At 27.9% G+C, this 130,766-nt stretch overlaps 9 protein-coding genes across 12 annotated transcripts in view; 7 read left to right on the top strand and 2 right to left on the bottom strand.

Moving 5' to 3' along the window:
- LOC114127407 (uncharacterized) overlaps positions 1-1,967 on the top strand; it is a 5,238-nt gene extending 3,271 nt beyond the window's left edge. Inside the window, exon 1 of the mRNA XM_027991633.2 lies at positions 1-1,967. This exon is cut by the window's left edge and continues 3,271 nt beyond it. Within this exon, the coding sequence (XP_027847434.2) occupies positions 1-1,967 (1,967 nt within the window).
- Positions 1,968-10,581: 8,614 nt separating this feature from the next.
- On the top strand, positions 10,582-20,529 carry LOC114128400 (PE-PGRS family protein PE_PGRS26-like). The gene is made up of 8 exons (XM_027992914.2): positions 10,582-11,057; positions 11,203-11,369; positions 15,414-15,533; positions 15,716-15,835; positions 15,938-16,105; positions 16,321-16,500; positions 16,613-16,684; positions 18,926-20,529. The coding sequence occupies exons 2-8, from the start codon at positions 11,253-11,255 to the stop codon at positions 19,196-19,198; spliced, it is 1,050 nt and encodes a 349-aa protein (XP_027848715.2). The 5' UTR covers positions 10,582-11,057; positions 11,203-11,252; the 3' UTR covers positions 19,199-20,529.
- LOC114128402 (uncharacterized) lies at positions 19,651-24,580 on the top strand. The gene is made up of 4 exons (XM_027992917.2): positions 19,651-19,662; positions 20,674-20,754; positions 21,181-21,243; positions 24,068-24,580. The coding sequence occupies exons 1-4, from the start codon at positions 19,651-19,653 to the stop codon at positions 24,272-24,274; spliced, it is 363 nt and encodes a 120-aa protein (XP_027848718.2). The 3' UTR covers positions 24,275-24,580.
- A 5,479-nt stretch (positions 24,581-30,059) lies between these two features.
- LOC114128392 (uncharacterized) lies at positions 30,060-31,734 on the top strand. The gene is made up of 3 exons (XM_050206366.1): positions 30,060-30,393; positions 30,481-30,631; positions 30,726-31,734. Exons 1-3 carry the CDS (start codon positions 30,237-30,239, stop codon positions 31,096-31,098), a joined length of 681 nt encoding a protein of 226 aa, XP_050062323.1. The 5' UTR covers positions 30,060-30,236; the 3' UTR covers positions 31,099-31,734.
- An 8,448-nt stretch (positions 31,735-40,182) lies between these two features.
- Positions 40,183-54,048, top strand: LOC114128397 (uncharacterized). Its single transcript, XM_050206335.1, has 5 exons — positions 40,183-40,350; positions 44,013-44,231; positions 44,324-44,431; positions 52,158-52,267; positions 52,364-54,048. The coding sequence occupies exon 5, from the start codon at positions 52,540-52,542 to the stop codon at positions 53,245-53,247; it is 708 nt and encodes a 235-aa protein (XP_050062292.1). The 5' UTR covers positions 40,183-40,350; positions 44,013-44,231; positions 44,324-44,431; positions 52,158-52,267; positions 52,364-52,539; the 3' UTR covers positions 53,248-54,048.
- Positions 54,049-67,117: 13,069 nt separating this feature from the next.
- On the bottom strand, positions 67,118-70,139 carry LOC114128393 (thioredoxin-related transmembrane protein 2 homolog). Its single transcript, XM_027992907.2, has 5 exons — positions 69,782-70,139; positions 69,517-69,697; positions 68,996-69,185; positions 67,733-67,928; positions 67,118-67,673 (listed from the first exon to the last, which is right to left on the bottom strand). The coding sequence occupies exons 1-5, from the start codon at positions 69,932-69,934 to the stop codon at positions 67,551-67,553; spliced, it is 843 nt and encodes a 280-aa protein (XP_027848708.2). The 5' UTR covers positions 69,935-70,139; the 3' UTR covers positions 67,118-67,550.
- Positions 70,140-73,593: 3,454 nt separating this feature from the next.
- On the top strand, positions 73,594-88,457 carry LOC114128391 (zinc finger protein ubi-d4). 3 transcript variants are annotated; one of them, XM_027992902.2, is made up of 11 exons: positions 73,594-74,090; positions 76,814-76,923; positions 77,022-77,210; positions 77,306-77,487; positions 77,588-77,761; positions 80,039-80,123; positions 80,850-81,086; positions 87,304-87,506; positions 87,569-87,704; positions 87,765-87,877; positions 87,946-88,457. In XM_027992902.2, the coding sequence occupies exons 1-11, from the start codon at positions 74,041-74,043 to the stop codon at positions 88,072-88,074; spliced, it is 1,608 nt and encodes a 535-aa protein (XP_027848703.2). In that variant the 5' UTR covers positions 73,594-74,040; the 3' UTR covers positions 88,075-88,457. The 3 variants fall into 3 exon arrangements, with proteins under 3 accessions (XP_027848703.2, XP_027848704.2, XP_027848705.2); XM_027992903.2 differs by having other exon boundaries at positions 73,595-74,090; positions 80,850-81,038; XM_027992904.2 differs by lacking the exon at positions 80,850-81,086 and having other exon boundaries at positions 73,596-74,090.
- A 235-nt stretch (positions 88,458-88,692) lies between these two features.
- Positions 88,693-101,433, bottom strand: LOC114128394 (delta(24)-sterol reductase-like). 2 transcript variants are annotated; one of them, XM_050205126.1, is made up of 11 exons: positions 101,282-101,433; positions 93,139-93,341; positions 92,843-92,998; positions 92,283-92,388; positions 92,045-92,163; positions 91,813-91,907; positions 90,701-90,869; positions 89,743-89,892; positions 89,452-89,649; positions 89,198-89,373; positions 88,693-89,133 (listed from the first exon to the last, which is right to left on the bottom strand). In XM_050205126.1, the coding sequence occupies exons 2-11, from the start codon at positions 93,322-93,324 to the stop codon at positions 88,980-88,982; spliced, it is 1,509 nt and encodes a 502-aa protein (XP_050061083.1). In that variant the 5' UTR covers positions 93,325-93,341; positions 101,282-101,433; the 3' UTR covers positions 88,693-88,979. The 2 variants fall into 2 exon arrangements, with proteins under 2 accessions (XP_050061083.1, XP_027848709.2); XM_027992908.2 differs by lacking the exon at positions 101,282-101,433 and adding an exon at positions 98,587-98,795 and having other exon boundaries at positions 88,694-89,133.
- Positions 100,063-117,453, top strand: LOC114128395 (DNA polymerase alpha subunit B). Its single transcript, XM_027992909.2, has 10 exons — positions 100,063-100,521; positions 102,940-103,105; positions 103,322-103,400; positions 112,249-112,328; positions 114,241-114,490; positions 115,122-115,359; positions 115,483-115,714; positions 115,791-116,024; positions 116,683-116,860; positions 116,975-117,453. The coding sequence occupies exons 1-10, from the start codon at positions 100,449-100,451 to the stop codon at positions 117,134-117,136; spliced, it is 1,692 nt and encodes a 563-aa protein (XP_027848710.1). The 5' UTR covers positions 100,063-100,448; the 3' UTR covers positions 117,137-117,453.
- Positions 117,454-130,766: the final 13,313 nt, after the last annotated feature.

A 130,766-nucleotide genomic window follows, 5' to 3' on the forward strand; every position in this document is an offset into this window, starting at 1 on the left:
GTGTAGCACCTTTGAAAGGAACTACCATTCCGCGCTTAGAGCTGAATGGGGCGCTATTACTTGCCGAGTTAGCCAACAAAGTGTCAGATTCATGGGGCTTTCAGTTGGGAAGTTGTCAATTATGGACTGACTCGATCGTAGTCTTGAGTTGGATAAACAGTCAGCAAACCAGATTAAAATCTTACGTTCTAAATCGAATATCTCAAATTTTGGAATTGACTGATGCGAACCAGTGGCACCATGTACGTACAGCTGACAACCCTGCTGATGTTATTTCCCGTGGCATAAGTGCCAAGGAGCTTTTGGTAGCAGATCTCTGGTGGCATGGACCAAGATGGATGTCAGATCAAAAAAGCCAATGGAATGCGTCAGAAGTACAATTAATCAAAGATGAAGAGATTCCGGAACAACGTGCAGTAAAACTTGCATTAGTGACTTCTCTACCATTAACCAAACTCTTCGATGCTTTCTCGAACTGGCACAAACTAGTACGCTCAGTAGCATGGCTCTTACGATTCATAAAGTATATGAAGCTAAAAAAAACTATTGAATATCCAAAGCATTTATTAGTTTCCGAGTTACAAGGCGCTAAAGTCGCTGTGATCAAATGGGTTCAGAGAGAGTCGTTTCACGAGGAGATTAAATCATTAGAATCTAATAAGGAACTACTTCGAAGAAGCAAAATCAAGAATTTGCAGCCATTCATAAAGGACGGTCTAATCCATGTCGGCGGACGCCTAGAGTATTCCAACATATCTGAACAGCAAAAACATCCATTAGTACTACCAGCGAGCCACAGAATAACGCGCTTAATATTTGAAGATCGGCACCGAGAATTACTGCACTGTGGACCACAGGCTTTGTTGGCTGAAATAAGAAGAATGTATTGGCCACTGAGAGGACGAATAATGGCACGTTCAGTAACATCACGTTGTGTTCAGTGTGTAAAGGCAAGACCTAAGTTTTTGTTACCACTGATGGCCCCATTACCAAAAGATCGAGTACAATGCTCTCGGCCTTTTGGTATCGCTGGGGTAGATTTCGCTGGTCCGATTGTTATCAGAAGTGGAATCCGTCGAGTAACTGGCATAAAGGCATGGATTGCTGTTTTTGTGTGCTTTTCGACTAGGGCAGTTCACTTAGAGGCGGTGGAAGACCTAACAAGTGCTGCATTCGTAGCTTGCTTACGTCGATTTATGTCAAGGCGTGGAAAATGTAAGAGAATTTATAGCGATAATGGTACCAATTTCGTTGGGGCGCAAAAAGAGCTCACCGCATACATGGAAAAAATTGATAAACGAATGGAAGGAGAAGGAATCGAATGGAGATTCAACCCCCCTTCAGCTCCTCATTTTGGAGGGCTTTGGGAGAATGCTGTGAAAAGCACGAAATTTCATCTCACAAGGATAATGAAGGACACGTGGCTCACCTTAGGAGAACTCAGCACGTTATTATGCCAGATAGAGGCCTGTGTAAACTCAAGACCAATGACACCGCTGAGTAGCGATCCGTCTGATTTAGAAGCGCTAACACCGGCGCACTTTTTAATTGGTGGGCCCATGTTCCTACCACCTGAAAATGATCTCACAGAAGCCGAGCCAAATGGTATACGTCGTTGGAAAAGGGTACAATATCTGATGCAAACATTCTGGAAACGATGGGAGAGTGAGTACCTGCCACAGTGTCAAGTACGCGGTAAGTGGGTATGCAGGACGAGACCAATGCAGTTAAATGACGTAGTGATAATAAAAGGAGAAAGTAATCATCCAACCAAATGGAATTTAGGAAGAGTCATCCAGCTTCATCCGGGTAAGGATGGAGTCATTCGAGTTGTAACTCTACGCACGGCAAGTGGAGTGGAAATGCGTCGACCAACAGTGAAACTATGTTGCCTTCCAGTGCATGATGATGACTCGAGTGTTGAAAAATCAGATTTTCAACGGGGGGAGGATGTCGACGCCAGATAATATGTTTATTTTAATGTATAACTGCCGCCGCGACAATACGGCGATATAGGTAATTGGATTAAATTATAAATTAAAATATATCTCGCCACCGGCCGGCACACGCTACACTCACACACACACACACATATCCGTTTACCTGTTCGTCCCTATAATGTTGATATTATTGTTTTTATTTTTGTATAATTTATGTGATTATGAATTATTATATAATAATATGTTAAACGCTATCGCACTTCTCCGCGAATATTATTTAAGTCAGTCCAGTCACGGAATATAAACGAGCAACACCCGAATATTACGTGCGCAAATCGCCACCTTTTAAATTATTTTATAGTTTTTGTTTATTGGCACGAATTGCCAAGTGCTGTGTTGTGTCTTGTTGGCGCGAATCGCCACAAGAATATTATTCCATTATTTTATACCTATACGTCGTGTGAGCGCGAATCGCCACATTGATTTGTTTAATATTATTATATTGTATTCTGGCGTGAGCGCGAATCGCCACTTTTTTATCATATTTTGTACGGGCGCGAATCGCCAACTATTACCATTTTTGGTGCGGCGCTAATCGCCACACATTATTATTTTTGGTATTGGTCCGACACGGTGTGTGTGTCGTGCCTTACTATTATTACTATTATTATTATTGTTGTTATATTTTTATATTCGTGTGTGTGAGTGAAACCTTTTTATTATATAGCTAGGACCAGCTGGCCAGTCTGCGCTCCACAATCTGTGAGTTATTTTATTATATTTATTGTATTATTATTATTATTATTTTTAAGCTATATTTTTTACCTATTGTGTTGCTGTGATTTTTATATCTGGTATTTATTCGAATTGTTGGGCCAAAAGGGCCGTATATTTTATCACCATTATTTAATCGTGCCAGAAAGGCCGCATATTACATAGCTGCACAATTTATTATATTATTTTTCTATTCAACCATGTAAGGTTTGAGCGATAATAATAATTATTTTATTATAATTTATACTGTTTAGCCATAAGGGCAGTGATTATTATTACGTCATTATTTTATTATTTATACCTTTGTGTTGCTGTGAGTCTTTTATATTTGTATTATTATTATTGATCTCGTGTATTATACAGCAACTTATCTACCACAATATTTTAGTTACCATTATTGGCATTATTTAAGTTACCTATCTTCCTAGTTATAAGTACACACACACATATGTACACACTTTTACACACTCACTACACACTAGCATTCGATAATCTTGCTCGGCATACCCGTCCACCTTTATCGAATTGCTATTACCTATATACACACATAATAACACTAGTCGGTCGGTGGGTGAGTACTACGCGCGAAGTAACGGCGACCGGGCACACGGGCTATTATTGTTCCGTACCTGGCGCATACATCTATTCTTATTTATATATAATCAACGAACTTAACCTTGGTCATAGTAAAAAATAATTTGCAGAATGTAACTATAATATTATTTTTATTTTTACTGTATCTAATATAACTAGTATAGATTCTATACAGTCGTCGACATCGAATTTACAAAATTGTAATCACGAGGCGAAAACGGTATAACGAAACACCTTCGTAGTAAACGCTTCAGCAAGTAGGTATACTATAGGTAACAGGTAGCCTATACTTACACGTTACTCCTTATTTGCATTTCGTTTTAAGTCGCCTTTGCGTTATAAAACCATACGTTATGAGACCTTATATTTATTCTGTGGTTAAAACAGCAATCTCCCGTTCGCCCGACGTAACGTCGTAATCGTAACGTAATACGTTATGTACCGCCCACGCGTAAGTATCTATCTAATAATAATATATATTAAGTAGGTATAATCTCTCGATAAAGCGTGCGCTTTCGTTTGTGTGCAACGGCGCAGCGCATTCTGAACGAGCACGCACACGATAAATTATTAATGACACAATAACATCATAATAGGCCCTTTTGGAGTTTTCCGATCGGCGAAGCACACGGATGTGCCTTTACGACGGATATGATATTTTTGTGGTCGTCTCGCGTGAACGGTACCAGCAAACTGCGTATATAATAATATATGTAATATATGCACCACTGCGTTATTATAAATGGTTTAAGTACCAGCTACGGCGTATGCATATTATAGTATAATATAATATTAGCGTACATACACTGGAAACATTAATTAATTTTGTATACTGCCATCTAATCACCGAATATTGCGAAGTAGATATTTCATCGTATGTCTCCTAATGCACACCTATACGTCACAATAATATTCATACGTCCATCCGTTACCAGCCACCTAATAAACTTCGCATCCTTGACGACGTTATTATAACTGAATGGCGAACGAAAGCAACAACACTTTCAACACGCAATTTATTATTTAATAATGGACCTCAATAATACATGACGTACGTATATATATTAGACATATATAAATATAGACAATCGATAAAGTCAATATGACAAAGCTACCTCGTCTTCAAGCCTATGAACTGTGGTAGTACAGAGTGAAGACTATGAAGAATGGGCATTTAGCAACTGATGGCAAACCAATATTATTTTTGTCGTTTAGGAAAACAAATTTAGTTTAGTCAATCCAGTCTGTTCTGTTAGTAAATTAATATTTATACGGCCATATTCAACTGAAATACTTTATCATACTGTGGATCGGGCTTTAAGTCAGTATTCGGTATATTTACTTATTACTCACTTCCATCCTGCTCGTCTATCTAAATAAATATTTACCCTTCAACGGCTATTATTTTGTAGTTATTTGTTTTCTGTATAATATAATATTATATGTACTCATTGCTTATCGCAATTATAATGTATACGTGGTTACTGGTCGTGTATAATGCAAAGGACCACATGCTTGTCCAACGCTGCGTACATGACAGTTGTAATTGTTCACTAATTCGTATCGCGTACTTCAAATATCGGTGACCATCGGTCTGATAAATGACATATACATAAATACTATATTCCTCGCACGTCCGTCAGAATAAATTGTAGTTTTTTTTTTGTTGTCATTAAAAAATATGATAGGTATCACCGCCGTCATCAGACTGTCGTGAAACGGGAACGTGCAGGGTCGTTCGTCGCATTCAGGTATTAAGCCCGCGCACAGAATTTTGTATTACATTTAGAGTACACTGCTGTGTACATAAATCAACAAAAGACAGGCTCGTGTGCATAATAGATGTATAATATTATATATTCAATACGAACTTTACGAAGTTAATCATCGAAATAACCCGTTCACGAGAGATCTATAAAAGGTCGTTCGATTTTAAATCCTGGCATGATCCTAGCCAATGATCACCATAACAGGTGCAGAATTCATTATGGCGGAGTTAAAAAATCACATATGCCCAGTGTTGGGGAGTAACTCAACTTAAGTTACAACTTACAATTAACTATAACGAAATCACTTTTTAAGTAATTTGATGTGGTAATTTAATTATATTTTATTGTAAGTAATTTATATGTAATTTGAGTTACTTTTTTGTAGTAATTATTAGGTACTTATAATTACTCGTTACTTTATTTGGTTTAATATACGCACTAAAAAGTTATCTAAAATTAGCGATTGTAATTTTGAATATTATGCACTTTTGTTAAAATAAATTTGAAAAATAAAGTTTAATATATATATATATATATATATATTAATTAATGAGTATTTGTTAATAATTTCATATTGTTGATCGTCATAATTTAATATTCAGTTTATGTATTGTCTTATTGAACACATGGTTATATGATATAGTTATAATAGTGATATTTTTGAAAAAGTAACTTTTATTGTAATTGAATTACTTTTAAACTCAAAAGAAATGTAACTTGACCAAATAAAAAGAAGTAACTTAAAAACAATTTTGATATAGAAATTAGTGATGTAATTTAATTTCCAAAAAACAGTAACTACCCCAATACTACATATTCTCGGGTATAATATATACTTATATAAGAGTATACAAGCATAATCGAAAAAGAAGTGTTCAGACTGTTCAGCAGAGTTCTCCGTGCGAGTTTTCTGTCAAATCTCAACACGTCTACAGATTATTATCAATACGTTTCCACCATGTAAGTGAGTGAAGATCTCGCGATCGTCAAAAGTCTGCATAATAGAACTTAAACTACGTGACCGATTTGTGCTCAGTAGATTTAATATAAGCTATCGCGGGTATCGTCGATATTATTGATTGTGAGCGAGAGAGAGCACCGTGTTCGCTGTCGGCAACCACGACCACCTACCCGCGTACTGCTGCAGTATTATTATTAGTTATTCGCTTATTGCTCATAATATTAGACTCAAAAAAACCTCGCGAATCGAGCGGCTAACGAAATATTATCGGCTTAATGCGATAATTAATGCGCGCGTTCTAATAACGAAATCTTTGTCATCGTCATTAACGATGAAGACAACAAGTATATAATATAAAAGTAAATACACGAAACGTAAATAGGTACAAGGTCGCCGCGTTCTTGTCGCCGCCGCCGCCGCCGTCGTCCGCTGATGGACCGCTCTCTTCTGCATATAGGTACCTATACACACCGCTGCCGTGCCAAACTATTAACTAACTATTATAATAATATTATTTACACTCGCTACTATTACTCCTATCGAACTATACACACTATTGCCCTAAACATTATAGTATTTATTATATATTACGCTCTGATATGCACACAATCTCACTCACTCTCTCTCTGTCTCTCCCCAACAGCCACCGTTGTCGCGGTTATAATAATTACAATAATGTATTTAATATCTGTTTAAATATTTATTTTGTACTGCAATACCTACACGCACATGCCACTGTATGTATATAATATTGAAGTCCTGCGAACCGCAACCGGCCCTCCCGATGAATAATAATGTTCGTATTTGATTAAACATATAATACAAAGGTACTTTAATAATAATAATTAGGTGTATTACAATTTTCTTGTTACGTTTTTATTCACCGCCCAACTGTTATGAAATATATTTATACATTTTTTTTCTTTTTCTTTAATATAACATTATAATTTATGCAAATTTCGTTTTTTTTTTTAGTATTAATTTTTTTTCTTTTTGGACCTTTAGGTAGCCCCGAGCCCATGTTTATTAATCATTAAATTATTATTACTATGCATACTGTATGCCCCTAAAATTCTGTATTACCCTTAGAATCTCTGAAAGCTAAATTTTTAAATCAATACATTTAAATGCGATTTTGCTTACATCAATTAGTAAGAAATGTTTAATTGAATGGCATTAATTTCAAAAAAGATTTTTTATAAGTACCTAATTCAATTTTTTTTAAATTTTTAATATAGCAATTTTATTGATCATATTATTCAAAACAGTTTAAAAAAAATACTAAAATTGAATGGAAATTGATTAAGTTATAATAAATATAGTTTTTGATTCGTAAAAATCATGTGTTTTGTTAACAAAAACGAATTGCATGCTTAAATTAATTTCTATTAGAATACGGATTTTTGTTTTAAAGTTGATTCATCTGTACAAACAATTTTCTCCGAATATTGGATCTTGACCTACTCTATATAATGTAGTTATCTTATCACATAATTGTAGAAACAATTGAAAAAGTTTGGTTTTGTAATTTTGTATGACTTTGATTTTTTTTTCGGGACATTCCATAAACGCACAATTTGCTTACTCTATAGCAAGTCTGTCTCCATAGCTCCATATTATATTAATAATATAAGAATAATTTATAATTTTTATAAATATTTATGGCGTGGTCAACAATTGTTGCGTTCTTTGATTGACCTGATTTATTTTGCTCATTAAAATAACATAAAAGTTAAAAAAAATACAATTAAAAATTGATGAATAACTCAATACTACACACTACTAAATCACACGTTATAACCTTTTATATTAGGTAACATAGATATTGAATATTTACGATGTTTAATTAATTTTCATTCATTTGTATGTATGATAAACATATATTTTATAAACTAGCTTAAAAATATAATCGAAAAACCTCGAAAATTAAAAAATTAAATTGCCTAAAAAATTTTTAACACTTATACTATTCAATAGGAATTTTCTAATTCCTGTAAAGAAAAACCCTTATTCAAATAAATTAGTTTGTCACAGGTTTACTAAGAAAGATACAGGACTTTTCACTCTTCAGACATACATATAATCCAACAGCTAAGGCAATTTACAATGTCTTTACATACGTTTTATAAAAACTTTTTAAATATTTGAAATATAATTTAGATACAATATACTATATAGTAAGTAATATATTAAGTATAATAATAAATATATTACATACAATAAACTATAAAGCAAATATTCAAATATACAAGCATTATTCATTATTTTTTATAACAAATTAATAAATTATACCCATAACTTTAAATTCTATATGAAGTTTAAATATTATATACAAATACCTACAGATGTGTATAACTCATGCGAGTCGAGAAAATTCGTTATATTACTATATAATATGTTATAAGGTTAAATACACAACACATTACGCAATAAACTTATTAGTTAGAATTCACGTTTTTCAATGTTAAACAATACGTATAAACCCATATTAACACAGTGACTATATAGCCGGAAAAAAATTGTCCAATTTATTATTGAACTTCGAAAGGTAGATATTATTATAATGATACAAGTGGATTACTACACGGCAACATAACGAACTGCACTTGGGTCACTCTCACTCTCACTAACGCTTACCTATATACAATTATACATATATGTAGGTACAACATCATCGAACTATATAGTTGTAGCTGTGAATAACTGCATTTTTCGAAAATGCAACGAAATGTCTAAAGCAATCACTGCTGCCGCCAAAATATAATAATATAATATGCGAAAAAACTCGTTATAATAATTTGTAGGTATACTTAAATAGTTACTGTACCATGTATTAATAATATTTAATAATATGTTATAATTTTACGTTAGTCGTATAAAATAGGTTGAAATGGTCACCGAGATGAGATACGCATAGTATTATAATAATATTAAATGTTTTTTTAATTTTATTAAATTAACGGATATAGCTACGTCCAATATGCAATACTATAATAAGATCACAAGGTTATAATAATAAAATATAAACTATTCTTCTAACTGTCATTATGCATATTATACAGATGAAGTTATAAAAAAACAATGATGTAACACAGTTAAAAATATGTTATATAATGTAGTAACATACTATCATGGACACCCATAGGTAACATTATAGGGGGGGGGGGGTAAAAATAATTTTTTTCAAATATAAGATAATAAAGATAATAGTAATATTATGGTAATATTTATTGAACTACAAATTCATATTTTTTTTGTCCAGGGGGCAAGTGCCCTATCTTGCTCCCCTCTAATGGGCGCCCATGCATACTATAGTTAGATGCTTACACTTTTTTACTATTGTTTATTGATTTTTTTGATTTTTCTTTCAATTTAACTAATTCCATGATTAAAAGTGCAACATTTTATAATTTGACAACAAATAATAAAATGGAACGTATAATATAAAGACATGAAAGTATTTTTAAATGTATTTAAGGTAAATAAATCTATATCAAAGGAGTTCTTTTATAAGGATATTTAACACATATAATGAATGATAAGAATTACCTAAATTTAAGGCGATTACATTATATAGGTACACGGAAACAGAGTTATTAAATAATTTAATCGAAAATAATACACATGGTTAATTTCTATGCAGTATAGGTAGGTAGCTTTATTTTTATTAATGTTTACCGTTGTTGTTTAATGACATTGACAGTAGTTGCCATTATCATTATATGCATAAAAAAAAAATTATTTACCTATGACATTTGTAAGTCTTTAACATTGTTTAAACATTCGATATATAGATTTTAATATTATGTCATCATCTGGAATATATTTGCAGAGTATATTTTAAATTTTAATGATTCTGCGATAGACATCCTCGTATAGGTAGTAAATTAGCAGTAAAAGCAACGCCAATAAAATATGGTCATCTCGAAGGACTTTTAACTGAATAAGTAACTATCTAAGCTATTTTAGGATGGACACTGTATTCGGTGTGTTTTACAGATTGGGTTCTAGTATACATAGATGGGAAATACGAAAACCAGGCGATTGCGTATGATGAACCAATATAATAATATTATTATCATAATATTATAATGATATACTAAATAATATATGTATTGATGTACTACAAAACTCGATTCGACCGTCGAAAAAATGTGACATTATATTAAATTATCGTCGTCGTCCTAACTATATAGTGGTCGTCGGTATACATTGACAAATATAATATAATAAGGTATATGATATTATACTCGTGTGTGTGTGTGTGTGTGTGTATTATAAACCTCTCGGGAGGCCGATGAGGCGATCTCGTAATCGGACGGTCGTTGCTCAATCGCGCACGGCGGCAGACGCTATGCGGTATATAGTAATACTAATAATAATAATAATATAATATTTCGCTATAAACCATACCGACGACGTGAAGGCTTAATTAGTGCGTGGCGGGGACGACTTTCGCGGTGACGGTGGGCAGAGGACCGTGTGCGGCGCATGTCGCACAATATAATTATGTACGTGACGTGCTGGATATCCACCAATACGTCCCCAAAACGACGACGAGGCGCCCCCCCGAATGCCGGTCGACTGTATCGCTGACCACTCGTCGACGGCAGCGACTGTGTCGGCGATCGGCCAACAGTATCCCGGAGACGGCAGCACCAGCAACAGACCTGCAACACTGGAGGACCAGCGACAGCAGTATTTTTTTTATTTTTTAAATTTTTTTTTAACACCTCCAGCGAAGGTTGTTCACAATAACCGTTATTAATTTTCATTACTATTGTATTAAAATATTATTTTATCGACTCGCCGACTCCGAGTTCGGCGCAACGTATATTTTTATAATATAGTTGCAGTGGCTTAGTGTCGATTTCGCGTCGACGTTTCGTTTATCGTATTAACCACTGCGTTTTTCTTTGTAACCGCGTGAGACCGGAAACGCGAAATAAAAATATTCAAACTGCCCCCACAGTGCAGTTCCGAGGGCGGCAATCCGCACTCTCGCTAAACACCGCCATCGTAAGTGTGATATGTATTAATAATAAATCTCTTTTTTGTTACTCGCACTGTTTACTATAGTTACCACACACACATAAATCAATCTAATCACTGTATAATTATCTATTTTATCAATCGGATTGGGATTTTTTATTTGTCCTTATAGCATCGTTTGGCATTTGCAACGACGTTTATTGTGGTGACAAGCAGCCAACGATGAGGACCATCGGCAGCAGCAGCACGAGCTGCAGCGTCATGATTTTAACGACCATTGTGCTGGTCGTCGCGACCGCGGCCTTTGAAGATTTCAACGCCGCCGTGCCGTCACTCCGGGTAATTAAAAATATCATCACAGTTATATAATAATAATTATTACTTAAGGCTAATTGGTCGTGTATCATTATCCCATTGTCGTATATACAATGTATATATAATACGTATATTTGCATTGATGGTACGTGTGATACTATATACTACTAAAAAAAAAAAATATATATATATTTATACTTATGATTACAATAATATATTGCATTAATAATACTATTAAAATTTATACATTCACGGTTAGAAATTTCTTTAAGGAGTGCAGCTATGTTGAGTAATAAAAAATTTAAGCATAATATAGCTAATTACTATTAAGTGTACAAGAATGTCCCTCGGAAACGTTCTCGAGTAGTATGAAATCATGCGTAAAGTGGCGTTTTCCAGATTTGGAAAACGATTTCATTCCACCCGATCGAAAGGGGATTGCACTATTTTATATGCATAGGTGTGTGTATTTGCTGTTAGGTTTTATTTATATAGCGTTTTCCCTCCATTTATGCAAAAATCGCACGTTTAAGGGTTTATAAAAAACTTTATACACGATATGTCTTCGGAAAAAATGAATAAATTAAAAACGAGCGCGAGACAATAATTATTATTAAACGATTCGTAAATATTCTATCGTGTATAATGTTCTACTCGCGTAATCTCTGTAATCCAGTCATAATGTCGTAATTCGGAAAAAAGGTAATCGATTAATCGATAAAAAAAAATATAGTACCTAATGTAACTTATATAAGAACGCAACAAAGTTAGGTACCTACCTACTACCTATTAAAACGATTTGACGAATTATTTTTTTTTTTTTTACATTTCATTGTAATAACTGTTATGAAGAAAAAAAATCACTCGATAAACATTTCTCTATAAACGTGTGGACTCTAGATATTCCGTTCGTAACAAACCGCGATCCTTTTGCACTCGCATTTTAACGCGGTCCTGCAGTATAACGTTAATAATATATTCGGTGACAATGGACACGAGCGCGCGATTATAATAATTCTAATATGCACAAGACGCGCGCGCGTAATGTTATTCGTCCGATCAATGATATAATAATAGTAATAATATATTATAATATTCGGCGGCGGCGGCGGTCATCGTCCTGGACACGATTTTATAATCACTCGCTCCCGCAATAAGTGGTTCAATGACGACCGCGGCGGCTGTTGGGCCCGTCGGTGCGTACGCGCGGCGGTGATCCAAGGTCGCCTGCCGGCTATCTGACGATCTGTAGAGTGACCCACATTCACCAAACCGTTGCCGATGCTCTTCGCCGTCACCGCCGTCATCGTTCGCCGCCGCCGCGTGCACGGCTCCTCGCCGGCCCTAAACGACATCACTATCGCTTTCGCCGACTGTATTTATTGCTTACCACCCGGCCCGGGAGAACGGACGACGATAATAGTATTATAATAACCACACGTGTCTGGCGCCGTCGCTTGTTTGACCGCGTTGGACGTGGCCCGAGGGTGGATAGAAGGGCGTAAAAATTAAAATTTTAAATTGCGGATAATTTTATATATTGGTAACTTATAAATAGTAGTATTGCGTTTTTAATAATTATACCGCCAAAGTTCGTTATTATTATTATTATTATGCGATATACTTGTACGGCGTATATGTATTATTAATATTGTTCTAACCGAGTTGTCAATGCGAGTAATAATTATTTCAATAGCGTTTCGTTTATAATATCGTTCGACGTTTTTCTATAGTGACTTTTCATGGTAAAATCGTAATTCTAGGTTCTCACCTAAGGGCGGCCCCGGTCATGACGATTTAATACTATACCCGCGTCATAAACGCAAAATAATAATGTAATAATAGTACGTCGTAATATGTATTATAAACCTATAACTGTATAAAACCTTGTGCATGTGGTTATAATAATATTATATTATGTGGTATACGCGGTAGACTTGTGTGCAGTGCTTTTTCCGCGTATAAATATTGTAATACCTACGTACTACATAATTTCATATATTTTTTGGAACGTACGTCTCGCGGTGCAAGTATACAAAGTAGTTTCAAACAGTTTATTCTTGAATTTTGAATGGAATAATTTACAAACTTGGTACAACTGACGGCGTGTTACAAAATAAAAATAAACAGTTACCAAGAAGAATAGAAAAGTTACAGATACAATATCATACATCGCATTACATAATAAAAACAACTCAACATAATAATGTGTTACCGATTTCAAATAACAACATATCGGCACCGAACGAATTTAAGATTTTGAACAATATGTATTGGTCAACCAGGAATTTTGAATAAATTTACTGACTAAGATGACAGCTCATTTTTAATTAAAAATAATATCTCGAACACCAATGTGCAGTAAATACATAAAAAGAATGGAATATTGGTTCACGTTCTTAAACGAGTTAAAATTCAATAAAAATTATTACAGTCATAACCCGTTTGTTGGCAAACCAACATGTATTTCCACCCAATGTGTGTACACTATATACATAATATTATAAAAATTATTTTATGTACAAAGAGACTGAAAGTGGTCACTCGTTTCATATCGCTCACTTTTGCACAGACCTATACCAGTGTTGTACGATTGTTTTAAATCTGAAAGCTATAAAATAAATCGACTCGTTCTCCATTAAATAATTCTGATCGTAAAAAAAATTGTACCATATATGATATATATACAGTGATATACTGTTATATAAGTTTAAATAATAAAAATGTATTAGTAAATATTACTGGTCGCTGGTTTAATCATGTCTAAACATAATTAAAAATTAATATGATTAAAAATATGATGATTTATTCTAGACAATTTACTATGACAAAAATTATAAAATAAATGTTCATAGAACGTGCACAAACTCTAACTATATTTCGATTAGATTGAAAAATATGGTCAGACTACATATATACATTGTAGATATTTTAATAAATGGTATTAACAAAAAAAACATAAATATTTTTTTATTAAAATAAAAATTGGAACTACATATTTTTAGAATTATTTATAGTTGGGTACTTAATTTAATAACAGTATTTAGAATAATTATTTTGCGATTTACAATAAGTTATTGTTTTTTCTATTTTCTTTTATACATTAAATAATATTATTAATCGTTGTATGTATGGGTTTTAATAATAAATTATTGATCGATAAAATACAATTTTAAGATAAATTAAAAATATGTTACCAACTATGTATTTAAAACAAAAAAAAAATGTGTCATGACTAATGATTTAACATATTTATTTTAAGCGTTTCACAGTAACACGGTTACATCGGTATTTTTTTTTTTTAATTGATTGGGGTAGGTAATTTTTATTATTCTAAAAGCTATGACTTTTAGACGTTAGAAAATCTATTAACAGTTTTATTTTAAATAATATATATTTGGATATAAGAGCTAAATAAAATATGTAGGTACATAGTTTTTATTAATCTTTTTATAAATTTAAATCAGATTTGAACTCACGATTCGACAATAAACATTAAAGTAATAATAAAATAAAATAAAACCACTTGAACTCACTGAAAAAATTAAATTAATTTTACTGTAGCTGTCTAATACACCTAAATGCTTAAAACATTTAAAAATTTTAATTAATAAAGTTGTCGCTTAAATTTAAGTTGTTTTGAAATACTGTTTTATCGATGGATAATAATTTAACAAGAAACCGGGTACAATGAAAATACTTAGATTCACATTTTACGACTAAATCTTTAAGGATGTAGTATACATATACAATTTAACTGATATTTCTCAAGATTATTGTTAGTATATACTATATAGTACATCATAATTATTTATTATTGAAGGTCTTTGAGCTATTCCAAAATAATTTTTAATGTAACAATAATTTAATTTACAATTTTAATTAACTCATATATTCCAACTATAATAACTAAAAAAAAAGTTAAGCGATTAACAAAAAAAAAAAACATAGCTTAAAGCTTATAGCTTGTACCGCTTTGATTCAAAGTTTGAAATTAATATTATTTATATGTTGATGTACTTCTAATAGTTATTTTATTTTAACCGATGCTCAAATAATTATTCATAGGCTAACATCAATGGTGAACCACAAAAGCAACTACAGCGTGAAACTAGATCTTTAGACGTCATCACTCGGCTATTGGGTAGCAGCAGTGGAACAGTAGCTGGATCATCATCCAGCGGATCGGTAAGTCATAAACCAATACCATAGACGCAATCAACTACTAGGGTATTATTATACCTTTTCCAAATTTTTAAATGTAAAAACAAATTATGTGTATAGAAGTCTTTAACTGTAATTTTTCTATTACATAAAGCATACATGCGTATACATATGAAATATAAAATTATAAAATTATCACGTTACAGCTGACCGGAGGAGCAGATTCAGCTTCGGCACCGGCCGATGGTAGCAGTGGCAGTAGCGGTGGCAGTGGCAGCGGATCCGTACTTAATCTAGTCGCCCCGTTAGTGGGCAGTAGTAGTGGCGTGAGTTTTTATTAATTATACATGAACTTTCAATCATCACCTGTAACATACTTATCCACTTCATATATATGTATTTAATTCATATGTGCGTGTTTGGTATAGAGCGTAAGCGCTGGATCCTCAGGAAGCGCATCTGGCACAGGAGACGTCAGCAAAACCGACGGTAGTGGCCCGGACTTGGCTGGTCCAAATGGAGCCACAGGTGGCAGTAGCTTTTCCAGTATTCTGTCTCTTTTGGGACCCATTTTAGGTAGCAGCAGCGGTAGCGGTGTAAGTTTCTATTTTATTCTACAAGATGGTTATTATAATATTATAATATAGTTACTACGCTTGAGTGATAATATAATATATAACCACATTATAGTTTATAAATAACAACTATTTAAAATTTACGAAGGTTTTAAGTGTTTGAAATTAAAAAAAAATACATATATTATAATTATATAGGTACACAAAAGTATAATATTTTGTAAATATGCTTGTAGGGTAATGGTGGTGATCCAGGAGACAATACTAGTGGAGGTACCGGAAGTCCGGCTGGTTCTAATGTCTTAAGCTTGTTGTCCGGTATTTTGGGTAGCAGCAGCGGGTCTAGTGGTACTTCATCTGGCAATGGTGGCGCTGGAGCTAGCGATTCGTCAACAGATGGTGCAGGTGATGACACGGTTAGTATTTTTTTTTAAATGCATATAATCTATTATTTAAGTGTATTATTATTGTATAAATATAGGAATAATTATGTATTAATATATACATATTTGAATGTGTGTGTATTAGGGTACCGGAGCGGGTGGTTCAGGATCCAGTAGCATATTGCAACTGATTGGGCCACTGTTAGGCAGCAGCAGCGTGAGTACTTTTTTTTTTCATTTTTAATAACAATACTATACAACACTGTAGCCTGTAGGTATGTATTTTAATTTTAAAGTTATCTAGTAGACTAGTTACTATGTATTATACCACATCAGCAGTAGCACTGTATTATTATTATAATTATAAATTAATATCTGTAACAGTAATAGCAATAGTATGTAGAAATTATGTTGTAATTTTTAGACGTTTTACTATTATAGTGACACACCAAAGTATATAGTCATCACCGCGTTTGAAGTATATAATTGTAGACAGTAGTATTGTTATGCAAATTCGTCAGTGGCAATATTATGACACCGTGGTCGATGCCCGAAGTGAATTGAAATATTGATACCATAACTACCAACACAGTCAATTCTAATATCCTGTCAAACTATCGTGTTGTTATCGTTGCATGATATTTTATATGTGTTAATCAACAAAAGTACCAAACATCACCGTATTAGTAGCCTTTAGAGTTGTATTTATATTTTATATACATGTCGGAACTAACAGAATTTGAATTTCCTATCACATGTGTGTGAATAGGAAGAGGAAAACTCGGGACCTAAAGAAAGTAACCACAAGGATGACAACTTAATGGACAATACAAGTGACTACTTAGATGATGGCATTAACAGTAATGCCATTGACATTGATGTTAGAAGTGGCAGTCTTAGGAATTCATTGAAGGCGCCATTATTTAACAAGAGAAGCAAAAGAGCAGCACCAAAAAATATGGATGGTAAAATCAATATTGACGATTACGATAACGAAGTCGATGGAACATTGAATGATGACAACGATAGTAATGAAATGATGGATTCAATGGTGACAAATGGAAATGGAACTGGAGATATGATGGCTGGGGCAGTACAAAATGGCGGAGGCACAACGGGTGACAGCAGCAGTAACGAAAATGATAGTGGCGAGGGAGGAGGGGGAAGTTCAAATTCTGGATCAATTATTGAATTGGTTGGTCCCCTTTTAGGTTCATTGAGTGGCGAAGGTGGTGGTATCGGAGGGTTAGATTCCGGATCAATACTTGAGTTGGCTGGACCTCTTTCTGGAACCATAAGTGGTGGTGGCGGAGAAAGTGAGGAAGGCGGTGGAAGTTCAGACTCCGGATCAATACTAGAGTTGGCTGGTCCTCTATTAGGTTCATTAAGTGGTGGGGGTGGTGAAGGAGGTTCAGATTCTGGATCCATATTGACTTTGGTTGGACCACTATCTAGAACATCGAGTGGTGGCAGAAATAGTGATAGTGGTGGTGACGACGAGCAAGAAGGCAGTGGTGATGATGAAAAGAAAAATAATGATGGCAATGGAGGGTCATCAAACTCCGGATCGATAGTAGAGCTTGTTGGTCCGTTATTAGGATCCCTTAGTGGTGGTAATGAAGGAGGTGGAGGTTCAGATTCTGGTTCCATATTAAATTTAGTCGCTCCATTGTCTGGTTCATCTAGTGGTGGCACTGCATCAGAAACTGAAAGTGGTAGTGGAGGATCTGATTCAGGATCTATCTTGAATTTAGTCGCTCCGTTATCTGGTTCATCTAGTGGTGGTACTACATCAGAAACAGAAAATGGTAGTGGAGGATCTGATTCAGGATCCATCTTGAATTTAGTCGCTCCATTATCTGGTTCATCTAGTGGTGGTACTGCATCAGAAACAGGAAATGGTAGTGGAGGATCTGATTCAGGATCTATCTTGAATATAGTCGCTCCATTATCTAGTTCTTCTAGTGGCGGAGTGACAGATGGTAAGGATCGGATTCTGGGTCGGTTTCAAAAACCACTAAGATGGCAGCAACAAATAAACCAGGGGAAAGAGGAATAAACACTGCCAATTTAGTGAATTCAGTAGCGAGAAGTCCGATATTATCCAATTTGTTAGCGAATATCTTATCGCAATCTTCTGCTGGTGCTGCATCTGCGTCTGCCTCCGCATCTTCGTCTTCTTCTACATCATCGGATGTGGCAAGTAAAATAATAATATATCGTGTGTACACAGAGACAGCGATTATATATAATTGTACCGTTTCGCTTGCTATCATTACTTATGGTTGTGACTAAACTTTATTAAAACAATAAAAATGCCTTCCCGTCCGTTTAAATATTAATAATATCGTGCTGCAGTGGTTTAACGGTACTGATTAGTACACAATATGGTATAATACACAATATAAGTACAAATAATTATGTGCTAAATTTATTTAATTTCATAATCACTATACAGGGTGGAAACGGCGGCGATGGTGGAGATGGTACCAATGGCGGTGCCGGAGGTGGTTCTGACATTTTGGGTTTCTTAGGATCAAGCAGTGGTTCTAGCAGTGGAGGACCTGGAGGAAATGGAGGCGCTACAGCTTCTGGAACCCCGGTAAGGAGGCGTCAGATTGGAGGCCTTTTCCGTCGACCATTCGCAGCAAACACTAACGAACCGGACGTCACGTATACACAATTGTTAAACGACCGACCCCGGGACTTGCGTCGCCGATTGTGGTTGTAAATCACTAGTAGCAGTGGTAACGGCGATGGGAGTGTCATACACTCAGTACCTAGTATAGTAGTAATTGAGCACTAACACCAGCTTAAGCTCACTCTATATGTATATATAATAGTTTAATTGACCGGATAATAAGCGTCATACAACGTTTAGGTCATCATAATCGTCGTTTGTACATAAAATATGCTATGCAATTATAAATTAAAGTACGGATAATTTAAAATATAGACGGTGACAACGATGATAAAATCGATACAAAAAATATTATCGTTATGTTTGTTCCATTCGCTGACTACTCTTAATTTTTCACACACACACTTATTAAACACTCTCTCTTTCTTTTTCTCTGATCATATTTGTAATACTCACTGATACAAGAACTATACGAAAGTTTTCAAAACTTTTAATAGACACATTTTTCACGTATAATTTTAAAAATGAAAAATATAAGGAAAATGCTTTTTATAGTATTATAAAAATAATATTATAACATCGTGTTTTTGGAAAAATAATATCGTTTAATTCATAATTATTCAAACGGTGGAATAGACAAGACATTAATAAGTACATTTTTGATTTTGATTTCTTACGGTTGACCACTGATTACTGTTTTCGCGAATACATTGAGAAACCTCTTCTATAATAATATTTCTAGTCTTTCATCGTCGGCGTCTGTTTTTGACCGTCCATCCGTACGTCGTCTTAATATAAATTATAATAAGTTATTACATCTATATAATGTATATTTATAATAAATACATTATACATATATATTATATGCATATTTATAAATTTAATAGTTTAATGTAGCTCATATAAACTTATTTGTGTACACACGTGTACTATGTATGTACTATGTGCCTATGTGTGTGTATACAAACGAAACGCCATATTATCATTGTCATACCTATATCATATATATTTAAACGTTAAAGCATTCATTTTTTTTTACATTCGATATAGTTTATTATAAGACTTAGTAATAAATGATTAGTTAGTAGAGTAGTAATTGTAGTAATCCACACATATACATCGAAATCTAGAATAGTATAATGGTAGCGGTGTACCTATAGTATTGAATATAAATATATTTTTTTTGTATTACAAATAGACAGGTGGTAATAATAATTGTAGTTTAGACAGTTTTAATATTATTATATAGTTTATTGTACATATCTACCAATATAAGACGGGAATCAAAACGCGATATGATGATAAGGAATATTTAGAAAAAAAAATTTCCGTTGAAATGTATAATATTTTAGCAAAATCCTTATCGTCAATAATTTCGTGTATAGTACATAATCATTATTATAGTTTGTATATTATGAAAACTGTATTAGTTTTTTATTTTATGTTTGCACGTATTTTTACGTTCTTGTTTCCTCGATCATCTTTCCAAATCCTTTACCCCATGAATTTGTAGTTTTGATTAATATTATAATATTAATTCATACTTACTAGTATGAAAAATATAGAAAAGTTTTAGTAATGGCAAAATACACAGTACTTATACCACCATCGTCACCACATCACACACTAACCATCAAAGGCATGTCGTAAGTAAAAACTGTTTTAATGAATATTTTTGTAAACGCAGTTTAAATTACATATCAATGAATAACGACCGGTGGCACGGGATACAATATTATACTATGTAGTATAAAAATTACTACTTATTAATTATTTTCGATATAAATATTAATATATTTTGAATATAATCATTCATAATTATTATAATCTAAGTATATACTTTGATTATTTGAATTAAATCGTTCTCTTAAATAGTCGAATTCAATAACTTTGAACAACTAACTTGGATATAATAAAATATTTAGGTAGTTATACATTTTTGATAAAAATAAATATTTACGTTTGAAATAAATGAAAATATTATTACCAAATGTATAATAATATGAAGGTGATAATGATGACGTGGAAGTGTTATCATATACAGCTATATATTATTATTGCTGATTTTTCAGGAGCAGATACCAATGTGGTGCAAAAAATGTAGTCTATTAACAGCCATTAAGGATGCTTTTATGGTGAGTACTCGTCGTCTGCATACACACATAGTCATTATACAGAAGTAAGCCGTATATTGCACAATAATTGGTTTGAAATCACTCAAAATTATTTCCATGTATATTTAACGAGCGGTACACGATTTCAATTATGGTATCGTATTTTACTCAGATTACGCACTTCAAATAACAGAAATAATCTAATACAAAAATCATTGACAATTGTCCACATATTATTTTCTATTATACCTACGCTTAAGGATAGACAAGATGCTTGAAAAAAAATATGGTTAAAATACAATAGATACATTAATTTGCACCTATAAATATTAAGTACAAAATACATTTTCATGATTTGATTTTTCATTGCTAACAATACTTTTTTAAATAAAATACTAAATACGAAAGATCCGTTTCCCTCGATTTGGTAGAATATGATTACACCCCTAAATATATTGTAGATTCTGAGTAGACACACTCATACTAGTATGCATACTTGGCTATGAGTGTATTGAATATTCAATGGTGATCGATCAATATAGATCGATATGTGTTTTATTTTTGTGTGTATCAACACCTTAATGGGACAATGAAAATTTTAAATTTTCAACTTTGTTGGAGATGTGTAGTAAAAATTGAATCTAGTCACTATTTTGGGAGGTGAGGGGGTCATAAGTAAGAAACTAATTTTCATTATAACCTGTAAAAACAATATAAAAAAATTAAGGTAAAACGGGAATTTTTACACAAAATCATTGTTCAACAAAAATTTTATTTTTATTGTGGCGTAGTGCAAAAACAAATAATCGTAGGTACTAGGTATTTTAATTTTTCACAATGTGTTGAAACTATCATTTTATATACACGATCAAATTTTAAAAATATTTTATAATTATTAATTATAGAATGAAATTTTCATTTTTTTTTGTACACAAATAAAAATATTATTTATTTTAATTTTAACTAATAAATTAAAATGCTTGCCATTGCCAGTTAAATATATAGTTAAGTCCTCAAAAATGTTTCATTTACCATGGTAATACAATTAAAAAGTGTTAAAAATATATTCACAATATTTTTTATAACTGTTTAAAATTAAAATATTGATAAAATTCATCAAAATCGTGAAAATTTGTTATACATTTCGTAGTAAAAAATATACAAAAGAAATTATTTTTGTGCCTTAGAATTAAAAACTGAAAACACTATTCTTCATTTATTCTTATATGTATAGGTGTAAAGCAATAAAAAATATTAGTTTACCTACCAAAAAATCACATTAATTTTTTATGATCATTTAAATTTTAAAATACAAGTTTTCACGACATTGGATATTATATTATATTTTTTACTGTTTATACTTTATAGTTTATAGGGAACTATTTATCCTCTGATAATTGTTAATATTAAATATTAACAAATTTTCGTTGTAATTAAAAAACGAACAACTATAATTAGTAGAACAACATAATATGTAGAATGTAGATAGTACTAGATATCTAAAATGTTCACCAAGTATGAATATGTTAGCATTTTCTATAAATTTAATAAAATATCCATTAACTTGATTATAGTAACCTATTCAACATTTCTATACAGCGAACTGGTTCTCACTTACCCACCAATGTTTTAAAAAATTATTCTCTAAGTTGCTTTGATGTAAAATATGCAAATGGGGCATTTTGGAGCTGCTAGTTCGGTTCAGAGTTTTTTAATTTTTAAATATAAACTATAGATTAGAATGAATTTATATATTAATAGTAAATAATAGTATAATTAATCAGTACAGCTAACTAATATAATTGTTTATAATTATTAAATGATTTAAAAATAGTTGGGTATATTATGCTTTAAAAAAATATTTGCTCGAAGTCAGGATTAACTTTTCTGATCATCTTTTTACATCTTTTTTGGGGCAACCACGTCACAGATTTATTAATATATTCTTAAATCATGTATTGACTACCTTAAATTGTGATTACTATAAAATAATAATAAAAAAGCAATTAGTTTTCACTAAAATTCATCTCAAACTTGTTCGATGTAATTTAAATTACTATTATACTTCTAATTTACCCTGCATAATCTGAATAATCTGAGCGTCCATTTTCTACTATGAGACAAACAAATAATAAAATACCTACCTAATATTTACAAACTACAATAGATTAATATCATTTTAGTAATTTACCTTCATATTTTTTTTTTTATAAGCCCTTGGTAGTCTAAAAAAATACCGCCGGTGTACCATTTGAATACCAACTTTATTGAAAGTTCTGTTACTAGACTGCGCCTAATTTCCTCTGCTTGTTTCTGCGTGTTACTGAATAATGGTAGAAAATATATTATATACTGTCAGAAAAATTCGATTGGTATGTATACGTTAATACGTTACTTATCTACTGTAGATATCCTATAAAATGATAATAAAAGGTCATTATTTTCATTTAACACTTATCATAACGTAAAACAATTAAAAAAAAACACAAAATGCGCAAAAGAAAATATATTTAGGTATTCATCCATTCATAATTATTAGAATTTACGGAGATGCGTCTAAATGAAAAACTATAGGCCTTTAATGGGCGATGACTAATTATATAGATTATTCGACTCTGTGTAGGGAAATGTGTATAAGTGTAAATCGGTTGCTCAATAATGAGATTATATATATATATAACAAAAGTTTTAGGGTCAGCGTAAGATTGTAAATACAATGCATACTAGGTATTTCTACGGCACAGCTTACGTACACATTAAACATACCGAGTCAATAATATTATATAGGAAGTAATAATCGTATTCTATCGACACAATGTTCACGGCCCGAAATTATTATTTATAGATGAAAATGAACGCGTTCATTCAATCGTCGTCGTCGTCGTCGTCCGCCCCAATGCCGAGCGGACAACGTCTCTCGTCGGCATCTCCGTGGACAGATTTCATGATGCCGCAGCCCGCTCCGCCACAGTCGTATTGGTGGTCGTCGCCTACCCCGTCGTTTTGGCGGTCACCTCCGTCGTCATCGTCGAACTGGTGGTGGTGGCGTTAACGAACAAATCGTCGGAAAAAAATGATACCGAAAAACGATTTAACCCTTACACAAGCCACGTACCGAAAACACATTATATTACGTATACCTAATACATTATAATTAGTACTTATTTATATCAACACATGCCACACTACTTTATAATATTATATTATGTATAAAGACGATTGCGTTCTGTATACAAATATTGTAGTACGCGATTTCAGTACACTGCAAATTGCAATATTATGGTACGATTCATATATAATAATAATATTATTGTATTTTTAAAAAGTCTATTAACATTTATGTAATATTTTTTTATTATTATTATTATTTTTTATTACCTATTTTTACTCTTATACAAGACGTACCTATCTTATAATTATATATGTATACCATTAACTAATTTGGTAACAAAAATATATTTCTGTGAGTTTAATCGATATTTTTAAGAAGACATACCTATCTATCAAGTATTCCAGTTGGAAAAAAGTCTTAGAGTATCGAGTATCTCAATCAAAGCGATGAACAAATTAACATATACAATTGATCATGTTTGTGATGTTGCGTAACGATATAACGATTTATCCTCAAACGATATTTAAAGTATTTGTTATTATTCAAAAAGTATAAGTCGTAGATAATTATTGAAAATTTCACCAGTTATTTAGATGGGCATTTTCTTTACATAATTTAATTTTCAAAATATTTCGCTTATTTTAATGCTATTTATAGGCATTTGAAATATGATTTTATTGGTGTACGTAATAATAATTTGAAGTACTTAAAACAATAGTATGAACTGCACTGTTTAATTCGTGTTGTTCGTGAAGGTTAGGCACATTGGTGTGACCTGCTGGTGAGTGGTTCCTATTTCGTTTAAAATATTTTCATTTACATATTTTACAAATCATAAATTTCATTTATTATATAAATTCGTCATAATCAATAAAAAGTAGTATATATTTTGTGAAATATATTTTTTGAATCAAAAATGATTCGCGCGCTTTTTAATCCTTTCACATCGAATACAAATACGAATACGAATGTTTTTATTTAGTTACCGATTAAACGCATGATATGAATGATCCAATATCACGTATATCTCTGTAAAAGCCTCACGAAAATACATGAAACCCCTGGAATTTGAGACCTACTTACCAGGATCGCATGTATCTCATTCAGTTTTGACGTTGTCGGCACTCGGCAGCAATTAGCACCCGTAGTCATTACTAAAATTACCATCACCGCATAATATGTTCCTGTTACATTTATTTCAATCCTTCGCGTATTAAACGGTTTAAACGCGTACTCAAAACGTTTATAAAACGTCTCCAGAATGTTTCTACTACGTACGCCATTTCGCGACTGACTGATTCATATTATGTTTATTCTCATTAGCAAATATTCTAGTGTATAAATATTATGAACTTATAAGTATATCGATATTATTGATAAGTCGAGTTATTATTATTGGGTGTCATTTTATTTCTATATTTAATAAATAGGTACATTATTACCAAATAACAATTTAATGTGTACATTTTTTTTTTTTACTTACCTATTTTTAAATTTTACTTTTTGCAAATTTATTACATAAGTTCACGACTTCTACTGCACATTACGTGGAATATCGTGCTATTTAATAAAGTGCATGTAAATTCTTTTTTTTTTTATAACAATAAAAAAAATTAAAAATTGTTATTCACAACTTTTTTTTATTAGCGTTTAAGATTCAACTTTTTACAAAACATGTTAAAATAGCTAAAATTTGCAAGTAATTTTGTTGTTGTATGTACATAATTTTTTTTGTATTTATATCTAAAGTTAAAAAATGTAACACTAAGTTTTTCATTAAATAGCTATGAAGAAAACTCGAAGCGTCATTATAGGAAAAATTGTTATGAGCGTTTGAATTTTAAATTTTTACGAAATTGCGTAACAATAACGATTTATCCTCAAATGATTTTAAATATTTGTTATAATTCAAAAAGTATACGTCATAGATACTTGAAAAATTTACCAGTTATTTAGATTGGCATTTTCTTTGCATGATTTAATTTTCAAAATATTTCACTTATTTAAATGCTATTTATAGGGATTTGAACTATTCGTTTTTGTTAAATTTTTTTTTATAAATATCGATAAAAAATTTTTGGCTGAGACAAAATACTTGACAATTTAATGCAATGTTCTTCATAAGTTTGTCTTAAAATGATTAAAAAATTATAAGAATACATAAGCATAATTTTTTTTTATAAACATTTATGACCACTAATATAATCATAAATATATAGGTACCTATTACTTATTTAACATTTCGTTTTACACGGTGTGTCGTAGGTCGTAAACAGAACAGTATTCAAGTTTAGTGTATACAATCAGTAAATAATACTAATGTATACTTATAATACTTGAATCTAATAAGGTTGCAAAATACAAAATTACTAATACAAAATCTAAGTCGTCAGTTATAGATAGTTTTAGTATAACAAGTGTAAGGTATTACAAATTCCTATACATTCATGAATTTAGCAGTGCAAATTTAGCAGATATCGATCCAAACCATCCACCGAATTATTGCTTAGATAATTGCATAACTACCTACTTACAATTGCAGTTTATTATCATAAATAGTTATCGAATAAAATTTAAAAACTAACAAAGATTACATGAATTCTCAATGCTATAATAAATAATAAAAAAGTTAATTCAGTTTCTTATATACATAATATAGAATTATGTATTGATGAGAAATCTCATCAAAACTCTCCAACTTATGAACTTTTTTTACATGTTATAATCTTTTCTGTAAATTTTAATTTTAAATATTACAAGTTAATTGTATATATGTATTAAAATATTTAATAAGCCTTAAAAACCATTTTTCCTCTCATTAATTATTTTTTCATGAAACGATAGCTTTGAAAAACCACTCGATAGGACAAACTTGTAATATATTCAAAAACGACGAAAAATACTGAAAGCGCCTGAAGTGAATCAGGTAGGCAAGCAAAATTACATACACGGCTTTAGTGACAATTATTATTATTGTACGTCCTTACTTTTGTTCTATAAACAATACCCAATACGCAATACAATAATGCCGACTGCCGAGATAGACAATATAAAGACAAAGATAGACACGAGAAGCTTCGAATCTGTAGAGGCAACAGGAATGAAATTTTACAAAAAAAAAAATAGAAAGATACATTATTGCATCGTCCCATCACCACACCCTAAATAATTAGTCTTATTAGTGTTTTGGCATCATTTATACAACGCGTTTATTTCTAGGTACAACTTTTACAACCTACAGATAATAAAAAATAATAATTTGTTATGAAATCTCAATCAATGCAAAGTGGATGGTTGGTACAAGGCACAGTACAGTGAGATTTGAAATTTTTAATATTCGAATATTACATACCTTAGGTTTAATGTATGGAAAAAATAAAAAAAAAACATGAATATAGTTTTTGGGAAAACAAAATGAAAATAAAATAAAAAACATTTTTCCTCAATTACTTATTGAAGTAATTAACTAATAATTATTATAATATTCATAGGTCTTATTTATTAAATTTATTTTTTTTAACATTGTTAAATAACTTGTTATCAATAATAAATACAAAAAAAAAATGCTTTAAACTACTTACCATTTTTGTTTTATGAAAAATTCATTTTGTATTTGTAATTATTTTTAGATTCTGAACTAAGTGATGAATGTATTGATTTTACAATGATGTGTGTGTGTGTTTTTTTGTGTCTGTGTACAGCATAACTTGTCGAAATAATGTTTTAAATTCAAATTTCAGGAATGGTTTCCGATTGCAAAGTGAATATTTTTGGTGCATTAATGCATTATAGAAAAATTTTTCTAAAATTTTTATTAGTTATTTTCTTACTTGCCGTAGACTATTTTTTTTTTTTTTTTTTTTGCAAGACGGTGATATCTTTGGCAAATACATCAATTCAGTACAATAATTAATAATTTAAATACTCGAATATCTAGCTTATCTTAAAAAAAATTCTGAATAAACAATAAAGAAAAAATATTTCTATACGCAAGAACTATTCACATGTCACCTTATGTGAGTCACGTTTGCTATACTTACATCCGCATGTGTATGTTTTAATTGGTGTGTCAATAATTATTATAGGAAACACTGAAATTGATCTGACAACATCCGGTAACAATAAGGTTGATTTTAAACACTGTAAACACTATGAAGGTAGCTCAATTCAAATAATGTCTATTGTAATCCCGATTCCAAATATTTGTCCTTGTTTTATATACACAGATACATTTCTACTCAATTCAGTGCATTCGAATATAATATTGTATTTTATTTCAGCATCAAAATGTTACAAGGTAAACAAAGCTATTATAGTTTAAATAAATTCATTTTCATATAAAATCTCAAAAATTAAAACAATAATATTAATATGAATTATGCTTTAAAAATATAAAATTAGTTTATTGAATAAAATAAAATAAACAAATCTTACAATCTATATCAAAGATTATGATTTTTCTCTATCTATTTACCAATCTCTTGTAAATATTTAAATAAAATGAAAAACAAATCAGTTTTGTTAGATAATATAAATAGTATGTTATGAATCTAATACAAATACTAATAATTCCCAAAAGTATACATACATATATTATGTAGGGTACATCTGTATATTTTCTTGCATACACAAACCGAATTCACTTTAGATAATTTATAAAACAGTTTGTATAATAAAAATAATATAATGTAAAAATAAGAAGGAGTTTTAACCTAATATATTATTTATGTTACCTTTTTCCTTAGGAGAAAATACTATTAAGAGGGTTATTAATTCTGTAATTATTACTATAACATTTGTTTATGAAAAACACGATTGATCCTCTGAAAAGTAAACCTTGATAACCTTATACATAAATTATTATTGATAATTAACTTTCCGGGAGAGTTAAATGATTTAATAACATAATTTCTAACTATTGGGAATTCTGAAACTATTTATTCGTTCCTAAGCAATAAAAATCCTCAGAGCTAGGTTAGGTTAAAGTTAGAGTTAAGGTTAGAAACATAAATCGTATACTCTTAGTAAAATAGTACTTTTTTTTATTTGACAAAAATTAATAACAACGCTTAGAGACGATTCCACTTTATAGGTCCAGTTTAGCCTGAGGAATATAATAGGTCTTGCACATACAGCAAGACTCTGCGTGTGATGATCTGTTTAGAGGGGCGATTTATGGTATTTGCTAAGGAGTGAAATCGTCCCAAGAGCATTTTATTTTTATTGAAAATAATTTTACAATTATTATTATAATTAAATATAAGTTTTATGTTAATATTAAATTCATACGAATCGTTTTACTTTAGTACTTTGTACATATTATGTTATTTACCTATTTTGATGGTATTTCTTTAATATAATTTAATGTCCAATAAGAAGATTATTTGCTTAAAATTTCAAATATAACAAAGCAAACAGATATATTTTATTGATTTAGTGGCGAGTTATGATTATTTTATTGTAAATAGTACATTGTGTGAAATAATTTTATCGTAATTCTTTGTACTTTGTACATATTATGTTATTTACCTATTCTGATGGTATTTCTTTAATATAATTTAATGTCCAATAAGAAGATTATTTGCTTAAAATTTCAAATATAACAAAGCAAACAGATATATTTTATTGATTTAATGGCGAGTTACGATTATTTTATTGTAAATAGTACATTGTGTGAAATAATTTTATCGTAATTCTTTGTACTTTGTACATATAGGTTTGCTAGACCGGACATGTCATCATTATTTGTTTTTGGGGAAATCGTATTATTCGTATTAATTGGTCTGTAAGACTCCCCACTTAGCGGCTTATCAACTATAAAATATGTTGTTGCGACCGATGAGACTACAGTGCTGCAGCAACAATAATATACACACGACACGTTACGAGTTACGACGACACAATGTCAAAATTAGTATTTTCGCCGTCCGACGATGAAATGCTGGTCAAAGAGGTGCAAAAATATCCTATGTTATACAATATGGAACATGCAGATTACAACAATTATTTATTAAAAGATGTTATATGGAAAGAGATATCGACCAAAATCAATAAATCTGGTAAATATCTACATAATATGATACAATAAATAACTGGTACACAACATGTAAATTCTGATTCTGTAATTAATTTTATTAATTTTGTAGTTGATGATACCAAAAATCGGTGGAAAAATATAAGAGACTCGTACACACGAAACAAAAGCAAACCTGGAACTGGATCGGCAGCATCAACCAAAACTAAATTGTCCTTGACACTGCGTGTCAGTTTATTGGACAATTTTGAATATGAACGAGAGTAAGTATAAAAATTAAAGTTATACCATTGTTATGACAATTAATAATAAAAAACTGACTTTGATTTGGATTTTAATAAGATATTTTATTTTTAGCTCAACTAGTAACGATCCTATGGACGGCAATATAGACTTTCTTACTGATGAAGAAATTGATGATACATTATATGAAGCAGCAAATAACTTACCACCAGCTGAAATGCCAAGTAAGAAGCGCGGTTTGTCTGGTACAAGAAAAGATGCCGATTTAATAATGAATAAATCAGAAGAACCAAATAAGCGTATTAAACAAACTTTGGAAAAAGAAGAAGACGATATGGACGATGTTGATTTATTTTTTAAATGTATAGCTGCAATAGTTAAAACATTTTCACCCAAAGATCAACTTTTAATGAAAATAAAAATGTTATTTATAATGGCCGAACTTGAACAAAAACGTGACATAAACAAGCAACCGAAACAACCGTAATAACCCATGATGTAACCACACTCTGTTCGCCAAATATCAAATGAACTATCTACATTCTACAGACTCCATTACAACATATACATTTTCAAACATTGGATCCCATTCAACCTTCTCTAACAATATCTGCAAGTATATTTACTCAAGATCTTCAAACTTACAGCTTTCCATGTATAATTATGATGTCTCAATCAAGAATAGCGGACAATTTCCTCCCAGACATTTCCCCTCCGACTGTTTTTGGCGTAGTAGGACAATTCCTCCTTAATATATTTTCGATGCGAACGTTTCCCCCCCATTTTTTTTCATTTTTTTTTTCCATAAATATAATCAATTATACCATAATTACCTTTTATTGTAGATGTATATTTTTGATCAATTCCTACAAGCTATTTGAAACAATAAAATAATAGTAATTTAAAAGATTCTCTAAATAAAAAATAATAGTCTAGCATACCGTATTACTTATTAGCCAGTAACATTTAAATCTAAAATTGTATCTAAAACCCAATCAATTGCTGGGTTGTCAAAAACTATCCTAATTATTTGATTTAGGCTATTAAGATAGGATTCTTCAACAATCTTATATCGTCATGAGCAATGATTTTTACAAAATATATCATTTTTATATCGACATATTTAGACTATATTTTATAAATATCTTTTAATCTATTTTACTTATATTCAAAATGTTTACGTTTTATTATACAATTTTTATTATATATTGTATGAAAAAAATAATTTTTAAAAAATAGGGGGAAATTGTCCGGTTACCCTCAATCACATAATAATATTCTATATAGTTTATTTTATTTATAGTTTTTTTTTTCATTTACATATTTCAGTTGTTGAATATTTATAATACTTTTCTTATTTTTATTATTTTACACGGTAATATACATACATTTTAATAAAGAATTGGATTAATAAAACTATTATTATTAATAGTGCATAACTAAAAATGTGTTTTCTTAATTTTATGCTTTGACAATATATCAATTAATTAATAACGATACAATATACAGTATATAAATTAATTGAATAGTCAATATATATAGCTGTCATTCGAAATATAATGCAGATATTGTAGTACATTTTTTGGCGATGTAATTTGCCTACCTAAAAATGGTCTAAAATAAAAAAACACTTAAAAATGTTTTTTGTTTTTTCAAAAATATTTTGTAGATTTATTTATTTGTAACATGGTGAAAAAAATTTTGAAATCGATATAATTTTGAACAAATAAAAGAAAATTCAATTTAAAAAAATACAACATAATATTATTATAAAATTATATAGTAATTCTTATTATAAAAATTATGCGTATAACAGTTTATTTTAAATTTAAACAATGCTAGTAGATTGTCGGACTTGTATCTTAAAGATTTTTAGTTTTATCTTAATTCAGCACTAATATCTGTGAACCAAGACGTTATCATGATAGGTTAATGGGCGTTGCTCAAGTTCGTCCCGCTAATTAGGTTGTACTTTTTTAATAAGGTAAGTGCGTCCCCAACAATATCAGCAAACAGCTAACAGTTTTATTAAAATATCAATATTTACATTTTATATTTATTCATTTATTTATTTTATTTAAAAATTCAATTCATTTAAGATAACATACAATAATAGACAACTGAACAAATTTCTAGACTCGATCATTTGAAATACATTTACATTAAAATTTCAGCCAAAAAAAAATAAGTAAATAATTTGAAAATAAAAATTTTAAGAAAAAATTAATAAACACTCATCCGAAATTTTAAAAACAAAATTAATTAATTATAATCAAATAAATAATAGCAAATCAAAATGTTTGGGGTGTAAGCAAGTTCACCTCCTCGTGGTGCGCCCTGAGTAACTCTAAATGAGCTGGGACGCACACAAGTTACGACAGAATATGACCTTTTTTTCTTAGGGCACTCTCAGGCGTTACTTTATTCCAGACCGTTCGGAACTTTCAATGGGGGGTCATTACGAAACACACTCTGGAAGCTCCAGAGACTATAATGTCTCTGTTGAGTTATCAATTATACTGAATATATAATTTTTCAATGACAGTACGAAAAAACAATTGAACAAAATAATATGTAAATGAGACGCACTTGGGTAACTAATGAAAAAAATTAAAATTAAAAACGGTATGTACTCTGTTATACGTAAGTTATGCTGTACACAGCCACAAAAAAAAAAAATCATTGTAAAATACACTTATCACTTAGTTCACAATCTAAAAGTAATGATAAATCTTAAATAATAATGAAGATAGAATAATATGCTCAACGCTCTTTTAAAGTTAAAATAGTTAAATATTTATATAATAAATGAATATTCTATGATATTGATAAAATGATATAAGATTCATGATGCGTACCAATTGGTCCAATCGTATCACGGTTCTGTGTTGAGACGCTCCTAAACCGAAGACTCCAACAAAATTGAGTCCCGAGTACCAGGGGCGCATGAACAAGTCGTATTGTTTCTGTGTCGTCGTCGGCGGCGGCGCGTGGGGGCCGCGGCAGTTGTAGATACTCATTCGAAGACTATAATATTATTATCACGATCACAACATAGTCAATATTATAATACGTTCCATATATTCAAAGACCCTAGTTCTCCCGAATATTTTTTCCCAATGACCAGCTAAAATAATTATATTATATTCTTATAATTTTTGAATTACCTACTATAAGACTTATTTATGAGGATCTACGTATTAAATTTTCAAGTATTTTGACTAGGCCAAAATAGTTTTATCGATGTTTATAAAAAACAAAAAACAAAATAAAAACAAATTTACTAAATGCCTATAAATAGCATTGAAACAAGTAAAATATTTTAAAAATTAAATCATATTGTAAAAAAAATGCCAATCTTAATATCTGGTGAAATTTTCAATTATCTACGACTTATACATTTTGAATAATAACAAATATTTAAAATCGTTTGTGGATAATTTGTTATCGTTATGCAATTTCGTAAAAATTTAAAATTAAAATGTTCATAACATTTTTCCTAAAATAACGTTTCGAGTTTTATATTAACTACTTGAAAGAAAACTTATAGAAAACGTAGTGTTAAATTAAAAAACTTTAAATTATTTCGACTAGTTATGCTGTATATATAGACACAAAAAAAAACACACACACAAATCATTTTAGAATCAATACATTCATCACTCCGTTCAGAATCTAAAAATCTAAAAATGTTGTTATCAGTATTTAGTTTAAAAGTGTATGACAAACATTAGTTATAATTTATAAATAACAAAAAGTTAATTCCTTCGTTGTTAAATTTGGAAATTAATAATATTTTCAGTTTAAAATAAAATAACATTGCATTATGCATCCGAGCTATGGTACGCAACTTACCTGTAGTAATATTTAGAATTTTTATCAACAATCTTACGGGTCATAAGTAACATGTAACCATGGCATTTAGAAAATGATAAAAAATCTTATGTATAAAGTGTAAAATAATTTTTAAATTGCTAATTTGATGCGAGTTTTATAATTAGATTAATTATTCGTATAAATGGCAGGATATTCTGACCCTGATTATTCTATAATCTTAAACAATTGTTTCTAATTAGTACAGAATGTATAATACGAGTATAATGTTGGTTTACGTTTAGTACATAAAATATTCAATCTATCTATGCATATAATAGTATAAACCTTTTAGAATTGACAACAATTCATTTATATCGATTTGTATTTGGTATTTTACATTTGTATCGATCTGTTGTTACCTATAATTAGTATCTAATCACGTTAATAGGTACTTAATTTAATCGTGAACCACGTTTAAAGAATTTGATTATTATCTACCTCATAAGGAAAATATATTTTAGTGATCTTTTTAAATTACTATTGTGTGCAGATTAGATAAAAACTAGTTAGTTTTGCATAAATATTCTTATTTTCTAATTTTTTTTTCTCGGATATTTTTAAAAGTAGGTACAAACATTTTTAATTTTTATATTGGTTTAAAAAAGTAATTTATTTAAATATTGTATTTTGAATTATGTACATTAAGATTATAATATTTGTATTTCTCTGTCCAAAGGTTGCTCACAGTTAGTTAAGCTAGGGCGCGGCTACTCTTATTTTCCGCTTGCCCGCTATAATCTGTGAGTCATCTCTGTGAGTCATCAATCGGTTATTATTTTACCAATTCTAAAGGTCTCGCGATAATAATATTTTATATTCTATAATTTTTTTTCTCTAACTTCTAATACAAAATACATTAGTAAGTAAAGTAGCTTACATTAAATTATTTATACCAACATCAGATGAATGTATATCTTTATCGATTTGTTTTTTAAATAAAAGTTGGACTGATTTAAAATAAAACTAATAAAAACTATCCAATCGTTTTATAGTTTTATTGTTTTATACTGTATCATAATGGTGTGTGAAAACGATTTCTGGTCTTGGTAAAGTTTAAAAAGTGGACGACTACGTGTTTTATGTTATTTATGCAATTATCACATAAAAATAGTTCTATGTTAATATAATATCCATAATTAATGATAAAATATGTTATATTATTAATTAATATAATTTATTGTATAGTATTTTCTTGTTTTGCGTTGTAATTAATTTGTGACGTTCGTGCGATGTCCATACACTCTATTTTTCTATCTCTATTTTCCCGATTTTTTTTTTCAAACATTTAATAACTCAATTTATATGGGTTATATTGAATGGTAAACATCTATTGACGTGTCCTTTTCAGACGGTTGTCACATTTCGTTACGCCTCGTTCGTTCGAAGCACATATTTCCCATCCGCCCCAAGCAACCGACCACTATATCACGACATCATACTAGAGCCCAAATGACGCACTTCACATCGATTATTATTATTATCTCTGACAAACACTTCCACAACACGTACTACGAAATTGTCGTTCGGCGAATGCGGAACGTTTTCTGCAGAAATATTATTTAGCTGACTTAATACCAAATACTATACCTATCTATAGAATTTATAGTATTAAAATATCGAATCAAAAGTTAAGAGCATTATACATACATCATCAACTATAATTAATGATGAACATCAAGTGTTAATAATCCCATTAATATTATTAAACAATTGTTATTATTTTAATAATCTAAAATAAAACGATGAAAATGTTCAACACATATTAAATATTGAATATTTATGTTAAAACTATAATAACTATATAGATTGGATTTTTATGGAAACTATTTAATTACTTTTATAGTTTTATCTAGGAGTGCTAAAGATCATCAACTCCCCTTATCCTCTGATTAGGCTTGTGTTGTGTTTAGACTCAAATAGTTTTTACACATTGGGTTATGTTTATACACGCACGTTTAAAATGCGCGAGTATTAATATTGATTATTATTTAATTTAAAATGTCTAACATTCCAGCATAAATATAAAACTACAAGCATTTACAACTTTGAACATTTTATAATAATCCCGTAGAGATTAACAAGGTTGATTTATTAGTAAATTGTAGTGTTCTTCATAAATAACACCCATGCAGACTGGAAGTTATTTTATTTAAAAATAATATAAATGTCAAATGATTATCGGTAGGTATTGAAATGTTGTACTTGTTAATAATATATACTACCTCCTAATCTGTTATGTTAATGTCGTTATATTTGTATTAGTGTTTTCCTATCGTATTTCAAATGTATTTTTTTTTTTATTTAATTAGAATGAGAAGAAGGCACTGTCTACAATAATAAGTATAATAATAAGTTATTATTGATAATAAAATAATTCATTTTTCATCAAATGTGGATTTGAATAATTCGGAATTGTGACAATATTTTTGAGGGCAGGTTTAAAAAAAAAATTAATTGTGAAAAGTTAAAGGCCATTTAAAAATGTTGACATTTTCGCTATTTCTAAACGATATAATGAACGTTGTATTGGGAAGAATGGAAAAACGCTGCGTTTTGCTTTCAGACATTTTTTTTATGTGACAAATGTAGTTGATGAATATTTAGCTGTAAATAAATCTTATATATATATATACACTATACAAACACGGTGTATCGTCAATATAAGACAATTTACATTAAAATTAAATTTAAATGTATCAGATCATTGTGATACACCCTTTATATATTATTCTTAAATATTATATAGTAATAAATAAATATATCTTTAGATATATGTATAATAATATCGTACGCCAGTGTTCTTCGATATGTTCTTTTCAACATGTAATGCTCCCATGAAAAATCTAAACGATTAAAAAACTGCACATTTAATTATTACTCTAAAAAACATCATAAAACGATCATGGAATAGGTTCTGTTCTTTCGGCTTGTATATAATATTATTTTACTGCAATAAATTTAATTTATGATACTGTGTAGTGTGTACCTATAATGTGTAAACGTCAATAACATAATATTTGGCATGTGACGCATGTGTACTATTTTTTCCGTTTTTTAAAATATAATAATTTTATTGTGTACTTAGCTAGTATACAACCGTCCTTACGCGCATTTTTATGAGTATAATAGTACAACAAACAATAGCAATTCGTACTATCGGATATTTTACTCGCTGAAATACAGGCAAATAGACATTTTTGACGTGAATTATGTCTGAGGATTATTTCAAATATGTGTGCACGACACCGAAAATGTAAATATCATTATCGTCATGAACGAAACCGTTGCTTATGGGTTAAAATTAAGGCAATTACGCGTGGCCGGACCCTACACCCAAACAAATCTTACACCTAGTATTTGTTTAGCACTCACGGTCCAATGGGTATGTTGTTTATGTTGTTAGTGTAAGTGTATGAGCAAACGTGTGGCCGGACCTATTGTACCGTTTAACAGTATCGCGGTGGGGCGTGATCGAACTCTAACAATAAGCATGCCCAATAGAATAATTTGGTATTTTGACGATCATTGACGATAAAGATAAATAAAGAAAAAAAAATAAAGAATTCAGTAGGCACAAAACATAAAATATATCCATGTACCGATGTACAGGTATCCGTATGCAGTGATAATACACTTTAATAAGTTATAATAAGTTACAAGTATTGTTTAAAAGTTTTGCTTGTGTAACTATATTATATTCATCTAATGCATAATAGTTTAATAGTTATGAATATGTAATAGTCATTGTAAATATAACGTACATTTTATAATAAATACTAAAATACGAAAACCTATGCTTGTATTATATTAAAAATCAATAGTTTATTTTTACACGAGGAGTAATAATTCTAATTAAATTGTAAATAAAAACAAAAACTTGTTGATATAATGACATTTTAATTGTTTTTAATTCGATTATTTTTCTTGTTGAAGTATATTTTTGTGAGCCATATTATATAAATTAATTTGTCCATAAATAGCAAGAATAAAATAAATGGAATAATATTCATTAATTTCTGTGAAAACATTTAATGCTATTAAACGAATACTTTAAAATGCTCCAAAATGTAAATAGACAGTTAAAATATAATATTTAATTAAAAACTTTTATAAAATATAAATTTTATTGCAACGAACAGATATAGTTTATAACATTAAAGCTCTGAAACCTAAATATTTTCATAATAATAAATTGAAATCGTAAAAATGAAAATTACGTCACGTATTTCAACTAAAATTGAATTTTATTATTATTATTATATTACTTTATTATGTACCTAAATATTTTATTTATTATGTAGATATGCTTTAATATACAATATACATGATTGTTAAAATTATTTTCAGTGACGGATTAACACAATAAATCGTCGACTTAGGTACCTAACTTTTTTTACAAATCTGTTCAATATATTTACTTGGTTTCAGATTTGTAATAAACATACGAGAACAAAAATATACAATCAAAAAATAAGTTAAGTAAGTAGGTACCACTTTTCTGTGCATAGTTATCGAGTGAGTCATTGTATAGGTATGTAAATAAATTGGAATTTAATTCCAATGAGCGGAAACGATCTAATTTAATTATATATAAATTGGTATTTTATCGCTTCTTCAAATATATAATCATTATCTCTGCTTAATTGTGTGTAGAAAACGCTGTAGGTACGCGTTTGTAGGTAAATTATAACCGATAGTGAAATAATAATTAATATTATAACTAAATTTAATTTGACTTGTCGTTTAATAGCAGTTTCCATTGAATAATTGATATTATTATATTTGTCTAATATAATTGAAATCACATATTGTTTTAAGTCGTTAGGAATATATTTTCCTATTATAAAGTATATTTTTTCAAGAACGCTTAAAAATGTTACAAATTAAAATTATATCATAAAGTCGATTAGATTACATGTAGAAATTGACATAAAAAAAAAAAAAAAAACAGTTTAATGTATTTTATATTTTTTAATTTAACTACAATAATTACATTAATATATTATATTTTCGAGCCATATACCTAACGATAATAATTAATAAGGTAATTAATAAGGATTACTAGAATTACAAATTTCAACCTAACCTTGAGCGTAATGATAACACATAAACATAATACATTATATTTGTGCATAATATACCAGGGTGGCTAGTATTGAGATGTCTTAATATAACATGAGGTTAACTTAAATTGGTGATATTTGCTACTACTAGACACCCATTGTAGTGTAATGTGCGAGGGTGTGACGCGATTGTGGACTTTTTACCATTTTCTTTTGCCAAAAACGATTGCGCTTTTTCACCTTCTAATAGGTATTTAACACAACATTGTGATTGCACATTATGTAATAAAATGCGAATGAAGTATACACATTATATTAGGCATATCGTATATGGAATAAAATTTGTGTGTGTGTGTGTGTGTGTGTGTGTTTTTATATAAAACTATAAAAGCATAAAGATAAAAAGGGCTGCATTCGAATTACGTTCCCGATACAAAAATTGCGATTTGTGACCTACTAATTGCGTCCCGGGTTTTCTATACTACTATACTGCATGTCTAATTGCGTCCCAATTAGGTCAATTAGATGATAAACTTGATAATCTCAATCAATAATCGATATGACCATAATATGAGTACTTACGAAATAAATGTAATCGGTTAGTATGTCTTTCGATTCCGTCGCGTTGACAATATTGTGCGCTGTTATATTTCTATTTAAAAATATGAGCTTAATTGTGAGTGAAGTAATGACAAGTGAAAAAAATAAATCATTGATTTTTATAAATGGTATTAAATTTTGTTTTCATAAACTATCGAAAAATGATATACAACGTTGGAAGTGTTTCAAAAAAAAAACATGTAAGTCATTTACTATATTAATAGGTACTATATACATATATTAAACGACAAAAATAAAATATTGGAACGCCCTATTGAACATAATCATGAAAGCGACTCTGTAGAAATATTAAACAGGCAAAACTTAAGTAATAATTTAAAACGAAATTTAAATTAAATTTAGGGAACGGACTTGATACAAAATACATTTTTTAGTGGGTAGCATAGGCCAATGCTTTCTAAGTATATAATTCGATTCATACATCAGAGAATTTAAAAATAAAACTTTTATTTTGCATTTTTCCACTTTTTTGATTTTTAAAGTATTTTTGATCATTTTTTTTATTATTATTTTAATTTTAAACTGTTTGAAATGTTTCGTTTTGTCTCGTAAATTAGTTATTTTTACAAAGACCGATTGATTGTATCTATCTATACGGCTATACCTATACTTAATTCCCATAAAATAATATCGATAACGTTACGATAACTAAATAGTAAATTGTCAACCGATAAAATATATGTATATTTAACTGTCATATTAGTTGATATGTATATTGTATTACTGTATTAGTATACATTTTACTATATTATTTAATATAATATATGTCTATTAATGTTTGTTTTTTTTGGATCGAGTAACTCCATGACCACATATTTTCATACCTTAACGTTTACCTTAAAATACGTACCCCGTAGTTAAACTACAAACATTAAGTATAGAAATAGCTTTCTTATATGTATAGGACTATAGGTACTGTACTTATGATAAAGTACAGTAAAAATTAACGTTACGTAAAGTACATTTGGTATCGCCGGATAACCGGTGTACATTTGCCTAATCATTTCAAACAACCCATCTGATGTTTCAATAATCCGATCTATTTTCAATATTCTAATATACGGCCGGTTCGTCCTGGGACGTTTCAATAACGTAATTGTATCATTTATCCGTGTTCCTAATAAGCGGCTTCTACTGTATAGGTATATAGAAAATCGAATAAAGTAAAACAGCTAAAATGAAAATATTATAAAATAAGTAAAATATTTAAAGCAAAAATTTAATAATTTTTAGTGCATACAATTCTTTGTCTGTTATGATATGCTGTTGGGTTGTGAGAGACTCATCACATGTATCTATATAAAGCATTTCAGTATTTCAGTAAAACTGTTTTTGTCGTCAATCATATTATACTCAATAATGATTGTGAAAAATGTATTTATTTATGCATATGAGTTATTCGAATTATTTATAAAATAACATACCTACTAAGAAAAATCATTTAAATAAAATATCATATTACAAAATACTAGATTATAGTTTTCATTTAAAAACGTTAAGGTGTTCGTATATAAGATAATTAAGATTCATAATTATACTGCATACCTAGAGTTAATTAAATTATTATTAATTCGTGTATGAATATATTATACCTATATTTTTAGCGTGAAGATGTGTCACGATAAGTGCATAATGATATTATTATTTTTTTGTATTTCGATACTTATGTTACTAAAGTTTCAGTTACTTATCACGAGAATTACGGTCACGCTGTGCGTGTTTATTATATTGGGATACACGTGTATTGAATAATAATATTATATACAAAGGCAGGCACCTTTGATGTTAGTAAATTATAAACAGGGTGTGAATGGGGTCGGCGAAGCGGTTTTCGTCTTTGTTGTTCATCGTCTGCAAAGTTGCCTTTCAAAACGCAGCCAAGTTTGCCGTAGTAATATTGTCAAAATCATACCGTTCCGCAAGAAGTATCCCTATCGGGGATCGGGAGAGTGCTGCAGAGTGAAATGGGGTGCGGAGAGGGGTTTTCGAAACGTTTCTGCACTGAAACCGAATAACGTTCTATATACTCTCCCTATCCGCTCGGCAAAAATCACCGACCGAGGGGCTCGAAAATAAACAGATAGAACAGTGGTGCCCAACCAGCGGCCCACGAAATTAAAAAAAGTGGCCCGCAACAAATGTTTAAAATAAAAACGAATTTTTATCCTATTACATTAGCGATTTTTTCTATCGGAAATGTTCAAATATAAATTTTACGATTTAATATCGATATCACTCAGTGTACAATATGTACCTCAATCTGTAATTTTTTTCATTAGTCAATAAAAGATATGAAAACAAGTCCAAAATGTATTTACATAATATAATATATTGAACACTACTATATTTAGTATGTATAACAAAATTATATCATTAGATTAAGATTATTCGTACTTAAATATTTGGTAGCCCGCTTGAAGATAATTGTTTACCTAAGTGGCCCGCCGAAGAAAAAAGATTGGGACTCACTGAGATAGAATATACTTAACGTTCTGGCAATCTAACCCTGCAGACCCATCATCGTTTATATATAGTCAGAATATTATATTGGTGTTCAAAACAAATTTGTACGTTCTATATATTATTGTTTGCGTTTAACGTGCGTGTGCGTGAGTGTGCGCGCATATTTGTTTATGCGTTGGTGTGCTAGTGTGTGTAACCTTACCCCTAACCGCTACAGGCTAAGTAATAAATCAATATCTGCCACCATCGCCGAAAAGATAATAAAACCCATCGGTGTATATCAGTAATGTGGGTCGTAGGGGTGTAAATTCGTTGAGTTTAGGTGGCGTGGTTGATGCGCAATTGCGTAAATAATTTTGACAGTAAAAACGTAGTTGTACACTGAGTTTTTCTTTTTCTTTTTATTCGAAAATCACGTAGTTATGCTACAGATGTTATATTGTCATTACTTATTTATTTTTGTCAGGATACCCGGGACAAAAAATATAAGTATTCGTAACCACGCATATACATTGTAGGTACACGTTATTATAATAATTTATAATAACACTCGTATTCTAGCCAAGTAGTGGCAATCCACTGAGGCGTTATAAAAAGACTATATAATTTAATCACCTAAGTCCAAAGGTGTTGTGATTATACATATTATTATTTAGAACAAATCAACAGGACATAAGTGACAACATACGCTAATTATGATGAAAGTGACCAAGATATAAAAAAGAAATATAATCAAGGCCGTAGCTAGGGGAGGGGTTTTAGGGTTCAGACCTCCCACTAAATTTTTTTTTGAAATAAAATTGAATAGTTTTAATATTTCATATTTTATTACATAATATAATATATTATTTTAATATTTTTCTGGCTACGGCTTTGAATATAATATTATACATTTCAAAACATTTTTAGTTCATAGAATTTATTTTTAAGTAGCTTAGAATTTCATGGATCACAAATTACAATTAACATGCCCGTTTTTATTTCGAATTTAAAACATTAGATTTATTTACGATATTCTATTATTGACTATGTTTAAATATATGATCAATGCATAGTATGTACCTATTATTCTATAAATATAAAAATCATAATATCATTTTAGTCGAATGGTCCCCGTGGATAAACAAGACGATTCGGTTCGATCTCCCGAGCACTTTCCTCCCCACTGACCTTCTCGTATAACAACACATAATACACACACATTTATAAACAGACGCATGCACATATTTTCATATACATCTGTTTGGATACCTACTTGAATAAAAGAAAAACACTTTTTTGTAACTAATGTACAAATAAAAAAACAAAAGATAATTATTTTGTCACTATAAAAATTATTAAATTATAAATATTTGAATTTTTCTCTTAACTGGACCAGCTGCTGTCAACACAAAATACTACGCAGTCTCCCACTATATGCGTCGGCCGCTCGAGTCGCTCAGCCTCCAATATAAGCCCATATTAAATTGTTATCACGTCAAGCAGTCAGATCAGTGGGTGTATCGCGTGCAGACGTTCATCTGTAGACTGTATTCAATTCTCCTCGTCCGTAGTTTTTCATACTGATCGGCAATTGGACATTAATGCTCCTTATACGGTATGTACCTACTTAATCTAATTTTATTAATATTTTTTATTTATTTGTCTATAATATTATTTATCTATAATTATTTTTTGTTAAAATTGTAGTATTCTGTTTTGGTCTCTCTACTCATTCCATTCCATCAACCTCATTCATGATTGACTTGGGCGTTTTTCTCATTCAGTCACGCTCAAGCCTTAGATTCTACAGAATTGGTAATTTACATTATTATTTATTTGTTATTAACTATTATATCGGAATATTACTTAAAAGAAATAACGTTTAGAAGTCTATATAATATATATAGTATACAATATATATGGGGATTATGGGTGAATCGTGTATCGAATTGAATATATATATTATATATATTATATTGAAAATATAATATTTATTAATATATCACGTTGAGTGCCACAGCATATTTTATGATGACTGATGAGTATACACCCGGGGTGACCACATTTTTTTATTATTAAATAACTATAATTATTAAGAAACTTATAGGGCGCATGCCCCTAAAAAGAAATTCTAACATGATTCACTTTGAAATTGTCCACGATCGACTGTTTAGCCGCCCCTGGTATACACTATACAGTGAATTTCCGCGCCAAAACTGAGCTGTCCTTCGACGGTTAGGTTAGGAGACAGGACTACCTGTCGACATCGGTTCCCCGCGTCCGAAAAAACCAATTACAAAAAATGAATAGTGCCGAATTACCTATTAGGTGGAGTAGGCGCCCGCCTTAAGGCCCCCCTCATTTAAGGGTACCCGTGAAAAAGGAAAACCATATTTTTTTAATTTAATAATACTAGTATTTTATTTACGAATTTATGAGACAAAAGTCAATATGAAATATAAATATTAAATTAAAGATGTATATAAAAAATAATTTTTTAGGGACCCAATATTTTAATTTCCTAGGGGCCCACAAATGTTTAATCCGGTACTGAAAACGAGCATTCTGTATTAGCATTCTTGGATTACTGATTTATTTACTTATATAATCTACAGTACCAAATTAAAGTAGTTTTGTCATCAACAAATTTGTACCTATCTATCAAAATATTAAAATATAGAATATGTTATAAACGCTATACAAAATGAAAATATAGACTGTACCATAGTCTGTGAACAGAAACACTAACTTATTGTTATTAGTTACTACTTATTACACATTCAAGCAAAATACACCCTATGCATTATTAAAATAAGCTAATGTTATTATTGTCATCCAATTAGTGACAACCCAATTAATAATAAAATATTATTGCAAATTTGACCACCCCGTGTTCGACATTGCCGTCACGTCACTGTCGCCGTTATTTTGGGAAAAATAATACCTATTTAACATCTACTGAAAATAGCTACGCAAAATCCAAATATACCGATGAAATTACGAGATCCTACTGAATAAGCACATATATAAATCACACCAGTACGTTTATAACCGATGAAGTAATACACCCATAAAAATACACATAACATTTGTTGGCTATGTGTCGATCGTGGCACTCAACGTGATAGTAGGTATTATATATAATTTAATAAAACACTGTTTAATCCTTATTTTTAAATACTCATAGAAATAATTTCTGATTTTATAGTTTTTTTGTTTTTTTTTTTTTTTTTAGTATAATAAAATAATGTGATCACAGGTTTATAGAATCAAAAATGAAAATCCCAAACCAAATCGTATACTACTTTACTCGTATGTGAAATGTTGTAAATGTTTTATAGAATCAACTATAGGTAATAAAATCAAAATTACCTATACCAAAGTGATCACATTAAGCGGAACTCACTATAATTTTGTGTGTATTATATTTAATTTTAATCGTTAATGAATAAATTGATACAATGATTGTTAAACATGTCATATTATATAATATATATATTATATATAAAAGAATATAGGCAAAAGATGTTCTTATGACCAGATTTAAAAAGAGTTTAAACATAATACTGTGTTTTTCCACATCATAATATGAATAATGCATAATGTATTAAAATTATTCGGTGAACATTTTATTATACGGTGAGACATCTGTTGATAACTCCGTGGTTCCTTAAAAAAGGCCATCAAGGCACTTACTTATTTATAAAAAAACAAATGTACCTATTATATTAAATACCATGTATAATAATTATTGTATAACATAATAAACAGATCTCTGAATATCCAATATAATTCTATAATCGATTCTAAGTCATCAATGCGTTCATCAATCTAACAAAATGCTTCTGCTATTTGTAAGAATCAATTATAAATTTACGATTTTTTGACATTCATAGTATCTGAGGTCGTTATTATTTCAAAGCCGTTGAGACTTGGACACCCGGTACAATACTATACTATTTGCTATTATTATCTATAACTGTTTGTATAGTATGTCCTAACCTAATGGTTATTACTTATTAATTATCGCGTAAGAATTAATGTTTATTTATAATTATCTTCAGTGTGTGGAGCGGAATTCTGGTTAGCGTTTACATTTTAATATACAGTGAGTACCGCTTAATGTGATCACTTTGGTGCAGGTCATTATGACTCTATTAACTAGTTAATTCTATAAAACATTTACAACATTACACATGCGATTTTGTTTGAGATTTTCACTTTTGATTCTTACAAACGGTTGATTCTATGAACCAGTTATCATATAAATCGGAACTCACTGGGTATTATAGGAGCTCTATAGGCGTTTTTACTTTTTAACCCACCCTGCAGGTTAGGTTATAAGTTCGATATGTAAAATAATAAATTATATACCTATACTGGCTACATTTTATTACTGTATTAGTTAATATCCTTTATGGCCTTCTCCGCCGTGATAAATAAAATGCTCGTGGATTTACCCCGTCTTAAACTACGTTAAACGTAAATATCACAAATCATAGATCTTTAACACAGTCATTTTATAGGTTACAATAATATATATATAGGTCAAAACTTAAATACAATTATAATAACTATTTTATTTTATATACCTAATCAATGACAACCCTATTAATAATAAAATTAATGCAAAACTTTTAAACAATAACTTGAACGATAAACCATAATCTATAACAATAACATATTATTGTGTAAACAACATAGGTACAATATGCATAATAATAAAAACATAACCCAAGTGCTGAAGTGTGAGGTAGATGAGTCAATATATATTTGTTTTAGTATAGTACGAATAATATTATATTTTTTATAAAAGTTTAACTATTTGTTTTTATAAAATACAAAATGGCAATTTAAAAAAGTTATACGATCAATCTATACTTTCTATTAAAACTACAATAAGACGCAGACTAAAGTTTCGAATATTAGTATAAATACTTATATATATATATAATATATACCTATATCAATATTGATGTATAATTATATTTCTATAATGTAAATGAAATTTGTCGTTAGTACGTAGTCGGTACTCGATAGTTCTAAGTGACAAACGTGGTCAAAACACACATTGTTATTATTATTATTTACCACTTAGTACTCCTCATTGTGTCAGTCCGTCATACCCGTAAACGAAACCAACACATATAATATATAACAAAGTGCTGGCGTACTGCTGTACTCATAAAAAGACAACGCTTTTAAAACTAGCTATAGTTTATTATGTAATGTATTGATACAACCATAAACTAGGTGCTATAAATCTATAAAATAGTTTTAGGAGAATGTCACGTGCAACGAGTTTGTTGAGTGTGTTGGTTCAGTAAAATAAAAAAATAATTGGAATACCATCATCCCCCGCTGACTAATCATTATACTCTGTGGAATATAATAATACATATAATATAATATTATTAGAGTATTTGACGCAAAATATTTAGGAATACTTTTCGATAAACATCAGAAACGTACGCAGAAAAAAATTTGGGGGGAGCTGTTTTTGAAAATCAGTTAATGAAAAGTAGAAATATTTTTTTAATAAACATACGAAATTATTTTTATTCTAATTATATTAATTATTTTAGCTTGTTAGTATTAAATTTTTATTACAAAAACCAAATATTTTCTATGGTATTTGAACACTCAAAACATCCCCCTGTGTGTACGTCCCTGATGAACATGTAAAATGAACCAAGAACATAAATATGTTAATAGTAATATTGCAGAGGAAATGTTTTTTACATTTTTAAGGAGCTTAGAATTTGGAAATATTTTAGATATAAATAATTTAAGAATGATGTAGGTACCTACTTCTATACTAACCTATCTTATATTATAAATGTATATGGCTAAATAAACAAGAATAATAATGAACATAATAATAGTTTAAAATTATTTATTTTTTTGATACAAAACACAAATTAACTTTTAATTTTCTTTTAAGTTTTCAATTAAGTATAAAAAATTGTTGGTTGGATTAGATTATCTTACAATCAGCTATAAAACCACGTAGCTGTCGTACTGCCCCGGGCCTTTAATTGAAATTATTTACCTAATCTAAATATTGGTATGGTGAGACATCCAATTTTATATTTATTATGTATCTACATATTTTAAGAAAAATAAGTTCCGCGAAATTTTAATTAATTTTTATTGTTTGAATTGTTGTTCATAAATATCATATAAATTAAACATAATTTTAATTAAAAAATGTTAAGTGTTTATACAGTAAATTTATAATCAAAAATTTAGTATTAAAAAAATATTTTTCCACCGCTGATAAAATATATAGGGACTCTAAACTATATACAGCTTACGGGCTTTGCAAGTCTTAATCCGGACCTGTGTATAAGTAATACTGCGTGACATACTGTAGCCTATCGATTTTTTTCTGCGAAAGCGCACAATTTGGCTCACGCGTGTCGACGTAGGTACAGATGTTACACTTTTATACTTTCGTGTAACTATAGGTAGGTACTAACTGTTGCACTCGCCCGTGGCGTGGCGCTTTGTGTCTACTCACCCGCCCTGTCAATTGTCACTCGTATTATTGTTTTAGACATATCATAATGTGGTGACAAATAAGAACAAATAGAGAACTAAAATTATTTTTAATATTTATTTTTTACGATTTGTTAAAAAAAAATTGTTTTTTTTTTTTAAAGAAGGTTTTACATATTATTTATAATTATTAATAAATATCATTAAAATAATCTCTTGTTTGTGAACAATTAGTTTTATTCTTACATCAATAAGAATGTTAAAAACATGATATTACCAACGATGGATTAAAACTTATCGATAATATTATTATGTTTAGCTAGAATCTAGAAATTTAGAACAATAGCTGAAAACCCCTTATAACAGTTCATCTAATTTAATTTTGGTTTCTCAATCCAGTAAAAATTATCTTTTATTCGACGATTCAGGATCTATTTTCTATCAATATAATATATTTCAACTCATTTTCATAATTATTTTATTAATTACTTAGTCTTACATTTATTTTAAGTTAGAATTTTCACTTAAAATAACGATTTTTTTTTTCTTATCATATTAATTTATTTTTTAGACACGTTTATAGCGACTCCAGTTATTTTCATTACAAAAGATAAAAAATGTATTATTGATATAACATACTTCTTTACTACTTATTTCATATTAAATCTGATATATTATTTTCTATTTAACATTTAAAATGAATTCACGAAGTCTTTTGCCTTTTGCCTTGTTACCATCGATATAACGCAACAACAGGAATTAAGCAGCTATGTTTAAATAAATATTTTTAAACTAAGCGCGTTCCGTGACTATACAACGCGACCGTAGGTACTATTCGCGACGCGACGTGTTATATAGTAGGTACTTTGAAAGTTCCAAATTTTCGAACAAGGAACAATTATATTAAACGACAATCTTCAATCTTGTCTTATCGTATCAGCTTTGACTACAATATTGTGAATATAATAATTGGAAATGTTGGATAAAAGTGTATTATAAATTGTTTAATTATAATTAGAGAATAAAAAAATAATGAAATATCTATAGATAATTATTGTAGTAAACCCAATACACTTGTATTGTATTATATTATTATAATAAAACACGTTAGTTTAATATTTTAATTTACTTCTTACTCCTGCATTTTAAGTAATAAGTCAAAGGCCAAAAAAACATGTTCTTTCCGCCGAATGATAGTTTTTACTATACTCAGCGGAAACACCATGTTATATTTGCATAGGCCAAAGTCCAGAAAAAACATGTTATTTCCGCAAATAAGGATTTTTACTGCACTCAGCGGAAACAACATGTTATATTTTCATAAATATGTAGATTATTATAATCGGATCACGCCACTCAATATGGAAGTAATTTGATATACGTGTTTTATATAGTTAATGTTGTGCTAATTATTGATTATGATTGTAATATTTAAATTTTAATAATTAATATTTTTATGTTAATAATATGATTAATAAGATACACTCAAAAATTGTTATATAAACAGTAAGTAATAAATGTATTTTATATCAACCTATATTATAAACGGTTTTGATTGAAAAATATAAAACATTTTTCGAGTGGAATTTACATGCGCCCATAATCACGACGTAGCAGTCGTAACACACATGTTGTTCTGGGCTCAGGGCGTAATTTATTTATTGTTTCCTTTCAAATCTGGGCGCCACGTTACCGCCTATAATATTACGCCTATATTATACGGACCAACCACAATATACCTATATAAAGCAGTAAAGCACTATATGAGCGTAAATACATACATATTATATTATAATATAATAATAGCGTATATTGTCATCGCCACCACTGGCGACGATACGAATTCATATGTTATAGGTATACCTATATATGAATATGAAATATGTATACCAAATTTTTTTATTGCTTTAGTTACCTAGCCGTATCCGATAATGCGTAGTCTTGAATAAATATAAAATGTATGCATTTAAATGTGTTTTAAACGGAATGGAGGAGAAGAATGTAAAAACCCCATACAAATGCTCCACATGGACTGTTTTTTTTTTTTTTTTTAATACAGTCACACAGTTACAAATTAATAATATAACAATTTAAAAAATCTTGTTTTCACATCAGCAGTTCATTAATTTACCAGACGTACATTTATATTACACTATAATAACATTATATAGACAACTATTGCCGTGCTGAGCAAAAACGTCATATGCCTCCCCCCCCCCCAAAAAAAAATGAGGTAAAAACAAATAAATAATTATAAAATTTGACTTATATAGATGAATATGGCGTATCTTTGATGTATTACTCCAAAAGTATTATATAAGAAAACGGTTCTTAAACTTTTTTTTTGAGTACCACTTAGGAGTATTATTAATCATTCGCGTATCACTAATGGCTAAAAATAGAACGATTCAAACTGTACATTTAAATACTTTACTTTTTAGTTAATATCTATATTTATTTAAAATGATAAGGCAGTAAAATACTACAGTATAATTGTTTTTATTTATTAGTTTTTTAAATTAAGATAAGATTTAAATAACAAATTTTTAATAAGATCAGAATCGAATATATTTTATTTTTAAATTTCTGTTTTACCTCCATGCGGCCTTCCGCTTACCATTATATAGACTTTCGCGAACCACAGTTTTAAATACAAGCAATAACGCCAGAAATACTAATACACAATACTACTATAGTAGGTATAGTGATTATATTAAGCACTAACGCCGTAAGTATTGTTAAAGATACCTACAGCATTTTATCTTATTACATAGTACAAATTATAATTGACGGCATTTTGACTTGCAAATAACAGTTTTGTTTTGTGAATTATTTAAAAATAATAATAAAAAAGAATAAATATTTTTTAATTATTAATACAATTAAGAAAATTACATACTTACTGCATTTTTGCTTAGGAACAAATTATCAAAACACAAAATATTCTAATTTTTTGTTTAAAGTAAATAATTTAACTACATTAAAAACGTATTTATCCTTGTATATCATACAAATTATTATTTTTTCATTTATTTTTCAGCATAAGGGGTACATGAAAGAGATCATAGTGGTTCAATTAAAAGATCAAATCGAGACATTGATTTTAGAAAAAAAAATCACGTCAAAGTAGAAGCTGATTATACATCATTTGTAAGTATTTTTTTTCTTACTTAATTTATTTAGAATTACCTATATAACTTATAAAATTTAACTAATATATTTATTTTTGTTGTTTAAAAATAACAGACACCTTCTGCCTATAACATACATGACCTCGGCTGATAATAGTTGGTAGACAAATTGATTACCTACATGCAGCAAGTTTTATAAATCACGAAGACTTATGTTTTCGAATAAATTGTACGATTGTTAACCTCAAATATTGCTGGAGAATTTTTCAAGGTTATTATTCACTATAAATCATGGATTTACAATCTGACTGCTATGCTTACAATCAAAATATGATGTCAGTTTCATCTATAGATCCTCTTGTCAATGAAAACTTAAGACAGTTTCATGAATCTGTTACCGAAATGGAACAGCAATTTTCACAAGGAACTTCATCTCATCAAGATTGTTTTCAATTCGCTACTGAAGAGGGAATGCCAGATTGGTCTCTGGACAGCTTACCGATATTTCCGGACATGCAAATTTTGCCTAATTCCGTTTCAATAGATGAAAATAATCAACAGATTCCAATGGTTGATGAGCTGCGACAAGAATCAGTACTGACACAGTTTCCAACGAATTATGAGCAATTGCAACAAGCGTCAGAATCAACAAAGCTGCCGATGAGTGATGAGCAACTCCAACTACAATCAAAACTAACACAGATGCAACAAAAACCAACTAAAAAGCGTTCAATTAAAAATTCAACGCATGAATACAATACTAGGAGCACTGCGTACAAAAAAAGAATTGATGAATTTATAAAGGCTCAAACAAAAATTACAGAAGAGGCAAAGAAGAAAAGTTGCCCACCAACAATACTCAAAGTACACGCTAAAGGCCAATGGATTTATCCGAAGGATCGTGCCCAAATTGTATTATTGAAATGTGACATTAAACCTATTAAACACCCTAATTATGTCCAAAAAAGAAAATATAGATCGAAAAAAATATCTATATAGGTTTAATGTTTATAATTGTAAATAAATATTATGTAATTATCTAGACATATAAGAAAAAATAATTAAGTATTATTAAAAGCAAGCATGCCCAATCATAAAATAAATGTATCAAAAAAATGCACATAATGCAAACATGCTAAAATTTTATTTTTAATCCTAAGATTGTATAAAAATAATTTTATTTCTTTATTAGACACATCATTTTTATTCTTACTAATAAGCATTAGGAAATCTAATTAAATAAAAAATATGTACAGTTTTCTCAAAAATCACATATCACCCTAAATATTTCTCTGGTAAATCAAAATATCTTAAAATGGTTTTTTCATTTGTTATTTTTTTGTTAACATAAATTTATACTTTATTATCGAAATGTTCCTATAAATTATTATAGATTTCTCTTGAAAAAACTACATTTAAATTGATTCACCGTGGGATTTATTGGGTGATAGGTTACTACCTAAAGCATTTGTGATTTCATATGTATCTAATATAAAATAAATGTATAAGTATTATTTATTACTGTTAACGTTTGTATTTAACTTAAGTAATCCGTACATTTAAGTTATATATGTTTAAAGTTGACTTTTGTATTTGCTCACACTCCAAAAGAAAAAAGGAGAACACGATTAAAATATTATATTTAATATAAATAGTACAATATGTATGTCAATTAATGTTCTGTGTAATAACTAAGTATAATAGCTTGTCCAGAATCTATGGAGTTCGGACAAATATTGTATAAATTAATTCATTATTTGACTGCTCACTAATGACGAAATTTATTTATTCATTTATATTTATCTTAATTCTATAACTAATTTTATGAAACCTTTATAGGTACTTCAATACCTGGTTTTTTTTTTAATATATTTGTTCTTATATTGTTTTAGTTTTAATGTTCTTACACTTGTTTGATATTTTTTATCAACAGTTTAATACTTTTTTTTATGAATTAAAAATTATTGAAATATTGAATTTTTATAAATAATTGTTGGATTTGACCAATAAATACGTTGTCTATTAGTTCAACAAATAACCTCGATCTTGTGGTAACATTATATTGATTTTTATACGCCTATTATATTCTTCTCGCCTTTCATATGCAATTATTGGTGACCTAGATAATCTAGACTAAGAGGACATCTCACTTTGGTAAATAGTGTGTGAGTTAATAACAATGAATATACTGCTTTTTTTAAAACTTTATTTGAGCTATTTATAGAAAATTTTGATTTTTTTCCCATGAATAATGATAAAAAATGTACACTTCATCAAAAAGTTTAAAAGTTTAATACTAGTCATTCTATAGGTTAGGTCAGTATATTGAGCAATAGTATTTTAAAAAAAATTTAAAACTTGTTTACAATAATACTTTTAACGACATTTTAAGTAAATATTAATAATTATAACGAAATTCGTCATAATTACAAATATTTTCAAATTATATTGTACTTAATAATGCATACAATATTTAATATGCATCCCTAAGGTTTTGAAATTTGATACAAGGTTCCATAAAATATTTCTAAAAACAATTTAAAAAAAAATTAATTTTGTTCCAAAAATATTATATTTTATAAAGCTCTGAAGATAAATAATTCTGACAAAATTTCATATTCGCACTTAAAATAACGATTTTTTACTCAACAATTTTAATTTCTTTTAGCCACTAAAACTAGTTGCCCTTTTTTTGATACTTCAAATGTATTTAAATATTATTATCACAACAAAAACCTATCGTAAACTACGTGTAAAATGGTTAAGTAAAAAAAAATATTAGTTCTTTAAGGATTATAAAGATGTGATATCATAAGTATGCTGGATAAAAATTTTAATAGACTGTGATAATGATATAAATATTATATAATCTAAGTGTTTAGACAAATGCATCTGATTTTAATTTTGCATCCTCTTTAAGATTTGTGCTACAAAAAATTTAAAATAACACAGTATTGAAAAACATACTTAAAATATTGTTATTATTTATTTTCATAAAATACTAAAAACTGTTCTAAAATAAGCAACTAAAACTATAAAAGAAAAAATGTAGAACCAAGGTATCGGTATGTCAACTAAAATATGTGCTTACAAATATTTTATAATATCAATAACTGTTAAGGCATAAATAAGTTAAATTTTTTGAATAAGATTTCTTTTATTATAAAATAAAACAAAATATGTAATATTTAACTTGATATATAATTTCACCATTTTGGAAAACAAATTAATAAGTTCTGAGCTACAGAAGAGTTTTTTAACATCTTATCCATATTTACTGTATTTGAGGACCACAAATAAATTTTAAGCATAACATGTATTTTGTAATACATTTTTAAACACGTAAAACATGTTTTTATTATGAATGTGACCCATGAGATTTTTAAAAATAATAGGGATTATCAGCTGCTTAAAATGATTAAAGACCAGAAGACCCTGTGATAAAGTCTTGTAAACTTTGGTAAAACATTTTAGAATCCATACCCCTTTTTAAAATAAATAATCAATATTTCCCTATTTTTTATTAATGAAAACGTATTTAGAATGCTTTCATTGTAAGTATTAATTTTACTGATTAATAAAATAAAGTATTTCATTTTAATTTATATAATTAGGAATATAGAATTCCTATATTTATGAAATTGTTTTGATCTAATGGCTAACAGATGACAGTATAATATAATAGTATCATCTATTGCATAGAAAAATGGAAAATTGAAAATTATTATAAAATGTAGAATGATAGCACACCTTTGAACTTAGGTATTTTTTTATAATTCAAGAACACTACCCCGTTTTATCGTGCAAAGAATTTAAAATGAAGAAAAGCACACACAATTTAAAACAAAAAAAATTGCTATTAATTAATTTAAATTAAAAACACGTGCAATTTAGGTAACTTATAAGAAAATAATGTCTGCAACAATAAACTAGTTCAGTGTTTTAAAGGACAACAACTAATTTTTGTTATAGGTTCTCCATTGTACCCACCTCTCCTGTACATAAATCAATTACATTTTATATCTTTCCTTGTAAAAACTTACCATACTACCTATGTTACAAAATATTTATGTATAGTAATTAATTTGTTAGAAACAGTGTTAAATATTATTATATAACATTATAACAGTTCAACGTCTGCGCTAAAGTAAGTATCAACTACCTAGGTGATACAGGCCAAATTATACTATATAGTTACACAATTCGCGTTTGAACGATAATTTCGTCATGACGATTTTATCACACAAAATAAAATATAGTCACATTTATTGATATGTCAGTGATGTCATTTGATGGAGGTTTTTGGAATAATCATAAAACAAATACAACAATAATCTCCAGATAAGCGAATAAAAAGGGGATATAGAAATACAAAAAGCGTTATATTCACACAATTTAATATGCCACAATGTCATTTATGGTCGTAAATCAACTATAATTTATTACATCATAATAATCTTCAACTAAACCCTTCGACGGGACTATACCTAATCTTGATGATAATTTAATAATACAGCATATGAAGGATTACTCAAAATATGACAATATGACAATACGATCAAAAAATAAATTACATTTAAAAGGAGCTGGTCCTATCAGGGGAGACATGCCGAAACCGAAGACGCCTCTTCATTGACGAGTGTGCGTGGTCGATGGTTGTGTTGAACAACCTCATTAAGGTCGAGTGGAACAGTGGAACATCGATACTCATATTTGCGGACGTTCGTGTATACGTCATTTGTATACGAGCTCTTCGATGAAAAGGACCTTAATGTAACAGCACTATGACCACTACTAGTAACTTGATTTTTTTTTTTTTTTTTGAATTCAAAGCGTTTTAAAATTAAATGTTTTTTTTAAATTAAAATTATTGTTTTGACGAAAAAGATTTTTTCACATAAAGCTGGATGTCTTCCTTGCTGCAATCTATACATTGTGTGGTCAGGTAAGATGAACTTGTGTTATTATATGAATTTAACTTCTAAAAATATAATTATTTAGAAATTAATATCTTAGAAGGTAATTAATGAGAAATTCATGTATTTACTAACATGCAATTTTTTATTTTAATGATAATTAATTTTTAGCATTCTGCAGCAATAGAAATTAAAAAGCAATATCCAATAGTTAACTTAATTCAATAATAAATAACAATTCATTTTTTTTTTTTTTTTTTTTTTTGTCATTAAATATTATGTTTATTGCATTACAAAACGTTCATATATTATATAATATTATACATTTATTTAAAATAAATAATATTATAATTTTAAATGTATTTTCGCATAACTTACAACGGTGATGAGGTAAGCATAACAACTATCCAAAGCTTAATAAATACATTTATTTTTTTGTTTAACTACCTGTCGTAATAAATACTAGTTGTTACTAAATTACCATCAATTGACTATTACCCGTCCACCGTCCACTCACAGAGCCGTATTTAGGACAAGATTAGAGGGCATAGTCCAGGGACGCAATTCCAAGAGGGATGTAAATTTAAATAATACTTTAACTATCATTTTTTCACGTTATAATAGTGGCTTATTTAGGGGGGAGGGGGCACGGAAAGCAATTTCTCCGGGCGACATTTTTTTGGGAGCAGGAAATTTAACTGGGAGTTTTTTTTTAACAGCGATTTATAATGTTTCATTATTTCGTAAATACATAAGAAAATAAATTAATACATTTTACAATTTGATTTGATTATTTTGCTATCATGGGTACTACTGAGAGTATCTAAGATAGATGTTTAATTTTTATACCGCATGATACTATTAACATGTCACATGTATTGTAAGTTTTTTTATGGGTAAAACAAGTTGTCACTAACAAAAACCGGTGAAGGAAGAGGACATAAAAAATGTGTTGGACAGGGCAGTAAAATCCTAAATACGCCACTTCAGTTATATTTTAAAAATATATAATTATATACACTGTTTAAATTTAGGAAAAACATAAGCCAGATCACACTGTTTATACTCATAGATCTTTAGACAATAACATCTAACTGATTAAATATAAAAATTATCCAAGTAACGAGTGCAAACTATTACTGCTGTTAAGTGTCCATTGGTGATTATGTATAGATAATATACAATTTTAATATTGTGCTAGTTATAATATTTATTTTGAACTATGATTTTTATAATTTAAACTAATGAAATGTTATCATTTTTTTGTGGGGGAGGTGCAAATTTAGGGAGTCTTCAGGATAAAAACATCTATAAATACGGCCCAAACAACCTGCAACTTCTTTTAAAAAAACCTTAGAGATGGTCTCTCAATTATCACTTTACCATTCCATTGACTTGCACTAAACTTGCACTGTAATCGTCACTAATTTTAAATAAACAATTATTAATTTCTGAAAGTATTGCAAATTCACTTTATACTTATACTTTAGAAGTTATGTAAAGAATGAAATTAGTTATAACTAGAGCCCGGATTGGTATGTTTTTGCATATTTTTTCCTTTTCACTTTTTATATTTTTTTTTTAATAATCTTCACAAATCACACTTATTGGAATTCACTGTTAAATTTTTATTTTGCATATTTTTGCATATTTGTCAATAAATGCATATTTGTTGCATATTTCAATAAATGCGTTGTCGCGAAAAAAATTGGGCCGTTAGAATGTGGAATTAGCGACACTGTTTAATCTTAATTTAAAATACGTATTATATGTAAAATATTTTATATAAATTAGAAATAGTTGAGGTAATGCTATTGTATTAAAAGAAATTGTTGATGTAATCTAATCGTTATACCGTTATTATCGATGTAATACATTTAATTTTATAATACCTATAGTTGTTATATATAGTTCTAAGAACTATCAAGACCTAATTATTTTAAGCTCTTTTAAATTTGCCTCAATAATTTCAGTTGATTTTGAACGATCAATTTCGATGTATAAGCATTTATTAACAGATAGACGGCATAGTTTTACCAAAGAAAAATTTGAATATCATTTAATAATTAATTTTAACAAAAAAGAATAAAAGCACATTTTGAGTTGTATATTGAATTTTATTTTTAAACAGTAATATTTATGTATTTATTTACACGTGTTCTTATTTATACATTTATATTTCATAATATTTTATTACCTTATATTTTTTTCATACCTACTTATTAAAACTTTGAATTTTTAAATATAAATTTTGTAAATGCATATTTGTTGTTTAAATTAATGAATTTTACTGTATATTTGTTGCATATTTTAATGATTTTTACTGCATATTATATGGCATATTTTGATACTTTTTAGTGCATATAAATCCGGGCTCTGGTTATTACTTATAAATTATAATATTAATATCCTTTTTGTACAAAAATCAGAATTTATATCTATTTTATGAAATCCAAGTGAAGATTTAAAAAAAACAAAACATTACGATAATATGTCAATTCAAAAATGTCAATAATTTTTTAATACTTGTATATATATATATATATAATATACGCCTTTCAAATTCCCTCATATAGCTGTAACCAAAAAATGATTGTTTTATAATATATATTGTAGCATGGTCGCAGGGGTGGGGCACTCGGCAGACGGTAGTTCAAGTGCCTCTCCTTACGCCTTAAATTGAATTCTATTTCTTTATACAGCGAACGTTTAAATTGTACATCAAAATCACTTTAGCGATTGGTATAATAGTTTGATTATACGAAGACTAAACTTAAAACTTTAGATTTAAAAATAATAATATAAATAAATACTTTTTTAAAAAAAAATCTAGTTTTAATTTACCATTTGCCCCTTTCTAATTGAAATCCTAGCTACACCATGTACAGTAGCTATATTATAAAGCGTCAGTCTACTTGTCAAAAAAATTTTAGTTTGTTTAATCAATTCAGTGTTTAGTATTTACCCTTGGTATGGACCAAATATTAAAATACAATACATAGATTATAGATAATATATGTTTAATATAATATTGATAAATAGACCAAGTACACGATTATAAAAAACACAGTTCTTTATAATCGTGACCAAGTAGATACTATTTTATGAATTTGTTATGATTGCTAACTAATTGAAGAACTTAGTGTTGGAAATCACTAAAAAGTCAGTTAAATAAAAATAAAAATAGATTTACTAGATGTCTTTAAGTCATCATACTAACCGTTTTGTTTTAAAAACTACTTGTAGCATTATTATTCAAGAAATCATGGTCTTATAAGTTATATTGCATTTATTGTAAGTAATAATTATTTTATTTTAATCTAAATATATACCTCATGATTATAATAATAAGTTTTATTATTAATTATAAGTTACCTAGAGTTTTTATAAGTATATTGTACATTTAGGTACCTACAGTGGGCAGTGGCAGCGCTACAGTAGGGCAAAAGTGGGCAAGTGCTCCCCTCATATTTGATTTTGCCCTTCCATTGTTCCCCTCCCCTATAAACTAATGTTGAATATTTTAATTTAATATGAAAATGCATTTTAAATTGAGCAATTTATTAATTTGTGATGTTATCACTAATTAGATTATTTAATTGTTATTAGATTTCAGAACAATGTTTCTATTATTATAATTTATAAGCTATAATATTATTATTTATTAATATGATACCTATTTCATCTATTTTTAGCAAATTAATAATAGTTTTTTCTTAGGAATGGAAATAAAGTACACCCGAAGTCAATATTTATTTGACTCGAGCAACGTATAGTTTTGGCACGGTTATGGGGAACGTGTTTACATGTATCATAATAATCATAATATTATTTATAATATAATCCTAATAACTTGAAATTATGTATATAAATTTTAATAATAAGTCCAAAAAGCCCCTTCTTTGTTTGTTTAATTGCAATGGACATAAAATATATGAATGTGCAATGGAGGCGTTAACAAGTTTATTTTGACGCAGCTGTCACGAAAAAAAAAGGTGGGTGGGTGCTAAAAGTTAAAATTTGTAGTTGAGTAGAAGTTGGGAATTTATTTTAACATCATCGATTAAATATAAAATACATTTAAATATTTTGGTGTTGATATAAAAAATGGGTGGGTACTGAAAACTGTTTACTATGCCTCATTGAAATAATAAGTTTATGCCGCCACTATAAATGTACATATATAACACATTAATATGCCATAGATCATGTAACCTTATGATAAGTTTACATGAAACATAATATAAGTAAGTACTTTAGGTTATACCTTACACTTTGAATTCCTTAATGTTAAATAATATGTAAATAATTAAAGAAATTGTAAATTATTATTTACATAAAATAGAAAAATATTAATGATTTCTTAGAATTTTTAGACTAGGTATATATTAAGTTTAAGTAACTATAATATTTAAATTAAATATGTTTTTTTTTTTGTACATTTAGAAATAAAAATACTAAATAAATTGTAAAGTTAATTCTAACTCTACACGCTTTCTAAAATGTCATACCTACATTAATAATAAACTTATATGTATTATTGCTAACAAAAAAAAAGAAAACAGGCAAAATTTCAAATTTTACTGTAGGTAGTACATTTGTGATAACAATATAGTAGGTGTAGTTTTTAATTATTTATTTAGAAATATAGCATATTATTGTACCCAAAACATTTTAAGTATGTAATACTTTCCTGAAGATATGGTATAAAACTATAAACAATAATGGATGACTAAATAGTCATACATAAATACTCCACCAGAAGAAAATTGAACCAGTGTCGCTCCCCTTCCTACAATAAAAAAATATCTGTCGCCGTCACTGGGTACCTACCATATTATATTATTTTGTTAGTATTACTATTGATTACAATAAAAACGTACAGATATTAATTTATTTGATTAACTTTTTTATGTTCATATTCTTAACATTTTAAAATTCTTAGTACCTATTTTCTTATTTTAAATTTTAAAGTATAGGTATGACTTTAAACTCAAAACATTTAAATAGGTAGTCATATTTGTATAAGTTTCTTAACAAATTCAAATATCTTTTCAGTAGTTGTATACACTACTACAATAACTTTTACAATAATTGAAATAAAACTGGGGTTGTCTCCTAATATGAGGTCTATACTTTCTACTAATAATTAGTCAGGAAGTACTCAAAACGATAGCAGACTGCATACTGAGAGATAGCCTAAAATTCGAATCCCAATATATACTCCTAGACCATTCGTAGTTATAAGTTGTATCCAAAAATTTTTGATTTATTAAAATTGTTATAAATATAAGGTATAAAGCTCTAGTTTACTTGTCTACAAATTTTAGATGTGTCATATAATCAATTCAAGACCTATGTTTTACAATTTGAATGAACTTTAATTATTAAGCCATATAAATACTATGTCATGGATTCTTTATGGGAACTAACCATTGATCATCAGTCATTAATAATCATATCACTCAAATCATCACTCATCACATATCGGCATATCACAGAGCTTAGTGTTCGGTGTCTTAAGTCATTCAGTTATAAATATAATGAACTAGATGACTTAAAACCCTAATACTAGCCTTTGAAAAACCTGTACTTACAAAATTAAGAATTAAAATGCCTAACCAAAATTTAATTATATGTAATATTGTATTTATTATATTATTTAATTATCTAAACACATATTATACTGTTTACTTTATGTCTAAATATATACCTATCATAATATTTTAAATTGTTTTATTAATAATTAGGTATTAATAATTATGTACAAATTATGTTGCATAGGTATTTATGCATCATCATTTAACGCTACTGTACTACTGTATGTCTGTATACTTACACCTAGATTCAATAAAAGATATTTGCTTCATTATTTCTTAGATGTTTTTTTTTTTAGTATATTTGAATTAACTAATATTTAAGTACTTACCTAACTAGTAACTATCAAACTTCTCATTGAAAATTGGGTGTTGAGAACTAAGCAGTTGGTAATTGAAACAATTTTAAAATAATATGTAATTTTTTTTAAATGAATCTCTACAAAAATATGTAACGTATTTATGTAATTGGTGACTGGTGTTCATTTTATTTTAATGAATAAGGCATCACCAAATGATATCTAGTATAACTATTGATTTTTAAAAATGTATTTAAATGCTTTTTCATTTCTAAAATATACATTTTATACTAAATATAAAATATAATTATACAACACTTAATAAAATCAAAGCTATTTGGAACTCACTGATGAGATAGATTCAGATTTTTGTCACCTAGGAATTTTATAAAAATTAAATTAAATTTGTGTGCAATAGATATATTACACAAGTAGGTATATAATAAAATCGACAATTGACATTTTTTATGACCCAAGCGTGTATATTTGCGATTAATGCGTAAAATTTGTATACGCAGTCGTGCCGACTGTCTTTTCAGAAATCCATTATTTTATCCTTCCAACTGGCTACTAGAGTGACTAAACAATACCTAATTTTATGAAGTAGATAGCTAGTCCATGGAAAATTCCTAAAATTAGTCATCGATTGTCACATTTCGATGTTTTTTGTCATCTGATATTCAATTCTTATTAGCTGAAACGATACTTTGAATATACATGAATTTTAAGTGTTGAAAATAAATTATATTATGCAGAATATAATAACAACGTGTAAACATTATGCATATTTTGTTTATTAACATTGGTTACATCTCACTTTCAAACTTTATAAATTTACAATACCTTTAGTACCTATATTTCCTAAGCTTTTGTTTTATGTATATATATATTTAAGTAAAAATAGTACATACCTAATATCTAATATATTCAAATAATTATATTTTTTTTATAGAACCATTTTCATGTGCGTACCTACATCAACCTATGTAGACATGTGGTTTAGATCTCGTTTAACTTATTGGCAGTACATTGTCTATCGAGTGGCCTACGTTGTTATGTTTTATTGAAAATAAATTTACTCACGAACATTACTATTTGGCTATCATAGGCGGCAAATGCAGAAAACACTGTGTATGTGAATTTATTTTATTTATTTCATTATATCTGTATAATTACACAGTTAATAAGACATTTAATCGTCATTCGTAGATGAACCTTGTTGAGAGTCGGATTGGCGGGCGGCCTTTAACTCTGACTCGTACTTCAGCAGCATCTTCTTTAGCTCCTGCTTCCAGGGCAGCTTTCTTCTGCGTTTGGGCTGGACCGTGGCTACTGCTGTCGGCGCTGGTGTAGGGCTTCGGGGCCTGTCGGCTATCGCGGGTGGGGGACCTACGTCCGCCGGTCTTTTGAAGACTGGGGGACCTACGTCCGCCGGTCTTTTGAAGACTGGGGGACCTACGTCCGCCGGTCTTTTGAAGACCGCCATGCGGTTGCGGTTGCGGTCATGCCACCCGCGTTTGTAGGCTGCCCACATGTTCCGGTTCCGACGTACCTCCGCCATTGGCATCCAGCGCAATTGTTCCGCCGTTGTCGGGAGGGGACGTGGATTTTCCCTGCTCATCAGGAGTAATCGCTGGCTCCTTTCCAGCATCTTTGTCGCTTGTTGGATGAGGTTGAAAGCCGTGCTTGTTCGCCGATCCATGTTCATGTTCATGTTCATGTTGGTGCCGTTGACCATGTCGTTGTGTGACTACGTGCGAGAGATAGCGAATGATAACAAAAATCATACGACATGCAATATTATGAGTTTACGGTGGCGTCGGGGAGGGGGTGCGCTGCGGGTGTCGCGCGTTTGAGGCACGACACGTGTATTTGGCGTGGTTTTGGTTGTTGGTCCGTGAGGAACGCGCCTTTGCCAACTCGTTTGTGCAGCAGCTGTACCGGTCCTCCGCCATTTTGGTGCGAAACCGGCGTGAAATTTTGTTTGCTCTTTGAACAGGTGGTGCGCTCTGTACGTCCGGTCACCTATTAGGTTACTTGTCGGAGTTTTCGGTTTAGGAACCGTGACGTTCTGCATATTATGCACGAATACCATATCATGAATTAAAATCTTTTATCATTTTATCAAAATCGTAGAACTGATTTTCATTTGTTAATAATTAACTTATTTAAGAGCAATGAACATAATTGATAATAATAATAAATAAATATTAGATTGGCATTTTCTTAACATGATTTCATTTTCAAAATATTTCATTTATTTTAATGCTATTTACAGGCAATAATTGAGATATTCGTTTTTGTTTAGTTTTTTTTTTTATATAAATATCGATAAAAAAATTTTGGCCTTGAAAAATTAATACAAAGTTTCTCATATTAAGTTAGCCTTATAGTGATTCTAAAAGTATAAAGAAACATAGGCACAATTTTTTTTTATTAGCATTTAAAGTTCAAATATTGACAAAAATTCATCAAAATCATGAATATTTGTAAATTATTTTGTAGGTATAATTCGTAAAATTTTTTGTATAAGTAGCTAAGAGTTAAAAATTTAATACAATATTTTCCATAAGTTTGGTTTATAATAATTATAAAAGAAGTTAAATTTTGGTACATTCAGACCATTAAAACAGAAATCATCTTTTTCATCGACCTCTGGAAATTATATTCTAGGCTAACAAATCATTTTTGTTCAGAACCGTTTTTAGTATAAAGTGATACCACTGATACCTATCATTGGATTTAAATTTAATACATCCATTAAAGTGACCTACTACACAGCAGAGCATTACTCACTTGACCACTCCTAACTAGTTTAACTTGAGTCTTGGAAATATAATTTCTAGAAGACATTTGACCATTAATCTACATTTTTTTAAAGAATAATTATTAATTATTAGGTATATTATTTCACAAAGCATAAAATAAAATTTTATCTTACTTCAAGAGTAGCTACAAAAACCATAACATTATTAAGTCGATGCGCTTGTAAGTGAATTGGTACACCATTGAACAACTCAGAAAATGCCACCAATGGGCTTTTGAAATATACTAAACAACCCATTCAAGCATTCAGTCACTTCTTCCGTTCTTCCTTATTAATTTTTGTTATAAAAATAAATTTTAAATTTTAAAACAATCAATTAACTAAAATAACAATTACTTGGTTTAAAAAGCATTGACATACTACGTTTGACTGGCCATTTTACATTAATCTTCTCATTAATTGGTTTTTCTCCATCCTGTTTTATATATTAAAAAATTGTGAGAAGGTAATGTATTTCTATAGTTTTTGAATCACTATAATACTAACTTATGAAGAACTTTATAATTTATATTAAATTTTCAAGTATTTTGACTTGCCCAAAAATGTTATCGGCATTTATAAAAAGAAAACAAATATTTCAAGTGCCTACAAACAGACTGAAATAGCTTTACAATAAGCAAAATATTTAAAAAATGAAATAATATATATAAAATTTCAATCTAAATAACTGGTGAAATTTTCAAAAATCTATGACTTAAACTTTTTGAATAACAACAAATATTGAAAATCTTTGAGGATAAATCGTTATTGTTATGCGATTTTGTAAGAATTTAAAATTCAAACTCATAACATTTTTCCTATAATGAGGCTTCGAAAAACTCTATAGCTATTTGAAAGAAAATATATTTTTACTCTAAAAATTAATTTCCTCAAACATGACTCTTATTGATAAAATTATTTTATTTGTCTTGTATCTGTAAGTACTTAAATTTGTACATGTAGTGTTTTAGGTATAATTATAATTAATAATTATGCCTTTAAATTGTAGTGGATAAAAAAGACAATTCCATTAATTGATAATTTGATATTTTAAACTGTTATTTAAATGATGAGATATTTTAAAGCTCTGGAAGTATGTATTTTGTCTATATTATCAAAAATAAGTATGTTGTTTATTTTATTACATCATATTTTTCAAGCTTGATAATTATAAAAATTATTATTATAAATTTAGAAATCAATGTCTTATATTCAAAATACAAGTTTACACACAAGAAAAACAAAAATGCATAATATGTTATACATTACTTTAATAGCCTAATGTTAATAAATAGGTTTAATACAAACAAAAATTTAAATACGTTTTTTATAGTTTACCTATACAATATTTTTCAAGTGATAAATAGTATAAAGTATAGAATATGAATTTTAACAATACATTAAAAAAAATTTTGATAACTATTAATAAGCTTAAAATTGCATTGATTTAAAAAAAAAAATGCTAATTCCTGATGATCCCATGATCTCAACTACATTCTTCAAAAGTTACATACAACACTGTTTTCAATACATCATCAATATTACAAAGAACGAGTGAATTTCAATAACAGAGCATTCACATATTTTCGCTCAATATTAATGATAATAATATATCGATAATAAAATCATAACACAAACACACGCCAATATAATTTTAATACATTTTGTTGTTATTCAAAATGAATTATGTTTTCTTTTCTTTCTTATTAGTTTTCAATTTTTCTTCTACATCACTGTGTTTCTTCTTATCTGCCAATTTGCAATGATTATACACATTGTTCAAATCAAAAACTGCTTTGAAGTTAGGCTGAAATAAAGAAAAATGTATTAAGTTTCATATACTGAATCTATTTATAATATACACACCTCAGTAAAAAAAAATTTAAATACTTTTCCTTTACTATCATATGATGGTCTTCTTAGTTCTTCTACACCATTTTTAAACATTATTACAGTTGGTAATTGTCGACTTAAAGATGAATCGCTAATGTTATATTTAATTGCAGCATCAGGATACCGACTTATATCTATTTTACCAAATTTAAGATACTTTGTATCATATCTGAAATATAGTTTTTATTTTAACATTACTTAACATATAAAAGTAAAACAAATAACAAATATACTAATAAATCAATATATTTATAAAAGTTATATTGTTAAGCATACTTTATTATTTAAACCATTAAATAATATAAATTATTTACTACTTTTAGATTAAGCATTATGTATCAAGACTTAAAAAAGGGACAGAAAACAGTATATTATTTATACAAAATATAGTGAAAAAAAAGTAAAAAATTTCAAAACTAAATATTGTAACTATGTATTGAATTTATATTAATGTGCTCAAACTAACATACTTAGCACATTAAATCTTTCTTATAAATGTGAGGATGTCCATGTAATTACAATAGAAATTAATTAAGTCTAAAAATAAAAAAATAAAATAAATACTCAAACTAGTGATAAAAACAAGCATAACCACTGCATGTTATCTAAATTCAGGGGAGAATAATTAAGTAGTTATTCATCGATCAGTAATTATTTAAATTAAAGGTTTTACTACCAAGTGTTTTTATTTGTATTAATATTTTAATCAAACCTAATATTAGTATGAATAGTATTAACAGGGTAGAAACAACATATTATCATAAAAATGGTTAAGTTAAACGGAATTGCTCTAGATATTAATCGTTTAAATTATTTAAAATAAAAATAAAAAATATATATTCTAAGGATTGTTAGTGAACCATTTACTTCACAAATTAATGGTGTACTGTAAATTATATATACTTTTAATCTACTTACTTATTGTTTTAAAAGTAACAGATTGTAAATAACTTTTAATAAAAATAATATAGACTTTTTAAATTAAAATATTCCTATTTTTTTGGTATTGAAATTAATACACCGGTAAAGTATTGGGGCCATTCATTCTATTCTAAGCCAGGCCTTATTTATATGATTTATAAAGTTCTTACATATATTATATCCTATTTTTGTTTTTTCATTCCTAGATCTATTGCATTATATAACCATAAAACCTTTAAAGACTGTACGAATATTTCATATGCTATGTATATTAAATTAAACTAGTTATTGATTTTTTTGATGATTAATACATACTCAACAGATAATTTTGAAAATATTGGAGCAAAATTAGCACACGAAGGATTCCAAACAGTATAAAAACAAATGAGCCATACATTATGCTGTTTATCTTCTTTAAGGGCTTCTTCCAAAGTGGCTAATGATCTGAAGTACAACACATTTTCTGGGCCTGAATATGTTGGCTCTGGTAGACACAAACTTACAGCTATAAATTAAATATCAATATAAAAAAAATTAATAATATTTTTTATATGTAAGCCAATATTTTCATGCATTGTAATCATAATACAATGATTTTATTAAATCTGCTAAGTGGGTATGATTAGAAAAAATGTATAAGTTAGAAAAAAACATAAATATAAAATTTAAAGAAAACTACAGTATAAAATAATGAGTATATACTGTATAGCTTATTTTAAAAATTGCTTGGACCAACCTAGATATTTTTTTTATTAACTTTCCATATTTTTTGAAAATATGTACAAAGATTTTTGATAGCAGGCAACCACTTATGAAAAATATATAAAACAACATACCAATAACAAGAGCAGTGAAGAGTAAACCATATCGAACATCTGAATAGAACCACAATAGTACATTTGCTCCTTTAGTATACAAGAAACTGGATGAAATATAAGGTAGCATTGTGACGCTTCCAGCTTTTCTTGTCCGAATCATTACAACAATCATCAAGAATAGTAATATTTCCAATTCTTTCTGTAAGTTACAAGAGTTAATTTTTAACAATAAAAACTAAAAATCATAATCTTTAGTGGGTTGTTCAACAAAAAAGTTACTTACAGCATCTAATTCGCAAGTACCTTCGGTCGGCGAGAATAAATACTGACAAAAGATGTCAGTCTTTTTACAAAATACATACGAACAAGTAAGTAATATGTTAACCCAATAATAAGGTTTTAGTAAGGCAATCAGCTCTTTCCTTTGAATCAGCATTGTGAATATGCAATGGCGTTTTTTACTTGTATCAAAGAAACTCGTCAACTCAATACTATATGTATGAAGCTTGTAATCGTCGATCGGAATTCGAATCAATACAATTACTCCCGCAGAAGATGTTTAAAGGTGAAAAAACGAATTTTGTTTCTGTTTGAATGATATTACTACATTGTAAATTTGTAAATTTGTTAAATCGATTATTGATAATATTATATTTGATAACACGGTGTCGTATCATGGTAGATAATACAGACAAACCGATACAGAGATGCCATAAGACACATACAGAAATCACCTGATATTAATGTTAAGATTTTGAGTCAACTGTCGAATAAATCTTTAGACAGCTACATCTCGGTGACTAACTGACGCAATGAGATTTAATTGACGGACAATTAAAATAACCATACAGATTAATAGTTTAAATACATTTTGAATTAAAATCGTAAATTGTAATTGTAAGCACTTATATAAATTAGTAAATTTGGAAAAATTAAAAAAAAATAAGTACCTACCTAAATAACGAACTATACAATTAGGAAAACAGTTTTTTTTTTTTAAATTATACGTTCTACGTTTATACGTTATTAATGTTATTTAATTAATGTAATATAAATAAATACAGTTGTGATACTGATACAATTATACAATCATTATATTATAAATATTAATAAATTATAATATTATAAGAGCATAAATGCCACAAACCGGACAAATAATTCATATATTTATGAGATATAAAAAATTGAATTAATGTTTTTATTATTAAAGTAGACAATCTAAAAATTTTATATTATTATTGTAATTTTTAAAATTTTCCCCAATACCTACCTAATAACCAATAATATTATAATTTATAACCTAAAATACCTAAATTAATTTATCAAGTCACAGTAGGTTAACGGAAAAAAAGTCCCACACTAGGGAAAAAAGTCTCAGAAAAAAGTTTAGTGAAAAATTTACCGAAATACGCTTTCTTGTATTGTTCTATAGTTGTACTTTGTATTTTAGTATGTATTGTATAAAATGCTTGTTCATATTATATATTTATTATCTACCATAATAACTAGGGCTGGGATTTTGATGCAAAGGCATCTTTTTTCTGGTGTTTTGAAACATTGCTCAAATAATTGTGAGTTTCATGTGCCTATTGTAAACTGTAATCAATATTATTTTATTATACATTAGTATACTTATACATACAAAATGGGTGTAAAATATTTAAATGTATATTTACAAATGTGATAAGTAAGTGAAGTACAATTATTTTTATGTGTTTTGGGTGGTATAAAAGCCTCACAACCCAGAATATAGTATAGGTACGACTGGTACGAGTAGTCTTTTTCCATTAGGTAACAGCTATTATACCGCCTATACGGTTTATAGGCTATACCTATACATGGGTACCTATATATTTCTTACGGAAAAGACAGTATTTGTGAGTGTGTGAGTTAGCGATATCTAAGTAGTAAGTAGGTAGCTAAATAGGTAGGTATATCCAAATTATATTGTTTGTTTAACATGCAGTACGCGTGTTACGTAAACAAACTGCAGCCGCATATGTGAGCAATATATACAAATATAAAATTATAATATATACCTATACCTAAATGTGAAATGAAAATCTTTGTAGCCGGGTAAACTCTGGAACTACTTATCAGTTTTTCTTGATTTTTTTTTTAAATGAAAGAGTATATCACGGATAACGTTCCTATCGCAATAGATACCTCATACCTCCACTCACGATAGGTGCTAAAACAGGGATTTTGAGATTTACGATGTATATTTATGTTTAAAAAATAGTTGCTATTGGTTTTTAATTATAATTAGTTGTAATAATTAAGTGGCGAATGTGTTAACACATATGTCAGGTGTTATATACCAACTAGGTACCTACATAAAATACCACAAGTAGGCACATTATTATTGTATTTAATCCACCTCAGAACAAAAAAAATGTTTATAAATTTGAAACTTAAGGATTAGAAATTATAACCTTACGTACACTTCTCGCGGTGTCCGATAATATATTACTGCTAGGTGATAGCATAATTATAACTCATTAGAGTCTCATGGGCAAAGCTAAGCGGAATGGCTATAATAGAACTTGACAAACTCACTGACGACAGACTGATAAATGTAGAGCCTGAACAATTATATATCGAGGCTTGCAATTCACACGGTACATTCGTTCATTCGAACCAACAATTTAATGTGTTATTGCTTTCTTATATTAGAAAGCATTTTACAAAATTTGCATTTTAAAGTGGTGCTTGCACAAGTTTTTTGGGATTTAAAATGGTCAATGAAAATGTTTAAGTTTTAAATACCGTTAAACCGAATATTAAATAACAAATTAAACAAAGTTTGAATCATATTATAAAATTGGCATTTTTAAAGGACAACGAAGTGTATACTGGTTCAGCTAGTATATATATATATTATATATTATGTATCATTATTATTAAGATTCTACATTAAAATTTTCTCTCTTAAAAAATTATATTGGGTTTTATGACGTTTTTCCTTTCAAAATTTTATTAAGTTGATACTTATTAATTTTAAAATAAAAATACATTTAATATATAGTTTACTAACTTTATTTAATTATTTAAAATTACAAGCACGGTTAAATATAAGTTACTAATTAAGTTAATAATTATCATTAATATTTAATCATTATTTAGGTATTCTGAATAAGTTTCATAGTCGGTATCAATAGCTATTTACAGCTTATAATAAATTAGTCAAAATATTTGAAATACAAATTATATTAAGTACTTATATAAAACTATATAGATCAGTAATAATATACACGTTATACGTAAATAGATAGAACAAGTTGAAAGTTGTAACTTTGTAAGATATTTCTAATGTGTAAGTTTATTGTTTTTTGAATTCAAACAAAATACCTACAATAAAAATCGATTTAGGAAAATTCATTAGGTAAAAATATCGATCTATACTCTTCATTTGAACATCCGATTTCGTCAAAATTTTAAACTCAATCAGTTCAAACGCTTATTTAAAATTAAAATTATGTTTTACCTTTTGAATGAATAAAACTTAAATATTTTTTGTGAAATCGTGTAACATAATATTAAACTTATTTATTATCTACCTCCTACTGGCTACTTCGCTTTATCTATATTTTATTATAAAATTAATAATGTGTTGAAAACATTATACCTGGCGCCATCCGGGCCACATAGGTACATTTTGGCTCAATCAACATTTTTACTGAGCCATCCATTAAATCCCTGCAGTTAAACGTTTACGATGTTCAATCGTAAACATTTTTTTCTTATTTCACCTACCGATTTCTTTGTACGGGTAAGTAGGTATTTTTCATATTATAAAAAGCCCTTCGACAATAACAACTACTACTGTGTGTTTATAAATAATTATAATAATCATATTATGTGCTGTACGAGGTCCGAGGAGGTAAGGTGGCAGAGACGACGACGACGACGGCGAGCTAGCGGCGACCGAGAACACGAAAACAGGACAGGTCGACAGTTGGCCGTGTTTCGTTGGAGGTAGATTGCACGCACGCACGGACGACGACGACGACGACGACGTTCCGTTCGCAACGACGGAGTCGTGCATCTTTTACGTCATGTTGGTACGCCGCGTCACAACGGACGCGGACGCAGCTGCTGTACACTACTTACGCAGACTCGGACGCCGTCGACGCCGATCGATCCGCAGGAAGCCGACGCCTGCCCGAACGTCGTGCCAACGGTACGCCCTGCATTACATTAAACGGCCAATAACGCCATCGCTCGGCGTCCGACGTACACACCACTCTCGTCTCCCACTCACTCCCACCGATCGTTCGGTTTTGTCGCGTTTCCGTTCTTCCCGTGTTCGACGGACGACGACGACGACGATCGATCATCAATCGTTCTAGAGATTGCGTGACCGCGTCTCTCATCCGTCGATTTTCACGTTCGCGTGCAGTCCTCTGCACGCCCGCCATTGTCAACAAACGTCCGCGATCCGGTCTGTACCGAACGTCCGGTCCGGCTACCGTCAACACACATATGTCGCTGTCGTAACGCGTCGTGGTGGCAATCACTCCGGGACAGAACAACATCGCCATGGCGGCAGTCGTCGAGATTAAACCCAACTTCGTGAAAAGCGTCTCCTGGTAAGCTATATCGCGTTCCGTTTCTCTCGAGATTTTGTTTTCTGCAAAGTCCGTGTTTTTACCGCACGAAACGTTCTAAACGTCCATCGAAGTGTGTCGGTGTTGTCAACGAGTGTTTGTGTACACGGCGTTGTTCATAGTACAACTACTGTCTTGACCTTTTTTTCTTCTCCTAATAACCGCTACCTACTCTAACAATACTAAAATATTATATTGCTTACAATTTATTTATACAATTAATATCCAAAAGATAATTAACTTTATTATAATACATAATATTATAATTATCTTATTATGTAGGATACTAAACAGTACCTAATACTTTTTGATTTCTAATTAAAGGAAATCACAATACTAAAAACAAGTTTGCTTAGATTTTAAGTATGTCATTGTCTAAGAAATATGGCATGGCTTTCACACTTGCACACTAATTATTCAATGAGATACAGACGTTTGAAAATATGTATGTAACGTCATAGAGCCTAAGTCAGAATAGCGGCATATGTTTTACGTCTAAAGTGTTAAGATTAACGTAATGATTTCAATCGTTAAATATAATATTAAAAAAAAAAAAATGTTTATGTAACCTTAAGTGTTTTTCGAGGTGTTTTTTTTTGTGTTTATAACACTGATGTAATTATAATTTAGATATACTTTCTAATTTTTTCATTGTAGATAAAACTAATATTGTACATTTTGTAAAATTTGGTTCATTCATTTTACTAAATTATAATTTATAATATTTATGCAACAACAAAATATATTCAATTTTAAATCATACCATCGTCTTAAGCATAGAAATATACTTAGGATAATGAAAAATAATACTATTTTAAGTTATTAAAATCATGTTTTTACGCTTATAACATGTGTGGCTGCTCAGTCATCAGCTCATGGCTATCACATGGCTATTCATCAATTTTCATTATCTCATTGAATAATCATTTTTTTAACTTTGAATTTTTACCAAAACATTTTTCATTGTGTTGACTACAATAATACATCAATAAACTTAAAATTGAAAAAGAAAAATTAGTGTTGTGATGTCCTTTAGAAGAATGCCATTCTCAAATGTGTTGTGTCTTCATGTTACTAACTCATAGTATAATATAATTCATATTATGCATTAAAATTATATAATACTACTATACTACAATATACTTTCAGAAATTACAGTTTTGTATTATTTGCTTAATATTAGAATGAATGGAGCTATTAATTTTGAAACTTGGAGTAAGGAACATAATCTTTAGCTGTATTCTCTTCATAGATTTTTATATTTTAGTTATAAACTTATAACTTACTTAAAAATTAAAATATGTTACCTAATAAGTCAACAAGTTAATTTACTGAATTATTAAAGATGACAATGCAAAATTCAAAAGTCCTCTTTAAAAGAAAGGAATTTAATTAATTGATAATAATAAATTGTAAATAACAATGATATTATTTTATTTATGATAATAATTATGTACATAATATTATCACGTATCATTTTTATATCCATATCTACATTAATGATAGTAAATTAGTATGAATATTATAAATTTATCTTTAGATAAAACTTCTTACTGTTTAACATTTACTTGGTTCACAAATAAATACAATTGTATTGAATTTTTAAATCTGATGTAAAATATTTATACCAGCTAATATACCTTGTATCAAATGTTTTGATATAGAAGGATCAATGTTTTCCATTCTTATCTTGTATAACTAAAATTAATTTGCATGATTACATTACTTAATGGTATTTTTAATTTTAACACTACTAGAAATCTTTGGTAATCTAAATTATATATAAATCATCTTTGTCATAAATTGGTGGTTAATAGGTATCTAATATATACTATGCCGTGACATGATCAGTGCCAGGTGGCAAGAATCATTTTTAGCACCCCCACCCATACTATAAAATATTTTTATACTTAAATGGAGTCTAAATTAATCGAGGAGAAAAAGAAATATATTAGATTTACTATTTACCTTTTTTAAATATAGGTATGTTTTTTTGTATATTGTATTGACAAAAGTAGTAGTAGTAATAATTATTATACATTTTACGCGACTTGCCAAGTTGAACTATAAAAATTTACCAAATCTGTATAATCTGTATGCTACTAGAAAGATAATGGTTTCAAAATATAATCATACAACTCGTTCCAGTCAACATTTGTTTATTTCATTACATAAATTTTAACAACTATCAAGTAACAATAATTATATAGTATATTATTGTTAATTACGATCAATGACATTGTCATTTTTGAAAAAAGTTAATACCAAGACTAAAAATAAAAACAAATTATATCCTTAGTGTCTTAACTTTTGAAATGCAATTTCATTGTCATTTGCTAGTGAAAATTATGAATCATCAAAGTGATAAGTGAACATTATTTTTCAATCAGTAGGATGATTGCCGATCAATTAGTATGGATAACTTTTAGTAATTTTACTTAGATTATAAAAAAGCTGTTGTCGCCCTTAGTGGTTATGGCACCCGGTGCACAGGCACCTGTCATAAACCCCTTGGTACGATCTTTAATATATTTAACTAAAACAAGAATTTAATTAATCTCAAGAACTTAAGTACATATCAGATATATTTTTCAAAATATCTATCTACAGTTAGTTGTTATTATGTTATAAAAAAATAGTTTAATGATAACTTATGAAAATAAGAATTTATTATTTCTAATACAGTACTCTGTTTATTATTTTAGTTTTATTAATGATTTATCATACCGGGAAGCTGTTGAGAATTCTGTGAATTATAATACAAGATTATGTATTGAACGACGATTAAGAATGCCATTTTTAGATACTCAAACAGGTACTTATAAAATAATATAGTATATGGTTTTATAATCATTCTGTTAAAAATGTTTATTATTCATTCAATCTATTTTAATTATGATACTTATTTATTAGGTGTTGCTCAAACACATTCAAGTCTATTAATGCTGGAACGACAACGTATGCCCGGGTTAAGTAATGGTCAAGTTTATACATATCCTTCCAAAAGATGGAAGAAGAAAAGAAGACAATATTTGTTAAATACCTGCAATACCAGTTCTGTAAATTCCTCTGTATTCAATTCTGGAAGACGTAAAGAATCTGGTTAGTCAATATTACCCATATTAATTTTATTTGTGAAATAATGTGTAATGTAATGTGATAAATTATTTACCATCTTTAATTATTTTAATTAAAAGGTTTAGCAAGTGGTGGTGATTCTGGAGATGGAACTAATTCATTTAATATTGATTTGCATACTGGGGATAGTCAAAATGCAATTTCAAACAATGAAGATAGTAAAGATAGCCTTGGAACAAATACTATAGTATCAAAAGATGATCAGACTAACCAAAACAGTTCAAACACTAAAGTATCTTCAGTAAGTATAAAAAAAATTTGTCCTAGATTATGATAGTAAATAATTTAGAAAATCAGGAAGAAACTCATTTTTTATTGACAATATTATTTCTGTGTTTAAGGAATGGTATTATGATGAATTTGAAATGCAAGAAATCGAAGGATTTGAAGAACCTGATGCAGATTCAGATTATGATTATGAAGAAAGTTACACTAAACGAAAAAGACGAAAAGGCGGAAAGCCTGGTCGTAACAGTACGAATAATGAAAGTACAAGTGGTCGCCGCAGTACAAAAGTAATATAATATTAATAATTGACAATAAGTAAATATTAATAGTATAAAATATATTATATGAAATGAGTAACTGTTAGGTAAACTTAACAAAAAATATCAACTTTTCCAATTTTATCATAATAAAAAATAATTCAACTTAAACATTTATGAAAAGTATTAATAAAATATTTTCATTTATGAAAAAACTTAAGTATTAAAGTTACCTTTACTTGAGAGTTAATTAACTTCCACTTATTTGTAAATATTCATTGACCATATTTATTTTGTATCCATCCATCTAACTTAGTTATGTTATGAGTTTTATTTTATAGTATTCCTGCAATGTGTTACCAAACAAAACATTTTTTTGTCTATTTTAAAATAAAAAAGGGTAGTCAAGTGTTTAATTCTTTACTGAATAGTAGATATTGAGTGTCTTTGACATAGAGTAGGTCACTATGTGTTAAATTTTAATGTAATAATATGTAACATTGTATGACGGATGCAAAAAACGATTCTAAAAGGAGATGATTTGTCAGCCTAGGCTATTAGGTTGTTTTGTTTTGTAATACTGAGTACCTCAAAATTAAATCATGTACAGGAAATGACAATTTAAACAACTGGTGTATGTTTCAAATTTCTACGACTAGTCATTTTGAACTATAAAAAAAATCTTAAATTATTTGATAGTAAATCGTTACCTACTTTACTCGTGCATTTTGAAATTCGTAAAAATTTAAACTTAACATTAGTTGGCCAAAGCTCAACTACTTTTATAATTATTATAAGCCCAACTTATGGAAAATCTTATATTAAATTTTTAACTAGGTACTAATAAATACAAAAAAAATTATGAATTTTCAACTACAAAATTGCTTGTAAATGTTGCAATTTTTAATTTTTTTTATCAACGTTATAAAAAAAAACTTAGAAAAATTTCATTTATTTATAAATAGCTCAAAAAGCAATAATATTTTGAAAATGTAACTGTATATAGATAACAGTATAACACTATTATAAACATTTGGTGAAAATTTTCATTTTTTTGAAAACTACTGGAAAATTCTTACTTTGACCTTTATAGTGTACCAAAAATATTTACTTTGACATCGGAGACCACTTCTGAAGTTTTAAATTGAAACATTATTTCAACAAGTTATGGTGTATACACACACAATAAAAAAAAAACATTGTAAAATCAATACATTCCTCACTCCATTCAGAATCTAAAACTATAATGTTTAAATTCTTTTTTTAGCAAACCTAACCTAACCTAACCAGATGTATGAAGGGACTTGTATCAAACTTGAATAAAATGACAAAAATATTTAGTAATTTGTTCCAAGTATTTTTATTTTGTTAAAAAAATTATTTTCTCCATACACACTCAGTAGTCTAAATTGTTGATTTGCAAAAATTTTAAATATTACTTTAAAAATTATTATGATTTCTATGCATTTACATGTTCATAATTTAGCTTTGAATAGAATAAAATGATTATTGTTTTAATAGTTAGTTATTACAAGTAGAGAACAGCTGCATACGAACTCAGTCCCAGTAAAATCTTTTATGACAAATTGAGCCCAGTGAAATTTTAGGAACAAAACTAATTGAGTCTATGTTTTAAGACTGAGTCCCGTCAAATAAAAAAAAAAAATTCTACAGGTATGGTTAAAAATGTGTGAGATAAGCATTGTATATATTCAAATCTAGTTATTGTGTTTAATTGCAACAGCTGCATTTGATGTTAAATTTCTTTTTCTTTTATATAATTTCTTGTATGTTTTAATATTTTGATCTTTTTCTTTTTCTAATTTTTATATACGTTGATTTTATATTTTACTCAAAATAATTCTCGGACTCAATTTGTATACTATTAGTTTCCTAACCCCAGACTCAATTAGCATATATCCCGTTTATACCCGGGACTCAATTACCATATTTTTTTCTCTTTAGGTATAGGGACTCAATTAGCATATTATTTTTTTCCCTTCGGGTGTAGAGATTCAATTAGTATACAGCGAAGGGAACAGATTTATATTTATCATATTACTTAAGCTATTTAAAATATTCTCAATTTAAATGATTTTTTTTCTATATATTTTCAAATGTATAGTACTTTCCTTTAATTTTTACTTATATATTGAATACAATTATGTTATATCATGTTTTGATATTAATCAAAATAATTTGATCAATTAATAATTTAACAATTATAAATAAATATAAATTGTATTTTAATTTTGACAAAATGGCATGATCAATTGTTAATATTTTAAACTTTTTGTTATTATAAAGGGTTCAACATCTGGAAGAGGAAGAAAGAAAGGAATGAGTGGTTTCATTGATCTTCAAGATCCTGATAAACCATATGCATGCGACCGTAAGTACATTTTTGCATTTGTGTTATATTTGGTTAATGCTATTTAAGTCATTTTTATTACCTATTGTGGTTTTAACATTTTTTATAGTCGTGCACAAACTTTACCATAACCTAAATATTAACTTGCAATAAATTATTGCATTTATTTTTACCCTAATTATTTCAATTATGTCAAATGAGCATACTATACCATAATGCATGTGTGTTAGTAAAGCACAATGAGGTGGTATTATTCATACAAATATGATACATACTTTTATTTTAGGCAGGTATAATAAAATAAGAACTTGAATTTATTGTAACTTTAAACTAAGAATTATTATTAAAATTTCTAACTAAAAAGATTTTAAATATTAGTCTTAAGGGTCTAAAAGTTCATAAACAAGTTTTTATAGTTATTATCCTTAACAGTATTTTGGGCTGAGCAATAAAAAAAAAGAGTTAAAAATTTATTTTTTAGAAATGTTACATTTATTTTATAAACATTTCATTCTTTTTACTTAAATATGGTGTTTTATTTATGTAAAAATATTTCTTTCCTTAATTTATTTTAAAGACTTATTATTTTATATCTACTTGGATTTTTTTTTTATGATTTTGTAATTTGTATTGCGGTTGTCACGCCGTGTTAGTACTCTAGTTTAACTTGTTTGCGTTTGAGTGTTTTTGTTTGTCGTGACCATTATTCCGGCTGTATGAGGGTGTTAGCGTATGCTAATGTTTCAGTATGTGGAGCTCGTTACAAGACTCGACCTGGTCTTACTTATCATTACACTCATTCACACAAGGAAAAACCTGCTGCCAATATACCTGTAGCAGATGAAGAGGCCAGCCAAGAGAGTGGTTTAGTATCAACCCCTGTGTCTCCACAAACACAACAGTCTCAACCATTTGAACAACAACAAACTACAACAGGTTGGAGCAAATTCCAGGACAGTTATGTCACCTTCCTTAATGCCCCTGGTAATCACTAAATCGCTTAAAATTAAAACATTCTTCTGGCTGCACGCTCTTTAGCCCTGGCTTTTGTTATACTATTTTTCTTATTGATTTAAAAAAAAAATTAATATAATCAAAACATCTAAAAAAAATTGTCGATGTTGAAATCTGATTAGAATCAAATAATTTTTACCGCATTTTCTTTATTATCTTTAACATAAAATTGTTTTTTTAATTTAAACTATTAAATCAGACTATAGAGAAAGTATAAACAACTGAATTAATAAAAAACACTAAAATATTTTTTAAAGATTTTTATTCTAAAGTCGCATCTAGACCAAAGATACGTTTGTCTGGAATAATTTTTGCAAGATTGTTGCAGACATTCAATTATGTTATAGTTTAGAGGAACTCAAAAACATGATTATGACCATGTCAAATATATATGTTTACAACAAATGTATCCTAGGTTAGTCTAGGTTGCAACTTAAGCCAATCAAACTATGTAATTGGTAAATTTATTAATTGTATATAAAAGTGTAATGTTAAAATTTCATAAAATTTTATTTATTTTGCAAAAGTAATTTAAAAAATGGTTTATTTTTACTATGATAGGAAATATTTAACATTATAAATATAAATAGGTTGTTTAAACTATTATTGTTAGAAGTTTTAAAATATTTGAAGTTAATATGTTAGATTGAACAAACTAACCAATTTTTTTTTAATCTGTTTGCATGAATATTACATTCATATCCATACAAGACAAGTGTTAATTGAATTTAAAAAATTGCTATTTTAATTAATAGTTGTATAAATAAATTACTAATTAGTAGTTTTTCATTAATTATTGATCTTATTTAAGTAATATTTTGATCAAATTTTTTATTTTAATGTACTTGGACTTATGTTTTCAGTTTAGATTCATTTATTTATTTTTCAATGTTAAATTTTCTAATTATTTGATTATTCAATGATAATAGAATATTTAATAATAATGGTTTAATTTTTTTCTATCTTAAGAGGAGAGTTTTAGTAGAAACTGTTAGTACCTAAACGGTACATGAAGCAATAAAAAAAAAATTTATTCTTTAAAGGATGCTACACTTGCATTTATTGTTTTTGTTGTATAAATGCATAACATAGCAAATCCATGATTAGCAGTTCACATTTTGCTTTGTTAGTTATTAATAATATTAAAGTGAATTGACTTATTATGAAACTTAATGATAACAATTTTATCTGTGTTTAAATGTAGGTTTTTATGATGTTTTGATTTTTTAGTGACTTACTAAAAAAAGTATGCAGTTTATAAATGCTCATAACTTGCTCAAAAGCAGAATTATCATAAAAAAACTGACATACTAACACCGATAATATTTTTGTCTTCAAGTTTTAAATAACAATATAATAAATTAATTCACACTGATATCAAAAAATATTAATATATTTTTGATATAAAATATAAACATGAATTGCTACACTGAGTTTGCTATGTTACAAATTTATTTGATGAATACAGCGAAGTGGGTTGAACTTCATATTAAAATGTTTTAATTTAAGTAGAATTAAAATTAATTTTCAATGAACAAATTATATCCGAATGTTAACTCAAATATCTACTATTCACCGAATAATCTCAAAATTGCAAGTGTATTATTAGTTTTTTCTAATTTTTTTTTTTTTTTAATTACCTAAAAATTTATAATTTTTTTATAAACCAATTTTCATAAATTGAAATAAAATAAAATATTTTATGCTTTTTGCTTTGCATGCAATAACTCTCTTAGTTGTTTACCAGTGGGTTTCCTTTCTATTCATATTGTTTATGTTATGCAATCTGAGTATAGATCATAGTCCAATACTCGTTTTAAGTGATTAGCCCTTATGAGTGTCACAATTATTTTCTATTGAATTTGTATTTAGTAAATTATTATAAAAAGTTTTTGCTTACAATGAATATAGACTTCTTGAGCATTGTAATAACAGTATTGCATTTCTATTAGTAGTGTGAAGTAAATTAAGGCCATAAGTTTGAAGCTGGATTTTATTGAGTCTTTATCCACTTTGTATTTATAAATTAAATACCACCTTGAAATTTTACTGCATGTGAATGCTATTAAATGCATTAAACTGTAATGTTGACATACTTAATTAAAATTTTTAATTGCTTAAGATTTGATGTTGAATTTTAAAATAATATTCAGTTATTTTTTAGTTTAATTTAAAACAACGTATAAAAGTTCAATGGTACTAATTATGTTACCTGAACTAAATAGTAAATAATTATATTGAATCCCATAATAATACCACCTATTTTTCAATATATATATATATTATTATTTTTTGATTGGCTTTATAGTTCAACAAACTCAAGTATGACTTGCTTTTAAATTTATTTTTAGTTGTATTTTATATGACTACTATATATTTATGAATATTGTATTATCCAAACACTTAATTTGTGGACTATTATTGGTATTTATAAGTATTAAATTAAATCTAAGGCAATTAATATAATCATACACAGAAATAATGTAATTTAAATTTGGTAAGCGTTAGTCGTTTTATGCCACAAACAAAAAAGTTTAGAACTAGTATTTAATTTTTCTATGTAGTTTGTACTTTGTACTATGTTGTAATTTGTGCTTATTAACAACATAATCAACAGTATACATATTATGAGGGGTACATGGAAACTAGTAATATTAATGATGAACATAAAATATTATTAATTCATGTATTGTGTTCATTAAAAATATTTAGCAATATTGTTAAATTATTCCCAATACACATATTATTTTATATTATTATAACATTAAAGTTATTTGATTTATTTAATAATATATTGGGAAAATTTTAATGGTTTTTCAACATTTTATAGATTTAGGATGTTTTCCCTGTACCTCTCATTTATATGCAGAGCTGGGCATGAATTAAAATCAAAAAGACTTTAATACAAGTGTTAAGTGAACTTGTAATATTAAAGCCTCTTTGGTTATATGGATAAGGGGTTGTGATTTTAAGCTCCGTCTCTTCGAACCATCAATGTTTCGAAAAGTTATCGACTTTTAAAACGACAATGCTTTACCAGCGACTTTGATAATCCTTAGTAATGATTACAAATTGATTTAGGATTTAACTCATTATTTTAATCAAAATATTTCGTTGTCCGTTGATGATTGGTTTGTTTGTCTCATTAGTACAAATTGTTTTCAAATTTAAATCATGATTTGTCCCAGCTCTGTGTATGCATGTGTGGCGAGTGCATATGCGCTTGAATGTGACGTTAAACAAAAACATATATTTCATAATTAATTTTCAAGGAATAAAAATAAAATAAAGCCCCTCTTTTTGTTTGTTTTTGTTTGAAGGATAAGATGGAGGTGGCAGACGTCCCAAATGACAGAAAATATTATTTATGGGTTTAGTGGTGAAGGTCTGGGCCATACCTTGTGTACATCAATTTATGGCAACATTATCATTATAATAATGCTGGTGGCAGTGACTTAACCACGGTCCTTAAACCAAAATAATAACATCACAATAGCATAGAATACTCTAATAGCTATAATTTGTTTTATTTTGTTAAAATTAAATGTTTTTTTTTTTTATTTTATTTTTTGTGGACATCAGACATTCCTACTTATTTTAGTGAATTTTAACCCTATATTGTACTGAATTAAATCACTTAGTATAGATGTTTTGTATAAATATTTCCTTGTGTACTACTAAATAATTATTGCCTTATTATGAAACATGTTAAATCAGCATATAAATGCTTAATATGTAGCACATTATAAATTCAGTATTACACAAATAATCTGGGACAAATCATGAGCTTCCCTCCATTGTACAGTCAAATATGAATTTTAATTTATTATAATATATAGATAATTATGTAATTTATAATTGTGTAAATTCTAAAAAAAAAAAAAAAAAATTGTGATATTTTATAACTACACCAATCATTTAACTAGGCAGTTGACTTATTTATTTTCAATTTACAACATGATACATCTATTTATTATTTATTGGCAAGTTAGAAAATCATAATATAGTGAGTTCTTTAATAATGTTATCGTCGTTAGAGCATATGAGATGCTTAGTTTTTCATAAGAGTTAAAATGTTATAAAGTATATTATATTATTTATTTAGTACCGGAATTTTTTTTATTTTATTATGTTACATTATACTTGAATTCTTTGAAAATTTTTGTTGGTTCAACTTGAAACAATTAAAATTTAAAAATCTTTAATCGGAACTTAAGCAATAAAATTAATATATCTTATTGACTATTTATAAACATCTACAAGCAATTTTATATAATTTAAAGCAAACAAATGTGATTTTTATTTTTTTTTAAAGATGCAGACAAATCTGTTAAACACAAGTTTCCTTTTTAAATTGACTTATTCATAAAACAATTTCTTCTAATTTATAAAATAAAACATGAATATTTCCTAAATCCAAAAAATAAATTACTTGTTGTTTATTTAAACAATATTTGTTTTCTCTAGTTGGTTTTTTTACAATTTTATTTATTTTTGATTTAATCATTTCTGAAATTTATATTTACGTATTGAATAGTACAACTTTTGTCAAATTAATTTATAATTATCTAAATAATGAATTAAACTTATTACCTATAAAATATCTTAGGTATATTTTTTTTTTAATTATCATTTACTTCAGTCCAAATTATTAAAATTAAAAAAATATATATATACTTTAACTGTTGATAATACAAATATTTAAATGGGACCTATTTTTGCATACATTTTTGAATAATATGTACAGTCTATAAAGTAAAAATAAGTTTTAAAGTAAATATTTCATTTTATTGAAATATAATTTGCCAGACCTACATCATTAATATTATAAATTGTATTTTTATCAATTGGTCACATTTTATTTCAACAAGTGATTTTAATTCATCTATTTTTTATGAGAAAAAAACCAATCAATTATAATATAATTTAGATGAATGTTTGTGATTAAGAAACATAATTAATCAGTTTTATTTCTATATTTATAGTATATAATTAAATTTTTCATGTTACAATTTTTAGTTATTCAAATACTTTAACAGTAATTAAAATCATAAATATATTTATATATATACCACATCATAATATGTTTTTGTTTTTAACACAATTGTCTGCGTACCTGCTAGTAATTAATTTTGAGTAAACATATTTTATGAGTAATGAATATGAATTTATCATCAATTGTTTTTAAATAAATGAAATTATGTTTGGTCAATCATAATTCATTGAACAAAATCCATTTTTAAGATGACTCGTCGTAGGCTCAGAGTTTAATTTTCACTTTATTTTAAATAGTATATTCAAACTTGTGTAGTATAAAATAATTATTTCAAACACATATCTTTTTAGTTAAGATAAATAACTAAGTTTATTATCTTACATCATACAGTTGTCTTAAAATTGGAAATTGTCCCTTTGTGTTCAGTTCCGAGTTATTCTCTGATTATTTTAAGTCCATATAATTCATTAAGGCAAGGGTGCTGTATTATGGACATGTTTTGGGTTATGTATAACAAATTGTTTAATCTAAATAAACCATTAAGTTATAAATAATTATTGTTTTATTTTTTATAGTTATCCTTCTCTTTCTTCCTAAAGTGTCTAAATATTAAATATTATGTATTTTTTTTAGAATAATTATTTCATACTTATTAATGATTGTACTACAATTACAATAAATTAGTAATGAAATATTTTATTTGAATTTGTAATAAATTAAAGTTTTTAAACTTTAAACAGCAGTATGAAAACGTTAAACACCACTGTTGAAATATTTGTAATATTATATTTTCATTACTACATTAATTGTGTATATTGTGTATTAATATTTAAATAATATGTTGATTGATGACAGAGAAACGTGATAAAATAGCTTTATATTTATTTTGGTAGTTATATTTAGTATAGTTAAGTTTTTCAGCTGGTTTTATTTAGTCATAGTATTATATTATTATATTATATTATATTATATTATATTATATTATTGTTTTATTATTATTTTTATATAAATAATAATAAATTATAAGAGTAGGGAATAAAAATTAACTGTGCAAGTTGCAGTGCATCACACCTCTGGGAATAATTACTTCCCTACTACAAGACTATTTGAAGTATGCATTGTGATTTGTAGACCCAAATGCACGGTTTGGTCAAGGTACAATTGGACCGAATCAATGGTAATATGTTTCAGGTCCTTCAGGCAGCAACAATACTCCGGTGGCTTCTCCTGCTCCTCACTCAAAACGGGTTTCTGCTAGAATGTCAAATCACCAAAACAATTCTCCGCTGGCGACATTGAACCCAAATGAAGCAGCCTCAAGCACTGCAAGTTCAACTTTTCCATCAACTACTACTCCAGCAAAAACATCACATAACAAAGCGGTTTCAAGAGAAGTAATAATTAATTGTATAAAATTTAAATATATATAAGTATTATAATTATTATTCTATTTTAGGGATATACTAAAAATAAATCTGGCAATAAATCTGCAAATCCATCACCATATTGTGATTTTTGTTTGGGCGATGAAGTATCAAATAAATCTGGTCAACCAGAAATATTGATTTCTTGTTCGGACTGTGGTCGTTCAGGTAAAAGTGACTTACATTTTATTTTGTTAAAATATATACTGAACTTTTTATATTTTGTAGGCCATCCAACATGTCTTCAATTTACCGCAAATATGATAATTTCTGTTGGAAAATATCGTTGGCAGTGCATCGAGTGCAAATGTTGTTCAATTTGTGGAACATCTGATAATGATGTAAGAATAATATTTTTATAATTAATAAAATTATTTTAAAAGCTAAAAAATTTTTTGTTCATTAATAGGATCAACTTTTGTTTTGTGACGATTGTGACCGTGGTTATCATGTATATTGCTTAACGCCACCACTTACATCACCACCTGAAGGTTGTTGGAGTTGTAAATTATGCATTAAAGAATTCCATTCAAAATAATGCCTAACTTAAGAAAAAACTTTTTTTATCTTATCAACCTTTGAGCTGTATAAATGTCATCTTGAATAGTTAACCAAATTATATTCCATAAGACGTGTTTACTAAATGTAATTGAGTTCAACCATTGATCACTAGATATTTAGGGTCAATCAGTATTATATAGTTTAAGTTTTTTTTTATTGTAATCATACTTTTTTATAATTTTATAATTGCCAAATTTGGTTTATATAAATGAGTTCAAATTATAATTTTTCCATCAATATGTTTTGAGTCTATTATTTTTATTATTATTTTTACTTTTTTTAAACCATTGTGTGTAATTTACTGTAATAAGTGATTTTTTTCAATATTGAATGATTAAATGTATTTGTTTCTACAGTTCATTTATTATTTATTTATTTTTATTCAACTATTAAAAGTAATCAATTTGATTGTATTTTCCATTTGTGATTAAGAATAAGACACAAAATACAAAACCTATATTTTTAATATTGTCATTATGTATAGGTGAAATGATGATCTTAATTAATAAATAATTAAAAGCAAATATAATTTCTGTTTAACTTGTTTGTATTAAATTACTATTGACAGTACATATAATAAGCATCTAATTATTTGGTAAGTATTATGAAATATTAAAACATCTTGTGTTTTATGTTATTTTACTTTTTATACTATTAATCATATTTTAGCGACATAAAGTGTGAGAAATATTATAAGATTTACAATTTATTATTTGATATCATAGTTGTTATTCAGTAAAATATGTATGTATAGGTAAATTATTACTAACTACTTCACTTGGTACATAATAATTATAATTTAAAAGTTATGTAATTGAATATTAGAGATGATTTTAAATGTTAACATTCTTTGATTTGATTTTATAGAGTATTAAGATAATATTATCTTCTAACTTTCTTATTCACTTTGTCGTAGACTTCAGGAAAGTTATGTTTACAATTAAGCTGGATTCTTATACTCTGATACAAATAATGATTAAACATTTTCTTGAACTCATATTCATTCAAATAAGTACCAACATACATCATCTTAAACCTAAAATTAAATTTGAAAACAAAAAACTATTTTAATTATACATATTATGTGGAATTTAACTTACCCTTTCAACTTGAGTACAAATAGTTCTAAATTCTTAACGATACTCGAGTTAAAATTGGACACTTTAGGCTCTCCATATAAACCGATATCAATGTACATTTTGTCTACTGGTGCATGTGAATGTACTAGACCGTTGCTCGGGCTTAAGACAGTTGGGCATACCCAAATAGGATAAATCTAAAATTACAATTTACACAATTTAAATTGTTGGTTATTGTGTTAATAAGATAACAATTGTATTTTTTTTTAGATTACATTTAAATGTTCATGGAATTTTTCCACGGACTCTTTCAGATTTGAGATAGGTAGTATGAAGTCATCTATAAAATGATGTTTATCATACAATTGTTTAATGGTATCTGTTTGTGTTAATTTCAGTAGTGCCACTTTTGCTGGCATTATCCATCCTAATAGATAACGAAATAATGGATGGTTTCCGAAAGGTATTATATCCTGTACACAAATATCATACTTACATTACAAATGGTCAAATGATATATAAAAAAAAATATTAAATTTTACAAATGTTATTATAACAGTTATTACCTGTACTTCCCAAAATAAAGAATTATTATGTCTAAAGTAATAATCTTTTAAAGGAATATATTCTTCGGTATGCTTCTGTGACAATAACAATGACTCAACATGCTTAAAAAACCATGGTTTATAAAATCGACCAATTTTGTTGACATTTTTCTAGAATATAAAAATTTATTCTCAAATAAATAATTAATACAAATTATACCTATTAAAGGATGTGAATTTAACGCACTAAAAACCATGGTTTAAATCCAAATTTATTTGTTTACTTAAAATAGGAACATTTATGCAAATATATTAAAAATGTATTTAAACATATTATGTGTTATATGTAGTATATGTACATTAAAAAATATAAGTAAATATACAAGTCACAAGATTACTAAAAAGCAAATAAAATGTTTGACAGAATCAGAGTTCGGATTGAAAAGAAATCGATACAGCAAGACTGAGCTCCCCTAATACTCTTTTATTTTTAGCTTAGGTCCTAATGTTTGTGAACTTTTATGAATGATAAAACATAAAACTAAGTATTATGGACATCAACAAAAAATTTAGAAGTATGCATATTATTAGTTATTACTTAGGTAATTATATTTATATTATATACTTGAAATATATGTTTTCTTTTTTTTATTAACCAACTGTAAAATATTTAATGATGAAACAAAAAATATAAATAACCCACAGTTTGTTTATCTTAGTACCAATGTCTATAATATTATGCAAAATAATATTTTGTATTTAAATAATAACATACCTACAACCCATTAATGTCCTATTGTCCTTCTTAAAATATTTAAGTAAAATATCATTTATATTGAATTTTAATTAAAATGCTTCGTCACTTAAAATCATTACCCCTTCACAGCTATGCTAATAATACAATAACTACCTTAGTACTATATCGTTTGTATATTGGTAAAGATGTATTAAAATATTATAATATTATGTAATTCATTACTGTGTTTTGATCGCCATCTGTCATTTGTCCAGTCATCAGAACACCTTCATTTTTACCAAACATTAATAGCTCGATAAAATCATTGTTTTCTACATCAATTGTTTCTGCGATAAGACTGGATTGGATTTTTTCCAAAGATCTAATTGGCCGATACTGGAGTCTGACGTATCTAAACAAATTTTAACGTACGATTTGTTTAAGAATTTAAGATAAACGCTAAATACGTACCTAGTGTAGAACAAACTGTAGTTATTATAATGAGAGTAAATTATTACTTTTTATTGTATGTTTGCAAGCAGTACAACTACTTAAAATAATAAAATATTATAATAATACAACATATCGTGTAAAATAATTTTATTAATTTTAAATGTAAATAGTCGGTAGGTGCCCAAAGAACGGAGAAAATTGTAAATTGCATCCAATACATTTCTATTTAGTAAATTACGTCTAGAAGTTTTTTTTATGTCATATTATTTCTATAATAATTATTTATTATTGGCTAAAGGACATCGCGAGGAGACGATTACATTTTTAAATTTATTATTATAATATCTATTATTTCATAACATTATTTATAAGATAAATAGACTATCTTCATTTTAATATGGAATAATAATAATATATTAACTTCGTAGATTACTAAGAGGTTATCATATCATTTTTACCATTTCATGGTATTGCAATAAAATCATTGATGTCAACAATATAACGTAACAACTATATTGATAAACGTTTGACTTTTATACAAGGTTACAATTAATGTTCAACTTTGTCCAAAATAATAGACATTTATAAATTCAAAAGTTCACTCGTATAAGATACTATGGATGCAAATGACCATACCCATTTTAGAATTCGAAAAAGGTCGTATACATTTATAAAAATATTATATTGAACTATTGAAGTAAATAATAACTATTTACTGGTTATAATTGATTATTCATTTTAAATAGGTACAATATTATTTATCCGGAAGTAACCACTCAAAACGGAACTTCAAAAGCCAAGAGCACCCACGAGCAATTTCGTATACGTGCGCCGCATCAGTTAGATAATTATTATAGGTGCATTTTTTTTTTATTCGTTATTGAAGTTATAGCGTTACTTACTTTTTCGCCGGTATTATTCTGATGTCGATAGCCGTCAAAAATCCCAGTGTGCCATACGAAAATGGAATACATCGGAAAACATCTGGATTCTCTGACTACAATATACGTCGCAATACATAATAATAATCGATAAGCACGCGTTAAATCATTTTCCATAAAAAATGTGTGTAAATATGCTACGAAATTGGATACAGGTACCTATTATATTATTTTTATGTTATTATACGATTACCTCTGAACATGTGATCAAATCGCCGTCAGCTGTGACGAGTTCGTATCGCGTACACGTTTTATGAAACAACCCGAATTTAAAAGACGAAGATTCCAATCCTATGCCCATAACTAATCCTCCTAAATCACGTGAATACAATATAATGTAATACTAATGACGCTTATCATTTTTATATTATAAATTTATAACTGTTTTTATTTTATCTCAAAATTATTTTAATAAAAGCGGGTATAGGTACCGATAGTCAAATCTTCCAATTCCAAGGCGACGGGTACTGTCCACCCCGATTGGATCAATATTGGAATTAATTGACCCACTGTAATACTTGGTTCAACCCTGACTGTCTAAAAAAAAAAGTTTATCGATTATCGAAGTAACTAAATAAAAGTTTGTTATTAGTTATTACTTTAAATCAATAACTATATTAACCAGGCCTTGTTCTAATGATCGGTATTCAGTATAGAATAGAAACGTAAGTCTTTATAGTCTGGTTATTTTACCCAGCAAATATTAACAGATGAGGTAAATTTATCAACTCTTTATTTTTATCAATAAAATAAAAGCGATCTCTCCTTTAAATTACACATCTCAAGTCTCAACGGGGTTAAACTTTAAAACTTATGACATATATATAGTATATACATAGCAATAAAAAGACACTTAATGTTTTGGAGAATAACCACAATAATATAATGCATTATATTATAAAAATATAATAAGCTGGCCTGTCGATGATTATTGCGATTATAATAATTTCACGGCTATACCGATCAATAATAATATACGATAATCGTTTACCCGATTGTGGCTATCGATAGAAATCATCTCATCCAAATGGACGTTTATGTTGAACATGCGTTTCTTGTACGTCATTTCAGCGATAGTCATACTTCTCCAACTAGGTCTGGCCGTACACATCACGCGGCCTGGAGCGTGTAAATTTTTATGCCGTACCTGCGCGAGAACAAAAAGTATAAGCAATTAACGATCAGTTAACATTCATACATAGCAATTATTGCAATAATAATAGCACAGTGTTTTGATATTATATTTAGGTAGTATATTGTATACACGTAGGTATACAGCGTATTCACCTCACACTGAATGTTTTCGACTTTTTTCTCGTGGTCAAGTCCGGTACTACGGCGGCGGCGTGACCATGATTTTTTTTCGAAGACTGCCCACATCTTTCCCAAAACGGTGCAAGGCAAGAGGAAGAATACCACAAACACCCATCGGTAGTTCACCAACACGTATTCCGTTAAAGTATCCGAATGCATGACAGTATTTGAATAATCTTAAGATACACACAGAACAATGTATAGGTACTAATAAATATTTTAGATTCTGAACGAAGTGATACATGTATTGATATTACAATAATGTGTGACGTGTGTGTATGTTTTTTATGTCTGTGTACACCCCAACTTGTCGAAATAATGGTTCAATTTAAAACTTCAAGAGTGGTTCCCTATGACAAAGTGAATATCCTTATTCCATGGTTTACACATTATGGAGGTCAAAGTAAGAAGTTTTCAGTAGTTTTCAAAAAAATCAGAAAAAACAACAAAAAAAGTGACAGAGAATGGAAGTTTCTTAAACATTTTTAACCCTAAACTTTAACCTTTAAACTGTTTATTTATTATTTCATGTACCTAATCAATTAATTTATTTGGTGTATATTTATCAATTCAATTTTGATTTATGATTTTATCAAGACATTTTCTGGTATTACAAAAAAATTAAGCGTTTTACCTAATATTAATAATAAATATTTTATTTATCCAAAAAATTTTATTGTTGACATGTCATTACATTTCCTACCGTATAAGACTACATTTCACCACAATTTACTATTTTTCTGAACAGTATATTCAATATTGTAAGCGCATGTTGCTGGTTTCCTTACCGACTTTGTTGTGAAGTTTAGGTATAGTTATCGGGTTTCGTCTAAATCATTATTCAAGATGATCACATATATGTAGTGAGTACTAAACGGTTTGATGGCATAATTTACGTGGTTATAAAGCTAGTGAGTAAAAACAGGAAAATTCGCAATCGCTATTCACATTATTCGCTAAAAAAAAAAAAAATACCTATTGGACGATTTTTGAATTTTCTGCTCCGAATTCTACTGCTACGACTTTGGTTTTTTCGGAAGAAAATAATGTTTTTCAGATGGACAGCCGCTATACTATGTAACGTCTAGTGTGTAGTGTTTTACAATCATAGATCTTATTCTTATACCAAGTTTAAGGTCAAAATACTTAATACACAATAATGTTTCACCTACATAATATTATTATCACCGTTTGTTAGTATTTGTACCGTTGTGTATTTCTTGTTCAACAGTCGATTTACTCGCGATCGTCTTCATGGGACCCTAATGATTACGACAAACGAACGGTCATACATCGGACAACGTTAGTTGTGGGCCTGAGTTTAAAAAAACACATGCTTATACAATGTATACGACGACAAGATTGTAGAAATCATAGGCATAATATTATATATATATGACTCGAAATTAAACATATTTCATATACCTAGGTACGTGTTTTACATATTATTAATAAATAATAATAAGTTTTTTTATATCAAATAGCATAAATAATTAATAGAAAATATAATTACATTTTTAAAATAATACAAAATGTTTCGTTTTTATTATTTGCCTGACTTGAAATAGGCATTTGACAAATATCTAGACTTGTAATGAAATTGCATAAAAATTAGTTTCTTTTACTAAATGCCTAGTATTTTAGTAAAATGCCCGATTCGATTTTATGTCTTCGATATAATATGTATAATATTATATATATAAATACATTATTTTTACTACGTTTGATACATAGGTACATACTATTTATATTTATACAGTATTATAATTATTAGGTATATTAAGGGGACGTTATGTAAATGCACGATTTTTCAGCATGAAAACATAACTACTTAAAATGTTAATATTTCGAGTTTAAAGTAGATTTAGAGTTTAGACCAAAAATACCTATTGCAAAATTAATTAGGTTTTTATTCGATCGCAAGACGTCTTGACGGGATTCTGGCGGCTCGGTGCGGGAATACAGTAACTGCGAATCGCATGATTCGAACGGTATGGGATCCTGGTCGTTTGGGACGGAAAAACAACCGACTGTGGGTACAAACGACATACGTTACATAATATTTACACCGATGCGGGGGCTGCGCTAGCGAGCGGCAGGAAACAAACGATGTTAAATTTAATTTAGAATAGTCGTCCGCTAACTTGAATTTTTACAATATTTTTGGGCCCCTTTCATATTTTTCCTCGAACTCAGTATCTATTCCTAATATAGTTTTATTTGTATTTGTGATTTGTATTTTTATATAACACCTAGCTGTTATATTATAATACGTAAAAAAAATGGACAAGTAGATTCCTCTTTGATAGAGGTTGGAGGTAATACTCATATTATTGTATGTATTATATTGTGAAAAACGATTCTAAGATGATTATCAGACTACCCATACTAAGTAAGATATATTTTTTATGCTGCAAATGTATTTTACTGTTAGTTTTACAACTTTTTTGATTTAATTTTAATTTAATTTAAAACATATTAGTATATTACATTTATTACATATTATTAATATTTAATTATTAAAAAAGTTTATAATTAAAGTTAAAACAATAAAACCATATTATGATACTGTTTGATGAAAATGTAGATAAATTCATTATAATATCAATAGACAGTATCTTAAAAGTTAAAACTAATCTACTTATTTCTAAAAGTTCATGCGTATAATAACACTCATAACATAGTACAATACTATATAATAAATAGTAATATATGTAAATATTTTGAATAATGAGCAATGGACAATGGTTTTGAATTATAATAAGTGTCTAACATTCAAACATTGTTACTTTTCGTTGAAACATATATTTTCGTCCTAATTTTAATTTTAAATGTCTATAAAAAATAATTGGGCATAAACATTTTTTTTTTTGAATTTTGGTTTCAATATTAAATACTTGTGTAAAACTTTGAACTAAATTTTCAAATCTGAAGTATGAGTTTTAGTTTCAAAATAATGTAGACAGATTTGGAATCTTGTAGATTTTTGTCAAAATTGTAACTTAAAATAATTTTTAAAATTATGACTACCTATATGTTTATGACATTTATGTATCTTTAATATTTGTTATTAACTATTAGAACAACTTATAAGAAACTTATTATTAGTAATGCTAAGTTAGTATTACAGTTTTGAGCTTTTTTTTATCCAGAGTATTTTCATTTGATATAATAAATTAATAAAATATGTACTTTATATATCCATATGCTTATATTATTACTGGCATTAGAGTGACGAATAATTATACGAGTTTATCAGCAGCTAGTCGTCCGACAGAATACTATAATACTATAATAATATAATAGCTCTACGAGATACGGAAATGCGTGGTGATCGCGCGAGGTAGCAGTAGGTATGGAATCCTGGTCGTTTGGGACGGAAAAACAACCGACTGTGGGTACAACCGACATGTAACATGATTACTTATAATGATTACATATTATAATATTTACACCGATGCGGCGTCGACGCCAACGAGCGACAGGAATTAAATTAAATTTAAAATAGTCGTGTGCTGACTTGAATTTTTACAAAATTTTTGGCCCCTTTCATATTTATGAATTATGAAATGAAGCTATTGTCTTTCTAGTTTCTTTTAAAAACTATAGTTTCTTACTTAACTAGATTAATAGGTATTTTCAAATTTTTATTTGAATTTTTCTCAATTATTTTAAAAAATACTAGTGATTTCAAGATAAACTATCTATAACTATAAAAAAGGATTCTGAGCGACGGTAAATATAAGGTATTATAGCCAGTAAGGTACTAAGTATATTTTACGGCAGGCCGAATTGATTTTTTACGAAAAGATTGTTTTTATTATCATATTAAATTATATATTGTGTTGTTATTATTAACTTTTGAGTTAAAAAATAATTTTATTACTGTACCTAGTGAGTATGAATAGATCAGTGGTATTAATAAGCTATAGCTTAAATTAAAACTAATCTAAATATTTTGATAATGTCATAGTACATATCAAATTTAATAATATAGGTAGGTACTTAAAGCTTTACAAGTTACAAGAGAATTATATTATAATGTATAAAAAACATTGATATAACATTTAGTTAATATTTCAAGTTGTTTATTTTTAAATTACAACCAAATAAAAAAAATAGATGTTGACAAGAAACTGGTTTTACGTAAAAATTCTTAATTTTTTTTTTAGTTTTTCCCAGTTAATAAGAAAATAATTGATACTTTTTTAGTTTTGCCCCCGAAGTTATAGTTTGATGATACATTTTTCTATTACATTTTCATGGCTTATTCTGCTCTGAAAGATGATGACAATTCACACTCACACACACACACACATACATATCATAAATTGTAAAATTAATACATTTATCGTTCATAATCTAAATCATAATAGGTATAGTTTTTAATATTTTTATAAAAAAACAATATCTTCCCTATATAGTACTTAATAAAATAAAATACAATTTATACTTAATTATCACTAGCAATAACTATGTATACATATACGATATACTTTATAGATATCAAATACGTATAGGTAGTAGGTACCTACATAATATAGTCTATATTGGTATTTTAATCATATATAAAAATAATAACAAATTCATTCAAAATTATGATATTTTTGCAGTACTGCAGTAGTGAACTCTGCCCTATATATATTATATGTACGACTGTACGAGTATAATTAATGTGGATATAATAACTAATAAGTAAGCTATTATATATAATTACATTATATTACAAAATACAAGTATATTACAATTAGCACATTATTTCTGTATTTATTAGGCAAAAATAGTTCAATTATAGAAAATATCAAAGTGCATGCAAGATAGTGAGGAATGTACCTACTAAGATGTATACATAATAGTCATAATACAACTATACGTCTATATAAGTAACAACTTACTATACATGACTATTATCTATAATATAAGTACCTATAAATCATATACCTAGTTGATAATTATATGTTATAACTTATAAGAGTTACAACAATTAGTGCCTGCGATTTAGGGGGGGTACCTGGGTGACAAGTCACCCGGCCCCAATTTGGAGCGGCCTTCAAATGTTTTGCTAGTTTGTATTTTTTTTATTGTAGAATCATAAAATTTTAAAAAAAGAATAATAAAAATTGTCATAATATTATCTATGTTATTGACTATTCGTACATTATAAACGCTATTAATTGTATAAGATAATTAATAACTTTATATGAGGCCTCTTTTTATTTAAATCCCCGGCCCCAAAATTTGTAAATCAGGCTCTGACAACAATATAATAATGGTAAACTGATACCCATTTTTTAGTCAAAATTGTTTTTTTTATCAACGGTTATTACTTATTATAGTATGATCAAGTTAATACGATTACCAGTTTAGAGTAATAAACTAATCATCGTCGTAACTTGTAAAATAAATAGTTATTATAGTTACCTTTCTTTTTGAGTAAAATGAAGTTGATAAAATGAATTTAGGTGCTTGAAGACTTAAAATTTAAATACTTAAAGAAGTACAAAAGCTAAGGGTTAGATTAGACAAATTTTGGCAACTTTACACTGAATATGTCTGCTCACGTACCTACATTTTATTTTAATACTATTACAAATTTACATTTATTAAGACATATTGTAACTGATACCTAGGCGTGTAATTGAATTTTTTATGAATGCTGATAACAACAATAGTATATTAAAAAATAGTGATTCTCATAACTATTAAAAGCACGTTTTCTCGATTAAAATGTTACTATAGGTTTCGAGCGTCATATCTATGCAACTAAAAAAATTTTATATTAGTAATTTTTCTTTCCACGAAAAAATTTAGTTCTTACATAATGCACATTTTGCATAATTACAGAACTAGGTACCTTTCTAATGTATAGATTATATTCGTAGGTAATTTATAAGTTTTAAGATAAAATAAACAAAACAATTAAAAAACAAGAATGTACCTATGAAATGCGTATACTACCTATATAGAATATATAGATAATTATTAATTATTATACCTACCAACAATTGAACAGGATATAAATCTTTTGTTTGCTCTTAGTTTTTGAACAGAATATTATAATATTATAAATGCAATACAATTTTTAAATATTGTAAGGATCTATTGTTGACAATGATGTAGGCCATACAGCCTGTAGAGATACAGGTTAATTATTATTAGTATATTTATTGCACATTTATAACTTTATATAAGGTGTGCTAATTTATACATTCAAAAATAATTCTGCAGACTTCAGAGTATTAATTATTATAGTATTAATTTGGCTCACCATGTAATATACATAGCCACATAGGTATATTATCTATCTATGTACATTGTACATATTTTATATAAACATTTTAAATAGGTTTGTATGGTAAATGGGTACTTATTTTTTTTTAAACATAAATTATAAATAAGTTAAAATTATACCTATTTAATGTCTTACACAGTTACACCTAGTAGGTGAAAAAAATATTTATGTTTTTACTTTTTAGTGATTCGTTAAGATGTAATGATTGTATTGGAAAAATAATGTTTAATATTATGTTTAACCATTATTATAGTGTTATAATATAGTAATATTATATTATTATTATTGGGTAATAATGTCGTATTGGACCATTAATACTTACTAGTTACCTATCTATCATTAGTTCATTATTGTCTAATGGTTTGTTAATGTAATATGTAAATGTTTACTGCTTATTATGACTGTTTATTAATAATAATAAAAGAATAGAATATTACAGATTACGAGGGAATATTTTCGCATCATTGTCGAATTTACCTATTGTCTGTGCCCCGGAAATCACGACAAAACTTCACTCCTTCGTTCACATTTCATTTCCACCGCTACCTACGTAAACGATAGTTTTGTAGGTTATACCGCCGATTTTTGTTTTCGTTGTGATTACGCTGCTTGAATTGTAAAATGTAAATGCCCTACAACTCTACTACAGCTCGACGTTCGTTATTTGATATTTCGTTAATTTGTTTGATAAACGATATTAAAAGATTGTGATAGAATATGGTTATTTTGTTTAGAATTATCCGAGAATTCTTACGGTTTTAACCTTTTAACGATAGGTATTTAATAAGTTGTTCGTTGGAAACGTAATTTGTAAATTGACGTTTGCAACATCAAACAATTTCTACTTTGAATTTCATCTTTAAGAATCAGATTAAAAACGATAACAAATATTACGTTCTACGTTCGTTCTGGTTACCTAATAGTATGCTGATCTCGGTGTAAAAACAACCATCTACGTTATACGATTTCAATAGCATCCGCTGTCAGAGCCATGGATCGTCCGATTTTAGTAAACGAATTTGAAGACATGGGAATGTCCATATCCGATGACATTATTGATGAATGTAAGTAATAATTAAAATTAATAAAATACAAATCTAATGTGGTTGTCTAGAGATGTTGCCTGAAATTTGGCATTTTTTTTTAAATTTGTTAGTCTATTGTCTGTTACATTTGTGACAAATAATGTAAATATTGAATTATTATGAAATTATAATAATCTCGATGAAATTATTATCATTTTTTTCTGATGAATATAGTTGTCATTTTATACTTAATGTGTATATAGTAATTTTTACTGTTTACTACTAAGTAAAGATTATTATATTACTCGTAGTGGAAATAATTATTTTCTTTAAAAAAACCTTTGTATTATTAAGTGATTTTTAAAATTAAATAAAATGTATACATGTTCTAGTCGTACATTCATGGTCTCATAGGTACAGATTGATTAGACATGATAAACCTTTGGGTATTGTGAAAACAATAGTGTACCTAATAGTTAGATTTATCACAAATTTACAAATAGCTATTAAGAAATTATTAAAAACTATTTGTATTACAATCATAGATTACTGATGTGGTAGTAAATTGTATTGGTGATATAACAATAAATGGATTTTTAGACATAAATTTAAATTTTAAAATTATATTTAAGCCTAGTAAAACATAGTTAGATTTTATATTTTAATTTTATTATATACATAGATAATATTATAAATTATAATAATAAAATGTTAGAAGTTCTATTCAATTTATCAGTGTTAGTAATGTATTAATTGAGTGAACTACCTAATATAATTTTTCATATATTTCTATACTTACCAATTTAGTACCTGTGTAAATGTTTTCCAGACACAATAATAAACTAATAAATTAAATTTTTATTTATCTGTTTTCTCTGTTGAAAGATTGTGGAAGTTTGCAAGAAGATAACATTTTATTTTACTTATAAAAGCCAACACAAAGAACAACATAATACTAACTAATAAATGATTAGGATTCTTGCTGACAATATTTTATGGGCTACTTATCATGATACATTATTTTATTGTTTCTTGTTTCAATAAATTAGCATTTCTTACATTATTCATTATTTATAAAATAGGTACATATATTAAATGATTATATGATGTAACCAAACTGTAAAAGTAGAAAAAAAAATTCTATTATTGCGTGAGTGGGAGGCGTATACCAATAATGTTTTATTTATTACAATTAATAAAAACTTTAAAAATTAAATCTATCTTTTTGTGTTAAATATTTTATTATTATTTAAAAATTAAATAAATATGTAAGAAGACAGGTATATTTAAAACAATAAAAACATTGTTTTGGTATACACCTACAGTATTATATTTAATTATCATACTATACAAACATATTATTAGTAATAAATTATTACATGTATTATATTTATATATTATATCCAAGACAATTGTGGTATCTTACATTTTTCCTGTATTACTATTTATCACTAAGCCTTACTGTCAATTTGATAACTTTATAATAATAACAATTCTTCTGCCTGTCATGATTTGTACTTTAATTAGTCTAGATTTATGCTTCTAGATCATTCAGTAAAGTAAAATATATAATATTATTTACATTTTATATTCTAATAAGTGTTAAATAATTATATTTGGTATAATTAAGTGTCTCGTTAAATTTAACAGCAAATCCTTCTGTACTCTATTTTGTATTTATCCGTCAGTCTCACTAATACTGATATCAGAGATAGAAAACATTTCATAGTTTTTGTAATATAACAAATAATTAATAGACATAAGATTTTCTTACATATCTTTAAACCTGGAATACTGATATCAATTTTTAATTTAAGACTTATTTAAAGAAAATAGCTTGAATTGAATTTATAAGTGTTTTAATAATATTTCTCTTGAATAGAAGTTACTTAATCTTTATTACAGTTAATTTTAATTATGCTATTTATTATATTATGAAATTTCCATACTACTTTGAGTAATGCTAGTTATTGTAATCCTCACAAAAATAACAACAACAAAATTTTTAATTTTTATATTATACACAAATTAAAAACTAATTATTTTACTTGTAACAATTAATTAATTTCAACATAGAGTAAAATAGAATAAAATCTTTAATAATTTCTTTTATAATAATAAACACAATATATAAAATATTACTATATTATTTTAATGACAAAAGATTACTTCACCCCGATACCACATGTGTTATTTTAGCTTAAAAAATTAATAAATATTATGTATATAATATTGATTAACTTTAAAATATTGATATTAAAGAAAGAATGAATACATTAATTATTACATATATATATAAACATAAGTACCTATCTATCTATGTAAGTGTAATAAAAATATTATAAAATTATTGTAATCTATACTGAATATAGTATACTAAAATATAATTTAGTGTTTACTGTGAGTCATATCTTAACAAATTCTTAAACCTAATAGATACTTTTTATTATTTTTTAGGTGTCATTGTATGTCATACACATAAAATATCTGCATCAGATTTAGTTGGATCTTGGATAGCATATTGTGCATCATCTCAAATCGATTCAAATGATTTAAACAAAGAAAGGCTTGCTACATTAGTTAAATCCTTCAAGGACGATGACAAAATAAAAGCAAATGACAAGTAATTTCTTAATATACTATAATAATAGTTTTAAATCTTTTAAAATATTATCATACTAAACCAAGTTATAATACCTAATAAAAAAAAAAAAAAAAATGTAATTTGTATGTTTGGGTTAATGGTTTTTTCTAAACTGTCGTGTGTTGAAAACATAAATTTTTTTGCTCATGTTGTAAGTATTAAATATCAACAATATAACATATTTATTATTTACAGGAAATTGATTGAAAACAAATCCAATTTAAATGAATCAGCAGCTCCTACACAATCAGTTGGTAGTCCATCATCATTGAAAGTAAGTAATTTATTTATTATTAAACTTTATTGATTGACTATGGTACAGGCTATGGGACACTTAATTTTTTTTTTATACTCGGTCAATAAAAGCATAGAATAATTGCAATATTCTTTATTTTTATTGACCTCTTGACATGCATTATAACTATTTAGTCTATCACAAGCAAATTAATTTGAACATTATTAATGACTTGGAGACATTATTTGGAATGAACCACTATAATTTTAAACAATATGTTGATAGTGACATTTGATATATTTTTATACAAACATTATGGAAGTACATGATTGATATATTTGTGTTATTCATTGTATATAAAATAATGTATTTAATTGAAATGATGAGAGTTTAAAAAAACACATAAACTGTTGTGCATTTATCATGTTACTTTTATATTTAGAGCTTAATAATCTAATGAGTATACAAAAGTTAAGTTATTGTTTTATGTATTGAATAAAAATGCCATTATGAAGATACGTGTAAAATAAATATTTATAACATTTTATAATATATTGATCGTATAACAGGGGTAGATTGTTAATATTTTTCAACAACATTATATTTTTTAAATTCTTTAATATTATTCAATTGTATGAATGTATAGTATTTAGTTAGTTTGGTATATTTTAAAGTAGGTTTTCTAATATTATAGATAAAAAATATAATTTTACAATTAAGTACAATTTTTTGTCGTATAATATTATTAAAGTGGGTCACATGGACATGAAGACTACCTTTTGCTGGTATGTTAATCTGCCCATAAGTATTAGTGCCTATCTTAAATTTATAATTATGTATTATGGTATCTTTTTTTCTCTGACAATTTTTAAATTCATGTTTAAATGATTGTCTGGAAATATTGTAGAATTTAATTTTAAAACATTAAACTATACAAAAGTATAGTAGAGGATACAGGGATTTTTTTTTGTTATTCGATGACAAAAGTAATAACTTTTTATTATTGTGTGAATCTTGGTCCATTTGTAAAATTTATAAAAAATTTAATTTAAATTATTTTATAAAAATATAAAAAAATTTTTATATTGTAATTTATTTATTAATTATTATACCTAATATATCTACAGGGTAAAAAGTTCTCATTTCACAAAATTGATAATATTGAATTTTTTTTATCACTGATGAAAAATCAAGTTTTCACTAGTAATATATCATATAAAAGTGATATGTTTATTTGTAAAAATATTTTTAAAGTATTAGGAAACAATTAGAAAAATTCTTATAAAAAAAGTTAATACTTAAAAAAATCTTTCTACTACATTTCAATGTTCTTACTGATGAGTAACGCGTCTTTAAATACTATATTATAGATTATTCAACTGTTTTATAATTCATGTTACATATTTTTGCTTAAATGCTCATGTTAATAGGTTAGAAGTAAAATATATTGCTAATAGGCACCTAAATAATATATTAATTCATGTTTGAATGTTTTTTTATTGTTTACTTTGATTATCATGATTCATAATAATATTACATAGTGCATTGTCATTTACTACTGATACTGCTTAATTTATCCATGTTATTCACTGATATACTGTTGATGGAAAATGATAATATTACATTTAAATAAGTAAATTACTAATTTATTCTCTGTATACATTAAAAAAATTAAGTTTATTGACTTTTATTAGGTAAATATTAAACTTTATTAATTTGCCTTTATCTATTAAACTTAATAATTATGATATTCTAAGTTTTTTTTGTTTTGGATTTAACTTTGTGCATAATTCTTGATACTTTGAATGTAAATATTTAAAATGTTGGTGAGCGCTGTGAAGTGGTACGGAGATACCCTGCAAAATGTTGGCCTACTACTCCACTCATCTTTCTATTTATACATACCTAATATCTATTTAAAAAATAATAATATAAATAAAAGTAATTACATGGTTAATTTCTTCTGACAAATATTACTGTTACTATTGATTTTTAATATTAGGTAGTCATACACTCATACTTAAAAAACTATATAAATGAATTATTTTTGGTTTGTTTTAGATCTTTTAAATTCAATTTTCTGATTAAATTATCATTAGTTTATAAATTTTTCCCCAAAATGTATGTATGTTATTACTATTATTAGTAAAAATGCTATTTTATTATTTTAATACAATTTGACTTTATCATGATGAAGGCTTTTTGTATGTTTATAATCCATTGTTAGGATATTGAATGCATACTATAGAACAATTATTTTGGTCTACTAAAAACAAAAAAAATTAGTAAAACGATCATAGGTTATTGTAATTAAAAGATATAATTTATTTAAAAAAAAAAAAAAATATTGAACTTGTCATAACTTCTTTATCTATTTCCTAGGCAACTGTTTGAAAACAAAATTCAAAAATTATACTTAAATTAAGTTCTTTAAAAACAGTGTTCAAAAAGATAAAAACATGTTCTTTCTCGGAGTTGTGGTGTATTTAGGTGGTGTACCCCGTTTTTATTACAATATTATAAGTTAGGCGTATAAATACAATTGTAAAATATTATTCAAACGGTCGGCGAGTGAGAAAATTAAATACCGATGTCGCGTTTCATATTTTTGCCTAGGTATATATTGTATAGTAAATCATATTATTAAATCAATAAACGGACGTGATGTCGTATCGTCGTGATTATAAAAACGTAATAGCAGCCTAAATATTATGCCGTCTGTACGTAATTCGTCGGCGCACGGCGCGTTCAACTAATAACGAGACAAAAAGTCCCAAACAAAATATGTTATTGACGGATATTGTGACGTGTTTTTTTTTAACGTTTGGAATTCCAACGAAAGTCGTGCTCTAAATAAAATGCGCGTATTGTGTGTGCGTACGGTATTATGTCAGTTGTATTATTTTTGACTACGCGTGTCGAGAAAATACCGGTACGAGAAACAAACGTCACCCGGCTCGGCGGGCCGTGACCACCGCCAACGAGATGTTGTGGTGCCGTGGTGGTTTGTCGAGTGAAATCTGAGAGACCGAAATCGATCGAAGGTTAAATAATAATTTATCGTCTATATTATATCGGCGTTGGTGTGCGTGCGCGCGTATTCGCCGCGTGTATCGTCCTCGTACGACACAACACATCGCCGGCACGAAATAATAATATTATTTTTGTTGTATTCGATTTTGAATCGTGTTCGGAAATATACGAATATAATATAATAAAAAAGACGGGTGTTTGGGACCGGTGGTGTGGCGGCGGCGTAACACAAAAGCGCGGTGAACGGTGCGCGCGGTGTTCGTTCGTGCGTCGGAATAATAACGACGACGACGACGACGATGATGATGATGATGATGATGGTGGTGGTGATGATGACGATAAAATAACGGGCCGTGAAAAGAAACGCTCCGGTGCGCAGGGCGATCGTCGTCCCGGTCAGAATTCAGTGGCAGCGGTGGCACAACTATGTGTCTATTGTGTCGTCCCCCCTAACCTTTGATTTCAAATTTTATAGTTTTGTACGAAATCATAATAATATTAATATAATAGTATAATATAGTACAGGACGTGCGACGAGTGCGTGTTCGATTGTTTGTTTTTTGGTATACCTATTATAGTTAATTTCGCTTACCAATGAATTCGGTGGTTACAATTTAATTCATTTTATTTATACAACCAAAATAATATTATTAGTTTATGTAAACGAATAGCTGATAATTCATAGAGTAACACATCTCTTACTAAACCTATATTTTACCTGAATACCTACCGCTATATTTATTTACTTTTGGCTGTTTAAATAACCGAATTCATACATACGATCAAAAATATCAAACAAAATCGACCTTTTTTTTTTTAAATACATCGTTTTGTTTGGTTATCGCGTCGCGTGATTGTTTACACGTTATTTACGTGTAAACAACACGCCTTTTAGGACGTACCCACGTACGATTATTCGAGTGATCTTCGAATTTTTATTGATTTCGGTTTGTGCAATTTCTTTTACCGCGTATACCTACAGCTCGGCGCACTCGAGATTCACACGCCCGACTTTCCGCCAGTCGCGCCGCCGAGTCCGACCGGATAATTATAGCCAAATAGGCAGTCGTATAATATTATATTATAGTACATTATAATACGCTCTGTGGTACTTTGATATTTTGACTTGGGTGTTTTATAACGTGTGGAACGGGGAACTCTGCGTGCGTGTGCGCGCGCTTACAATAATGTATTTTATTATTATTATTATTATTGTGCTGGAAAGCCGACTGGAATCCACCGGTTGCCGCCGCCGCCGCCACATCCTACCTGACGGCATTTGCGCGGCGGTCCCCTCCTCGTCACCCGATTGGTCGGTCGGTTTTTTTTCTTCTCTACCTTTCTATATACACCGCGTGTGTGCCGTCGTCTTTGCGCGCGCGCGCGCGCACGTTCGCGTGTGTGTTTGTTACGCGTATCGTTCAAGGCCAAAACGCCGCGGAGAGTCGGTTGTGTTCTATCCCGCTCGGCCGAGTGTGCGCGCGCGCGCGCGAGTAACTACTCCTTCCAGTGGCGGCGTCGGATGTCGGTTCCCTCGGTCGTCGTCCGTGCCGGTTGGCCGTTTGGCGTCTGCGCCTCTGCCGTTCATTTTCCCGTCGGTACCTAGTCCGCCTCGTCGTCGTCGTCGTCCACACGCCTGCCGTTTCTGGATCGCCGTCGCACGTCTCTGCTAACGGTAAAAACGTTCGATTTTCTCTTTTCTCCCGCATCGCACTCGGTTTCCAAGCGGACAGACCGACCCGCAAAACGTAAAATTTTTTTACTTTTATCGTTTTGTTAATTTTTCGAAACGACCGAGCCGCCGCCGTCGAAACGTTTCCCCCCTTTATAGAACGAGTAATAATGATTTCCCCCTTTGCGTTTCGTAATCGCCGCCGCAGTCAATTGGCCGCTCCGCCTGCCACACACACACACACACCAGTCGGTAATTATAATACGAGCAATAATGATTGTCGTCTGTGGAGGGAAAGTAGAACGCCGTTTGTTGTTATTATAGTTCAATTCGTACGACGCACACACGTAATGACTCTTTCCACACCGGCGTGTCCGGCACTGGTTCGCCGCAGTACGCGACGCGCGCACGTCGTCGCAGTATCGCACGCACGTTATACGGCGAGCGAGGACCCTCGGCCGCCGCTCTCTTTTCGCGTACGATTTATTATTTATTTTTTTTTTTCCAATTCCGATTTAACAATAATTTTATTCTTCCGTCGCGTGTCGTCCGGTCGTCTCTCGTTCTCCACGCAGTTCCACTGATAATAATATCGTCGTCGTATTATTTTGAGCGAAACCTAAATAGATTATACGAATTATACGACGTCGTTTTATTTTTAATCTTTTCGCACTGGGCTCCTTTATTATCGATTAAAAAAAAAAAAAAAAACAAGTTATTCATTTCGACAGATACCCTTGTCGTGTGCGTGTCGTCCGTAGTTTCGTCGCGTGTGACTATTTTTTCTTAATAATATAGTATTATTACTACTTTAACACGTGCAGAAACGTTATTACTTCCGATCGTCGTACTTGTTGCTTACGTGATCATTATTTTTTGTTACTTTTTGTATGTTATAATATTACCCACCATTCTTGACCTGTATGTTAAGCCGGGTGCGTTGGAAGTCGTTTTGGCGCAAGAACCTAGTATTTTGTAAAACCAATTTTTTTTTTAGCGTGTAAGTATACAATGACAATAAAATGTGTGTATGTGTGTGTGTATGGGTGACGTAAACGGTTTTCGTTTTTCACTGATACATGTCGCCGCCCAGCGTGTGACTTCGATGTAAACGATGCGTAATGTATAATGGTTAGACGGTCCGTGGGTGTTTTTCTAGTCGACACTGAATATTCAAAGCTGTGACTAGATCTACACTCATCAACTGCTTACCTGTTTCATGACAACTTACGTGCATCTAGTTTATTTTTCTGCGGTTGGGACTGCGCTCACTCTACTGTAAAATAATTGGGTATACCCACGTTGTTATATATAATTTTTAATATTATAGTTCGATATTTCGTTCCAATTATTTGTGTACCTATGTTTTTTGTGTGTTTGAACATTTCTAGGAACTACATTTTTGTATTTAATATATGTATTTATTACGTAATACGTTATGTCTTATTATACGGTGTCGTTTTTCAGTTGCATGTCTAAAATAAAAATAAATAACGTAGATTGTGGGAAATACTTCCAAACTTATTTATAAATTATTATTTTTGTAATTTATTGTTATGATTTTGTTCCCTATCTAATATTTTTCTTGAATTATTGTTCTTATTAAATATTATGTTTTATATCTACTTTATGTTTTAAATATAGCAAAACGATAAAAAAAAACGTTTTGTGTATTTATTATTTAAACCTCTTGTATTGTACCTAATATTATGTTAGAATCTAATTTGTATAAATAACTGAAAAAAATTGAAGTCGATTTGTTGGTTAAATGGAAACTATTACGTGACACCTAGTCCATAAACGTGTGTAGTATGAATATAATATAAAATACAAATTTTTATTAAGTTCATTCGACATTCTCTAAATTACAAAATTGATCGGTAAAAAGGGAAAATAAATTATCGAAAACTACAGTAATATAATAGTAATAATTATTCGATTAAATAGCTATACATATACAAAATTGTAATACAAATTAAATAAACTTTGGCGAGGACTATAGAGAAGATCTTAATAATTTCGTATACCTAATAGGACATCTCATCATTTCTTACGTCTAAAAGTTCTAAAATAGGTATTAATGATGGGATATTATACGGGTTTTGATGTACCTATATATAGAAGAAATAATATCGTATATTCGTTATTGTTTTGTAGTTTTTCTGACTATAATAATGAATAACGAAACAATTAAATAAAACTCGTAGTCAATTATATAGTGATTATTGACTAATATTCACTATTCGGTAAAATGTCATTTAAATTGTCGACGGAAAAATCAAATTTAAAAATTAACCTATTGATATTCAAATGTAGATTATATTTTAATGTTTAGAGGTATATTTGAATATATTATAAGTTTATTTTGACTTGTGTACGTTTTGTTGGTTTACAACGTGTTTATGTTGATATTTTAATGTTTATTTATTTATGTATGTAATATAAAAATGTATAAGTTTTAAGTGAGAAATTTAATGACTTAGTAGACAGCTAATTGTGTTTATTCTTATTTTATAATATAATATTAATAAAAATCAATAATAAAATGAACAGTACTTTGGCAATAATATCAACTATATGCAAATGTGTGTCAAAAATATTTTATTATGGTCTCTTTAACCCAAAACTACGATAAGTACCTGTTTATCAAGATTTTTTATATACCTAAGTGTATATTAAAGTTGAAAACATTACTATGTTAATTATAAAATATTAGGCTATAATAATGATTGATTTGAGACTCGAGTACGGTAGGTTAACGATGTATATTTTTTTAATTTCTTATGAAGGTTTTTAACCTAATTCAAAGAATGTTCAATTTTTTCATCATCTTCATTTGGTGTTTACAAAGATTGAAAATACAATGATTTAAAATGTTATAAATACTACGCAACAAGACATTTTAAATAATAATGATTTTTTGTTACTCATTCGTTAACAATTTTAACAGTTGTGAGATATACACGCCACGTTCGTTAAGAGTTAACATTTATTCTTATGGAATCAATTCAACCAATTATCACAATCCAACCGCCTATGATATAATTAAAAAAGATGCTGTTCGTTAAATCAATTGTATTTGATTTAATTAAACAATTTGATGTGTCCTCCTCTTATTATCCCTCTGCTGCAAATAATATTATGCATGGAGATGATAAATACCATTCAATGATGAGTGTGTATTAATTGCATTATGTTCTTGTATAAAAACAGTTTATGCCTTTAAAATAATAAGACAGTCAAGAATTTTAATATTATAATTATTTATAAATATTTTGAACTTAGCATTTTTAACAAGATTTATATTGCGTGCATATAATCAAAAATAATCTAATTGCTTTTTTATTTATATTTTTTTAGATATTAATTTATGTTATAGCTTTTAATAGTAGTGAATAAATTAAGAATACTCGTAAAAAGTTTAGCACAAAAAACTGATACTTCAAAACCCACTGTAGATACACCACACTCGTATAGGTAAATGAGTTCCGATAAAACCGTAGTACAAAATGCGATATCTTAATGATCTGTTTTATGAAAATACCTAGGTACGATCTTAGGATTAAAATTGTCTTCATAGTTAAAAAACAAATTGTATTTAGTATAAACATATATATATATATATATATTTGAGCTTATTCAATTTTGTAATATATGTAATATGTATATCTGGACTGCTTGGGCGTTTGATTATTAAGTACAGTGTAAAAATGCGTTGTTTTTAGTTTTTACCACTGTGTTAATTTTTTTTATAATAACTTTAATGTCGTAGTTCTACAAAATCGAGATTATAAAAATGAACCAATTTTTTTTTTGTTTGATAATTTATAAACTACGCTTTTTTATGTACTGTAAACAAATTATAATTCGTTTTAAATCAATTTATATTTTGATAAATATGAGACAGACTCTGATTTATCTATAGCACCTAAAAAGTGTATATACGAGTGTATCAGTTACAGTATTATGACACGCTATAGTAAAATGTCTTTATTTGCCTACCAAATTGAATACTTTTCTAAATAATATGGATATTGAATGATATTGTAATTTTTATTCGTTACATATATTTGATATATTTGTATGTGTTTTTAAATAACAATAATAGTGATGCATGATTTATACTTTCTGAAAGTCATAATTTATGTTGAATTGATAAATAATATGCTTGTTACGTTTCAGAATACTTATGGAACTAATATTATACAAATCGAAAACGAATTCAAAGTGTCTGACATTATTGATGAAGATAATATAAAAGAGTATGTATACCAAGTATAATTTTATTTTAGTTATATCTTTTATTATTATTGATCGTTTAAGTTTTTTTCTTATGTGTTATTTTAATATTTAAATAATACATTTTCCACGTTGGTTCGATGTATTGACTACATAGCCAGTATAGTTAAACGGCGAACCTTTTCTGTTATACATTATCTAAGTATCAATATATTTTGTATTAAATGTAAGTAAAAGTAGTATAATTCTTTTCTTACGAACAGTAATTTTAATAAATGCGTATTTGCAAGTTTAGAATTTAAGTTGGTTACACACATAAGAGTGCTTAAAGCTTTATAACTAGGTATACATTTATATCACTATTATTATGTTAATTAGTTACGTTGATTATAACTATTACCTACTTATTTATATGTTAAGTGTAACACTAAATATTTTTTGTCATAAAATGTGCGCATATATATAATTATACATTATACAAACACATATTATAATATATATGGGTGTGATTATAATTTATAGTAAAAAAGAGGTTTCTCATTCTAAAAACAGAAATTTGTATCAACATAGGATACTTCTTGAGTGTAGTGTATAAAGTTTCAAGAATTTTAAGACATGGTCTTAAAGTATACTTACAAAGTCTGAAAATCAAAATTTAATTCATTTTTTAATAAAAGAACATGTTTGATGCTCTGTATAAAATATATTCTAATACTAGGTATTATATTTGTTTAGATGGTATCTAATACAAGATTTCTTGTACAATTTTTTATGAGCGATTTAAGTTCAAAATTTTACTAAATTGGATATTTATATGTAAAATAATAATTTTTTCTCAAACTATTTTGTTAATTAAATATAGTTAATCGTTAAAACTTGTAATATTTCTAGTAACGTACGTTATTCAATTTTTTAAATTACCATTTTCTATCAGAATGAAATTTAAAAAATATTTAGACTAATTTTAAATTGTTTATAGATATAAAAAATTATTTTGAATTTTTTTTAATGTTCATAAAAATTTTAAGGCTGGCCATGAAACTGAATTGTATATACGATTTCAGATAAGTTGTTTCTATAATAAATCTGAAATATTAATAATTTATAATTGATATAATTTTTTTAAGTGTTTGAAGCTTAATTTTTGATAAAATCCGTCATAATCACGAATGTTTAAAAATCATTTAGTTTAGATAGATCATTATTTCAATGTTATTTCTATTTGCGAAAATTTTAAATTTTATTCAAATTTCATGATTCAATATATTTTTTACTTGAATTTGATTTTTAATTTTTCACTTAACAGTTGCTTTGCATGACCTAATATTTATTGTATATAATAGTATATAACATACATGCACCTGGCGTTTGACCTCTAAATGACAATTTATATATTATGTTCATCTATAGCTGACTTGTACATCATTCATGTTACACCTGTCCTCTGCCGACAGAACGATGTACTTGTATACAAAGTACAAGTGCTCATTTTATTATATACTTAACCTGTACCCACATAATATTGTGGTTGATTAGGTATTATAAAATATGTCGTTATACTCGTAATTACGTATTTCTATTGCTCTGTTCTTATATTTTCACGAAGAGTATTTGATTGATAAACATATTACATACTGTAGGTAATTTTAAAAGAAAACTTCTAGGTAGTATATAAACAGCTATAAATATTATAAGACACTTCTTTTCTACCTCACCAATATGGTATAATAATATTGTCTATATTATTTTGTAGACGTCGTATTTTATAGTATACATATTAGTTATTAGTTATTACTTATTGATAAAACCTTGACGAATCCTAATTTCTAACTTAAACTCAAAATCGGTAGATAATGATACTGAATCAATAAACAAATATAGTCAATATAGATCTATGAATGTAGAAACATTAATATTGCTATTATTATAATTTAGAGAAAATGAGTTTTCTTCTACTGGAGATGTCACGTGCAGTTTTGGTCTGGAAAATATTAATAAAAATGATCCGTCGGTTTGCGTGGAGAAATTGTCCTTAACGAAACAAGAATTATGGGATAACTATGTATTTGGTCAAGTAAATTATCAAAAATTTAATGATCATGTTCAGGAATTAGTGAATGATATTGTTCAGAAAAATGACCTAAAACTTGTAACATCTTTGTCTGGATTGTACTGTGGAAACAACGTAAGTATATATTACTTCGTATATTATTGTGTATACCTATACTGTGTGTTTATTTTAACAATTATCATTCATTATTTTATATAATTTGAAAAATTATCAACAACAAATTTAAAAAAATATATATACCTATATTTAATTTTACCCTTTTTTACTATTATTTTTTCCCTTTTTACTTTTATATTATATTTCTAATCAGAATATATTTTTGAGTATTTTGAATATTTCGATGCATGCCTATACGGCCTATACCTAATTTTGAAGTTACTTATATAACTTGTAAATATTTTCGGAATATTAAATTAAAAATATATTGTCATTAAAAAAATTAAATACTTTTAAAATAGTAAAGAAAACTATTTAATAGTACCTATAAAACTTTTTATAATTATAATTTCTATTAATTTTGATTGAAATCCATGTATGATATTAATTCCATACCTATTTGCAGTACCTACCATAATAATTAATAATAATAAGTTGACTTAAAAAATATGTGTGTATCCTAATTATAATGTTTACTGAAGTGTAGTAATATGCTAATATAATAATTATATTCAACAATAATGATAATTTATACAGAATGCTATCATAATAAACAATAATTGATAATATATATTATTTGATATTTCAGACAGACATAACTATTTCTGGCAGTTTGCGGTTAATAAAAAATGAATTGTTTCTCGATTCCTTGCATGGTTTATTAAAAATCGATTTGAGTGATGTCGAACAGCCTTTTGAATCATTGTTTGCGAATCAGATTTTAGTCGTTACCGGTACCAATCCTAATACTAAAGTTTTTAGAGCCAAACGATTTTATACTGATGCTTCGTTGCCACTGTCAAGCAAATTACCAAGCTTTACAGAAGGTTGTTATAGATTTATATTTTCTTGGCAATAAAATGCATTTTCCATAGTATTTTAAATTAATAATTACTAATTAGACTTATAGCTGAAACCCGTTTTAAAATATATGAAAACATTTTGTGCAGGCAACTTGAAATTAATGGTCGCCGCGGGACCGTTTTTTACCGAGTCTTCTCCACATGGAAAGTTATTGAAATCTTTAGTACAAAAAACAGTCGATTTGGAAGCACAGTTGTTGATATTGTTGGGCCCGATGTTTGATGCAGATTTTTTGGTACAGCTGAACAAAAGGACATCAGAAGACATTCAACAATGTTATGACGAAGTGTTAGATTCTGTTCTGAAACCTTTATTTAAGTATGTTATTAGTTACATTTGTGTAGGTATAGTGACATAAATATTTAATTTATTATGTGTTTTTATTCAATTCTAGCAATCCTGGAAGTCAAAACACAAAAGTGCTGATGTTAAGTTCATGGAAAGATTTCGAAAATTATTCTTTCTACCCAACGCCTCCAAATCAGGAGTCGACCTTGCTAAATTTGTATCCTAACAATTTGTATATGTTATCTGATCCAAGTGTGTTTTCCGTTAATGACATAATAATTGCTGGTAATGCAAGCGATTCTCTTATGGGTATACACGGTTCAGCAATTCATAACACTAAGTCAGTTTTATTACCATTAAAGAATTAACCTTATAAATCACCGCTGGAATATATAAACTGTTGTAAACATTTGTTTTTTTTTGTTTTTGTATAATAAGCATTTTTAATTTAGAAAAACATAAAATACAATTTATATTTAAAATAATAACAGTTAAAAATATAAAATTAGTTTATTTTTTTCCTTCAGACTTGATTCCATGTGGAAAATATATCTGGTAAATAAATAAAATATTATTTTAACTTATGAAATATTTTTATAAATTATCAAAAAGAGTAAATATAATAAAAATAAAATATTGTTTTCATGTATCTAAACTTCATTTTCTAAATTAGCAATATGCCTCCAATAATTATTATTATGGTATCCATTTAGTTGAGTATTTTTAATTATTCTTGTACATTTTAATATATTTTAATTTTAACTAAAGTTGATGTTATAACTTGATATTTAAGGATTAACAATCCGATATTTTTTAAACTGAAGAATTAATTTTTAATTTTGTAAAGTAAAACTAAACTAAATTTTTAAAAGGACTAATATAACATCATGTTTTATAATTTTTGCGATCTGTTGAAATATTTAAAAATTCTTGTTCCAGCGCTGACAAGTTTATTCTAGTTAAACTCTTGTGTTCTAATGATTTATTTTTTTTTATAGAGAAGACATGTTTACTAGGCTAGCCAAACATATTAAATGGCAACGATGTTTACACCCTTCATATGTTGCTAACCCTAATGTCTGTGTGGACCATTTACAATGGGTAGAACACTGTACACTGCAAAAAAACACTCCACACATTATACTGACATCTTCGCAACTTCGTACTTTTATAAGAGTAATAATTTATATAGAATACCTATTACCTAATAATTTAATTTTTTTATTCTTGTATTTTAAAAGTAATAGTGTATTAGTTATACATTTGTAATTAAGTAATTACATATTTCAGGTAGTTGAGGGTTGTATGGTTATCAACGTTGGACAGTTACTCAAACATAACTCCCAAAAACAAACAGTATCAGGAACATATGGCCTAATTCAAATAGCTGCTTCAAAAGATGGCAGTTGGTCAACTCAGTCCAATATTTCAGCTGAAATTGTTCATATTTAATACATAGGCAGTTTATTAATTTCATTTTTACTTTTATTTTTTTATTAACTATTTTCTATTTTTCATTAATAGCCATTATAATAAAATATGCTAATAGTTAAGATCCCATTTTAAAATATGAATTAATTACTGCAGTGCTTTATGTAATCCAAATTAAATGCTCAAAATAATATTTAAAATAAAAAATGTGAAAAAAACAATGAACTAAAATGAAGAAAAGACTATTTTTTAATAATTAAATTATTTTAATATTTAAAGTAGTTGAGATTGTTAAATTGTAATGTTTTTAATCATAGAATAAAATCATCTTTTTTGTATCAATGGCTTTAAGATGACACTTCACCTGCATTTTTTGTCTCCGTCTTATAAATGTAGTAAAAGCTGTTTTATTTAGGAAAGGAGGACTACTCAGGCTGTAGTCCAAGTTAAACAACTACATTTTGACACTAGAATGAGAAGATTTTGGACTGTGCAACATTGTTTTTATTTTTTATTTGTTGATATAAAAACATTAAAAAAAAATATATATATTCAAGTTTGAAAAACTAAAAATAATGAATTTTAAATCAATAAGAACTTTTTTTTGTAGTTCTAATATCAGACTTGTAAATTGTTCAAATGTGACTTGTTAACATTTTATAACTCATATGTAATATGCTTACAGAGGCAAAACTATAATTTTATTATATGATTGAAGGTGTAATTTTTCACGAGCCTCATAGTTGAAGGGGCCTCTCAGTAAAATTTTGTACGGTTTCAAAAAAAGTCAGTTAAAGTAAATAAAACCATGAAATATTGAAATAATACAAAATATACTAATTAGACTGAACATGTATGATCGGATTATCTGATGTCAACACGATAGTATTTAGACTAATATAAATGTGAAAAATGCATTATACAAGTATAATGTTATGTCCTATCGCAGTTATCGAATATTAAAGTTATTTAATTATAATAATAATTTAAATTTTAACAATATAATATAATGTATATTTATATTACTTGGTATATAGCAGGGGTGGCCAAACTTCTTTTGGTCACAATCTACTAAAATATACTTTAAATACTAAAATATACTTCACCTTTGAGGATCGACTTTCATAGACAATTTTTTTTATTATTGAATAACTATAATTATTATAGGCGTGGCCCTAAAATAAATTCTAACATGATCGACTTTGAAATTGTCCGCAATCGACTGTTTGGCCGCCCCTGGTATATAGTACATAATACCAATTATTAATCAATATTAACTTTATATTTTTTGTAAAAATGTATAATATACTTATTTTTATGTATTATAAATAGTATAATATTCTTTTGACATTTTATTTAACTTTCATGCTCTTATAATATGATTTGGATATAATTTTTATTTTTGTTAAATAACAATATTTCTGTTGTAATAAATCTAGTTCACTATTTATACTTGAATAATTTATAATGTATGTTATCCAAACTTAGATATAATTTATAAGTTGTATAAGTCATAAGCATAACACTCAAAACTATACAGCTAATATACAAGTATTTGATAATTTTGTTAGTAGATACTTGAACATTGTACACAATTGAGACAAATAAAACATTTAAAAAATATATTTAAAAATTAAACTAAAATATTTAAATATCTACATTAAAACAATTTGAAAATTAAAAAAAACCTATAACTGTTCAACATTTGGAAATAGAAGATTCCACAAAAAGATAAAGAAAATTATGTTTGTACATTTCATTTTAAATCAAATGATATAATGACACATTTTGTAATTGAAATGTCAAGAGGATTAGTGTATGAAACCACAAAATGAATATATTCAATTTTAAGACTCATATCTATACCATATTCATTTTTCGAAACCTTCTTAAATATTTCAGTTCATCAAAACCAAATCGATCAGCATCAAAACCACGTTTATTTATTACAAATAAAATTAAAAATCTATACCATAATGAAGCAAGTATAATACAAATACATGATTTATAGTCAATAGAGCTTATAGACATATAATAGCTTAAGTAATAAACAAAACTATAACAATTTAACATATTTATCGATATAAATTATTTTAAAACACAATTACATATTATGTTAGTTAATGAGATGAATTTATAGTTGAAAATCTACCCAATGTTGCCAGAAAAATTATGTTAGATACTAGAAAATATCTGGACAATGCATCAAAATCCAGGAAAACGTATACTGTTTTCATTTATAAATGATAATTTTGAAAACGATATAATAGCTCATTTTTCAACAACTAGGTAACTTACCAAATGTAAAATTATTTCAATAATCAATGTTTTTACTTTTTTCTTATTGTGAAGAGTTCTGAAGGACTCCGAAATGGCTGTATGTAATCATTGTAAGCTGCGGCAAACATAATTTTAACATAATACAATCTGTGACGAAACGATAGGCGATAAGATACATTATACAAACTGCAAGTTGCAACAATTTATTTATATATGTATAGGTACTATGTGCATACCGATACGATAACACATAATATATAGTTACATCATAGTATATACTTATTATAATAGGTACTTATTATGTACATATACCGTTTAATTAATTAATTACCTATGTCATGTTGGGTGCCTACAAATTGATAAGGATAATCCTAATTTATTTTTAAGTTTTAACGTAATATACTTTATGTCGGTTCCTTTACAAGTAAAGGATTACCTAGGTTTATCACAAAATATGGTAATACTACTTAGTACTTATTTACAATTAGTATTGTATTATTATTTTGTTGATTTAATTTTTTTTTTGATTGACAACGATCAATTCAAAAAAAAAAATAATAAAAAAAATACCAACATGTTATAAGATGGCATACAAAAGTTATCGATCATGAAGTTGGTAAGCGACCGATCAAATGCGTACTTATAATAGCTTAATATTCATATCCTAACACGTCATATAGGTACGTACACCTATAATTAAACGAAAAACTGCAGATATATGTTATTACAGTATTGGTATAATGGTATGTCGTATGTATTATGTACCTATATTATAATATTACATATATATAGTAGGTATATAAAATAAATTTCCGCAGTTTGTATAATGTATCTTATTATCTTATCGATTTTGTGGCAGATTGTATAATGTTAACATTTTTTTGGCAGTAGTTTACGTATCAACTTTTAGAAAATGTTTAATTTTGACGAAATTTGCCATCTTTCCAGAATATTTTGATTGTTAGTATTGTTATAATTTCTGAATGTCGACTTCTAGGTAATTGAACAGAAAACTTCATAGACCAATAAATCGATCCAATATGAATAATAAACGAATGACTCATAATAATTATCCATAGGTACGAATAGGTGTTTTCAATTATAAATACAATATTTATTTATTCATTACAATAATAATATAATAATGGCATAATGCATTATAAAAATATATAATATAATAGCTAGTGCAAGTAGAAGGGTATTCTTAATTCAATTTATATTTCTTTTGAAATTAATTATCCGAATTGATATTAAATTTATACTTAATACATATATTATTATATTATTAATCAAATATTGAACATATTTTTCAATATTTCAATAATAGTTTGTAAAATAGACGTACACACAGTACTGTACCTATCTAGAGTACCCTCGTTTCAATAAAAATAATTATTAAGAGTCTCTTATAAAGACAAAAACATTAGAGAACTTCCTGCCTTCTTATCAATTCGAGTTTATCTATTTTATTATTTAGATTTTAGGTAGTTAAATTGTACCTATAATTCTTATCTGTGCGTGTACAATATCGTTACTCTAGTTTGTTTCAAGTAGGTACCGTTTTCGATGCAACTAGACAATAGACGTGTATGTTTATGAGGTAGCCTATCTTTCCAGAAGTTAGTCAGCCTCGCCAGGCTAAAATCGAATTCACACGTTTATTTATTGACCGTGCACAAAGCGTTTTGGAGACCATAACACATTTTTGCTTTGAATCGTGATCGAAACCCAGCTAAACTATCAATATCATCTAGAGAATACACGGGTCGTTTGACCATACGTAAGTAAAATAGAAAGAAAAATCTTGAAAATATTCAACTGTGGTTGCTTTAAGGGGCTGGAGTGTATCGTGTTTGTTTATTTAATTTTTTTGGATTGTTAAATTTATACATATCGATTTATTAATTTAGTTTTAATTTGTTATTTGGTCGACTACAACCTTTTGGCTTTTATATTTTAATAAATTCTTTTAAAACACTATTTGAATAAATAATTCTTATCTGTGTCAAATTGGTCAATTACTTTGTTGTTAAAAATGAATATGATTTTCAATTGTAATGGCTAAGATTTGACAATTTATTACAAGTTTCTTCATAACTTTTGTAACTACCTAAAAATTTCAAAAAATTAAACGTATTTATCTTATATGTATTTAAATTAAAATTTTTTTTTACAAAGCTTAAAGCCCTGGTTGTAGGAAACCAGGGCTTAATATTTAAATGAAAAATAACTTTTTTAGTAAGGTATTAAGATAGTAAAAAAAACAAAAAAATTTCTAAGATTCTTGAAACTTTTCACCAATATGTATTATTTATTATTCACAGTGAATAATTTTATAGTATATACCAAGGATGGAAAATTCAAAGTTACTAGAGGGCCAATTTTTAGAAAATTAAAATTTAGCGTACCAGAGCATAGAAAACCAAAAAAAAAAAAGAGTAGACAAGTGAAAACTTTATTCTGTATTTTAGTAGGTTACTATAGTCTATAATGGTTGTATTAAATTTGAATCCAATGAGGCATGAGGTACACGAAAAACATTTCTGAACGGAGATGATTTTTCAGTCTAGAATATATTTTCCAGTAGGTAGTGAAAAAGGTGGTTCATGTTTTAATGACCCGAATACCCCAAAATTTAAATTATTTTACATGCATAATTATTGTAAGCCAAACTTGTGAAAAATTTTGTATTAAAATTTCGACTCTTAGCTAACTAATACAAAAATTTTTATGAATTACATCTATAAAATAATTTGCAAATATTCATGATTTTGACTAATTGTTGTCAATATTTGAACTTTAAATCCAAATCCTAATAAAAAAAAAATTGTGCCTATATACTCTTATCATTTTTGAATTACTATAAGACTAACTTATGAGGACTTTTGTATTACATTTTCAAGTATTTTGACTAATACTTTTTGAATAATCAAGTATGAAAAATTGTTTGAGCATAAATCGTTAACGTTACGCGATTTTGTAAGAATACAAAAATTTATATAAATACAAAACATTTTATGAATTTTTATCTACGACATTATTTGAGAATGTAAGCAATTTTGACATATTTCGTTATTACATTTAAACGCTTATAAAAAAAATTGGGACTAGGGATTTTTGATTTTTTTAACTACAATGAGAGTAACTTTTAAGAAACGTTGTATTAAATTTTCAAGTTTTTTAAAAAACCAAAATTTTTTTGTCAACACTTCAAAAAAAAAAAATACTTAGAAAATCGAAAATTTTAGTTGCCTATAAATAGCTCAAAAAAGCCAAAATATTTTGAAAATTTACCTGTATAATATAGACATTACTAATATGAATATTTGGAGAAAATTTCAAGTATTTACAATTTACAGTGATTCGTTTTTTAGTTACAACCATATTATAAAAATCGATTTTGTTAAAAGCTATTTTTGCGTAAAAATTCCCGTTTTTCTTGCACTTTTTTTTTTGTTTTTCCTGTTTTTTTTTTTTTGAAAACTACTGGAAATTTTTTCTTTTGACTTCTATAATGCAATATATTAGGTACTCTGTAAAGTATGTGAATGTTATTAATGTTATTTTGGGGCCAAAAATGTTGTAAAACTTCAAGTCAGCGCAGGACTATTCTAAATGTAATTAAACAGCGCTCGATTCCTGCCACTCACTGGCGTCGCTGCCGCATCGGTGTAAGTATTACACGTAGTCGGTTATATGCCGTTTGTATCCACTGTCGGTTGTTTTTCCGTCCCAAACGACCAGGATTCCATAACTACTGTCACCTCGCGCGATCACCACGCGATTCCGTATCTCTCAGAGCTATATTGTTACAGCTAATATTATAGAATTCTGTCTTATGACTAGCTGCTGACGGCTAAACTTGTATAATTATTCATAACTCAAATGCCGGTATTATAAGCATATGGATATATAGTGTAAATTTATTAATTTATTATATGAAATGAAAATACTCTAGATAAAAAAAGCTCAAAAATGTAATACTTACTTAGTATTACTAAGCTCCTTATAAGTTGTTCTAATAGGTAATAACAAATATTAAAGATACATAAACACATAGGTAGTCATAATTTTAAAAATCATTTTAAGTTAAAATTTTTACAAAATTCTACTAGATCCCAATCTTTCTACATTATTTTACAAATAAAAACTCATACTTAAGATTTGAAAATTTAGTTCAAAGTTTTACACGAGTATTTAATATTGAAACCAAAATTCGTATTATGATATAAAAGCTAGATTATGTTATATAAAAGTACAAATCTTAAATAAAAATAAAATTATTTTAGAAATAGATTCTGAGTTCGAGGAAAAATATGAAAGGGGTCCAAAAATTTTGTAAAAATTCAAGTCAGCGCTCGACTATTCTAAATTAAATTTAACATCGCTCGATTTCTTCCGCTCGCTGACTTCGCCGCCGCGCTGCATCGGTGTAGAGGAAACCGAGGCAAGTTGGCCTCAGGGGTAAATTGATACATAACAAATATAAATTATACAATTTATGTTAGACAAACTGTAGCACCATCGATGAATTGTTATCGATCAAAAATATTTAATATTTGTTAGAAAATACTAATTTGTTGAGTTTTGTGTCAATATGCCCCAATGATGTGTCAACTAACCCCGAGTCCGGGGCTAGATGACACAAACATTTTATTTTACATTTTAAATTTTGTACAAAAAAGGGTTAAATATTTAGACTATATAATAGTACGATTTCAAAGCTTACATGTAAATGAAGAAATACAAAAAAATTCGAGTATTTAAAATGGAAATTCTGTTCGTGGAAAATAAAATTGTAAAATGTGTGTCAACTAGCCCCGGTCTGCTCTAAATATTTTAACGTATCTCGTTTGTACCCACAGTCGGTGGTTTTTCCGTCCCAAACGACCAGGATCCCATACCGCTCGAATCACGCGATTCGCAGTTACTGTAATTCCCGCACAGAGCCGCCAGTAATCTGTTACGACGTCTTGCGATTAAATAAAAACCTATTTAATTTTATAATAGGTAGTTTTGGTCTAAATCTACTTTAAACTTGAAATATTAACATTTTAAGTAGTCATGTTTTCACGTTGAAAAATCGTGCATGTAACGTCCCCTTAATATAATAATTATAATGCTACATTAATATAAATGTATAATACTATGTACCTATGTATCAAATGTAGTAAAAATAATGTATTTATATATATAATATATATTGTATCGTAAGCATAAAATCAAATCTGGCATTTTACTAAAATACTAGGCATATAGTCAAAGAAACTAATTTTTATGCAATTTCATTATCAGTCTAGACATTTGTCAATAAAAACGAAACGTTTTGTATTATTTTAAAAATGTAATTATATTTTCTATAAATTATTTTTTGCTATTTTATACAAAAAAAACTTATTATTATTTATTAATAATATGTAAAACACTAGCCACCTAGGTATATGAAATATGTTTAATTTTGTATCCAAACAATACTACTGTTTTAAAATGTAAATCATAAATATAATATGGGTATAATTACTAATTACTACCCACTCCGAACTTTTTGGTGGTTTAGTGAACCAAAAAAACCATGATTAAGCGGCTTAAGCCGATCAAGCCTCTGTGACTGCGCGGTATGCGAACGTACATCAAACGTTTTATAAATAGGTAATCATTATAACCCGATAACTATACCTAAAATTCACAGCAAAGTCACTAAGGAAACCAGCAACATGCGCTTACAATATTGAATATACTGTTCAAAAGGATAGTAAATTGTAGTGAAATTATGTAGTCTTATACGGTAGGAGATGTAATGACATGTCATCATTAACATTTTATGAGTAAATAAAATATTTAATATTAATATTAGGTAAAACGCTTAATTTTTTTGTAATAATAAAAAATGTCTTGATAAAAATATCACGAATCAAAATTTTATTGATAAATATACGCCAATAAATTAATTGATTATATGAAACGATAAATAAATAATTTAAAGGTTTAAGTTTGGGGATATACAGTTTAAATTTAGATTCTTTGTTAAAAATTATCAAGAAAGTAGAAACTCCCATTTTTCGTCACTTTTTTTTTGTGTTTCCCGACTTTTTTTTAGAACTACTGAAGAGTGAAGACTTCTTACTTTTGACCTCTAATGTGTACCAAGGATATTCATTTTGCCATCGGAAACCACCCTTGAAATTGAAATATTACTTCGACAAGTTATGCTGTACACACAAAAAAAACATATCATTTAAAATCATTACATTCATCACTTCGTTTAGAATCTAACAAAATATAAATATAAATGTATAATAGTAAGTACCTATGTATCAAACGTAGTAAAAATAATGTATTTATATATATAATATACATACTATATCGAAGACATAAAATCGAATCAGGCGTTTTACTAAAATACTAGGCATTTAGTAAAAGAAACTAATTTTCATGCAATTTCATTATAAGTCTAGACATTTGTCAAATGCCTATTTCAAGTCAGGCAAATAATATAAACGAAACATTTTGTATTGTTTTAAAAATGTAATTATATTTTCTATTAATAATAATTAATTATAATTATTTATGCTATTCGATATAAAAAAAACTTATTATTATTTATTAATAATATGTAAAACACGTACCTAGGTATATGAAATATGTTTAATTTCGAGTCATATATATATAATATTATGCCTATGATTTCTACAATCTTGTCGTCGTATACATTGGTATGAGCATGTGCTTTTTAAACTCAGGCCCACAACTAACGTGGTCCGATGTGACCGTTCGTTTGTCGTAAATCATTAGGGTCCCATGAAGACGATCGTGAGTAAATCGACTGTTGAACAAGAAATACACAACGGTACAAATACTAACAAATGGTGATAATATTATGTAGGTGAAACATTATTGTGTATTTTGACCTTAAACTTGGTATAAGAATAAGATCTATGATTGTAAAACACTACACACTAGACGGTACATAGTATAGTGGCTGTCCATCTGAAAAAACATTATTTTCTTCCGAAAAAACCAAAGTCGTAGCAGTAGAATTCGGAGCAGAAAATTCAAAAATCGTCCAATAGGTATTTTTTTTTTTTTTAGGGAATAATGTAAATAGCGATTGCGAATTTTTCTGTTTTTACTCACTATCTTTATAACCACGTAAATTAGACTGTTTAGTACTCACTACATATATGTGATCATCTTGAATAATTAGACGAAACCCGATAACTATACCTAAACTTCATAACAAAGTCGGTAAAGAAACCAGCAACATGCGCTTACAACATTGAATATACTGTTCAAAAAGATAGTAAATTGTAGTGAAATGTAGTCTTAAACGGTAAGAAATGTAATGACATCTCAACAATAACATTTTTTGGGTAAATAAAATATTTATTATTAATATTAGGTAAAACGCTTAATTTGTTTGTAATACTAAAAAATGTCTTGATAAAATCATAAATCAAAATTGTATTGATAAATATACGCCAATAAATTAATTGATTATATGAAATAATAAATAAACAGTTTAAAGGCTTAAGTTTAGGAATACACAGTTTAAATTTAGATTCTTTGTTAAAAATTATCAAAAAACTCCCATTTTCCGTCAATTTTTTTTTTTTTTTTTCCGATTATTTTGAAAACTACTGGAAACTTCTTACTTTTGACTTCTATAATGTGTGTACCAAGAAATAAGGATATTCACTTTGCCATAGGAAACCAGCCCTGAAGTTTTAAATTAAAATGGAAATTCTGTTCGTGGAAAATAAAATTGTAAAATGTGTGTCAATTAGCCCCGGTCTGCTCTAAATATTGTAACGTATGTCGTTTGTACCCACAGTCGGTGGTTTTTCCGTCCCAAACGACCAGGATCCCATACCGCTCGAATCACGCGATTCGCAGTTACTGTAATCCCCGCACAGAGCCGCCAGAATCCCGTCAAGACGTCTAGCGATCGAATAAAAACCTAATTAATTTTACAATAGGTATTTTTGGTCTAAATCTACTTTAAACTCAAAATATTAACATTTTAAGTAGTCGTGTTTTCATGATGAAAAATCGTGCATTTACATAACGTCCCCATAATATACCTAATAATTATAATGCTGTATAAGTATAAATAGTATGTACCTATGTACAAACGTAGTAAAAATAATGTATTTATGTATAATATATATACTATGTCGTAGGCATAAAATCAAATCAGGCATTTTACCAAAATACTAGGCATAGTCAAAGAAACTACGTAATTATCAGTATCAGTCTAGACATTTGTCAAATTCCTATTTTAAGTCAAGCAAATAATTTAAACGAAACATTTTGTATTATTTTAAAAATTCATTTTATTTTCTATTAATTATGCTATTTCATATAAAAAAAAAACTTATTATTTATTAATAATATGTAAAACACGTACCTAGATGTATGAAATATGTTTAATTTCGAGTCATATATATATTATATTATGCCTATGATTTCTACAATCTTGTCGTCGTATATATTGTATAAGCATGTGTTTTTTTAAACTCAGTCCCACAACTAACGTGGTCCGATGTGACCGTTCGTTTGTCGTAAATCATTAGGGTCCCATGCGGACGAACGGGAGTAAATCGTTTGAGTAGCGATCGACTGTTGAACAAGAAATACACAACGGTACAAGCACTAACGAAACGGTGATAATAATATTATGTGGGTGCAACGTTATTGTGTATTTTGACCTTTAAGTTGGTATAAGATGTATAATTGTAATTAAACACTACACACTATAGACGATACATAGTATAGCGGCTGTCTATCTGAAAAACATTATTTTCTTCCGAAAAATCCAAAGTCGTAGCAGTAGAATTCGGAGTAGAAAATTCAAAAATTCACCAATAGGTTTTTTTTTAGCGAATAATGTGAATAGGGATTGCGAAATTTCCTTTTTTACTCACTATCTTTATAACCACGTAAATTAAACTATCAAACCGTTCAGTACTCACTACATATAAATTGATCATCTTGGATAATGATTTAGACGAAACTCGATAACTATAACTAAGCTTCACAGCAAAGTCGCTAAGGCAACCAGCTACATGCGCTTACAATATTGAATATACTGTTCAAAAAGATAGTAAATTGTAGTGAAATGTAGTCTTAAACGGTAAGAAATGTAATGACATGTTAACATTAACATTTTATGGGTAAATAAAATATTTATTATTAATATTAGGTAAAATGCTAAATTTTTTGTAATACCAGAAAATGTCTTGATAAAATTATAAATAAAAATTGTATTGATAAATATACGCCAAATAAATAAATAAATTATATGAAATAATAAATAAATAGTTTAAAGGTTTAAGTTTAGGGATACACAGTTTAAATTTAGATTCTTTGTTAAAAATGATTAAGAAACTCCCATTTTCCGTCACTTTTTTTTTGTGTTTCCCGATTTTTTTTTAGAACTACTGATGAGTGAAGACTTCTTACTTTTGACCTCTAATGTGTACCAAGGATATTCATTTTGCCATCGGAAACCACCCTTGAAATTGAAATATTACTTCGACAAGTTATGCTGTACACACAAAAAAAAACATATAATTTAAAATCATAACATTCATCACTTCGTTCAGAATCTAAAAAAAGGGTTATTCAAAATATACATTTTAATTAGCATTTATTTTTTTAACAACAAATTAATAGTCATTATGCCATGATTTGTTAAAAGTTCTATTTTCAATTCAATTTAACGCTTTTTTCGGACATTATTATTAGCACTTAAAAAATACGAAAATAATAAACTCAACGACAGCACGACACGAATGTACAAACAGGCAACAGCTATGGTATAAAAGCTATAACTATACGAATGAATAGGTTAAAATATCCATAGAAATAAAGGTCTGTTAATTTATTTGTTTTCCGTAACTGCTCAATGATTGAATTCCCCATTGAGTTCAAATTTATATAATATATATTTTTAATGAATGAATGAATGAATGACCGAGACGGTGTGTAATGTAGTAAAAAAAAATGTATTTAAGTAAATCATAAATGTATTCAAATACTTTCTTGGGTGTACCTATTTGCTGTATTTGTAGGTACTTAAAAACATAATACTTATTTAGTTATATTTCAAAATTCAAAAGAAATATCTGCCACATTTAAAATTGTTTTTTTATAATCATTACTACTCGTGCAATAAAAAAAAAAATATTTGAAAAGTATTTTATAAGTTTTTAAATGCATGACAAGTATTTGTATTTGCTTTTAAGTAATTTCCTTATAAGTTATAAAAATAGCCGTTAAAAAGTAAGTGAATAGTGAATACTACCTGGTGATCTTCTGTCTTTATCTAATATACGGGTGACATAGGATTTTAGACATAAGGTATTGTTTGTCAAACGTCCAGATTGATATAGGTAGCGATGAAGAGAAGAATAAAAATATATCGCTACGTAAGTTCATCTAGTAAGGTATTCCTTAAGGTAATTTGAGGCATTTGTTCGCACAGCAAAAACCTTTGTAATTATTATATCATTAAGAAGGTATAATAATTGTTTTAATATTTTAACGATTATTATGCCATGCAGTGGAATAAAAATATTATTAAATTAATTCAAATAATAATGAATGATGTGAATATAGTCAATACAGAGTTTCATTCAAATTCAAAATTATGTACAGCTATAGGTAAATATAATACAGAAATAGTAAATATAAAATCCTACATACAAACATAATGCGTATAACATTACAAATTGTATTGTTTTCTTCTTTCAATAAATTCTACATAGTAAATACTTATCAGTTATCTGATGACTGATACACATTTGTAGAAACTAAAAATATTTTATTATATTTTATGAGTATCTACTGGGAATGTGAAGAAATAAAAAATAATATGGCGTAATATACGTAGGTTTAGTATAAATTCTTTTGTGATATTTAAAATTTTTTAGTACTTTGTAAATCATTCATTTTAATTTTTTTTAAATAATAATTATATAGGTAGTGATTATTATTGTACAGTTGCACGCAGGGATAATAATTAGCCTCATAATGTCTTAAAGACATAAAAATAATTATAAATAAATGTGAGACATACTATTTGGCATTTATATATTATATGATATATTATAGGTATTTTGTTAATATTCTTTTAGTGGCAAAGAATACAGTACATATAGACATTTATCTCATTATGATTTCTTAATGTTTTAAAAATACACAAAACATATTTTCACAACGCAATAAATATCTTTAATAATATCAAGATTAAACCGATTAAAGTATCTAAAGCCTATATGCGTATTTAAGTGAACAGCTGCAAACACGTAGAAAAAACGAAGTATAATATGCATTATATTTAGCCATTTAAGTATAAATTAGGTATAAT

This window comes from Aphis gossypii, chromosome X (assembly GCF_020184175.1).
Source record: "Aphis gossypii isolate Hap1 chromosome X, ASM2018417v2, whole genome shotgun sequence".
In the NCBI taxonomy this organism is placed as follows: domain Eukaryota; kingdom Metazoa; phylum Arthropoda; class Insecta; order Hemiptera; family Aphididae; genus Aphis; species Aphis gossypii.

Coding starts and splice junctions, on each gene's coding strand:
- LOC114128392 (XM_050206366.1), top strand. CDS start 30,237: ATGTCAAAATTAGTATTTTCGCCGTCCGACGATGAAATGCTGGTCAAA. Junction 30,394..30,480: donor GACCAAAATCAATAAATCTG/GTAAATATCTAC, acceptor TTAATTTTGTAG/TTGATGATACCAAAAATCGG. Junction 30,632..30,725: donor AATTTTGAATATGAACGAGA/GTAAGTATAAAA, acceptor TTTTATTTTTAG/CTCAACTAGTAACGATCCTA.
- LOC114128397 (XM_050206335.1), top strand. CDS start 52,540: ATGGATTTACAATCTGACTGCTATGCTTACAATCAAAATATGATGTCA.
- LOC114128400 (XM_027992914.2), top strand. CDS start 11,253: ATGAGGACCATCGGCAGCAGCAGCACGAGCTGCAGCGTCATGATTTTA. Junction 15,534..15,715: donor GATCATCATCCAGCGGATCG/GTAAGTCATAAA, acceptor ATCACGTTACAG/CTGACCGGAGGAGCAGATTC. Junction 16,501..16,612: donor ATGGTGCAGGTGATGACACG/GTTAGTATTTTT, acceptor TGTGTGTATTAG/GGTACCGGAGCGGGTGGTTC.
- LOC114128393 (XM_027992907.2), bottom strand. CDS start 69,934: ATGCTGATTCAAAGGAAAGAGCTGATTGCCTTACTAAAACCTTATTAT. Junction 69,698..69,781: donor GTACTTGCGAATTAGATGCT/GTAAGTAACTTT, acceptor TGTAACTTACAG/AAAGAATTGGAAATATTACT. Junction 67,929..68,995: donor TTTTCAAAATTATCTGTTGA/GTATGTATTAAT, acceptor ACTATATTTCAG/ATATGATACAAAGTATCTTA.
- LOC114128395 (XM_027992909.2), top strand. CDS start 100,449: ATGGATCGTCCGATTTTAGTAAACGAATTTGAAGACATGGGAATGTCC. Junction 114,491..115,121: donor GATTGTACTGTGGAAACAAC/GTAAGTATATAT, acceptor TTGATATTTCAG/ACAGACATAACTATTTCTGG. Junction 116,025..116,682: donor TCAGCAATTCATAACACTAA/GTCAGTTTTATT, acceptor TTTTTTTTATAG/AGAAGACATGTTTACTAGGC.
- LOC114128402 (XM_027992917.2), top strand. Junction 20,755..21,180: donor CTAACCATCAAAGGCATGTC/GTAAGTAAAAAC, acceptor CTGATTTTTCAG/GAGCAGATACCAATGTGGTG. Junction 21,244..24,067: donor CCATTAAGGATGCTTTTATG/GTGAGTACTCGT, acceptor TATTATTTATAG/ATGAAAATGAACGCGTTCAT.
- LOC114128391 (XM_027992902.2), top strand. CDS start 74,041: ATGGCGGCAGTCGTCGAGATTAAACCCAACTTCGTGAAAAGCGTCTCC. Junction 74,091..76,813: donor TTCGTGAAAAGCGTCTCCTG/GTAAGCTATATC, acceptor TTATTATTTTAG/TTTTATTAATGATTTATCAT. Junction 87,878..87,945: donor GTGGAACATCTGATAATGAT/GTAAGAATAATA, acceptor GTTCATTAATAG/GATCAACTTTTGTTTTGTGA.
- LOC114128394 (XM_050205126.1), bottom strand. CDS start 93,324: ATGCATTCGGATACTTTAACGGAATACGTGTTGGTGAACTACCGATGG. Junction 92,164..92,282: donor ATTGGAAGATTTGACTATCG/GTACCTATACCC, acceptor CACGTGATTTAG/GAGGATTAGTTATGGGCATA. Junction 89,893..90,700: donor CAGATGGCGATCAAAACACA/GTAATGAATTAC, acceptor TTTATATTCTAG/AAAAATGTCAACAAAATTGG.